The 144,179-nt window shown below is 34.2% G+C and overlaps 3 protein-coding genes across 9 annotated transcripts; 1 reads left to right on the top strand and 2 right to left on the bottom strand.

Moving 5' to 3' along the window:
- Positions 1-50,674: 50,674 nt before the first annotated feature.
- LOC128989658 (mitochondrial intermediate peptidase-like) lies at positions 50,675-67,064 on the bottom strand. Its single transcript, XM_054411623.1, has 12 exons — positions 66,707-67,064; positions 66,141-66,250; positions 60,249-60,401; positions 59,215-59,481; positions 58,649-58,837; positions 58,154-58,295; positions 57,140-57,350; positions 54,812-54,939; positions 53,602-53,823; positions 52,014-52,121; positions 51,602-51,727; positions 50,675-50,999 (listed from the first exon to the last, which is right to left on the bottom strand). Exons 1-12 carry the CDS (start codon positions 66,857-66,859, stop codon positions 50,721-50,723), a joined length of 2,088 nt encoding a protein of 695 aa, XP_054267598.1. The 5' UTR covers positions 66,860-67,064; the 3' UTR covers positions 50,675-50,720.
- A 3,224-nt stretch (positions 67,065-70,288) lies between these two features.
- LOC128988912 (serine/threonine-protein kinase 3-like) lies at positions 70,289-114,675 on the top strand. 7 transcript variants are annotated; one of them, XM_054410689.1, is made up of 13 exons: positions 91,815-91,967; positions 99,278-99,577; positions 101,507-101,587; positions 102,702-102,882; positions 104,139-104,366; positions 105,109-105,214; positions 106,023-106,235; positions 106,847-106,971; positions 107,395-107,551; positions 108,285-108,373; positions 108,916-109,014; positions 109,455-109,595; positions 110,219-114,675. In XM_054410689.1, exons 2-13 carry the CDS (start codon positions 99,441-99,443, stop codon positions 110,375-110,377), a joined length of 1,716 nt encoding a protein of 571 aa, XP_054266664.1. In that variant the 5' UTR covers positions 91,815-91,967; positions 99,278-99,440; the 3' UTR covers positions 110,378-114,675. The 7 variants fall into 7 exon arrangements, with proteins under 7 accessions (XP_054266665.1, XP_054266664.1, XP_054266659.1 ...); XM_054410684.1 differs by having other exon boundaries at positions 109,452-109,595; XM_054410685.1 differs by having other exon boundaries at positions 99,234-99,577; positions 109,452-109,595.
- A 4,266-nt stretch (positions 114,676-118,941) lies between these two features.
- LOC128990831 (syndecan-like) lies at positions 118,942-136,480 on the bottom strand. The gene is made up of 5 exons (XM_054413441.1): positions 136,257-136,480; positions 130,865-131,054; positions 129,722-129,810; positions 122,758-122,929; positions 118,942-120,797 (listed from the first exon to the last, which is right to left on the bottom strand). Exons 1-5 carry the CDS (start codon positions 136,329-136,331, stop codon positions 120,628-120,630), a joined length of 696 nt encoding a protein of 231 aa, XP_054269416.1. The 5' UTR covers positions 136,332-136,480; the 3' UTR covers positions 118,942-120,627.
- Positions 136,481-144,179: the final 7,699 nt, after the last annotated feature.

The following is a 144,179-nucleotide window of genomic DNA, read 5'->3' as shown; positions in this document are numbered from 1 at the left end:
ATTTTTATGAAAATCGTTCAGGCCATTTTTATAAAATCCGATTTGTCCGTTATTTTATGAGGAAATCAACGGAAAAAATCAAAATTTCAAGAAAATAAAAAAATGCTTGGAGATATCATGGATATCTCCTACGTACCAAATTTCTTCAAAATCGGACCACAGGTGTAGACTGCAGCTCTGTACACATCTACACATACAGTCACACACACAGACAGACATCACTTCGAAAACCACTTTTTTGGATCCAGGGGGACCCAAAACTGATATATCCACTCAAAATTCAAACTCGAAAATTTTGACGAAAACAATACTTTCTCTATACTATGGTACAGGGGTAGAAAGTAAAACAGTTCCTTAAATTGACACCCAAGGCCGTCTTTCTAATTAAGGTATTAAGTGGCATTTAGACAACCTGTCTTACCTACAGTACATTTTGGATTACTATTTGTATTTTGGATATACAGTACAAATTAAAATTGATCTTCTTAATGACCCCTTTATGACATTAATGACCCTTAATGACATTTTTGCTTTATCTAATGATGATGTAAGTGTTATGAACTTTATTATTCACGCTGAAACTGCTTTCTTCTTCTTATAGCACACAAACATGTTTGTACATACTACGCTATTAATTAATGCGAGACATAATAGAACATTTTTACTGATACATCCATCGATGATAAATTCCCAGTGATTATGGTTTTAAAGTCATGATTTTCACATATACTGTAGCTAATAGCTAGTAGATTACAGTAATATATCACGTTTGATCTTGATCCTTAAACGATTTAAATAATTGGAAAAAAATACAAAACTGATTAGTTCTACAGTTGAATGGTATCTCAAATGTTTATTTGTAAAAGGAGTTAAGGCTATTTTAAATTGAAAGTTTCCAAACATGTTTTACCCCAATGAACACCGCACGGCTGCGTCCGATTTGCATTTTAATCCAATTACGGAAGCCGTGACAGTGGCTAAAGACTCGAGTTTTAATCTGTTATGGCTGTAAAGGCAGTATATTTCACTAGTCTATGTACCAATTTCCAAGTCCTTAAATTTTATTAGAATTTGTTTGAAACATAATATATCATTTTAATAACTTTCAATTCAACCAATTATAAAATCATATTTATGTAAATTTTACCCAACTATACATAAACCTAATATTGTTACGAATACTTTTGCTAGATTTTTTAAACGTAAACGACAGAATGATTGGGGCTGTTAGTCTATGTACAAACCGACAAACTGTAGAAAAATAAATACTCCAATGCATGGATTAAAATATCTTTAATATATATTTTATTAAACGAAGATAAATTGTAAGCTGGATATTTACTGGTGATTTTTACTTTAATCATCCTACTAATATTATAAATGGGAAAAGTTTGGATGTATGGATGTATGTTTGGATGTTTGTGACAAGTAAACACGAAAAATACTGGTCGGATTGGGCTTAAATTTGGCATGATGATAGCTCACATTCCCGATTAACATATAGGCATATTCTTATCTCAAAAATCCTTTTGGGCTCCACCCCAGTGGCTCTGCAGTTACCCATGTTAACCTTATGAGTATTCATATTTAAAGGGAATAGAAAATTTAGCCTTCTGTTTCAACTAAAAGAGTTGGTTCTATGATATGCAAAAGCATTAAAATATTATTAAGATTTACCAACAGGGTGCAGCACTATTACTTTTTCATTATTTATGAAAACAGCTAATTTGAACTAAGTTAAGCAGCAACAGAAAACTACGATACACAATAAGAACTGTCAAAGTAGGATTGTTTACAGTTATGTTTATGTTTTTAATTTCATGAATAATTTATATTATTTTGCGAATTTTTAATAATCTATCTTTCTCTATTGTGTAGGTGAAGTAGTAGAACAATATGGCTATGGTAGATGTGTAATACTATCGCATACCGTAAATTTGAGGAAGCAAATTTTCTCAAACCGTGTTTTCTCACATCGCAAACGCAAAGATCGGGTATAACTGCAATAAGCATTTTATACTTATTTTTCAACCACGTACGAAGGACGGGTACTCTGCTAGTACTAATATTATAAATGTGAAAGTTTGTGTGTTTGAAGTTCAATCACGCATAAACCACTGGACGGATTGGGCTGAAATTTGGTATGATGACAGCTCACATTCCCGATTAACATATAGACATATTCTTACCTCAAAAATCCTTTCGGGCTCCGCCCCAGCGGGTCTACAGTTGCCCATGTTAACCTTATGAGTATTCATATTTAAAAGGAATTAAATAATTTTGCCAGCTGTTTCAACTACACAATTTGTTTCTATGATATTCAATAGCATTAAAAGGTTATACGGTTTACCAACAGGGTGCAGCACCATTAGTTCTTTATACATTTATGAGAACAGCTAATTTGAACCAAGCAGGAACAAAAACCTGAGTGTGAGAACTTTACTTCTTTCTATTGTTTAGGTGAAGTGATAGAACATTATGGCTATGGTAGAATTTCTATATACTATGGTATACTGTAGATTATAGTAAACCAAATTTCTCAAAACGTGTCCTCTCTCATTGCAAATGCAAAGCACGAGATTTTAACTACAATAAGCATTGTATACCAACCCCGTACGAAGGACGGGTACTCTGCTAGTATATATCCTATAAGAGAAATGCATAATAAATCAAACTAAAATATTTATATTGTTATGATGATTTAAATTAAACGTCATAACAACATAAAATATCAGAGAGGGGTAAAGCACCGTCGACAGTTAAAATAGCATATGAAAACGCATCTAAATTCAAATATGTAAACCTCTTGTCCCTCACTAAAATCTTCAATCAAAAAACAAATACAAATTATGTATCACGAAAACTCCCCAACCTCTCAAAACGATCTCTGTAAAATGAAAAATTATTGTGTTTTAAATATAATTTTACGAGAAATAAGATGAAATTATTGAGTTAAAGGCGTATGTCTGATAAATGATGTCTTCAAAATGAATTCTTTACCAGTAATCTTACTCTAGATTGAATTTTGTCGTTATTATATCTAAAATGTTGCTGAAGTTTGCAGTAATATTTTTTTGTAATACTTGGTATATTTTTTCATATAAAGAATTGCCTCTAAAATTGCACAAATATCAGCAACTACCTAAAAGTGATTCAATAACTAATTTAGACATATTTAAAAATAGTATTTTACACGTTCTTTGAAATAAAAGTTAGTTGTTACCTACTAGTAGATCGAAACATGTGATGCCCCTTTGGTGAAACTAGAGCATGAGAGACCACCCTCTGGCCCTTTATAATGACGTCACAGCATCAAAGGGTAGTTTGCATAGCCACTGGCAACGTTATATAGCTTTGCGTCGTTTAAATATATCTAAATAATGTATACAGGGTGTCCATAAAAACTTTCCAGGACTTTGGGATGTGAATCCTCATGCTAAAAGGAAGAAACAAGTGTATGTGAAGGTGTGTCCGAAAATGCATATTCAACCAGACATCCGCCATTTTGTTTTTATACGAAAATATTTTTTTCTGTGAAGTGTTTCAACTGAAGATGATTATGAAACTTGGTAAGCATGTTAACATACACAGCACCTATTATAGAAAACATAATAAAGTCGGTCCGGTTACAAATTTCAAACTGGCGACCGTTCAAATATTTATAGCTTAAAAAAACTCAAAAAATTAATAATTTAACAAAACAATTGTCAGATACACTTTTTAGCATTTTAAATACCCTATCAAACAATACCAAGATCAAAAAGATCGGACGGGAAATAACTTAAATATTACGTTTTTGGTGTAAAATAAAGCAAAGTTAGTCAGGGTGCACTTCAGTGTGCCTGATCATACATCCAAAAAATTTTCTATTTCAGTTATTTGTCTTCCGATCTTTTTGGTCTTGATATCCTTTAATAGGAAATTAAAAATGCTAAAGAAAGTAATCATGAAGTTTTTTTGAAATTTATGATTGGACCAACTTTATTATTTTTCCTATAATAGGTCTTGTATACGTTAACATGCTTACAAAGTTTCATATTCATCGGATGAAATCTTCAAAGATAAAAATACTTTTGTAAATATGCATTTTCGGACAAAGACTACATTCACATAAACTTTTTTCGGCCTTTTAGCATGAGGATACATACCCCTAAGTCCTGAAACGTGTTTTATGGACACCCTGTATATAATCAGTGATAGTTTGTATCATCTAGCTTAAAATTCTCTATGGATATTTTCAACTAATATAATACTTAAATTTAGATATTCAACATATCCCAATTATTGTTTACGCCAAAAAGAATTGCAAACGATGCACTCCCCTTTGATTGACGATGGAGTCACCGATGAGCAATTACGACCATTGTTGTGGGCGTATTTCTGCATGAAGTTAATTGACGTGTAATGGGCGTACAGCAAACAATGTTTGACAACGAACAAATCATGTTCAACGCCTTTTAAAAGGATAAAAAAAAATTGAAATCAAAAACTACTCTTTTCTTCCAACTATCAGAGATATTCTGTTACAATGACAAAATAAAAATGTTGCTTCCTCCTAATTGACCAAACATTCTGGAGTTCATTAAAATGATATTTCATAATGTGTTTTTTATATCAAGAATGGCTCGTTCCTGAAAAAAAAAAACATTATTGTTACATCAGATTTAGTTTTTCACATTTATTTGATTTGCAGCTTTGGTTATTTGGAGTTATTGTACTAACATACAGCTATCGTGTCCCTAAACCTACACCTGCTGTTCTGTAATCTTCAGTATCTTTATAATTTGGTTATAGTTTTTTCTTTTTTATCTACACAGAAATACAGATGGCATTGATTTTTTACTTGTTCCAATGTTTAAAACACCATGTGTTTCCCCGAACCTCAATAAACGCAATAAATATTCCTCGTTTGTGTTAAAATATTTCACGTTAACACAATGAACTAGTTTGTTAGTTGAAAATGAGAAACAACAAGAATCAAGATCCCTGTCCCTTTTTTACAACGCAAATGTAAAGTTCTGTGAAATTACTCAAAGTTTAATTAATTGTTATAATAAGACTATTTGTCAATTGTAGGTATCTTCCAGTGTTCGAAATTTGTGTCCTAAAGTATCATACCCCGCTTGTGTTATCGTCCACCAACACAACACTCAACTCTTATTGAGGGTGAGACGACCGCAACAAATACAGTCCACTCCATCCACTTGGACTTGACGCACGCTACCGAAAATCTACACCTACAGTTTCAGTTAAAACTGTCATCCCTTTTACTCAGTATGTTTCTGGAACAATAAAAATGTACAATTCTGAGCAATAAATCTACGTCTACAGTCTAACACAATGAATGTAACTATTATGTGTGTTATTGTAATTTCAACTAAATAATAATTGTTCTTAAGTAATATTTATAGTCCATCGACATGGATTTTTCCATGTGATATCCATCGTAAGTAGGTACCCTAGTCTCATAAATCTCATGAAATTTTGTATTTTCGAATGTTAAAACCGCAAAACTTTATTTAAAAGTCCCTCTATTTAAATTCAACAGAGAATCCACTTACACTAGAGTGAGTTACCCTGATGAGCACATCATACAAATACTTGAAGAGGACAAAGAGAATCAAGGCTAAACCAATACACTGAGAATGTGAAGTGGCTAAGTGAGATAATGTTATCAAACGTTTATAATATTAGAATGTTTAGTTAAAATCAACATTTAATAAAAATTGTCCCACTGATTTAGTTAGTAACTAGTCCGATGCTACTAACCGTTATTACGTCATTGTGTAAATATTAACTGAGGTACTATCTTAAAATTATAATAATTTGGAAATATGGAAAAATTTAAATACTCTAAGCCTGATTTGTATCCGTAAACAATAATCATATATACTTATGCTTATTATACGATGTAACAATAAGGTATTTTTATAAAATGTGATTAAAATTTATTCGACGATAACAATGAAATATGACGTTTACGTTAAGTAGCAGTTTTGTTTGCAATTTATAATGTTAATCCGTTTTCAATCTAAGGCCTGTCTGTAGAGAAAGGGTGTCTTTTAACATGTTTTGTATTGAAAATAGTGAGTAATAGTAAGTGAACGTCAAAGTAAGTTTAAGCAGGTTATGTTTTGATCCGACTATTAAAAAACCAGATTGAAAAACTGTTACAAGTAAAGCCAAACAAATAAATCTGAACCCAGCAAAATTTAAATATCTTTTCATAACAGAAATATTGAATTAGTTAAGCCCATAGTATAGGTAATACTAAACATTTACAGATTATAAAACTCCATTAGCTGCATCTCTGAATTAAAACCGTATAGACATTTTGTCGTCATGCTGCAGCGAAAACGGGCGTTAAAATGCATTCGTTGAGGGTCTAAAGTAGCATTTTTACTCTCTAGGGATTCAAAATAATTTTTAGTCCCTAGAGAGTAAAAAATCTGCTGTTGTAAACAAACAAAAATTATATTGTTTACAAAATCAGCTGTTGTAAACAGTTGAAAATTTCAATTGTGGCAATCGTATTGATCGAAATTATTTATCGATTGATTTATTAGGTAAGGTGTTAGCCTATTGTTGTCAATCGCTCGACATCGGGTATAATGTACTGTAACGCAATCGTAATAGACGAAATGATTGAATCCCTTACTAAACAGCTGCTTATTTGCATTAGTATAGGCCTACTATAATTTGACAAAACTACTTAAAAAAAAACATTTTCAAAACATTCTAAACTATATCAAAAATATGTTTGGAATATTACATTGAAAAAATAAAACTGATAAAATTATGTCAAAACTTTGGACAAATAACAGTGAGATGTGTCAAGTAAAGTGTAAACTTTTATAAACCGATTGATAAAAGGTTTTTCCAAGTTACAACACCTTTCATCCATACAAACTAAGCAACCATTTAGTTGTTTGTCAACGGAGACAGTTCGGAAACAGCAAGTTACCCAAAGAGAAAGTCACAACGATGAATAACCGTGTTCTTTAACGTGAGTTCTCGCGTTTAATCATCTTTTACTTTCTTCTCGTCTTGTAGCTACTGCATTAACATGTTTTATAAAGAAATTACCAGGTTTCGTAATCAACTTCATTAATTTACTTAATGCAAAATATCATTATTGAATATGTTTTTCAAAGTAATGCACGAAGGATTCAATGATTACCAAATATTATTAATTTACTTGTGTAGTTTGTTATACAAACCCCGTACGATTGGGAAATATACATTCCAATTTACTAATATGTTTGTATTTATTTTTAAAAGAGTTCTCAGTGTACAGAATGGTATTTTTAAGATGCAGATTAAAAATTATTTTATTAATTCAAATTAAGAATGCAATTCGACGGGAGTGTACTAAAGTGTGTTGTGGAAGTGTTATCACTTTAACAGGAAGGTATATTTAAATATACAGGCCTACACATCGAAAATTATTTTATTAATTAATTCAAATCTAGAGTTTAATTCTATGGGATTGTAATCAATATGGGAGTATGCAAAAAATGTATGGTCACCATTTCAGAAAATATATTAAAGTATATTCTTAAATTAATCCAATTAACTTGAAATTTATTTTAATTTTTTTACTTTCTTAAATGATGCATTGTTTTATTTATTTATTTGTAATTTGTTCGTGCCGTTTCGTACTGTGTTTTTCTCCTGACGGTGTTAACTACTGGTCAACTCTACATATTATGTAGCCTACTTGAAACTGTGGATAGTGTCAATTCAGCACACCGAAACATGTGCTGAATTGACATATTTTATTGAGCTGTGACGGGATTACGTTTGTAATTTAGTCATACATTACTAAAGTAATGCATATATCAACAACTTAATGTGAATTATATTATATTACCCATTAACAACTAACATCTCAGCCTCTCACCCAACGCAGTTCAGGTAGAGAGAAAAACTTAAGTTGTTATTTGTGTTCAACACGTGATGTCGTCTTAGTGTTTCTTGGTTACTTCCAGTTGCCACATTCCTCTTTATCATTTCACGAAAAAACAATACGTGCCTACTGTTCTAAGCACCGTTATGTTTCAAAAATAGTATTGTACACGAATCTATACATCTTGTAAAACCAGTTCGCATAAAAAAATTGTGTATACCTGCATTATACGCCTATCAGCTATCCTGGAGACCTAATTTTTAAAGACGGATTGTTTTAGACAGTGTTTAGTTGAATAAAACAGCTAATTTAGAATAAATATAATTTTGTGCTTTTAGATCTACAATATGAACAAATGCAATACAATATGAGATTTATCTACCTCTATCAGGTAATAGTTATAAAAAGTAGTTATAAACGCAGCTTAGGTTAAATCTATTTTCATAACTCATTGTTTACGATCAACTGTGGTTAAACATACAAAAGAAAGTTTAGTGCCTCACAATTACATTCACATATATAACGGTTTAACGTTATATTTGTCAGCATCACTGAATCTTAGAAACCCCTAAAAAATAAATCACACTCTAGGGGGTTGAAGCCAGAATTGAAATTAAATTTTCGTCATACTACAGCAAAAACAGCCGTTTTTAATATCAATATCAATTATTTAAGATGGGGTCGCCACTATGTGCGTATTTTAACCCAAATATGAGTGTAGAATGAGTGGCACGATCTTGTAGTCTTGTTAGTGACTAAGGCCGACATGTTCCTTAGACACAGCTGTTAATAAATGCATGCGTTGCGGGTCTAAAGTAGCACTTTTACTCTCTAGAGAGTAAAAATCATTTATAGTCTCTAGGGAGTAAAGATCAGCTGTTGTAATCAGTTGTAAATTTCGATTGTGGCAGTCGTATTGATTGAAATTATTTATCGGATGATTTATTTGGTAAGGTCAACATTGTTGTCGATTGCTCGACCTATCGATGGTATAAAGTACTGTATGTAACACAATCGTAATAGACTAAAAATGATTGAATCACTTACTAAACAGCTGCCTATTTGCATTGGCAGTATTGAAAACAATCTGGAAGTCGTTTTGAGAGGTTATCTTTACATAAAAATTATATCGTATCCTAGCTTTGTTAATTAATGATGCAATATGACGACAAATATAGTGCACCATACGGGCAAAAACTGGCTTTTCAACCCTCGCGAATTTCCCAACCTCGCCTTCGCAAGATTTCGCTTTTTGACCTCGGGTCAAAAAGTCACTTCAGGCCCTAGTGATGAAATTTACTATTTCATCACTCTGTAACAAGAGCTACTATTTTCTACAACATCTTACAAAATTATAGTGTTTTTCAAGCTCTAATTTAGGGCGAGGGAAAATCGATTAGCTGATTTCCCTCGCTCTCGATTAGTTCTCCATTTACACTACGCGCGATATATCAGCTGTATGTATTGTGAAAAGTTGTTATATTCTTTTATTTTGATGTTAAAAATTTAATCGAAAATATACGTAGCTTTCCTTTTAGAAGATTCTATTTTATTTTGATGTTCAAACAAATTAAATGAGAAATTAAACAGTTGTAATATTACTGAGGTCTGTTATTCTGTGTTTGTGTATTTTTGCGTCGCGATTAAAAGTATCGTTCATAACTCGTTCCGAAAATTATTTTCCGGCACTTGCTCCATTATTCCCGTCCTCAGCTTCGCCTCGCACGTAAATTGGGGTTCCCTGTAAAGCGCATGCCTGAAAATGCCACATACGGTCCTACTAATGAAATATATTACGTTAATATTCATCCCTGCGCTTTACAATGACACCTTGATGGTAAAAACGACTGAGTAGGAAGGTTGGAAAGGGATGTTACAGAGAACCCCATACCATATTAAGTATATAGATGGAAGCCCGAGCAATACATTAGCATATAGTTCGATATATTAAGTTAGCTGAATCGGTTTTGCATTAATTATTAAGCTATCAGTAAAGAAATCAAATAAACCCGCAAAAACATTTGCTACATACATACATCACCGATGGAATATAATTATTCATATAAACTCGAAACAGATCGTGCTGAAAACCAATATTTGAACTTATTGTCAACATTCGCGGGTTGATGCATCGCATAGCTGACATTTTAAAATAGCTTTATGTGGTAGTGGAAAATCAACAAAATATGTCAAATATTCCAATTTCCTAATCTTTGTGCGGAATTTTTATGCATTTGAATGCATTGATTTATATCGAGATGATGTATTAATTAAACATATCTTCACTATAGATAAGAATTTACTTACTTTAGCCTGAAGGTGTCAAATATATTTTAAGCTGTACTTGATTCGAACTACTTACAGCTCATCTTCAGCAGCATTTTTGTGCTTAAATATCACATCAAAAGATGTTTTATCAAATTATCAAATAAAACAAAACATTTATGTAAGTCAATGTCACTTATCCATCCATTAAAAGTAATGTTTTATTATATCAACAATTTACTTATTTAAAGTTAACATAGTAAAAAAACAGCAAGTAAGCCAGTAGATCGAATCTAACAGTAAGCCTGTTCTGTTTTGAATTTGAACCAAAGAAAACAAGAGAACTTTTATATAACTATATTTAAAACAACGGCTCTTTTTCTTACGGAACGAGACAGTTCTAAGCTGGTTATTAGTGAGGTAGGCGGAATTTAATCTATTTATCTTTAACCACTAATGCATAAACTCCTTAAAGCTCCTTAGCATTCTAAAACGTCATATTAAAATTAAATGTATGGTATAACCTAACCATTACTGTAAACCATTTAGTTTAGTTGGAAATCTATGTAAATAATACCTAACATGGTGTTTTCACAAGCTCAAAAAGAGTATGTATTGTAGATCTACGAAAAATCGCATATTCCACTGCTCAGATTACTAAGTTTCATACGTGTAAACAATGCTCAACGGTATTCATAGGAATGTCAATATCCATGCTGACGATATACTGTAGATGGTTTGTTAAAACCATACGGTATGTTATCAGTTTTATGTTTATACAGGGTGTCCTGGAACTCTCTACCAATATTTGAGGACTTTGTTCCTAGTTAAAAACATAACTAAATATCATATTAAAACTTTCCGGAAGTCCTTAGTTAATCACACAGCCTCCATTTTTTCACTTATTATTTTTTTTTACATTTGTTAAAAGTACGAAATTGAAACATTGCAGAAACATTCATGACAACAACTAGACAAAGCTACAAAATATTATGACAATTTTCAAAATTCATGAAACAAAATGGTGGCCATAGAATAAAAATGTTGGAAAATCTATGGTTTTTAAGTTATTTAAGAAACAAAATAGTAAATGGTTGCCATTTTGTTTTATGAATTTGTAAAACTGTCATATTTTTTGGTAGTTTTTCATGAATGTTTCTGCAAAGTTTCAATTTCGTACGTTATGTGATTTAAAAAAATGGTGGCTGTGTGAGTAAGTAAGGACTTCCGGACAATTTAAATATGATATATGTTTTTTACAAAGAAACAATGCCCTAAAATATTGGTAGAGAGTTCCGGGAAACTCTGTATTTTCCTTGTTTATTCATAAAACCGCAATGGCTACTTGGCAACGTATAAGGCCAATGATAAAAATATTAAAACCTTAATTTAAGTGTTTAACAAATTTTCTCAGAACAGAGTGAAGCATGGATATTATTTTTAGCCTAAAACTAAGATACCTCTAGTAATTTATAGGAAATCACTGGAGCCTTTTACGAATCATTGTGTTCAAAAAGGGCTACTCGTATAGTGCAGAACATGCCTTTACATACAAGATTTCAAAGACGATCGCATCTATACAGAATGTACCGAAAAAATACCTAAACAAGTGAAATTCACTAATGAAGCCACATAAAAACGTGCCTGTTCGCTTCACTTCAAAGCGTCGCTTTTCCCACTTTCCGATTCCATTAATTTCCGTCCCACACACTAACAGGACAATGAGTTCGAAGACAATGCGGTCTACACAAAATACCTTTTATTGGTCTATTGTTTATTCAACTTAATGAAGTTATACTCTTACATTTAAGTAAAATAACTATAACTATAATATATACTACGGATTCTTTTATCCACAGACTTTTAATAGCTGTTGTGCTGTTGATGAAAATATTGTTGTTTTTACAATAATTGTATGTTAATACGGAGTATTTTTGTTTGTTTCTATACCAAACTATCTATGATTCATTCATTCCACATATATACGTGTAGGCCTATTTTCCTTAAAATGTTTTCCGTTGTATTTACACTTATTGATTTTAGAACTTTGTTATTCCTGTACCATTCAAAAAATAACTGTTCCAATACTTAATTACTTATTGTTGCAGCCATGCCCTACATGATTTCAATTTCAACGCAAATTTGTATTCATTTACATGACAAAATAGATACATTTTCTCTGTATGTGTATCTATAAATATATATTAGTATGAGAGTTGAAATTCGGTATAAAAATACCATAAAGCCACAGTAAAGATTTACAAATACCATCGATTAAATCTATTGCAAAAGTTTCACAATTTCCACAGGGACAGTCAGCAATCAGCTGATTGGTTATTCACGCGTAAAATATTAAACTTTAAACAACGATGACGGTTGAGATGAACACAACAATACATCAGCTGATCTATATTATGCCATGTTTATACTGTTAAACTTCTAACAAAACCATACAACAATATAAACCCTACATGAATAATATTATTATCTAAAAGATCATTAGCTAATACATTCTTTTATGTTATTCTTTTATTTAGATCTAATTTAAATTGATAAACTTAAATCAACTTTCAATTGAAAAGTAAAACGCAACCTATTCTATAGCACATTGATAAAAATGCATTGAAATTCAAAGCTGTGAATTCCGTTGAAAGGTTTCAATTGTCAAGTTCAAAGGATTAAACACAAAAGAATACTCACAGGTTCATCCGATCTATTTCGTGATCGCTATTGCTACTCGTCCACCGTACGGACACATTTCTGCAACAAGAAAATTTGTTTTCTTTTTTACAAGTTCAACAAAAATATATTAAACATTATGGAAATAAAGGTTGGAATTATTTAAATTTACGTTCAAAATACACATTCGTAGCATCTGTGATCAAAATAACCCTGTGAACCTAAATACAACATTTTGTTAACTGACACATAAAACATATACTTATAACACATTTTATAGGTTTTATGGAGTAAAAATTGGCTTTTCCATTTATGACTCTAAAAACATAACATTTCACAATTTCTTTCCAAAACATTTTGTAGGCCTAGAGCTTAAAAAATAAATAATTGTGCATGTTGACGGTATAGACAACTGTATTGTATGCTTACGGTTACAGTGATAATTCAAGTAACTGTAAATATTTAAAACTCCCGTATTATATTATGGAGACTAAATTAACTGGTCTAGTTTGCTTGTTTATGAATGTATTTTAATAAAATTTGGCAATTATATTTTATTTCATACCCACTAAACTTTCGACATTTCAATAAAAAAAACAAACCGCAATACCTTACCTGATCGAATGAGCAAACCTATTACTCATTAAAATTATTTAAATATAAAATAAGGTAGACAATTTTAAGGAAATATTTTAGTAGAAATTCGCCTAGTCTGCAGGTTTGTTGCGGCGGGGGTATTTACAATTCATACAGCTTTAAAATACCTAAATTTTAAACCTTGCATACAATTTTTGCAATGCAAACGCTATTACAAGTTGCCATGACAACTGAAGATGTCCAATAAATAACTAACGTTTTTGTAACGTTGGTTTGAAGCTCAACGATTGTCTAACTCTGATAACGATGGGTTATTCTGTTAAAATTTAAAACGTTGAACGTATTCAGTTGTTAACCACATCCGCCGCTACCTCCGTTGTTGATTTTTCTCGTAGCTTCATCCTGTTAAAAGTTTCGTGCATGAGACCGTGATATGATGCCTGCAAAATCATACTGTTTGCTTGATGGGTTGCATTTGTTTAAAATAGATGTTTATCTACATTTTATTTACTAAACTTAGGGTAACCAATTAGATAAGTGTCTCAAAATATTGAAGTCATTTTGTTTGAGCTAACGTACAACCAGTTTGATGCTTAGTTTTAGTACCTGCAAAGCAAAACCCGGCGATGCCCGGATTAAAGTAAAGTTCACAATACAATTTGGAAGCAACAGTTTTAGTATTGACGTGTAGGCCTACTGTATTTTGTTTTAAAATGTTTTCAGTCTGGTATCACCCCGTTTATATTAGCCATGGGTGGTGGTACTTGTAATGGTAATTTAACATTACCTATCAAACAGTACATACTTTGGCTGCAATTTAGTACTGTATCTGTTTTACACTCATTCGAATGAATATACCAATCGATATATCGATTATTTCATTCATTTCATTTCATTTCATATAACTTTATTCATTAAAGTACAATACATAGATACAGGAATGGCGTCAAGAGTAATTTAATAAAACTAACTAACTAAAATACTAATCATTATCATGCATGGCATAATAACATACCATCAATATTAATAGCTTTTCAGATCAAATAAATTGAAACAAGCAGTGCAATATGAAAGTTTATAGGCCTACATGAAAATATCAAAATTAAAAATATAGATACAATTATTTTAAAACCAAAAGTTTCAATTGATATGAAACAGAGCAATTAATAACTTAAAGAACTAAAACTCTTCAAAGGAGTACATAGCCTTGTTGATAAGAAACTTTTTCAATTTTGATTTAAATTTATTTTTGGAAGTTTCTAATTTGATTTCTTTAGGAAGTTTATTATAAAATTTGGAACCGGCATATTTAGGTGTCTTCGTAAAAAGTTGCAGAGTATGTGAGCTTGTGGCCAGGTTTTCTCGATTTCTAGTGAAGTAATTGTGATAGTCTCCAATAAGTTGTAATTCATTAAATCTGTCCTTTACTGATAATACTGTTTCATAGACATACATTCCATAAACAGTCATAATATTCTCAGTTTTAAAATATTCTTTGACTGAAGTTCTGCGTTTTAAATTGCACAAAATTCTAATAGCTTTCTTTTGCTTTTTTAGAATTGATTTTAATTTTTTCTTTTTTGCTGCACCATAAAGTGAAACTCCAAATGATATGATTGAATGTATGTACGAAAAATATATAATTTTTAAAGTTTCCTTTTCACATAGGGGTTTTAATCTTGTTAGCGCATAAAGGCCAGATGAAATTTTAGAAAGTAACTGATCAATATGATGATTCCACTTCAAATTTTCATCAATTTCTAATCCCAAGAATTTAATGTGGTCTTTATTTTGAATTATGTTGTTATTAACTACAATTTTTGGCAGATTTTGCGGTTTAGTTTTTCCTGCTTGGAAACACATAAAATTAGTTTTATCTGTGTTCAAACGCAAATTATTCGAATTAAAAAAACTGTTAAGTAATAATATATCAGAATTGGCCTTGGCTTCAAGTTCAGCATAGGTTCCTGCGGCTATTTTTAAATTTGCATCATCAGCATATAGGCAAAGCTTGCTAAAATCACTGAGTTGAGGGAAATTTCTCAAATAAAAGATGAATAAAAGAGGGCCTAGGATCGATCCTTGGGGCACCCCATATTTTACTTCCCGAGTACGCGAATTGTAAGAAATTTTATAATTTTTGTTATTACAGTGACTCAGTTCTACGTATTGTTTCCTATCAAAAAGATATGACTTGAACCAGTTCAAAGCAGTACTATTTAGTCCACTACTACTGAGCTTTGAAAGCAACAACTCATGAGAAATTGAATCAAAAGCTTTACTGAGGTCCATGAACAACCCTACCACTTTAGATTTACTCTCTAAGCTATCAACGATGGATTCAATGAAAGCTGTGGCAGCTGTTATGACAGATCTGCCACTTCGGAATCCATGTTGGCAGTCATCAAATGTACCATTATTTTCAAAGAAGCATACCAGTTGGTTATAAACAACCTTTTCATAGATTTTTGAAATTGAAGGCAGCAAAGCAATCGGTCTATAGTTTGATACTGTTTGTCTGTTTCCTTTTTTGAATAGCGTTTTAATTTTGTTATTTTGAGTTTGTTAGGGAAAATTCCTGATATCAAAGATGAGTTAATGAGATGAGTTATTGGTTTAAGTAGGACTGATTTCGCTTTTTTAAAAAGAACCACAGGAATACCATCGTAGCCAGCACTATAGGAATTTTTTAGACTTTTAATAATTTTATCAATGTCGCTCTCATCAACAAAGCTAAATTTAAAGCTCCTTTTATCTAAAGGAAGTACAGGATGCAGTGTGTCATCAACATTTTTTTGGAATGTATTTATATTATTGAAAGTTTCAGTTTCTTTTACAATATCTGCAAAATAATTTATGAATTGGCCACAGACCAGGGAAGGGTCAGAACATACATCATTATTTACTACTAGGTTTATATTATGATTATTAATAGTTTTGGCTCCTACTTCAGAGTTCACAATCTTCCAAGTTGCCTTATTAACATTGTCAGAACTACCAATTTTTCTTTTATAATACTGTTATTTTGAAGAAAACAATTTCTTTCTAAACTGCTTATTTGTTTCTCTAGCCTCATGTAACAACTTTTTGCAATTTAACTCTCTAGCCGCTTTGTTAAGATTAATAATATTTTGTCTTTCCAACTTCAGTTCATTAGGAATCCACTTACAGTTAGTATGTTGTCTTGAGAGAGTTGATGGAAAGAATGTATTAAAATAATGCATAAATATTTCATAAAAAACATCATACTTGCATTCCACAGGACATAAATAAAGATTAAGCCATGACTCATGTTGTAAAGCAGATATAAATTGTTCAACGTTTTTATCATTAAAATTTCTTTTATGTTCAAAATAAACAGAAGAATTATTCAGGCTATTTTTCGTATTAGTAAAAACTTCAATTATTTGGCCATCATGGTCCGAAAGTTGTGTATTAATACCCGTAATTTTATAACAGCTGCTATCTAAATTTGTAAAAACATTATCTATTGCAGTTTTAGTTGTATCGGTGATTCTTGTAGGAAAATCAACCAATGACTGGAAGCCATTAGCTGTTACAACATGCAGTAAGTTTTTCCTGCTGGTGTCATTTAAGTTCAGCATATCAATATTAATATCTCCCATAAAAATAACATATTTATATTTAACACTGATTATTTCAAGCATTGTATCGAGTCGTTTGATAAACTCAGATTCATTTTGCTTAATTGGATTCCTGTAGAAACCAATTATAATAAGTTTTTTCCTGGGGATAATTTTATCTACCTCTACTAAACAACACTCAAAAATTTGTTCAGTGACAAGATTTTGGATTTCAGGTATTATAATTTCTTTAAAAGTAAAAAATGGTTTTGCTAAAATAATTACGCCACCACCTCTAGATTTTTTCCGCCCAAAACTGGCAGCGACATTGTAACCATTAATATTTAGTCTTTCCAGAGTAGAACTCATCATTTTATGTTCTGTCAAGACAACAATACTAGGTGTTAGTTCAGTTAGAGTTACTTCTAAAGGTTCAATTGATGATTGCAACCCTCTAATGTTTTGATGAAAAATACATAAATTGCTTATTCTAACGTTACTTTTACAATGGGGGCTGCTTGATCTACTAAAAAATTAATGGTATCGTTTTGGATTGCAGAATCTACCTCTAAATTTAACAATTGTGGTACATAACTAGCTTTATTCACTTCCACACTTGGCCTATCACTTTTGCTCTGCTTTAGCAACTCACAGAAGGTGAAGTTGCCGGGCACTACTTTGATCACATTCTCATTCACAGCTGCCACTGAAGGTCGTGATGGTGGGGTAGGTGTCAGCGTCGAAGGTGTTGGTAGGGCTGCTGAAGGTGTTATTGAGGCAGGCGGTGCTGGACAGGTCGATGACGGGTCTGGGCTCCTACAATCTATTGTTGTATATGGTGTTGGCTGGACAGGTGATCTTATGCAGGCTGCTATCCTATCCTCTAATGATTCAGCACTGACATTCACTTCTTCCTTTTTATTAAAGTTGTTATCAATAAAAGACTGGATTCTGTTGTTAAATTCACTATGTGTTAAGCCATTTCTTAGTTGTCTAAGGGACTCTTGGTAGTATGAAACAATAGTTACTCTCGCTCCTGTAGATTCTTGAAAACTTCTGAGGTTACTGAAGAAATGGGGTAGCGCTACTTTATCTCTTACGCATCCGATGGGAGAGCATGTAAGATGTTTTAGCCCTTTGGTTTTGAAATCTGTAGTCAAATCTTTAAAAGCTGTTGTGTAGTCAGATATGTCCGGTTTAACAAAAAAATTGGCTTTTGTAACCAAACTGTAAACCGTAGCACAATGCAAAGTGGATTGCACTGCTAGATGTGATGAAATGCAGTGGTGCGATTCTGGTCTGCCAAAGTGTCGCCTAAAGACAACTGCCACTCCTGCTGTCATGTGACGTGGATGGTTAAAATCAGCTGAAATACTGTGTGCGAACCCTACTGATTGGTCATGCTGGTAATTTTTAATAACATCAAACATAGGTTTTTCAGTTAGATGGATTTTAAATTGGTTTGAAGCTTTAGTGTCAGTAAAATCTGCAGGGATAGTGTTTGCAAATGCAACCTTATGATTGTTTTTCAGATCATCAATCACCTCCTTTAAGTTGTCTTCAGTCTCAATCTGTTTTGGGATTGAGGAGCTGGCTGGAGAAACCATTGGTGTACTGCGGGAAATACTCCGAGGCTTTTTAGCATACCAAAGAGAAACAGCATCTATTATTGTATGGGCTAATTTATTCTTACCCCTACCATTGAGATGGAGGCCATGATTAGTGAAGTCCGGTCTCTGAAATCGGTTAAGATCAATTAAAGTTACATTGGTTAGCCTTTTGGTTAATTCTTCTATGTAGTTGTTTACCTTCCTGATTTCAACATTCTGGTAACTGTGTGCTGGTATTGTGCAGATGAAAACTTGTCTGTTGTTGCTTAAAGAAGAAAGTTTTTTTTCCAAATTTCCATAAATATCTGTGAAATTATTCTTCAAACTGTCATTGCTTCCTCCGAGTAATACCACTGTATTTTCTTTTTCAATTTGTGCCGAATCCACTACTTGTGTTAATGTTGTGTTAGCTCTAATGTACCCGAAAGTATTTATTTTACCATTACTTAACTCAGAGATCTTAAAAGGTACAGAACTGCCTTGACTGTCTGAACAAAAGGTAATGTTGATTATAGGGACTCTATATTTCTTCTTTTGGTTTTTCCTTTGCTGCGATCCGGACATACCAAATTTTCTTCCTTGTTTATTAGAAACTGGTTTTCTGTATATAGGACCACAAGAAACATCTTTCTTTTCTGAGTCATTGAGGCTCCCCAAGATTTCAAATTTGTTACTAACTGGAATCCCAGCATTAGAGTAGTAGCAAGCTCGTTTCTCCTTTGCCAAGTTTGATGCAACTGTTGTCCAAGTGTTTTCAGTTTGGACACCCTGATTGACACGGTTTAGAGGTGTGTTAGTTGAAGGTGCTAGCGAATGCTGATGAGATGGCTGCATCTCCTTTTGTACCTGTTTTTTATGTGATGTTTCATTTTCCAGTATACTTTGTATGGTTTTACTGTTCAAAGATGCTCTATTATGTATCATGTAAGCCATGCAACCTCTCTTGCGAATCAGCTCAGCTTCATCAAATTGCATGCTCAGTAAATTAGTTGGTATTCCTTGTCCTTTTTCAATGTGTTGTATTGCTTGTTCTATTGCCATTATTGAATAGATTCCACAGTCGTAACTGTTAATCTGCTTCTGACAGTCTATAGCTAGAAGTTCAGGTGTCGGCTTTATAACTTCGAGATAAGCTGTTATTTTCTATAAAACAGCTTTTGCATGGTCAACATTATGGTTAATTAAAGAGTCATAGTGAAAGAATTTATTGGCCTCCTTGTCAAAAAATAAAACACTCCAGTGAGATCCTTCAAAATCATTCAGATGGTTTGCATCGTTTATTGGCATTATAAAAAAGTTGTTATGCATAAAATCAGCATGATTCAGCAAATGGTTGTAGTCCTTGAGCAACTTAATGCCATACACAACAGCAGGATTTAGTAACAGAGTTTTATAACTGGGCTGGAGAATATTAGTACTTAACATTTCCAAATAAACATGCATTGTTTGGTCAGTCAGCCACTGCTTGCTGAGAAGTTCCGCACAGGTTGTTATTAGTGGAGAACAATTTTCAGTTTGGATTCAGTCTGAATGAAGTATTGTTGTGTTGGTATTTGTGACTATAATACATTTTTCTTTTGCAATACATTTTGTTTCATTTTCAGTTAGCTGTAGATCAGATATTGTGTTTTCTAAGCTACCATAACACTCAGAGCTCTGAGTTGAGTTTTCAAAGCTCTCTGAACATTCAGAACTTTGAGTTGAATTAAGAGAATTAAGAGAACTACTAGATGTACTTGGTGGATTTGTGTTTACTTTATGTTTGGTTGTAAAATTGAAACAATTTATGTCATGGGGTAACTTTTTATCCTTAATGTACATTTCAAGGGATGTTTTTGATCTAAATGTTTTCCCACCTGGAGATGTGATATAAATATCTACCTTTCCAGCATTTAAACCTTTCTTTCTCGCCACCTCCTGTCGCTTCCACCCACTTGGGATATTCATAATTTTATTTATTTATTTATATTTCATATGGAGCAAGGGGACTGTTTACAGGCTTATCACTGTGCCAATAGATAACAAGGAAAACACCAATGTTGTTGTTTATGAACACTCGGTGCCTACCTCCAGTTCAGTTATCATCTAATCAGGGTCAAACTCCAGTTACAGGACACCCAGTTCAAATATGAGTGACGTCACTTCCAGCTGGTTAAGTTGCAGGATTATCCTTGTCACTCTGGTGCATGAATTTTCAGGGAAAACTGAAGTGATCCAATAAAATAGTGCTGTGTTTGTTTGTTAAATAGAGTAATATATACTTTAATAATACAAAATTTATATTATGCTTTTATGTTTTAAAAATCCCATATTTTGTTTGAGTATTACAACTAGATTTCTGTGTTTATAAATAGACTAACCAAAAATCAAGCACTTTTGAGGACTCTCCTGTAAGTAAAATTTAGAATTATAATTTAAATATTATCTTGTCACCGTGAATGAAAATTAATGTCTCATTTTCTTAAAAATATTTTAGTTCATTATTATAACTCACAACTTTGATTGTAGCTTATGTATTTCCTCAAAAACTCACTTTTAAATGTGGAGCAATATACACATAGACTTGCACTTTTTACCAACAGCAGACGAAAAAAAGGCAATTGTAAAAAGGCTCTTGATTCGATATATCAAGTTTGTTTTAACCTTACCTAACTAACCAAATGATATATTGAATAATGATATTTTCATTCGGCTATTTGTGCCAACAGATACGGAAGTCTACCCCAGATTCTAAAGTGCAGTGAGTAGCCTACTTACTTTACGTTTTATCTTCAACATTTATTTGATTTGCAACATTTACATACCTACACTATTTATTTTTCCTTTAACAACACTTGGATGTTATTCGAACTTTCCTTGGAGCCATAACGAAACGCTTGAAGTTGTATACGCCCGTTTGAAGGGCGATGTTGGAGTATTATGGTCTAAATAGAACATTCTGGTATATGTTTCTAGAACATTCTAGACGAAAGTCTATCGCACACTTCCGCAGTTTATTTTCAAAGTTATAATTCGCCCTAGAGCGTTCCCGATCATTGTGCAAAACTCTGACATATTGAAGAAAGATTTTGAACATTTTCACACACGCGCACATTACACATTTAGCACAATCACGAACAAACACGAAATTCTATTAAAATATCACTATTGTTTATTTATTGAGACACATTGAATTGATGTAAATAAAACATCAATAAACAATATGATAATAGAGACAGCTGGTTCATACTGATACGGTCTATCTAATAAGTGTCTCATAATTTTTTCCAAAGTTCGTGGTATTTACATTTACACACTTACCGTCGATTATAGAAACTAAGAAAGATAATAATTACACAAATACTATTGATTACGACCGAATGATTCGTGGGCATAGTCGGACAAAGATAAGAATGGTCCTTTCGCAGACCATTTTTCGAATGTTTTTCGTCCCCATGAAGAGTGGAACCAGTTATTCACTGCTGAAATTCAAAACGCTGCTGGAACTCCGCTGCATATGTCTTAAACATATTCTTGCGTCACTCTGAATGAAGTAAAACGAGTGATTCGGAAGTTTTCAAAAAAGAAGTCACCCGGATACGACCTGATCACAACTGAATATACAAAAGAAGTGATTTCGCATGCAGCAACTAGCCAAAACTTCAGCTGAGTCAACCATGCTTTTGACGTAAAGTTTTTCTACTCTCAGTTATGTTTTCGGTAGTACGTGGACAAAATGAAATGTAGACTTTGCAAAATATTTGTATTCTCAATTGTAATATGATACCTTAAAGTATAGCTAGTTTGATGATCGAAATCTAAATATTAACTAAATGCCAATTATTACGCATGTTAAATTTATGAGCTGCTACTGTTTGTAGGACATAAGTTGTGTAAACAATCTTTGTTACTTTTAAATAAGGTGTCATAACTGTAAAAAGGTTCATCTACCTGGTAATGCCATATGATTCCTTGGCTACTATACTGGACTACGCATGTCGATGTAGTGAAAAAATCAGGTCACACAACTTAACGATTTCCATTGTAGGTCACATCAAAGTTTAACAAAACAAACATAACATTAAAAAATTGTGTCATAACCCAGCATTTTTAAAGCCTACGAACGAGGAGTGGGGCATTATAACATGGTTTAAAAGCTACCCAAGGATTTTTTAAAAGCAATTCAATGTATTTTACTACATTTTGTGTCAACAGATTTCTTCAGCCACTGTCAGCGGTAAAGCTCCACTGTGCATTATGAGCCTTTGACACGACATTACTTTGAGTTGAGCTGCAACAGTCAAGAGCTTCTGAGAACTACTTCGTTGAACAACTCTTGCGATCGCTTTATGCTTTTAAGTTTAATAATTGAAACTTTATTTGATGAAAATAAAAATAAATAAAGATTACTAAAACTAAAAAGGATAAATGGGGCATTTGAATCTTCATGGACGTCTTGATACAGTTAGATTTTGTATTATGTGTTAACAATTTCACAATCAATAAAAATATTTTTCTTTGGATCTTTTATATCGAAAAGCAGCCTTTAATTTCTAAATTTGATAATTGTAGTAGTAGATTTGTCACCTAGTGACGTATGTATAGCTTTGTTGGTATAGTTACAAAATTATTGTCATAGGGACACTGGTTTCTACAGTAATACCATTGACCCCCATCTATGATCAGCTGTCGCCAATTTTTTACTAAAAAATAACGTAGTTGTGTGAGCCAATCACAGATTGCGCTAGTGTCTACAACTATATTTTGTACTTTATTTTTGGCTACTGACATAGTTGCTGGGTCACAACAGTTGCTATAGCTCACAATAAGTCATTCCATCGGTTTGACTTGGTAAAAACCATCGTGTAATCGGCAGAAATCAGTAATTTAGATCAGCGCAATCTGTAGGTGGCTCACATCAACTAAGACAAATTTGATTAAAAACCTGGCTACAACTTTAACATGGGGATGGAATGTCTAGTAATACCTGTTTTGATTCGCTCTGAGTTTTGAACGCGTCTTACAAACGTACCCAAACCATGTAAAGAACCTTTACCTACGACCGATTTTGAAGTAGCCGTTTTAGTTCAGTTGTTAGAATTGAAAAGATTCACTTAACAGCAGTGTTGTTTTATTAAACAACACGGGTACCGGGCCAATGAGGTTCAAGGATTGAGAGAGCAAAAGTAAAATTGTAATGCTTGTTGAGTGGTGCAATTATTAGTTTTTTGTACAATGTTTCGTTGCATCCTACACAAGTGACAATGACAGGTTATAAACGAAAACATTACCTCTCTTAGAAATAGTAGTGATTGTCGTAGGTAAAGTAGTGTACGCAACTCGCGTAAATAGTGTTAACGATACTCGTAGAAGTTTTAATACACTCGCCAGAGCTCGTACCTTGAATGTATACTTGTGTCGTTAACACTATCTTTACGCGATCGTTGCGTAAACTACTATAACCACTGTTAAATCGTTGACCATAAAAAATGAAAAGTACTAAAATGTTCCATGTGAATATGCTACTTCTGTTCATACTTTTTGATTTATCAATCAGCAACTAACAATCAAATTATCAAACTAAAAAAGGCGTAACATTATGTTTAGATGTGTGGTACGTAAAAGTTAACTTGCGATTTCAAGCACGTGCTCAGTTTATGGCTTCTAAACTTGGTAATCGCAAACTCTAACTCGTGGTGTTGTTAGACGAGTTATCACACACACACTAGGTAATCAAAAAATTTAATCGTATAAGTATGACTGATAAAGTGAGTTGAGCTTGATCTGTAAAATAAAGGAAGTTAAGATAGTGTTTTGTTAAATGTGTTAGGAAATTTGCTTAGTTAACTTTTAACTTATCGATATTGATAGGGATGAGTGTTTATTGTCATCAATGTTTCCTCAACGATCAAATTTCATCTACGATTCATGTATGTAAAAATCTGTAAAAAGAAGTGTTTTAAAGTACATTTCTACACGGGTGGGTCTTAAGACTGTAAGGTACTGGTGCGGGTGAACTTTGTAAAAAGGAAGGAACTGTGGGGGAAAAGTGGACTTCTGAAAATTCAATCTGAAAAGTGTAGCCAACCATGTTTAAGTAAATAGATCCTTTATTAAATTAAAAGAGTTTACGAATATTTTGGTGTAATACAAGTTATAATTTACACAAAAACAAATTAGTAATGTTTATTTTATAAACATTCGGTTATTTTTTATCACCACAATTAACTATTTTCAATATTTATTCACATAAATTCACGTTTACTTAAACGTATTCAATAATTCGCCATAAATGTGGAAGTTTTAATCGTAGTTCAACTGATATGTTGCAAGTCAAAAAGTCTTGGATGTTTTCTACCTTGCATACATTACTGCAAGTTACTACTCTACTCAACGAGTGTCTGGAACTATTAAACTGTAATAACGGAGTTTAAACTCCACTTTACCATATATTATATGAACACTAACCATATATCTGCCTTAGTTACTGATTTAAATGTATTCATTAAAACCTCCAGTTACATCCACAGATAAACACCGCTTCACTTCATCCAGCCTGATGATTGATCGATATTTACATAACGTTACAATAACATTTTGCAAATTCAAACGGCATGTTTGGTTTCAGAATTTATATTGAAAATTATTTTTATAGCTGTTTTGTATCTTTTCGAGGTCTACTACAGTTTTAGAATCACAGGCTTTTGTTGAAATGCTTTGATCGAGTACTCTAGTTTGACACCGATGGTTAATTAAGTGTTGAAATGAGGTTATGAGGCAATTCTTAGTTGAATTTGAAGGGAATTTTTGTATATCAAGTATATGAGTGTAGTAAAGCATTCTATGTTTATGCTTGGTAGAAAAAATATTGTCTTACGAATCATAAATTTTAGATTGTAACATTGACAATTGGCAATCATGGATGCTGGAGCAGCCATGCAATACTTAAGGCCCCCTTGATCTAGCTTTATACTAAAAAAACACATTTTTGAAGTACTTTTAAGGTTCTATTATGTATTTTAGATGTGTATAAAAATCTATAACATAGCTGATGGGTCAATAAAAGATGCTGAAGATTGCAGTAAATCATTTAGCACGGTTAAAAAATAAAATGACGCAGCAGCAGACCCTATCGGTAGTTGAATTGATTGTTTTACTAAACTGGCTAAACCTTTAGCTTGGTAGTCTAATGTAATCCAAGAAATAACTTCAGTCAAAGATTTTACTTAAACAGAATATTATAGATTGTAGATTATAGATTATAGATTGTGTTCCCCTTCGTCTCCATTGTGAAGCACGGATGTATCAGCTAGTAATGCAGCTTATATATCTCAAACTAACCCTCACGATACTGTATAATTTACGTGAACTATGGCTTGGTCACTCAATCAGTCACTCAATTGATATTAACATTCGACAATTAATTGTGTGCAATTATGCTGTCTTCCTTTGGTTTAGTTCTGAATGTCACCAAGCAGCAATTACAACCATTGTTGTGGTTGTATTGCTGTGTGTAGTTAATTGATGCTTAATAGGCAACCAACAAAGCAAACAATAGCAGTTAACAAACAATATGAATGCTTTTTAGCGGGACAAGTTGAGTTGAACTCACGAACGTGTCTCCGCTGCAATTTCGTTTGGTTGTGTAATCCTATGTATTAATAGGCAAGCATGTTTCTTGAAAGCCTTTTTTCTCGTGTGCATCGCAAGTAAAACCTAGGCACACTTTTAAAAAGATATTTTCCTGTAGATGTGCAGGATCCCTTTATTAATTAAAATAGGCTCAAAAATAAGCACAAAAATTAATTTAAGATTTAAAATAAATGGCCATATTGGTTGCCATATAAACAGAAAATCAAAACAAATAGATTAAAATCCAATCACATGTTTTATTTACAGCTTGGGGTAAAATAGAGAAGACTGTACAATATACATTTTTGGTCAAGCTTTTGACCACCGGACGACCTCTAGTTATACTTGGCTAAGAACAATAATCAATTTTATTTTAATTCAATAGATCAATTTTTGTGCTTATTAATGATGATCTTTAATATTTTAAAGAAGCTAATAATCTGCTTTAATCGGCTTCCGTATCACTAAATCTTCAGAAGTGTAGGCCCTAATGAAGTTCTGTTAAAAAGAAGACTATTATTACAAAAGATTTTGTCTTCCGGGAACTCTTTTGCTGAGATAATTTGCACTTGCTTCCTTAATTAATGAGATTTGGTCTATGAATAGAAATTCTCCATCTTAAGAAACCTTGATACCCAATATTTTTTTTCTTTAGTGTTTTATTTCTTTAGTATGAGGTTTATACGTCATAATGTAAGCAAATTAAGCAGTGCAAATCCTTTGTACTTGTAGCAGTTTCCTATGTGTATTAAATCTGCTAACTGATGTTACGGTACGTTTTTTCGGTAATTACTGACTAATAAAATATCAACTTACTCTGCACTAATCGGCAGTACCCTTAGAGCCCTTTTCATATGTATAACCATATGTATATATATGTATAACCAAACTCAAAAGGATAAGTTTTTTTTTTATAAATATAGTGTTTTATGAAAAATACATCTCTTCTCTAACTACTATCATGTTATATAATTGACCTATCTAAATCATGATTACATTTAAGAGAAGACCAGAGAAAATGTTTTTCGTCCAGTCAAATGTAAAAGGAAACTTAAACACAGAGGTCAATCCAGAGTTAACTTACGGGGGTTTTACAGTGGGTTGCCTTAAAACACGCAACTTATTACGCCTCAAAATTTGCAAAATTACAAAGGTTTCATTTTTCAAAAGTTTATAGAAAATTGAAGAAGACAAATTTGACCTTATAACTCAAGTATTGGAAATCTATATTTATAAAAGAGGAAGTTTGTATATACAGGGTGGAACGAAGTTAGTGTTAAAAATGTTATCTGTTAAACTACTAAGTATTGGTGACAAAATGGCACCAATTTAAGTTTCCATACCCTCACAGGTAGGGAATAACGGACAATTTAAGATTTTTTCAAAATATTTGTATTCGCTTACATAAAATGGCCATAAGTGCACTAAACATTGTTTTTATTCCAAATTCATTGTCATTTTTAGAATCCTCGTTAAATTTCCAATATTAATAATACAAATTCATTGGGATGAAACTTCTGTATAAGCCCTTATTTGGCAATGGAAGTTTGAATTTGTGATTTTTTAGAGAAAAATAATAACCTTTTCCAAAGTTTTTCTATACTACACTGGACTCTAATTATTACTAAAAACTTCGGCAGTTAATAACCTTTAAAATGATGTATAAACATCTACTGTTCGTTTGATTTGTCGTTCTCAAATTTAATAGTTTTTCTTTAAAAACACGGAATGGCTAATGTTTAATTTCCTGCAAAAAAAGTTTTGGATTCAATGATATGGCAGCAGCTGCTTTAAAAATCATGTTTAAATGGGTAATATTGCAATTTTCAGAATCCTTGTGAAATTCCTAATATATTGAGGAATTGTTCGGATTAAAACCTCATGAACCTAGGTTGTGTGATGTATCTTCATTTAGGGTTTTTTTCTTTTTTACTGGCATAACTTAAATATCGTTTACGGTGTTAGTTCTATGGTACACTCAGTCGATGTGCGAGATTGAATTAATGCAAAATACACAACTTGAACAATTATAACAATGATAAAGATGGGTCATATGGTGTGATTTCTAGTCCACTGGACTTGTTTTGTGTGGCTATGTGGAGTACTTGGACTCCTTATCTTTAGCGGAGATAATAAGGAAATTTAAAACTGGATAATGAATGCAGATGTTCTAGTCAGAGGAACGTTGTATTTTAATGTTACTGTTGGTGCCACTTGCAAAAAAACTTGGCTGTATATCAGGGAAAATAAAGGAGATTTTGAAAAAAAAAATAAAACTCAAGTAGTAGGCATCAAATAGAAGGCAACTATTAAAAGGAAGTAAGGAACAGTTATTTAAGTTTCGAATATTGTGTGTTTTAGAATTAACTTTTATTTTTTGTGTAAATAAGTTAAACTACGTATTTCTGAGGTTTTAACAATTATTTTAGTAAAGAAATATATCACTTGGCTGATTTTCATTAGCATGTGTCTAAGCACTACAATCTAATTGCTATAATTTACTTAGGTTAATTTTGGGTTTTCGGTAAACAAATTGACAACATTGTAAAGTGTAGTATCTACATAATTTTAGAGGTTACTTCATTGGAAGTATTTGCTTATCTTTAGAAAATAATCTTAAGTTAAATGTACCATGTGTGACTTTAAACAATATTCATTGTATTCAAAAAATTAGAATAAATAAAAGTTTAACATGTTTTCACAGAACATACGTTTATATGGATGTCAATCCTAATAGATCTTTAATATTCTTATAATAAATCTCACAAGGATTCTAAAAATTACAATAAACCCTATTCAAATATAATTGTTACTAGCTGAACCCGGCAGACGTTGTCTTGCCTTTCACTAGGCCTATTTATAATTTAAGTACCGTTACGTTTAATTTTCAAGATGATCTCGTTCGCATGGCTCAATCACGTCCTGGTTGAAGTTCGTTCGCAACGCTCACTCACCTTTAGGTTGGAGCTCGTTCGCTACGCTCACTCACCTTTACGTTGGAGCTCGTTCGCTGCGCTCACTTGCCTTCAGGTTAGCTCGTTCGCTACGCTCACTTGCCTTCAGGTTAGCTCGTTCGCTACGCTAACTCGCCTCCAGGTTGAAGTTCGTTCGCTACGCTCACTCACCTTTTGGTTGCAAATTAGCTGTTGTCATAAATGTAAAAGAAATAATAGTGCTGCACCCTGTTGGTAATCCTTGTAACTTTAATGCTATTGAACATCATAGAACAGAACCAACTTGTTTAATTGAAACAGCTGTTAAGATTCATTAATTCCATTTCTCATAAGGTTAACATGGGAAACTCCAGAGCCACTGGGGCAGAGCCCTTTTGACGGATCAGCACCAAACTTCACACAAACCTTCCTTGAATAATGCTTAATAATGCCTGAAAGTTTCATTACAATCTGTCGAGCGGTGTCCGAGTTTATCCCTGCCAAACAAACAAACAAACAAACAAACAAATATATATACAAACATCCTCTTTTATACTTATAGATTGCAGCTATTGCCATATTATTTAAGCAAATACATGTTATTTTAAAGGGAGGCGATTTCGGCCATTCCGTGTTTTTCAAAAGAAACTCTTAAATTTGAGAACGACAAATCAAACGAACAGTAGATGTTTATACGTCATTTTAAAGGTTATTAACTGCCGAAGTTTTTAGTAATATTTGACACTCTCTAGAGTCCAGTGTAGTATAGAAAAACTTTGGAAAAGGTTATAACTTTTTTCTAAAAAATCACAAATTTAAACTTCCATTGCCAAATAAGGGCTTATGCAGATGTTTCATCTCAACGAATTTGTACTATTAATATTGGAAATTTAACAAGGATTCTAAAAATGACAATGAATTTGGAATAAAAACAATATTTAGTGCACTTATGGCCATTTTATGTAAGCAAATACAAATATTTTGAAAAAATCTTAAATTGTCCGTTATTCCCTACCTGTGAGGGTATAGAATCTTAAATTGGTGCCATTTTGTCACCAATACTTAGTTGTTTAACAGATAACATTTTTTAACACTAACTTCGTTCCACTCTGTATATTTGAACGTTATGGACTCCGAAACCGCTCTACAGATTATAATGAAACTTTCAGGCATTTTTCAGCATTATTCAAGATGGTTTGTGTGAAGATTGGTGCAGATCCGTCAAAAGGGCTCTACCCCAGTAGCTCTGGAGTTTCCCATGTTAACCTTATGAGTACTCATATTTAAATGGAATCAAAGAATCTTAACAGCTGTTTCAACTAAACAATTTGATTCTGTGATGATCAATAGCATTAAAAAGGTTACAAAATGTACCAACTAATTAATTGCAGCACTATTAATTGTCTAAATTTATGACAACAGTTGCTAATTTCAACTGAACAGCTGTGATACAAAATTAGAACTGTCAAAGTAGGATTGTTTACAGTCATGTTTATGTTTTTAATTTAATAAATAATTTTTGATAGTGTGTAAATAAGGAGTTTTATTTTTTAAGTGAGTAATTCATTAAATTGACTTTCTTTTTCTCCAAAATGATTATAAAACTCTATTGAATTTGTATGGTTTATTTCCCAAAAAATAATGTCTGGGAAACGAAAGTAGCCAGGTAATATTTTAAGTTAATACTTTTAGTAAATTACTAAAAGCAGATTTATGGAATAATACGTAATTATTCTCTGAAGCGTTCTCTTCCCGTTGCGACGCACGGGTATGGTGGCTAGTATTAATATAAATTGTAAAGTTATATAAAATATCGTAAAAAATTGTATTTTCTTCTTTCATTAAAATATTCAGCCTAAAGAGCCAGCAGGATTCGTTCAAATTGGGCCATGAACTTTATAGCTGTATGTTTTAGTAATTAATTAATAATTCAGCTTTTATACCCACCTAAATTTTATAAAATACCTTTTAAAACAAAATAGTGCCAATTACATTACTATAGCATTAACCTGTTTTGAGATATAAAGCTTTTTCGCAAACTACTGTAATGGCCTAAATAACTGATTAACACTGGAAACAAGACAGCACGTGGCAGAACAGCCTATAACAAAGCTATAACCTAGTTTGGTAACAATTCTGGCTTGAAATAAGTACTCTGATTGGTATACTTGCTTTGTATTTTAAATTTATCACCAGACATGGACAGGTTTTTTTGGGGGGGGCTTAAAACGTGTTCAAAGAAATCTGCAATATAGACTAAAAGGCAAATGGGGTGAATTTCAAGCCAAAATGTGAATCCAGAGGGATCAGTTCCCGCAAAGACTCCATTGTTCACATAATTACGTCATCATAACAACCTGAGGCCAATAAAAGCCAGCTCAGCTGACTCGGTTTAATTACCTGTAATTTATTTCATCCCTCGCTTAGTACAATGAACCCGTTCTCATTCAACATTCAAATATTGTAACATGATAATAGTCTTTAAAAAAAACTCGTAGACGTTAAGTTTGAAAATATTAATAAGAAATATGTTGCTAATGATTCTTTTATACAAAGAATTGAATCTTGTGAATCACAAAACGTTGGTTACCTTTAAAATGCAACACTTATAGTTTGATTAACTACGATTTTGACACGCCAAAGTCAAATACCAATGAATAGTTTTAATGATAAGTGAACAATAAATAAGTTGATAGAGTTGTTAATGACCACTGTAAGACCATCTGAGGTTGTAATATGAATAATGATTTAAACCTTTTCAAACCCCAATGCTATCCTTAAAGGTAGACTACAATTTTGAACCATCAAAAATGTTATTAACCAAAAATTATTATTATAAAAAAAATGTAAGTCAAAACTATCGAGTTTTGGTGAAAACATTGGTTAGAACAAATCGCATAGTATCAAGTAATGCAACATACAAATCCAATTAAACTACCCGCCCGCATATGTATAACATTTCGGGTTCATACACCATCAAAACAACCCAGTGAAATATCGACTATTTAGTACAAGTAACTTGCGTCACTTCGTGACTTCAAAATCCGGGATACCTATATTTTTTATACAGGGTGTTCATTTGAAAACTTTCCATATCTGTTGTGTGCAAAGGTAAGGCTTTTAACACTGGTTTGTTCTCATTTCCCCCTAATTTGGACATGCCAAATCCAATAAAGTTATTTTCAATTTTGAAAAATGCCCCAAAAGGGCCCAATTTGGGGGGTAGGGGTGCTTTTTGAGAAATTTTCAAATGTAAACATGGGTTGTGTGATACATCAATTTAAAGGTCTATTCACCCCGATCATTTTGGTGCAAAAAAAATTAACTATCTCTAACTGTATTTACAGGGTGTGTCAAAACGTTTTAAAAAAGGACTTTGAAGTTAACTACCGTATTACCCTAACTACTGAACGGTACAGCCCCAAATTTTTTTCCAAGCTTATTCTTGAGCTACTGTTTAAGATTAACTTGTAGTAAGCGCATTTTTCATGATATTTTCTAATTCAAAAAAATCTCAAATTTGAAGAATAAAAGAAAGCTGAGAACTCAAAATTCATAAATAACAAGGTATAACAAATTTCATATCATGTGAAAGGTCCTTTCTAAACAAACATTTTACGTATTTAAGTTTTCTTTCTATCTCTTACCGTTTAAAAAGCTTGGAAAAAAATTTGGGGCTGTACCGTTCAGTAGTTAGGGTAATACGGTAGTTAACTTCAAAGTCCTTTTTTAAAACGTTTTGACACACCCTGTAAATACAGTTAGAGATAGTTAATTTTTTTGCACCAAAATGATCGGGGTGAATAGACCTTTAAATTGATGTATCACACAACCCATGTTTACATTTGAAAATTTCTCAAAAAGCACCCCTACCCCCCAAATGGGGCCCTTTTGGGGCATTTTTCAAAATTGAAAATAACTTTATTGGATTTGGCATGTCCAAATTAGGGGGAAATGAGAACAAACCAGTGTTAAAAGCCTTACCTTTGCACACAACAGATATGGAAAGTTTTCAAATGAACACCCTGTATAAAAAATATAGGTATCCCGGGATATCATTCAAACCCGCAAATGGCACATTTATAGGATAAGCGCTTTAAATTGATACCCAATATTCCAATAAAAATTAATGTTTAGCTGCACACACAAATCCAACAAATTCTTTTAATAATATAGATAACGTGATTTTGATAAATCAATAATGTTATATTGTCTTATTGGTGTTTTCATCAAAGTTTTTCGTTTACGGTGTTCCACAAATCATATTAACAGTCGTGATTTCGTAGATTTGTAATATTCTTCACTTACGAATGTATTCTCTTTGGCCATATGATATCACATGCAGCAGAATTGTAAGTTTTATAAAGAGCTATTTTGAAATGTTTCCAATTTTAGCGAATTTCCCTATAGGGAAGTAGCTATTACCGTAGGTTTCATGGTAAGACCTAGACCCGGGACCGATTTACTTTTTCGTTTTGAGGTCCCCAGAGGCCAAAAACACCATCCGTTCAAATTCATATATATATATATATATATATATATATATATGTGTGTGTGTGTGTGTGTGTGTGTGTGTGACCGTTAGCGCGATAACTCGAGCAAAATTGATCCGATTTTGATGAAATTTGGTACAAACGTGTAAACCTACATTTATTCGAACGAGTTCGCGAACCAGCATAATCGGACCATGGGATCAGGGGTTATGGGGGGTTTTATGGGGTAAAAATGGGTTTTTCTCATTTTTGACCCTAAAAACTTTAAATTTCTAAATTTCTCTCTAGACCATTTTGAAGAGCTTAAAAAACAAATAATTTAGTATATTGAAGTGTTTTTGAATGTTCATTGACTACGGAGAAAATTTAAAAAATTGTAAATTTAAAATTCCCATGTTATTCTTATGGAGAATAAATAAACTGTTCTAGTTTGCTTGTTTATGGATATATTTTAATCAAATTTGGCCATTTGGTTTATTTCATACTAAGCTATCAATATTTCAATTGAAAAAACACACCTCAACATCTTCCCCGTAGCAGCAAACCTAACTACTCACTAAAATTAATGTTATTTAAATAGGAAATAAATCTGAAAATGTATAGGGAATATTTTAGTAGAAATCAAGCCGGGTAAATGGAAATTCGCTTAGTATGCAGGTTTGCTGCGACGGGGGTATTTCTCTTCTTTGATGATTGAATAGGCATTTCAGCTATCACAGATACATCATTCTACTGACACATTTCCAACTGTACCCAATTGGCAATTACCCATCTTATCCAATCTACAACAATTAGTAAAATGTATGTCATTTTTTAATCGTACAGTAAGGTAAATCGTCGATTTTCCACTTAAACTAGTAAGCGGATTTTCAAAATCTTCCAAACCTTTAAAAGTTCCCGAATTTAAGCAATTTTTTCAAATAAAATTCCTAAACAAAATCTTTAATGACAGTGAGCATTAAATAACAATGTGGGAAGAGTACTGACAGGTGGATTAGTTAATCCCTGAAGAAAAACTGCTGCAATTACTCTAGAGGTGTTTCTGTGGTTATTGAAACCATTTTATCTTATTCACTTTTGAGCTCGTCCCCTCTAAGCTACAGCTTGTATTATTTAATTGTTTTTTATGTTTTTTAACTAAACATAAAAATTGTTTTTGATTTTGTGAACGAAATGCCAATCTGCTAATTTAAAACAACTGTTTTAGGTTTAAAAATCACCATTAAATTACTCGTCCAGTGATGTCTATGAAAACTTTTGGAGGGATTTATTTTTCCTAAACCCTTTTAAGATGAGGTTTGTTTTTCAATGTTTCGCTAGAGAACCCCACAAATAAACTAAATTAATCTTTAAAATATCAATAAGGATAATTCGTAGAACACGAGAATGTTGTCTTTTTGATTTTTCTCTTAAAACTTAAGTTGAGTCCACGTCGCATCTTGATAAAGTTCACTGATTACGCAAGGATTATCAAAACTAATAACTGAGAAATAGCCCTATAAAAGGGATTATGTTGCAATCGTGTATTGCTAGTGAACATAAAAGTAAAATATCTTAACCCCCTCACATAATTTGCACTTTCATAGACACAACCGCAGGAAATGTGCAAGTCCCCTACTTGTGTTTTCGAAAACTTGAACTATTTGGTGCAACCTTTTTATTTACTTTGAAAGCTATTATGTTACAACAACTAATCGACGCCAAGAACGACGTTTAATCTAGTAATTACTTTTCTCCAGCTATTCTCCAATAACAGACGTTACAGTCTGTTGTTAAGCCCTTCATAATCCAGCTCATCTTTCATTTAATAGACTGTATTTTCTACTTCTTCGTTTGTTTATCGTCTTAAAAAGATTATTATGGACATTTTCGTTATTTGTTTGTTATTTTTGAGTAAATCAAGCATCATTCAAGAGGTAATATTACTAATATTGATGGTTTCAATTTATCAATCAAAAATTGGTACCCTGGCACTAGCTTAGAAGGGCTTAAAACTATTGGGTTTTCTCTGTCATGGCCCAATAACGCGCTTGTATAAATGTAAAACTTAATACTGTGTACCAATTCTTCAGAAAAATATTTTTTGCTACATTGCTGTACCAACAAACACACAGTAATTTAAACGTATTGGTTTTGTGTTTGACACTCATAAGCAATTTTCTGTAGTAGTTTTTCCACTATGGGGAAAACAGCTGTAATAGGATATATTAACGTTCATGTATTTTTTAACTAGCTGTAACCCGCGGGCTTTGCCCCGTTTAACTTCTTAATTTTCAAGATTATCTCGTTCGCATGGCTCAATCACGTCCTGGTTGAAGTTTGTTCGCTACGCTCACTCACCTTTAGGTTGGAGCTCGTTCGCTGCGCTCACTCACCTTTAGGTTGGAGCTCGTTCGCTGCGCTCACTTGCCTTCAGGTTAGCTCGTTCGCTACGCTAACTCGCCTCCAGGTTGAAGTTCGTTCGCTACGCTCACTCACCTTTTGGTTGCAAATTAGCTGTTGTCATAAAAAAATGTAAAAGAAATAATAATGCTGCACCCTGTTGGTAATTTTTGTAACTTTAATGCTATTGAACATCACAGAACAGAACCAACTTGTTTAATTGAAACAGCTGTTAAGATTCAATTATTTCATTTCTCATAAGGTTAACATGGGAAACTCCAGAGCCACTGGGGCGGAGCCCGAAAGGATTTTTGAAATAAGAATATGCCTATATGTTAATCGGGGATGTGAGCTATCATCATGCCAAATTTCAGCCCAATCCGACCAGTATTTTTCGCGTTCACTTGTCACAAACATACATCCATACATCCATACATCCAAACTTTCTCATTTATAATATTAGTAGGATTTGCTCGTCATTGATTTTCTACTAACCATCCAAACGACTTACTCGAATGCAGCAAATGTTAATCATAGTTTGATTTTTGTAATCTAATGTGGGACGTGGTCCGAACTGCCTCCCACACATGCAAATCAATTAATTAAATATCGAATTACAAACACATCGGGGCTTTGCTCTGCTTCAAACTGTTATATGATTTGTGTTAATGATTTATGCATCCACTAATATATTGAAACATGGACACCCAGTGTAAAACATACTAGTTTATCATGGTCGTTGTAGTATTTACTAATTTAATACACTTTTATCCCCCAACATGAATAGAGTCGCTGGGAAGAATAAGGTAGGCCTAATACCTTTGCATTGTGTTCTTATCTCGGAGCTAAACACAGGTCCATTATCTGCTAATATAACCTAGTACTGTCGCATCGAAGGATATTGTAATAGGTTAACGTATTAATTAAGTTAATTGAAACTTGTATAACCCCTCCCTTTTCAACTCCAATACCTACATATTTGGTAGGCCTTCATATATTCCTAGTTATTGCTATGGGCACATCATTAGCTGATGGTTTAAGCAAAATTTCCTATATGTATTTAAATTATTATTTTGACACAGGTAAAATATTTTAAAGTGTGATATATGATTTTACATTATGATTTATTGATTTAATGTATGGTTTTCAGTTGTGATTTTGACTACAAACCTACTTATACACAAATAAACACAAGCATCGATAAAAAAGGCAAATGTAGTTGATTTTATTGACAAAACAGCTCGATACATCCTTTTTTTATAAATTGCAAAGGTTTGTTGTGAAAAATGAAGAACAACTTTAATATAAAGGGCAATGTTACTCTTACGCAAACCAGGCAATGACTTAATTGAATTTGAAGTATACCACAGTGAAGAAGGGTGGCCAGGGGCCCAACCAGTACCTTTTCAAAAGCTATCAAGTAACTTAATAAAATGTTGTGCGTTAAGGGTATGGAATCCGAATTCCAAATAGAACTCAAATGAAATTGTACAGTCACAGAAAACGTAGTGCATTTAACTAATGCATTGTACTGTTAGAGATTCAAATTTAATTCATCTCCATCTATATAAAGGAGATTATTTGTGTAACTAACAATAATGAATACTATTAAGTAAACATAAAAAACCAAATAGTAAGTTCCCCCATTCGTGTGTGTTTATGTGTTTTAGTCTATGTTTTGTGTTCCCATTTATCCACATGACACGTATCACTAAACATTTCAAAATGTACAAATATGACCTATTCAGTTAAAGGTAGTGCAGTATTGCGAAAATTAAATTGTATCCTTTTTTTATTGAGACATACATTACAGAAGCTGTTTCATCCGTAGTAGTAAATGCTTTAATTGTTGCAACAGCTTGCAATCAGCTGATCTTATATTTCATCTCAAAGAAGGCTCGTTGAGAATCTCGATTAAGTTTCCTCGCAGAGATAATATAAAGGCAAACTAATTATCCTCTCTCCCTCCTAGAATCCTTATTAACCAGGACGAGACCTCTCATTTACGTAATGACACTAATTTCCATCGTCTCCCTAATCTTTCTGTTTTCAAACTAAAATCCAACCTTTCCGTGCGTTAACCTTTCTTTTTACTGCCTGAAAGTTTTATTCAAGGTGGTTTTATCTCAATCCGGAAAAGGTATCAAATTCTTCACGGCTACTTTGAACACGACTTTTTCCACTACAGATTTGACGACGTGTATGTAAATACTTACAGCTGACTAGAAGCCAATAAGAACACTTATCCACAGGACACTAACACAAAAGATCACCCACGACGCACGCACGCACCGCGCCAGTCATCACGACCTACTGAACACCACCCTAGCAACCAAGCACCTCGAGAACAAACTGTCGTAACTGGCAGAAAATTATGGCACTTTAAACATGTTCGGTTGATATTTTTTTCTCTCACCAAACAAGAGGAAGAACTGGGATTGAAATGTGCATATAAGTATTTACTGATTGTTGTGACTATTTATGAAGTTACTGGCCTTAGATTAGAAATTAACGATTTTTTCTGTTTAGTGTGAAAATCAGTTAAGTATGAAAATAAGTGATCACCATTGTGTTTTCAATTACATTCAAAAATTTAAAACTTATATTTCTATATAAAAGGATTTTTTTTCGTGACGTAAACAATAAATGCATTTATGGGGTAGAGAAATCTATTTTTAAATGTATTTGAAGTTATAACTTTTCGTTTAACTCAGGAACTTGAAACTTGAATCTCCGTCGTAAAACCATACTAAGTAGAACAGCCACACAAAAATTTGAATTATATCGAAGAGATGGAATTATCGATCGGTAAATTAATGTTTGCCTTCCAGGTTCCAGGAGTATGAAAAAACCCTAAAACTCGCACGGAAACATTTACGTTAAATAAGTGATAAAAGTTTATATTACATTAATACACTAAATTACCCAACATCATACACCCATCAAACTGTATCTATGTTACAAAAAGGATAGGTCTACCATCAATATAGGTACCTTGACATCAGCAGTACGTACCATTGTCTATCTACCGTTAACATATGTTACCATACCGTCTACGTCGTACACGGAACCAAATTATCGTACCTTGCTGAAACTATGGTACAGTTGGTACAACTGGGGAGGCTGCCGCCCCGCGCAACTCGCCGCCCACTACACCCCCGCCCAACCCACCCCTACTGACACTTGATTACCGCCAAACATCCAAGCCCTTTGGTCCGCCACATCACTACTAAGGGAGACTTAATCAACCTTTGGGCACTTCTGCGTCTTAGACATTATTCCTTTATCTACCCTTATAAATTGTTGAACTTCTGCAATGTTAGAAAAAAAATACTTTTAAACTTTTGAAAACTTACTAAAATAAAACAAGTTTTATAATAAAACCAATCAAAACGAGCTGTCAATTTTTTTTAATACTTATAATTTGTGATTAAACTCTTTGTTTATAATACCTTTGTTCATCGGAAGAAAATTTGTTATTAGTTAACACAGTAATGTTTAATAACCTTTAAGCGAATTTCCCATATAGGGAATAAGCTATTACCGTAGTACTCATGGTAAGACCTGGACGGGGGACCGATTTTTTTTTTCGTTTCGAGGTCCCTAGAGACTAAAAACACCATCCGTTCAAATTCATATATATATATATTTATATATTTATCTTTTATCTATATATATAAAAGGCAAAGCCCTCACTGACTGACTCACTCACTCACTCACTCATCACTAATTCTCCCACTTCCCATTTACCTAGGAGGCTGAAATTTGGTACACTGATTCTTTAGGCTTTAAATAGGAAAACTAAGTTGTTTTTATTCTGCTCGGACTCTCGGGCTCCGCCCCAGTGGCTCTGGGGGTTCCCATGTTAACCTTATGAGAAATGGAATTAATGAATCTTAACAGCTGTTTCAATTAAACAAGTTGGTCCTGTTCTATGATGTGCAATAGCATTAAAGTTACAAGGATTACCAACAGGATGCAGCACTATTATTATTTTTTTTATTTATGACAACAGCTAATTTGCAACCAAAAGGTGAGTGAGCGTAGCGAACGAACTTCAACCTTGAGGCGAGTTAGCGTAGTGAACGAGCTCCAACCCAAAAGTGAGTGAGCGTAGCGAACGAACTTCAAACAGGACGTGATTGAGCCATGCGAACGAGCTCATCTTGAAAATTAAGAAGTTAAACGGGGCAAAGCCCGCGGGTACAGCTAGTATATTTATATATTTATATTTATATATTTATATATTTATATATTTATACATTTATATATATATATATATATATATATATGTGTCCGTTAGCACTATAACTCGAGCAAAAATGATCCGATTTTGATAAAATTCGGTACAAACGTGTAAACCTACGTTTATTCGAACGAGTTCGCGATCCAGCATGATCGGACCATGGGAACAGGGGTTTACGGGGGGTTTTATGGGGTAAAAATAGGTTTTTCGCATTTTTGACCCAAAAAACATAAAATTTAGCAATTTCTTTCCAAACCATTTTGTACAGCTTAAAAAAACAAATAATTTAGTATATTGAAGCGTTATTATGCGCCTAATGGTTACGGAGAAAATTCCAAAAAATTGTAAATTTAAAATTCCCATGTTATTCTTATGGAGAATAAGTAAACTGTTGTAGTTTGCTTGTTTATGAACATATTTTGATCAAATTTGAAAAATGTTTTTATTTCTTACTAACTATTAACATAAAAAAAACAGTTTTACCTCCCTGATGCAGCAAACCTAAGTACTTGTTAAACTAATTCTATTTAAATCGGGAATAAATGTTATATTTTTAAGTAGACATTTCAGTGTAAATCAAATGGAAATTCGCTTAGTCTGCAGGTTTGCTGTGGCGGGGGTATTTTGATAACATATGGTTCCTTAAAACCGGATTTAAAAAGAACAAGGAATATTTTATAACTAGTATACCCGTTGCTCGAAATCGAGCAATTGTCAAGTATCGCTATTATACAGGAGTTATTTTAAAACTAATAGTCATTATTACCTTTTGGTTTAAAATACTAAACGAGTAGCTTATTTCGCTAATGGAAATACTCCCGCTCTGTTAATAACTGTTTGATTTATAATAGGCTAACACTTCTTGTAAATATTTTATCACTAGCTGTGTGCCCGTTCTACGCACGGGGATCTTATTGTAGTCAGTTATTGAAACCTTTTTATTAAGAACAGAATTTGGTTTGCATATTTTCAGATATGCTGGCAAAACTATTATATAAATAACTTCTTGATCAGCATTGTACGTGTTATTATTACTTTCCGTAACTATTATATATAAACCTTCTCAAATACAGTATCTGACAGTTTCAAGCCAAAACAAATGTTTCGAAATTAAATGTAACCTGGGTCGTGTTGGTCCATATGTTAAATCCAATGATTAAACTAAAAAATGCTTTATAGATCTATGAGGCATAGCCCTAATGTAGGCCTATAATTGAAAGTTACCTTCCACAATGGTTAAAAGTATTTAAGGTACTACCTCAACCTCCCAATTTAACACTTTATTCGTGTTGACATTTTCATTATAAAGGTACTTTTGTCCTTTCCGTGAAACACTGAGAAATAAGGACATCAATGCTTTACTAACAGACATACACACAAAAATACAGAACTTAATTAGGGGATTTGCTACGCTTCAAGCATAACAAAGTACTTGTAAAATTAGTATCTGAAATATTTTGTTAATGTCATCAAATTTCATCATAACAATGTATATTTGCTTGGACCGATGATGACCCGAAATGACGGCTTACTGTATGAAATGAAGTACTATAGACGATTGGTAATTTATAGTAAATATTACCAAAATAGGCCACGAACTATTGATACATAAACAACGTAAAGCATTTAAACAATTCATTATGGTTTGCTGAATAAATGTTTTACTAAAATGCGTTATCGTTTTCTTAGCATAAACTAACATTTTGGAATCAAGAAAGAAAAAGCCAAAATTGTACAGTTAAGACATCAATCAAATTGAATACGCCTGTAATAATAAATAAGGTGCAACACCAACGATAACTAATTTGTAAAGTACAGTGATGTGTTGGTACTTAAAAATGATTCTTGCTACTACCAACAGTACCAACGGTTCTAAGGAATAGAACCGGTACCAAAAACCAACGTTCACAGTTGAGAACTATAGTACAGCCGACCAATTATATGAGAAGTCCCGAGGTTATTGATCTCTTGGTTTTGGATTTTCTCGTAAAACGTTTTAAAACGGCAATCAAAGATATTTCCCATCAACTGCTTTATTTATAAACAACTTTTAATGTAAACTTATCGGTGTCAGTTTGAAAAAAAAACAACCTCATACAAACAACTTGTTGTTATTTAATAGATTACGTACCTATTCTCTAAACAATGATTGGTAAAGGCTATCTAATAACATTAGAAGGAAATGTGACAAAAATCACACAACGTTGGGTTTTTGGACGTTTGTAATTTTATTTCTTAAGTAGGTAGGCCGTGTATTCTAGGGAAAAGTACCGGTATCAAGGATCGTCGTCGAACAGTTTGTTATGAATAATTGGGTAGGCGTACGTACCCAAGAGATGGGCTATGGGCCTATTGGCTGTATAGTCCAGCGATTGCATCACACGGTGAGTAGGTACTATTGACTATATATATATAGTCAATGGTAGGAACAGAAAATAACACATTAGAAAAGCGAGTTTAGCATCATCCGTAAACCTCTGTTACAAACACCCACTGCAGTTGTGATTTTTTACTTTAGACTTTACACAACCGCCATTGAAGCGCCGTGTCAATGAGTGGAAACCATATTTCTAAGCCATTTGGCGACGATCAATGTTAAATTTAAAGTTTCCCAGCCGTATACAACACTGATTCAAGGTCTTCTTTCTGGTTATCAAAACTCAAGAACAATTTATACACAAAGAATCTCTGGTTCCTGAACTGGATGATGCCTAGTTATTTAATTTCATTTACACGGTTACACTATTACACTATATTATTGCACTTTCGATTAATTAAATCCGTTATGTAAGAAAAACGTTTTTAATCACTTGGGATTTACATTCAAAATGTGATTGAAAAAGGTTGCGGTATTTGTAAACAACATTTGTAAACATATCAGTGACAGCTAGGAAAAATAATCTTGATCCGAACAGCTGTTCGTTATTTCATAGATGATTATGCAATAAAAATTGGACGAAAACTTGACATAAATCGCACAAAACTACATTTTTGAACGTTCGTAATATTATTTACAAAGTAGTGAGGCCATATTTTAATGGCTAAAGACAATCTCGCCAATCCAGTGAATACATTAAAATGACTTGGATCTTGATAGGTACTCTCGTTTTCCAGGAGAAGATAGCGTAAAATGCCAATTTGAGTGTTACAGACAAAGGGAAAGACAGACAGACAGACAGACAGACAGACAGACAGAAATTGAGATAAGACTCGTTTCTGCTTATTTAATGTATAAGACGTAAAAATAACCTAAACATATATAATTCTGAGCAATGTACAGACAAAACTATAATTTTATTTATATAGATATTTGTTTACTATCATCATCAACATCAAACTGTTTTGAACAAATCACAGAATTACGATGATTAAAAGATTTACTCACTCGTTTGCAGCAGTGGACCCATTGTTTGCATAGTTCTTCGTCCTTTAGGGAATCTAATATGAAAAGGAGCCTGTCACCATGAGTAATTCGTGAGTTTTTGTCTGGCTATTGATACAGACTGTGTTAGAGCCAGGTTAGAACATCAACCATGAGGCATTTTAATTACTTTATTTCACTAAAAGTATAAAACTAAACGAGAAAAGAATACTTCATAACGAGGAACTTAAATAATAACAATCGACAATAAGAACGAATTTGACAGGTATCAGCTGTTTGAATTAAAAGCAGCACCGAAAGGGTCAGCGGGTGACGTCATACGTGCAGCTGAGCATGAGACCACACTACCACCTTGGCAGTAAAAAAATCGCTCATCAAGTGGTCATGGTGCTGTGTGACCTGTTCTATTTGTTAACACGGAGAGCGATTTTTCAAATTTCGTGTCCGCGGGGGCGAGCTCATCGTGGCATGGAGTTACTGAATAGTAAAAACATTAGGTAATAATAAATAATAGATTTGTTAACTAAGATAGTTCTAATTTACTTTAAATACGTAGATTTCTTGAACTGCTACAAAACGTGATGCAATAGGTTATAGAGTTATGGAATATATGCCCTGAACAATAACAGCTATAAAATAATCAGCCTCCTTGAATATCTCTAGCACAACTTTACTTCAAAGTTACCTTTTATGAAACGAAATCTATTAACTTAATTCAATTGAGCTTCTACTATCCTTGAATTTCTACTGCACTTAAATTATAAACATTCCTTTCAGTTTATTTATAGATTTTCCTGTATATGGTATTATACGGATGAATTTACCTAATTTAAGTTGCAATATGATTGTTTATTTAAATAAGGCATAAACTATACCATGTCAGATTTGGAGATAGGAACTTAAACGACGTATTGCATTTTTTATTGTATTACAACATGGTAAGACTTCTGATTAAGCTGATTAAGTCATGAAGACTAAGTCATGAATTGCAAGCCAGCTTACAAACTGCACGACAATCCTGTTTCATTAGTAAATCTCAAGGTAATTATTCTCTCTGAGGCTGTCTGTAATACACGTAGCTGCTCCTTTGCAAGTCTCTAGACAAGTTAAATATTGCATCAAAGGCGAGTTCTATTGTTTATACATTTCTAGTTCCACCTCACACAAAGTACTAATACAGCACCCTACCTGTTGCAGTATTCATCAGGCTATATACATATGTTTCAATCAAATTAATCATTACTTTTCATTACTTCCTAATGTATATTATATGTATAGTGTTAAATATTTTTTAAGTACTTACATAACAGATTCGCAAACGTTAATAATGATTGTTTACGATATATAGTGATATAATCTTACTTTTCTGGTAACCAATTGAGATTTTTCAATATTTTTAAAATTTATTATTATTTTTTTAGCCTTCTCACTTTTCAGCTCGCCCACATATAATTTTTTCTAACATGACAAAAGAAACACACAAACAGAAAAATTGAAGTACATAATTTAACTGGGATATTAGGCTAAGTTAGTATACATGGCATGTATGTGTTAAAATATTATGTACACATAAACGTTTAAATTTTCTTTATATGTGAGAGTTAGTTAACTATAAATAGGCCTACACTATAAAATCAAGCAAAATTAGCTTGCTTTATTAGAATTCCATATCATAAACATCCAGCTTAAAATATCAAATTAAGTTATTTGCAAATCGTAAACCGTCATTTGGATTTATCAATATATCATAAACATTATAGTTCAACTTACACCTACACTTTTGTTCCTAATTTTCAACAAGTAGAAAGGCGTTTGTATAATTCTTCAGTTTAATTAAGGCTAATCAAAGGAACGGCTGGACGATCTTAGTTATCGTATTACTTATTAGTTATTAGCGATAAATTTTATACATGAAGCTAGTAGTATTGTGAAATAGTTGTTATTGGCTTTTAAAACAGATCTACAGTAAGTAAAACAAATCTATAATAAATTAAACATAACAAACATTACCTTAACTGCAAAAGTCTTGGGAGTTTGTTTACCAGCACAACAGATTGACCAAACCGACATGTCTCGACGCGCACACAAAACAAACTGACTGATATTTGTTTTTGTCAAAATGTGAATCGGTTAACTAGTCAGCCGTTAGATGCAGTCAGCTGATCGCATTGTTGTCTGACTGTCGCAATATTACTGTAGTAACTAAATACAGCGATTAAAACAATTTAGGAAAGGTTGATGGTTTATTATTGCAGGAAAACACTGTAAAAACAATGCATATTAGAGTGGATTATTGGCGAAATTTAAAAAAATCATACAATAAAGTATGATGAATAGGTATAGTGTACAGGTTAGGTTAGATGAATAATTATATAATAAAAAACGTAAATATATTTCTATGAATAATTCAGCTTAATCCTTACGAAAACAATGCAAAGAAATAAATCATTGATTGCATTTTTAATTAAACTCCTTTAAAAAAAAACAATGCCAGAAAATTCAGCTGATTGCGAAAGAAAAACTTTATAAAATAAACAGGATAGAAGAATATGTTTGGAATACATTTGATATTCTTGTGCATCGTACATGAAGTTTACAAAAACTAGATGTGTAATTTGTTTGGAAAATATTTATTTTGGGATAACTCTTATACTGTTTTAGAGCTCGCCTTCAAATTTTAAGATTGCTGGTTCGATTCCAAACAAAACCAATAACTGGTCCTAGATGATATGTGTTCTTTGGTTACTGATTAATAATGCTAATGTCTAGTTAAAGGTCAAATTTAGATATTAGCAAGACCAGGGTTCGGATCGCTGTCTTAAAAATAGCAATGGCGTGGAAAAAACATAAAAAATAACTTCTTTACTGATAGGTATTACATATTCTATGATTGATTAAACTTGTAAACATGATATTTGTGACCTAGTGAGACAACTTGTCCTAAGTAGGTTGAAGTCGTTACCGAAGGTTAGAAATGTTCTGCAGACAACATGGTAAACAAAGTCATTCGTCTAGTGACCCCATCAGACGTACTGTCACGGACGTATCGAATATCTTACAAACTATATACAATCTAAAGCCATTGAATGTCCATTCTTAGTTATTTGTAAGTGGTAGTACTTAGTGGTTATTTAAAAACACTCTAACTGTTCTACATACAATTTGTTGATATTGAGTTCATAACAACACATCTCGGTTCCAGCTTAAAATAACCACGCTTATTTCTAAAATAAACTTATCCTAAATAGGATTTGTAGGTACTTACCGTATAGCATTTCAAACTGAAAGAAACATAGTGGTAGTTGATTAACGGAATAGAACCATAACTTTTATTATTTTTTTATTTGTAAGCTCAACGTTCTTACAGGTGAGACAAACTTAGAATGTGATAAACACAAACTCTCTTCCTGTCAAGCCAGAGAAAAGTCCAAACTCTCAAGGATAAAATATATATTTAGAAAAAAAGTTACTAACTTGTTCTTAATTTTTTTCATAATTAACTTGGATTCAAATTAACATTGAACATCCATTTAGCAATTCAAACCTAGTCAAAGCTACTATGTAATAAGTAATAACGAACCTTGGTTTTGGTCTGTTGCAGTTTATCTTGTAGTGATCGTTTGCTATCATGGAAAACGCCTGCATTTGTCTGATGCAATGTGGATACAGCATATACATTGCGTCTACATCGGTCAGGCGTCTCCTGTTGTGATCAATTTATCATTCATCTACACTACATACATCTCATACACTGTTCATGGGGGGGGAGTAGATGTATACATTTTTTCTCACAGTTCATTTTCGTTATAAATTATCGTAGCAGAGTACTTTTTAACACACATTGTTTATATTTTAGTTTATGCAAGTGAAATACCATTCTTATCTTGACTTAGTTGACCACATTTTAGGATCATAGGAGTGTTAAATGTATTTTTGTGTTTATTAATAGAATATATATCAAAACTTTGAAAGTCGTGAAGTTACAGTACCTGTTCAAATCTAATTCGGTCATAAGCAGTGTTACGATGCACTTATATCACTCTAGAAGCAAATTTGTAGGTTGTATTTTAAGTATAAACTGATGTTTTATGCTTTTTCAGACAGCAAAATCTTTCACCTCAAACCTCTGTTTACTGTGTGTTTATGATCGGTTTATGTAAAGGGTACACATTAGAAAGTCAGTCTTTATATAGATTGAAATGATCATTAGGCATAAAAAAATGGTCCTGACCAAAACAACAGCTGGTGTTAGTCTTAACAAAAAATATTTTAATTGGAAGTATAGTATGGGAGTAACAGTGTGTTCATGGGTTTTTAAATCTTGTATATTGAAATTTTTTCCAAAACTTATGACAGCTAGCCTGACCATACTGGACCGAATTACACGCGGGTTGTACCAAAAGAAAGGTTATCGGTCCTATGTGCAGGTTTTATTTGCATTTTGAAAATATTCTCATGTTAATAAGGTCAAAAATGGAAATTATACTTTTCTTATAGAGATTGAACATGGGGACAAATTTTTTAGCTTACGACAGTCACCCAGACCATACTGATTTACACGCGGTTTGTACCAAAAGAAAGGTTATCGGTCCTAAAGTGCAGGTTTTATTTGTATTTTGTTAATATTTATGTTAAGTGGGTAAAAATGGAAGCTAAACTTTTCTTTTTGAGCTTTAACAAGGGGGTAATACTATACATTAATAAATAACTTCTTGATCAGCATTGTACGTGTTATTAAATTTACAGATGGTAAATAAAAGATATGTCTTATAACACTTAAAACATATATTTACGCTTACCACCTACCATCTTTTTTGTATATTTACCGTCTTGTGAGTAACAGTATAAGCGAAAATATATGTTTTAAGTGTTATAAGACGTATCTTTTATTTACCTCCCGTATATATTAATAGACAACCATGTTTCTTGAAAACCTTTTTTCTTAACTCCTATGCATCACAGAGAAAATCTACACACACTGTTAGAAAGATATTTGCCTATAGATGTGCAGAATCTCTTTATAAGTTAAAATAGGCTCAAAAATATGTACAAAAATGAATTTTAAATAATTAAGATGACCCTTATGGGTTGCCATGTTAGAAACAAAATAACAACAAAATAAACAATCAAAACAAATGGAAGAAATTCCAATCACATGTTTTATTTATAGCGTGGGGTGAAAATAGAGAAGTTCCACATAGAGAGTAATAGAGAAGTAATACATACTTTTGGTCGAGTTTTCGACCACTGGGAGATTTCTAGTTGACCCTGGACTAATTTTTGAGTATCAAAAAAGAGTTTTGAGATTTAATTTCTAAAGTGGTACATTTTACTTTGCCGATTAAACATATTGAAACTTGTGGAAGTGGATCTTTCCTTTTCACATCTTACAGAATCACCAAATGTTGATGGGATTATACATTTAACTACATAATAATCATTGAGAAAATAATTATAAGATTGACCGACCGTATACTCAGTGAAAACACTTGGTGCATATATAATTCTTGGTTTATGATTGAGTACAGCTTACACTTTAATTAAAGAATGTCTAGAAGCACGACTTGAGATATTTAGGTTTTTCCCTCATGATGAGCTACAAGTGGCCATAAAAGCTTGATCGATAATGACAGCAGCAGTTTCGACATATTTTTTACAAAGTTAATAAAAATTTTGCCAAAAGCAGAAATGTGATTTTTGCAGTTTTTGACATTTTGTTATAAACTAGCATGGCCGAAGTTTAAATGTTAAAATGATGAAAACATACAAATTCTGTCTCTGATCTGAGTCTGTCTATAAGAGACTCAATGATATTAAAAAATATTGAAATCTTTAAATAAAAAATAATTGACTGACAGAATTAAGAAAAAATTAATCAGTAAAATAGAAGTTTAATTTGACATTTCAAAAAGGATTTCAACTGAATCAATTCATTTCATACTTGGAAGGTTTCTCTATTTACGTCAGTCAATGTTTTACCTTTAGAGACAACTAATAAATGATTCAAAAGCAGAACATTTATCTGGAGTCTGTTGCTATGACGACCAGCAATGCTTAACTGGCGACGTAGTCTTCTCATGGTAACTGTGCTGACAAAAACAATTTTACTTTTATTTTTAAAAATGTTATCCAAAATTGAATGTTTATTAGAATTTCTAAATTATATACAACTACTAGTCAGAAAAATTGGAGGCTAGCTAAATATTGGATAAAACCTTTACTTAGAAAATGACTTATGGTGAGTTAATGCAACTGTTATGATTCATCAATCTGGTCAGCACCAAAAAATAAGGTGTTAAATATAATAACACTAGTGCATTCTGTGACTAGCTCACACAACTACGTTCTTTTTTTAATAAAAAATTGGCGACAGCTGGTCTATATATATGGGATATCTACGTCAGTATCCATTAAGATTGAACAACATTAAGTCATTTCGGTGGTACTATAATGCCACTTAAATTAGGTACTTTAATTTGTACGTATAAGGCCTAATTATTTGGATTATTATAATTTAAGTAATGGTCAAGAAACTAACAAAACTTGTTATGTTAAATAAACATTTTTAATTATTTTTATGTACAAAATGCATAAAAGTGCCAGCAGTCTATGGGTAGAAACCGGCTGTCCCATTTGTGCATCACTGGTCCATATGAATGAAAAATATAGTACTATTGTGGTGTGTTAAGTGAAATGGCTTGGTTTAAATTGTAAATTGAAGAATATTATCAGTTTGGGGCGTATAAGAGAAAACGCCCTAATTTGTTTGGTTAACAAAACAATTTTTTAAATGACAGGTTTATGATAAAATGTTTGTTTGAGTCATTTAACAACTGTTTGGTTAATAAACTTCAAAATCCTTCAACCAGTTTCATACTTTGCGTTCATGCTCCAAATGCCAGAAAGACAAAAATTGTTTATTGTTTGATTGTTTTACATAAATTTAAAGCATAAAGGCCAAAGGGCAATAACAACAAATCTAGTAAATAACAATTTACAGTTTATATACAATAACAAAATCAACTAAATTCACAATGAAAGTTTCTGTGAGTCGAGGTCTTGTATGAGCGCATTTGCCAGGTTGGAGGGAGTGACTTCACGTTGTAAGAAGTCTGCTACCAAGGAGTGTGCAGGTTTGCCGCCTCCGTGCGCAAGGCAGAGGTGACGATAGCGCTCACCTTGCGCTCTGCTCAAAGGGTCTTCTTTGAAACTAGACTGCCAGATCCAGGAGGCCACAGCGCGACTGAGCAGATAAGCGTAATACTTGGCTCCGTAGCCAACTAGGTGGGAGAACCTTAACTGCCATGCCTGGAATAAAGGAATCTGTTCTGTAAATATGATCAGAGGGTAAACACATGTTTGCACAAGTATTAGGTATGTCCATGGAATTGATTCCAAGTAGTACAACACGCAGATTACCACCCAACATAAATTTATCATTTTATTGTAATGGATTTCTTGCAGTAACCTGTTTTGCTGCTAACATTAACCAGATTGAAAGCACAAGTAATTGTTTGACTGATCTCAAACATCACACAGTTAAGGAAGGAAACATTCATCCAGTTAGTATATGATTCCAGTGCCACAGAAAATCATAATATTTGAATACTCAATATGGTAAAATACTCACGTAAGTAATAAATTTATATGTAAAAATCAGTCTGTTATATAAGAGTAATTATTTATTAAGCAAACCCCATTTAAAATGTCAGTTTTCTGGATAACTCACCAACCTCTGGGTCCAAAAATTTTCTAGAGAGGTTTTACTGTAAATTTCAAGTTTGTTATTTTGGGGAAACAAAAGTACGGTTTGAACAAGTCTTAAGCACAAAATGTTGTCTTTTCATGTTTTCTGTGTCCACAATCCGCTATTAATTTGCTAGCATCAGTAATGCAGCTTGACGACTTACAGTGGTAGGAACGTAAGGAATGCCAAAGTACTGTGCCTGTACTTCAGCAAGTATCTCTGTAGTATTGCCCTTCAGAGGGTGTGGTCCATGGTACCTCTGGTCCAGTGCTGAGTAGAACACCTGTACCTGTAAAATAGTGATAACAAATATATCATTAATATATTACATAGTTGTCAGAATTCTATAATTCATTTGAGAATCAAAGAAAGCAAAACTGGGATGGATTAAATTTTAGTTGTGATATTTTGGCTGCTCAGTGCACTATGTATTTCTACTACTTTCTGTTGCTCTCATGTGAGCCGACTAAAATCTTAAGCAAAAACTATAAACTTTCTTTGACTGTCGTAGACAAAAAAATATATCGAATGAAATTTGAAAAAGTTCACTCAAAGAAGTATAATTTGATTTCTACCTGCATTTCCGAAGCAGCGAACAATCGCTTCGACGCACAAAGTCTCTGAAGCATTTCATCTGGCATTGGTTCTTTGGTCATGTAGTGACGAGCAAAACTCTTCAGCACCTAAAACAGAAAATCTGGTGGTTGTACTGTAATTACAGTTGAATAGGCCTTTAAAAAAAACCCATATGGGTGTAAAGTGTTTAGTTTGAGCCGTAATGAAGTGGTACAACTTCCTCCATATTCTGTCTTTACATACATTTTTTGTATGTATAATTTCCATTTCAAGTTGCTATCCTGGTTGGAATGGGTGGACGATGAAGAGTAGGTCAATATATTGCACTTTCCAGTAGGGCTTTAGCATGGACAAAAGAATTAAATATAGACTGATAAAGGAAGGTTCCGAAATGTGCCCCTAGGGTGTGCTCAATGTTTGTCAATTCGCTGCCGTCGTCTACTCACCGTCTGCTACAAGCACTACCACCTTTGCAAACAAAATGCTACTAACGTATAACACCCACTATTCAATATGGGTAAAGTAAAAAGTAAACAATTCTGAAATCCCAATTTTAATAAAAAATCCCACACGGAAAAATAAAGGAACAAACTTCTACTCCCCAGATTCCAGGGAATTCTCTAGAAGTTGGCAACCCTGGCTCCAACTACCAACTTGTCATCGCAACGCTTGCTAGCGCTTGATGCTGCAGCGGTGTGCGCCGAAACTAATCGGCACTCCTAGCGGTGGACGCCAGATTATATGCTAACCGCAGCACTGTTGTCATTCATATTTGATTCTATTGTCTATGGTTTTAGTTTCAGAACCTAAATTACTAGAAATCAAAGACTATGTGTAGACAACTGTGTGATTTTATTTATACTTTGGTTCAATTCCTTATATTGCTGGTTTAAATAGTGTTTAAAATGTATATCACGGTTTTTCAAATCAAACATCATAAGATTTGTTAAATTTTTCTCTGTGTGTTGTAATCAACTCTTGCTGAGAGAAATTTTGAAAACATAAAAATGTTTGTCAGAATAGTATGAACGCCTAAAGTTAGCAAGTGAAGTACCATCATTGTTCACATTCAGTTTACCTCCTGGAGATACAAATTTAACAATTAAATGAGTTTTCAATATAAAACAGAAAAACACACATAAATTCTATATCATATTTGTTTTTAGCTTGACTCTTAGCTTTCTAAGGATGATACAGTAGCCTGATAAACAAACCCTTTGCTCAAACTAAACTTAACTAAAAAATATTTGGATTTATTAATACACATTGATAAGATCATTTGAATACCTACTGGAACCTCAAAAGATAAGAAAAAGGAATAAGAATTAAGAATAAAGATTTTTCAATCTTTGGAGACCTAACTTATTCAATAACAGATAGTTGAGGCCCTACTATAGTTGATTTGTAATGCTTTTTATGTTGATCTAAATTCAAATTGTTTATGTTAGCTTAACATAGCCTACTTGCTACAAGCTCTAAAATGACCTGAGATACTCTGGAGTAAGTCATCTGGTAGGGTATCTGTTAATAAAGTATTATTTGTTTAATACTTTAAAGTATTGACTGACAAAAATCAATAACACCTACACGAGGATCAGAGGCGAAGTACTCCATGAGGATGGACGGAACCTCCGCAAAGTCTGTGGAGCACCTGGTGCCAGTAACGTGTTGGTACTCAGTGCGCGCCAGCATGGAGTGCATGGCGTGGCCCATCTCATGGAATAGATTGTCCACCATAGCAGGCGTCAACAGGCTGGGTCCGGACCAACGGGGCGTCGGCAGGTTCAACATTAGGACTACGATGGGGTGCTGCGACAGACAATACTTCATCACTTACACTCGTCACTAGTGGCTTAGTGCAATTAGTTTGGGTATTCAAAATACAAATTAAAAAGTCAATAAATGTAAAACCTTCTTGTGATCACAGAGAAGTAAGATCCAGAGGAAACATTTAATGGTACACTTGAGTGGTGTCTAGTACTAGCCGATGGTGTCTAGGGCGCTTCGTACTGCTCCCCTCGCCATCATGTACTGCAACGCTCACAGTGGAGGATGACCCTGAGTCCTGTGTGATAGGAATTTCCCCACAGTGTTGGCTGTTCAGTCTCTTCCTACCTCATTACAAGTACATTTCTGCCCCGACATACCAGTGCACGGTTGACCCATAAGCTTGTATCCTCTATATCTTACTTCTCTGTGTTGTGAACAAGAATAACAGAAATATTAAGTGTTTACAATTCCTTGGCAGTTAGCACATTACTTTTATCGGTTTAACCAACCTAAACTGAGATTGTATTATTTTGACAAGCAGTTTTTTTTAGAGATAAGTGAAGTTTGAGCTGAGGCATAATGTAGTGGAACAGCATTCCTAGATCTCAAGCCTAAGGATTTTTATATCCAAGACCAACACTAGTAAATTGGGCTATTTTTTAACGGTTTTGTTTGTTTTCTTTTTTACAGAAAAAAATATTTACCTATGTTTAATTTTCAAATTTTTGTCAACACTTCCAATACAAAATAGTACACAAACCTCAATTTATACAAATGGAGCACTCTAAATAGGCAATTTACGAGGTATGGATGGAAGTAAATTATACAGCATGAAGATGAATGCATCATAGTCAAATCATATGTTATACCCCGCCCATTTCAGTCAGTGTTACTATTGTAGTCTGTTTAGTGTTTAGTCAGGCTACGTTTGTTTCAGTAGACTTTGTTTGGATACCATTCAGAAAACAGTATGTATCACTGAATATAGTACACATAGACAAACATTTTATTCTTTCAAGTTAGGTACCTGATATGATCCGTCACTCAGTTTCTTTCCTCCCTGGATGGTGAAGTGACAGTCCTGATTGGGCTTGTTAGCTCTCTCGTAGAAATCACAGTATATGTAGCCCAATAGCCCCTCACTTTCATGTGACACTACAACAAACACAGAGAAAAATAAGCACTTAGGCTACCAACTTTTAACCATGTCATACTAAACACTCTTTTTATACCTCTATATTTCTACCTAGACTATAAAAGGTACATTTTGTCCAACCACTTAACGGTGAAGGAATCCAGAATGGATTATTCTTTAGCTATCATTAGACTGTTAATATACTTTTAATCAAAGGTTGTACACCATTACTGACTAGAAGATCTTGTCTTGCATTGTTTTTGAATTAAACATCATTCAAAATGTTACTCAAGAGAGTCACATGAAAGTCTTGATTGAGCCGAGTTCAAGCCTCTAACCTTTTTTCAAGGCAAGCTTTTTATGCAATGTATCTGTTGTCGTTGTCATTATGATAAATTGATACATAGCCTTCTCTAGCACACAAGGCCGTGTCGAGCGAAAACTGGCAACGTTGCATCGAGTCTTGGCGCGCGATCCTTACCATTACAATGAACGTAGGAGTTGCGTACCGACTTACTTATTTGCGCTTCTACTACCTTAAATAATTAGTAATGACATTGAAATTGTTACTACAACATGCCAGATAGATGTGTTGTGCCTGAGTGCAAGAGTAATTACGAAAGCTCAATTTAAAAAAACTGAAGAATACATACAGTGCTTTAAGATTCCGTATGATCCACCGCGTAAGCAACAATGGCTTCATGTTATTCTTCGGTCAGATAGGACACTTCAAACAATTCTCGTGTTTGCGTGAAACATTTTCAAGAAGATGACCTAATTTTTGTATAAAAATAAAAGAATAAGACAATGATTGGTATAAATATTTACGAGAGAAGCGAGTTTAAGGTAAGAATACCATACCTAGACTATTTATATATGTAGACTCTATCACACCCAGGTCATTGTGAGTATTGTGACCCATGTGATATTTTTCTTTTTTTTGTATTTATTGCTGCAAAACTATTTGTAATAAACAAAGAATTTTTCTCTCTCTCTCTCTCTAGACTATTTCCTAATTTACCTTCGTACCTTAATGATAAACGCTGCTTAACAAAATAACTGCAATAATTAGTATTTCGATGAAATAAACCGGTGTTTGTTTTTGTTTTAAGTACTAGTCAAAAATATGTACTACACCATTTAAAAATGATAGCATCAGAGTCCGACTCGTCTGAATGTCGATTTGGTTAAAAAATTTAATGAATATTGTGGAAAGCCATAAGGCCTAGCTTCGGAAATCGTTTACAAAATGGTAAACGTCTTATTTATTTTTATTTTATATTCCAACGGAAAGCTTTATTTTGATATTGGTAAACATATGAACAAGACTTGCTTACGAATAGTAAAATACAATGTTTATAGTAAATTTATTGTTTTGCTTAAAGAATATTCAAATAAAATAAATTATTCGGTCAGTATGCCTTCAAAAAAGAAAATAAAACTTCAAATTTTGTTGTAGCTAGCTAGATTTATGGTTCCACAGTCCTCAGGCAGGCTAAAACTTCATATTCCTACCGTATTTCAAATTGAAAATCATCATATTTGATCAAGTTGTTAGATGTTAATCTCTAAAAATCTATTTGCAATGGGAGTTTTATTTAAAATTATCAAATTGACAAAGAAAATATGCAAAGTCCAGACATTTCCACATTCATCGTACTTACTATACGATAAATACAACCAAATAAAAACATTATATTTGTATTTTTAGTTTTAGACATATTGTGCTGTTGTATTTTTTGACTAAATAAATATCCTTAACTACCTTGATTCTAATTGTCATACCCTAAAATCCACTTATATATGTCATTCACATATTTTCATTAATTGATACAGAGCAGCGAAAACAATTATACTCCCATAGCCTAGCGTGTGTGCTGGACCCAGGCGGCGGGTGGTTGCGATGTTGCCAGTTCGAACATCCTTACTCATATACACCTTGTGTATTAGAGATGGCTATGGTTGATATGTCATAAGTTAATATTGGTTAAGAAACAAACATTATAAAAGTTATTTTATTTAGGCAACATTGATGCTTGATCGCATAAAGTTTTACGATTAAGTGAACTGACACAGACATTCATTTAGGGTTTTAGGCTACCCTTGGCAATAACATCAAGCCACTCTCAGACTTATAATCTACTCTAGACCCATTAATAATGTGATGTGTACGTTGAATACACTTTATGCCATCCAAACCTAAATAGTTTGTCACCTCACCTGCCACTTTGTAGACATCAGAGGCCCAAAGTTCTCCAGGTTGTGTCTCCTCTGTCTGCAGACTGATGCCGTACAGCTGTTGGAACAGAGAGTTAAGACCTTCCATGCAACCTCCCAGGGAGAAATACGGAGAGAACTCGCTGCTGTTGGCTTTCAGCCATTTCCGCTTGGCCTGGTTGGTTAGGTAAGGAATGTCCCAGGCCGCAAGTGGCTACAATGATGAGTTAGTTTAGTTTTACAACTTACACTCATCAAGACAACTTACACATTAGGATGAACTAAGTCTATGTTATGAGAAAATATTGTAAATTGTAAGGAAAGTAATAAGCCTTAGTAAGCAGTGATTAAAGTTATAATAGTCTTTGACTTGTGAACTGCAAAGGTTTCATTGAACTAGGAACACAGTCAAAATTCTATCTTAGACTAACCAACACAAGGAAACTTTTCATCCAATTGTAAATTTTGAAGCTCATTTTTCGTGTCTAGCTCTAGTCCGGTGACACTTTTCATTAGTGTCGATGAAATTTTGTTTCTATTATTTTAGGGTTACCGGTAATTTCATGATGTGTGCTTTACTGTTTGGTTATATAACTAGGGGACGAGTTATTGTTTATTATAAGATCGTTTTATTTGGCTAAACTACAGATCTGTGCGTGGAATGTATCCAGCAAAGCAAGGGGTGAGCCGGTACACCCCAAGGTGAACTGTACTGATAAATTTTAGTGGCAGTGACAAGGATCCGAACCCACGACATCGCTGCCTTGGGCCCAAAGTCCGTGACGCTACCAACTGAGCCACCGACTCACCACTGTATATGATACAGCATTGTATTTAAAAATTGTGGTACAGAAAAAATATACAGTAAGAATAGCCAAATCGTTTTGCAAGAGACAACTAATAGAGACTTCCACTGTATTGAAAAATCTTGTTTTTTAGTTAGGGCAGTGTTTGTGTTGGACAGTGTAAGTTGGCCTATTTCTTTTCCAAGCAAGCATTTGAACAAAATGATCATACCCTCGACTGAGCGTAGTTCTCTAGCTTCATCTTGGTCATGTTGTCAAAGTCTTCTTGAGCTCTTGGCCGCAACTGTTCTGTCAATGTGTCTAGGAACTCGGATACCACCTCCGGCTCTTCCACAATACTGGACTTGAGGGCTCTGCAAGTAATAATACACTTAGTTTATTCTAACAATAAATTTACAACTTCTACAAATTTTATTTTGCTCTAGAAGAGTCAAAATAAATCAGTATATTTTTTCCTTAAACAACGATTTATGATTTACAGTAAGTCGTTGGAGGCCAGTAAAGGCAAAAGCAAGGGATCTGCAAGCCAGACTTTTTACTACAGGCCGAGTTTAAAATGTTCACTTTTAGGTTGTAGGCCAAAATTGGATTGCTTTGGAAAGTATTACTTTTTTTTAATATTAATTGTCTACAGCATTGTACACGGTTTATCATTCATTTTTTGGAGAAATAGTAAGACAATTTATGAGTTTTGTTTATTACCCACCTGTGAGCAAAGGTAGGAAAGCCACACACAGAGGCCAAGTTGTAGCGAGATTGCAGCATCTCGGAGAGTCGATAGTCCTGCTGAGCGTCAGGGTACAAGTAGATCTTGTAAGCTGCCTCTCTCGCTCTCTCATCGGGTGAGTCTGCATACAAACCGTTCACTATCACCTTGTCCCCCTCCATCATGAATCTGTAAACACAATAAAACCAAGTGTGTCGAGTAACTATCAATAACGCTCTAATCCTTGTAATCAATTGGATTGGCCAGAACATGGAAACCTAGTTATCCAAATACCTCCATCACTGCAAACCCTCAGACTACGCGAATTTCCATTGGCCTGAATGGATTCTCACTCACAAAACCTAACCAATATTCGCATCATTACAAACACAATATCAAAATACAAAAATCTGCTTATTTCCAGAACTTTGTCTCCCTCCATCAAGAATCTAAATAGGCCTACATAAAATAAAACCTTGGATCATTTAAATAGCTCTCTAGGCTAATAACATAGTTTTTCAATGATAACATAATTTCTTAACAAATCAAACACTTTGAAAACTTACAAGTTACGGATGTCTTTGGGCACGACCTCGGCAGGCACAGCGCGAGGTGTTACAGCACCGGCCATGAACCTCTGCCCCAGCTGTAGAATGTAATCATTGAGTTGCACAACCTCCCTGCGTTGATCTTCAGGCAAGTGGATCCCACACAACTCAAAATCAAACATGAACAGCCGGGCGACATGCTCGTCTATGGCTGTGGTGGGGATCTTATCACCTCCTTCCACAACCGCCCGCAGTGCTTGGTACAGTGGTTTGTTGGTGTTCAACCTGATAAATAGAATTATAAGAAAAATTTTAGTAAAACCCCAGGACAAAACTTTAACAAATTTAGACTTTTTTATATTTATATAAATTGTATCTGGCTGTAAACTGAGTGCTGCCACTTTTAATAGTGTAACATACTAAATTGGAGTAATGAGGCCTCTAGTTTAAATTACTCTTGATTGGCTGGTAGACCTACTATAAAATCTATAAGACATTTTCTGGAAGAATAGGGGATCAGTCTAATGGCAATTACTAAAAATATTTTAACTTTTAATATAGGAACCTTAAAATGTCGACAATCAAAGCAACATACTAAGAACATAAGAATTTTTAAACCATTTAATGACAAGAAATTATTCAGACTTAGGCTAAACTTCTCTGTAGTAATTTTAGTCATTTAAGCACGGAGCAAATTTTTTTTGGGGGGGGGGATATAGAATCTGTTTCATCCTGGTTGCTGACATGAGATAACTTTTTGGCTATTATATACGATCAATAGTGACAAGAAGTTTAAAGTAGGCTAGTAATGGCATTGACTATTGTCAAAGGTATAAGTGAAAAGAATCATTTACTCGGTTCAAAATCTAATAAACCAGGCTAATAAACGGACTGGATGATTTTCTCTGTCTCACAACACCAGCTACTGTGTATCTATAGCTCCAGATTTATTTACTTTGGTATTGAACTATGACGAACAACATTATTCTCGGTAATTACAGTATCATACATTTGTGTACTGTTGTCATATTGTGTAGCCTAGGCCTACTCACTTCTCGACAACTCCACTGATGGTGATGCAAGCGTCTTCTGCTGCTTGTGCGAAGGTTCCGCGAGGGTGAGCAATGCGAATGAACTCAGCCAAGTCTGCCACCCGACACAAAGAGTCTGACAGCTCGTCAAAGATGCTAACCATCTTACGGGTTCTAATCCAACAAAGTAGGTCTTAGTTTTAAGTGTCCTGGACTATGGTGTTTAGTAGCACATTTGTTAATCACAAAGCAAACCATGATATCAATGTAAAATGTGCAAATAGCAACAAACATGTTTGGCTGAGCCCTAACAAGGTATATAGACCCAACAAAATATACAGGGTACGGTGACTGAAAATAAAGCAGGTTTTTAATTTTTAATGCTTCAATACTTTTGTAAAGGCCTTCTGCCGCTACCAACAATCATCAACTACTTTATAAATGATTTTATAGCTAGAAGAGAAACTCAAACATTTCTTTGTATGTAACATTAAATACTAACCCCTTCCACGATTATATCGCCGCTACCGCGACATTCACGTCTAACCGTTCCACTCTTATGTCGCAGCCGCCACGACATTTTCAGCATCGCCTTTTTATTAATAAATCCCTTTTATACAAATAGCGTTTGCATGTTTTGAACTTGTGTTGAATACATACTCAATGTTTCCTCATTCATTTTACATGTCTTTGGTAGCACAAAAAATATTTAAAAATGTTTTAGTCAGCTGTGGAGTAAAGAATAATGAAATGACAATAGTAACAATGACGACGAAAATCTCCATAAAAATCTAAGTTTGAAAATGCATTTTTTCAGTAAAAATATACCTATCAATCCCTTCTTGTAATGTCTGATTTGAATTGGCAACTAGATAATTAATGTTGATAAAGTGTTTTACAAATCCTAAAAATGTGTTAGAGCCCACCGGTAACGTTTTTTACAAAACCCCCCAAAAAAATATTTTGTATAGCCTACCACAGTTAATTTTTTTTATTATGACAATACAAAAAATATTTTATGGCTATATGTTTTTGATTTTGTGTTTTACTTGTGCCTACGATTTTAAGCTGAACAAGAATCAAGCCCTCAAGTACAACAAATAAATTATTTTAGTTAGTATGTAGTACACACAAAACCCCAAAACATGTTCTTTTGCATGACGATAAATGCAAGCGCATGGGACAAAAAGGGGTCAACTAATCCGAGTGGAAAGGGTTAAAGACTTAAAGCATCAAAGACATCAAAGTATTATGTAATTGGTTGTAGCCTACTTGAGAGACAAATGTGAGATTGTTTTGTATGGCCTACTTGTTCGATAAAAACTGTTCAAAATGTGGTTTCTATTTTTACAGGCTTATCAAAGATCTTTGGTAGGTTAAGTACCACTTCTTGCTTGCTAACCTTCACCTGATTAAGGCTCAAAATAGATACAGATGTAACAGTGATTAATTAGGGGACATAATTCTATCACGGTATAACTGCAGATTTGATCAAATAACTAATAGCATAAGTTTTTTTTTCTTCTTCTTTTTGCTATGACGCTAGGCACGAGCCCGGGATTGTTTTAGTGAATTTCCCATATAGGGAATAAGCTATTAGGTACCGTAGTACTCATGGTAAGACCTGGACCCAGGACCGATTTACTTTTTTGTTTTATTTATTTATTTATTTACAGACGGAAAACTCCATTTTCATAACATACAATCATGGCAAGACATTTCATTCAGACTTACATAGAACAATTCATACATAACATCAAGATGACCTGACTAAAGAACCCTAATAAATAAGAATGTATCAAAATATATCAATATATATAACAATAAATAACAAAAAATAACAATGAATAACAATGAATAACAATAAATAGCAATAAAAAACAATAAATAACAATAAATACAATAAATAACAACAATAATTAACAATCAACATGGGGAACAACAAATTTGGTAATTAGCTAACAAAGATAAAAAATCAAAAAACAAGTAACAGTAAAACAACAACTACAATGATAAAGAAACAAAAAAGAAGGTAACAGTAATGATCTCAACAGCAGCTAAGCATAGAAACTCTTCAGCCCATTTCTAAAGACTTCATCGGACATGGAGAAGAAGTCCAGGTGTTCTGGAAGACAGTTTCCAAGGCGATGGAGACGTGGCATAGTGCTGTGGTACGCATATTGTGTAGAGCAATATCTCCTCTCAAACAGTTGTTTTGATCTTGTCGATTTCAACGCTCGAAGGTCGATTCTTCCCAACAATTCAGGTGAGTCCACTGAAGCTGAGATTATCTTCTTCAGAAACATTAAATCGGAGACTCTACGCCTGACTGACAAGGGTTGAAGACGAAGGAGGTGGCTTAGCTCGTCCAAGGGTACATCTTCATAACGAAAGCCCAGCTGCAGTCCAACAATTCGAATGAATCGTCTTTGTATTCCCTCAAGAAGTACTATGTGGCCCAGCTGATACGGTGACCACACTGGAGAACAGTACTCAAGGATAGGGCGGATAAGTTGAACGTAAAGAGTCCTTAGTGCTTCTGGCGAAAAACCGTCCTTAGACACTCTAATAATAAAACCAAGAACAGAGTTTGCTCTTCTACTAATGGCATCAAGGTGAGCATCGGGACTTAGTGACGATGTTAAAGTCACACCAAGGTCTTTAACAACAGATGATCTGGAAAGTGATTTTCCTCCAAGAGTATAACCATACATCATGGTATTTGCCCGTCGTGAGAAGGAGAGCACTGTGCATTTGGAGATGTTAAGCTCCATTTCATTCTTGAGGCACCACAGTAATACTTGGTCAAGGTCGGCTTGAAGCATATCACAATCATACTCCGACGAAATTTCATTGTATATTTTAGCATCATCTGCAAAGAGTAATATTTTACAATTTGTGACTACTGAGACCAGGTCATTCACAAATATGGAAAACAGCACAGGACCCAATAACGAGCCCTGGGGGACTCCAGAGAGAACAGGAAACGCTGTGGATGTACATCCATTGTATCTGACAACCTGGTGACGATTACTGACATAGCTTCTGAACCAACTAAGCATGGCACCAGTAACACCCAAATTGCTGAGCTTAGCCAGTAGATGTTCATGACTCAATCTGTCAAAAGCCTTCGACATGTCCAGGTAAATGCTGTCTACCTGATGACTTCTGTTGAAGGCTGATATTATATCATCTTGATAGATAACCAGGTTGGATGCAGCTGATCTACCGCTATAGAAGCCATGCTGGGCTGTTGATAAGTGGTTCTTAATAAAAAAATTTAATCTAGTGAGAACCGGGGATTCAAAAACTTTGGCGAGCGATGATTGTATGGAGATTGGTCTGTAGTTTTTTATGTCTGAAGAATTACCATTCTTGAAGATAGGTGTAACAAAACTTGTCTTTAGGCAGTGGGGAAAGATACCCAAGTGCAAAAACCAGTTGATGTATACTGTCAAGTGAGGGGCAAGAATCCAGCTACAGTACTTTAATATTAATGGTGGAATATCGTCAGGACCAGCTCCCTTATTACCATCTAAGGTGGAGAGAACCTTTTCGACTTCATTGCAAGAAACAGAAAACTCAGTTAAGGAACCAGAAGAACACTGATCTTCGAAGAAAGGATCTCTTTCAGATGGTTTGAAAACTGAAGAAAAGTGTTTAGCAAAGAGCTCACAGATGTCTTGTGGGATAGTTGCAGTTGTTTCACCAAGGCTCATCGTATTATTGGTTTTCGCAGAGTTCTTCGTGTTATTGATGTGAGCCCAGAAAGCTTTAACATTGTACTGCATGGAGTCTTCAACCTTGCTAATGTACTGTTGGTAACAACGTGAGGTGAGTTCCTTGCACTGTGCCCTCACAAGACAAAAATCATGGTAATAACGTAGGTTTGAAGTAGCCTTATACTGACGATGGAGCTTCTTCTTCAATATAACCAGCTTCTTTAGATCATGAGTAAACCAACATGGGAAGGAAGATCTTCTAATGCATTTAATTGGTGTATGAGACTTGATTAGGGTACTAAAATTGGTACAAATACACCAATAGGGAGGGATACATACTGCCAGGACTGTAAGTCATCAAAAATTCCTTCCTTATTACTATTGATGAAGTCGTACTTGTAAACTTCACTATTTGCTTTGCAAAGACCAGAACATGTTACTTCGATGTCCAATGCAGGGTGATGAGATTCAGATGGTACCAGTGGATCCAGGGCCAAATCGACAGACACCTCGTTGAGAGAGGAAAACACCAGGTCAAGCAAAACACCTCGCTCGTTCAAAATCGTATTACACTGTTGCAACTGGAAGAGATTAATTAGATTCAAAACAGAACGAGAAGATGAATCGTGTGACGTTTCGGTGGAGCATGACCAATCTCTATTTGGCAGATTAAAATCCCCAACTATAAAAACTGGTCCAGGTGAGTTGAGGGAAAATATAATTTCTTCACAAAGAGAGCTAAATTCAATATACTGGTCTTGAGGCTTATTGGGTGGAAGATAGACAGCACAGAGGATCAATGTACAATTTCTTAACTTGATCCGCGTGAAGACACATTCAACTGAGCTAACTGGCTGCACAACCTCCAGAGAAACCAATCTCTTACTGACAGCCACAATAACACCTCCCCCACTTTTCTTACTTGAAGACTCCACAGAACGATCACATCGATATATCTGGTATATTGATAGGCCAAGTTCAGCATCATCTATATCAGGAATCAAGTTTGTCTCTACAAGAACGATTACATCAAAATTACTGGCGGCAACAGAGAGCTTAAATACATTCAGTTTACTTCTAAGCCCATTGACATTCTGATAATAACAATGTAATTTAGGAGTCTGGTCTACATAAGGTCACATGGACACAGGGACGTCACTGCTTTTAGCTGGAACGCTGATAATAGTAGGGATCCCATAGACGTATTTGATCGTCAAGGACTCTTCACCTCCCTTCTTTCTAGCATCTAGCTCATTTCTGATTTTTTGTAGATACTGACGTTCTTTAGTAGTACGATCTCTGCTTACTGAAAGATCGGAATAGTCGTTGCTTACTGCAGAGACCAAATCCAGAGAAAATTTGCTAGTGAACATTCTGGCATCAGTTGGTGACTGGAATATAATCTTCAATGTCCCTAGTCCCATTTTTGACTCTAAAAACTTAAAATTTAGCATTTTATTTCCATACCATTTTGTAGAGCTTAAAAGAACAAATAATTTAATATATTGAAGCGTTATTATGCACCTAATGGTTACGAATAAAATTCCAAAAAACTGTAAATTAAAAATTCTCATGTTATTTTTATGGAGAATAAGTAAACTGTTTTAGTTTGCTTGTTTGTGAACATATTTTGATGAATTTTGGAAAATACATTTATTTCTTACTGACTATTAACATTTTCATTTTACAAAAAAAATAAAATGTTTACCCTCCCTGTTGCAGCAAACCTAAGTAGGCCTACTCGTTATATTTAATTAGGCTATTTAAATAAGGAATGAATGTGATATTTTTAAAGTTGCATTTTAGTGTAAATCCAATCAGGCAAAGGGAAATTGGCTAAGCCTGCAGGTTTGCTGCGGCGGGGGTATTTCACATTACTTAAGGCTAGACCCAGGGGTTGTGGCAATATCACTTCTAGATAAAATCAATCGGTGATTTGGCGGAATTTGAACCCGGGACCTCAGACCCGCCATAAATTTTATTGGGGGAATCTAGGTCCCACGCTCTAACCACTTGACCAACTCGCTCCCCCAGTAATGTAGTATAAATAGAATAATAATAACTTAAAAGTAGGAAAGTCTTTCAACAGTCAAATTCATTTGATTTTTTTTATTTGATTCTTCTTTTACCCTCTACCTAAACAAGCAAATTACAATTAATTTGTCTGAGAAAATTTATGAGGAAAATTTACCTATTAGGGTTGCAAGTTTCCTCAACAAGTTCATCGGCCTTTGCAATTGCTCTTTCCTTGAGCAAGTAAAATCCTTCATGACTGTGAAGCTCTGGTATGCCAAAAAGTCCCTGTAAAAGATTAGCCTATTAACGGATAACTTATATTAACTTATAAGCGATATACGGTAAGTTACCCCCTTTCATTTACAACTTAAAACACCTTCTATTATTTCTTACTCTGCTCATTGTGATAGGGAAGTTGGTGTAGTTTTCACCAACCCAATGATCAAGAATAGGCCTAGTTAAACATTTTGGCCAGCCTACGTTAAGTTTGGGCTGCATTTTAGTATCTGTCCTACACTCATTCGAATGAATATATTGATTGATATATGCCTATCGATTATTTCATTCGATATTATCAAGTTTGATTAGATAGACACCTAACCTAACTAACCAAATTAAATTATCGATCGAATAACCTATAGCCTATATCGATATTTTTCATTTGAATGAGTGTAGGATAGATACTAAAGCGCAGCCTAAGTTAGGCCTATTACAAATTTTAAAATACAAATGACAACTTACAGTTCCTTCCTTGGTTAGATTTAGGTTTAATATTCTGCCAGGCCTTGAATTGAAGGCTGTAGCCAAAGGAGTCCACGTACTAACAGAACACCTAGCTAGTAAACTGTTTTGTTTACTTAGACTTGACAAAACACCTAAAAACGGTTGTTTCATTTTATTGCGAGATAAAATCTGAGGACAAAGATAACAAAGGGAATTACATCAATAGAACTTCAATAGCCTAGGACTAACACGCGTTATCTAATACTAAATTTGTCCTTAAATGACTGTCCTTGATGATAATGAAAAACTTATATCGCTTAATTTTATTATTCTCATATTTCAATGAGGTTATGTTATGATAATAATCCGAGCAGTAATGCATAATGCAATGTATATGTAACACAAACAATGATGCAAAAATACTGCAGTGGTGCATGTGCAGTGAAATAATCTTCATGAAGATTACGAGAAATTTAGTTTGAAAATTGTAATTGCTAACAAGGGATAAGCATTGGTTATGTTATCATAGAAATATGAAGATCGGACCCACTTTATTTTGCTTTATAATCTAACGTGGAGTCATTATTATCATTGAGTATAACACCATAATAGTCGATGTTATTATTAAATAAATTATCTATTTAGTATTTATAGAAGTACTTAAGAGATCATATCACTTAATTATTAACAATTATTCTTTTAGAGGGCAGTTATACGTCATAATGACAAATAGATTATTCTATACGAGGTCAATAAAAAGTCAAACCCCTCCCCCTCCCCATCTAATATTTATCTATGTAAATATATAGATAGATATCATTTTGGTGGCAGTATGCTGTAAGTTTTACAGTTACAATTTCCATCTACCCACCACCAGACACGGCCACCTCACCTTTGACTTGAGGCCGCAGCCTTAGAAGTGGCAACGGGTCGCCGGAATGTTATCCCCCTGGAATTTTACCCCCTGAGCAAAGCTGACGTCACAATGACGTAGTAACCTGAGTGGCCAAAAGTTTGTTCGCGGCCCGAATTTTACCCCCGCGGATTTGGAAGTCTAATGAAAATAGTCAGAGCGTGATTAATTAGATTAGCCATAAAAACCGGAATTTTACCCCCTGTCCATATAACTAGCGTTTAGACAACTTTACTGAAGATGTAATGGCCGGATTTTTACCCCCGGATTTTTACCCCCTGGAATTTTACCCCCGGAATTTTACCCCCCGGAATTTTACCCCCTGGCCGATTAAAAAAATTGAATGATTGATTTTCTTATTTCTGTTTAAAATAATTGTAAACATTTCATTATTTAGTAGCCTATCTTTTTTTATTTATTTCTTAACCTACACTAAGTAAACAGAATTCGCTGTTTTATTTTGATGATATTAACCAACAGTTGGCTACAAAGAACGAATCCTGAAACTCGAATCTCAAAATTAAAATTAAAACCCTGTTCAATTAGTTAATGTTGCAAATAAATTACTTAATAATAAAATGTCAACTATTAATTTAAAACTGAATGAAGATGATTAATCATGCTCACTAATTTATATATCTGGCCAGGGGGTAAAATTCCAGGGGTAAAAATCCGGGGGTAAAATTCCGGGGGTAAAAATCCGGGGGGTAAAATTCCGGGGGTAAAAATCCGGGCCGTACATTCTAGGTTTTTATAATTTGATGTGTTCTGATTAAATTCACAACCGTGAAAATATACCTATGTTAATTCTGCGTTTAATCCATCGAGCTGATGTCGCAAAACTCAAGAATTCGCGGCCGGAATTTTACCCCCTGGTTTGTGACGTCACGTTTGCCCAGGGGGTAAAGTTCCAGGGGGATAAAAATCTGCTACCCCGTGGCAACATCTCAAGTAGTGTTTTGACAGCTGTTTTGTTTGGATGCTACGAAAGCTTGGTTAGGTACTGGGCTATGAAAATATTTACTCCACTTTAAATGTACATAAATAGATTTTCAATTTACATAATGTTTAGGTTTTCCATCCTATAAGTGTTGTTTTCAATCTTTTAATAAATTTATGTTCATATATTCAAGTTCAAAATGATATCTCAAATCTGATAAATTCCCTTAGGGATATGCTTATGGCACACACGTATGGCACTCTTGCAACGTGTCCAATTCTTCGTGGCCGTGCCCACAGATCATCACTCTTTTTGAAGAAACCATAGATAAACCATAGAGATTTCTTATCCTTATGGAACATGACTTAGGCTTACCTCCGTCAGTAGTCCGAATTGGGTATAACTTCAAATAATAAAGTTGTTCAAAGCTGAAGATGACATGTTTCGATGCAATGCAACATCGTCGGAGCTTTACGTCAAAAACATCAAAATAATTTACACATACACGCAACGGGACACAGGACATTTAGACATGAAATAAGTCTACCTACAACCACTGCTGTGCCGTGTCATGATAGCACTACCGTGCTATTTCGTGTCTAAATGTCCTGTGTCCCGTGTCGTAGGTATGTGGTACTGTATGTGTAAATTATTTTGATTTTATTTTACGTAAAGCTCCGACGCTGTTGCATTGCAACGAAATATGTCAGCTTTGAGCAACTTTATTATTTGAAGTTAGGCACAATATGGACTACTGATGGAGGTAAGCCTATAAATGAGTCATTTATAAGTAGTCCATGGGCTATCAGAATGGATACTACTTATGGAACAGCTGAAGCCAATTTTATTGTTAGTTCTGTCCGGTGCACTGCAGAGAGGTCGTGTTTTATTTACATTTTGTTTCGTGTGTTTTCAGTAATTTAAAACATCGTTTAACCTAATAAAACACAATATAATCATGAACAATAACTTGTCCCCTGGTTACATAACCAAGCAGCAAAAGCAAAGCACAAATCATAAAATTAACCCGAAAATGATAGAAACAAAATTTTGGTGATACTAGCAATCAGTGTCACCGGACATGTACTAGACACGAAAAATGAGCTTCAAAATTTACAATGGAATGAGAAGTTTACTTTTGTTGGTTAGTCTATAGTAAGACAAACTTGTGCTTGCTATGAAGAAACTACCGTATGCTGGAGCGAGTCACGGGTCTCTTCAACCTGATTCCCCAGAATAGAATGTCAAAGAGGGTTCACACCCACAACATGGAGGATTGGAGGGAGTGAATGTGGAATCAGCTTGCTGACTCTCCAATTTACACTGCTACAGGCAAAGCTCTCTCAAAGTACTTTAACGCTTTTTACCATGCGGTTGGCATTCTAGGTTATAGTAGTATGTTTTCTGTGAATTTACACAACATTCAGAACTTAACGGCCCATACAAGACCCTATCTACGATTGGACACTATGATAATTAATTGTCTCATGTATAATTTAAAACAATGTATTGACACCTTTTTGTGCTTAATTTTTCATGAATATAGTATTATGTAACACTCCATTGTGCTATATCTACATTTAAACACTTTCAGTCATTAAACTCCATGTAAACGTTTTTCTATAGTATCGCACATAAAATAAAATCATCGCTAAGTGATAGATCCACTGCTTGATTGCTGTGAATGACAAAAAACATATGTACAATCGCCAATCGGTAAATGTTATGTATATATTTATCAAGATAACCGTGAATTGATTTTACAGGATTCCAAGCGTTTAACTCAAAAATGTAAATATTAATTTATAATTCGAGTGTTGTTTTCGAATAATTTGTTTTGAGTGCTTTTTGTGAGCCACTGTTATCGACTATGTCTTCCAAAAGGTAAGATACTTCTTTTGTTAAATGTATAGGAATAACCTTATCTCTCTAAAAGCAGAACATGTAGGCCTAGGCTGTAGCATACGTCGCTTTCAGGTGTTTTAGTTTTAAATATTAAAATAATTTATAATTACGCGTCTTTTATTCAATAGTAGGCCTAGGCCTTCCTTACAACTTTTACAAAATCTTTATATTGCCAAGGCCTACCTTGCCCTTTTACTAGCCTAAGTCCTGCTGTCCTTTGTGTTTAGCCCCTTCTTTTTGAGAAACCAATGTTTGAACTTAATTGGAGTTGCTGTTCTTATGAACACAACACAGATCAGTTGGCTACAAATTCCAACAATTTGGTGGGCTCTGCTAGGGATGAGCAGCGATTGAAAAACATCGATGTTAAAATCAAACCATAACATCGATGTGTGAAAAACATCGACCTCTAAACATCGAAGAACATCGGACACAACATCGATGTTTGGCAAATATTTAGGCTATCTACAATGCGATATCGTGTAAGTTGTTTTTAGATGTCTACTTAGCATACAGTATTTTTCACATTGAATCTAATAATGCAATAAGTTTTTGTCAGAGAGATTCACAAGGGGCCATAAAACGAAGGTTAAAATTACGAATCTAAGGTTCATTGAGCTATAAACTTACTGATGGAAATATGGTGTGGTCTGGAGGGGTCCGTATGTGGACTGTGGACTGAGTAAGGAGAGCAAACAGCTGTTAATACTCGACTTATTGCAGAATGAAATCAATTCATTTTGAAACCAAATAATCAGTTCTTATTTAGGCATGTGAGGAGGGTGGAGGTCGGGTTTTATGCGGATCGTGACTGTATTAAGTGTTTTGAAGTGAGGTTAGATTAGGAAGGTAAAGGTTAGGTTACAATGAACTGACTCATTAATTTATGCTACTTCCAGACTGTTTTTACACAATTAAATACCTAGTGGGTGAAACACAATGAAATACTGATATCAAAAATGCAGCAACTAACACTGAAAGGGGAGGAAGGTTTATGGAGTGGAAACAGCTGTTTACCATTCGATAGTAAGTTAAATAAACGAAACCACACACGACGACGTGAAAGCAAAATCTAAATTACAATATACAACAATATATGGACTTAGAAAGAAAATACAGTAGGCCTAACTCAACTACGATACATAAACAATTAACCCTCCGAGCGTCCATCGTTGAAAAATCGACGCGCTACACACTTTGTGTAGTGTCACGCGTCGATTTTTCGACGCACAAACATCGTTTACGGCGAAGGCTCTATGACTGACTGAATCGGATTGAACTGGATCGAGTTAGGTATCGTTCTTTCTGTTATATTCTAAGCTTTCTCCAGAGGTCTGTCTCAGCGCTGTATGTTCTCCGAGCCGATCGTAATTGTAGGAGACAGCTGACGTTCGTATTTGTAAGCAGCTTGGTTATCCTCGGACCGATGACTGATGTGTTTTATTACGTTTATCATTGTTTTAGTGTTAAAAATCAAAAGTAGTGATATACATGGTGCATTATAAGAAGATTTAAGTGATTTTGAAGGGCTGGTTGATGATCCTGAAGAAGTAGGTAGTGATATTGATGTAAATTATCAGCCAGATTCCTAGCTATGGTTAGGCTATGCATTCTTAGCTAAACGCAATGTACTGAAATCTGTTTTTCACTCATAACTTATTTATTTGATAACTTACCTCACTATATGATTATATATTTGTAATCCTCATAAAATTTAGAACAAAGTGGCTATTTTCAAATATTTATAGGCCTATAATTTATACAATTTCATTGAGCGCGAACTTATTTTTTTTTTCAATTTTTCCAAAATAATTTTTATTTTACCTAAATCATTTTTTTGAAACAAATATTCCTTATGTTTTATGTATGATATTGAAGCCCATGATTTTCCAAACAAAATGGTACCGTTAGAACAATAGAATTAACATTGTTTTAAGCTTCTCAGATCCGTTTTAATAAAACCTTGCAAATGCGCCAAAAATAGGTGGACATTAAGGCCTAAACTATGGACACTTGGAGGGTTAATCCCATTAACATTAATTATTTAAAAAGTTGAATTTATTTAACGTAAAATACAAGTTAATAGATGCTTTGCCACTGCCACTTCAATAAATACATGATCGTCCTAATTTAAACCCTTAAAAAAACTGTTACCTAACTAAAAAAAAGTCTGTTAACTAACGTGCTATAGTGCATTTTTTAATCCCATAGTGCAATACCACAGTGCATCATTTCATTTATCAGCAACTAATTAATAAAACTATATTACATTACATGCTACATGCAATTAATAAGGAACCCCCAAAAATAAGAGATTCCATGGTTGGTACAACAATCGAAACGTTTCAAAAGGTTCAAACAATCAAAATGTTTAGGCCGGCTGCACAATGGTCAGACAAAACGGTTTTTCAAAATAAGTTTTGCCGGAAAACAAAAATGTCACATCCGCGTGTAGTAGTCTCAGATAAAAGACTAAAACCTGGATGGAAAACATATTCATAACGCCTGTTTATTTTTGGAAAAGTGTAGTGAAAACGCACTAACATGTGTTTTAACAATGGATGAGGAAGTGGAGTAAGTAGGCGTTGGAATTATGATGTGGAACTTTAAATACAACTTGCCAAACGAAACAAAGGAAGTGAGCATTGGGTTCATCCCTTCTAATCAAAAACGGAACATTGGGGAATTTATTGCGGAGTACGAGATGATGCTGTCAGATTTTATAATTACTAACCCAATCAATTTTTACACCAATAACCCTCGCACCCAATTCAGAAATGTTTTCAGACCAAATGAACCACATGTGTGATAGTTTTAACGCTCATATCGGCTAGAAAACATCACAGAGCATAGAATAAATATAGATGCGGCACTTGCCGTCTGGAGTGAAACAGGCTTCTCGTACCAAGATGGCGGCCGGACCAGTCTGCATTTACATTTAAACCATTATATTGTTACCATGGATGGAAACCAACAATCAATATTTACTTTTAAAACTCTCACCTCAGAACTTTGAAAGCCAAGTCCTTGGTCAATATCGAAGGGGGGATGGTTCTATATGTATCCACGGAGCGGTAGCTTCATCTAATTCATAAAGTAGCATAGAACAACACAGTGGTAATGACGCCATGTTTTCAAAGTTCCGAGCCCGACTCTCTTACCAAAATGGCGGAAATCGGCTTTACTATTGGTAGGCCTATAGCTGTAGGTATAGGAGTGGCGACTCTATATTTATTCTATGCTCTGTGGAAAACACCTACTGTTGTTACATTGAATCGCTTTGGCAATTCGGTTATTCTATGCATTCTTCCTCGCCATCGATGCACCAAATACTGATGCCGCAGCTTTAGTTTAAATTTAATGCATGACGTTTTGTAGCATTACTGTATGCAGAACGGAGAATTTTCCTACAAAAAATAAAGTTGTTGACTTTCCACAGAAATATTTTCTGCGAAAAAACTATTTTATTTATTTACTTGTTATGTAGCGTTTTCTGCAGAAAAAATATTTTAAATAAAAGGTAACTTTCCTGTTAAAGGGAACATTCATTATTATCGATGATTTTTTTCTCGATATAACGATATTAACAAATTGAAACATATCAGCTGACAACAGTTGTTTATCGTAGTTACTACGATAAATAAATATTGTTCAGAATCGACAAACAACAATAAAAAATAAAAAAATTGAAATAAAACTGTTCTAAACTAACCTAACAATACCCCCGCCGCAGCAAACCTACAGACTAAGCGAATTTCCATTTGCCTGAATGGATTTACACTAAAATGTCTACTTAAAAATTTAACATTTATTTCCTAATAAAATAAAATAAGTTTAACAGGTACTTAGGTCTGCTGCATCAGGGAGGGTAAAACTGTTTTTTTTGTAAAATGTTAGTAGTTAGTAAGTAAGAAATAAAAACATTTTCCAAATTTGATCAAAATATGTTCATAAACAAGCAAACTACAACAGTTTACTTGTTCTCCATAAGAATAACATGGGAATTTAAAATTTACATTTTTTTTTTTAATTTTCTCCGTAACCATTAGGCGCATAGTAACACTTCAATATACTAAATTATTTGTTTTTTTAAGCTCTACAAAATGGTTTGGAAAGAAATTGCTAAATTTTATGTTTATTGGGTCAAAAATGGGAAAAACCTATTTTTACCCCATAAAACCCTCCGTAAACCCCCGTTCCCATGGTCCGATCATGCTGGTTCGCGAACTCGTTCAAGTTTATCCCGCCTTACACCTTCAAATCAAATTTGATCAAAATCGGACAAAAATTACTCAAGTTATCGTGCGGATGGACACACACATATATATATACAGGGTGTTTTTTTTTAAAAACTTGCATCTTTATTTATGTAAAAACCGCAATAGACAGAAATATGCGGTTTGCGGGAATCATCTATTGACGTAGGGGGCCCAATTCTTTTGAATTCAACGTTACATTCACATTCCCCCCTTTCCGCCCCTGCCCCCAACTTATTTTTTTTAAATAGCAAGGTACCCCTTGTGACATATCAAATGAAAGAGCATGAAAAAAGAAAATGTTTGATGAAAAAAAATTAAAAATCGGTTCATAAATTTGCGAGATATTTCCCCCCCCCCTTCCCCGGAACTTGATTTTTTTTTAATAGCAAAGTACCCCTTGTGACATATCAAATGAAAGAGCATGAAAAAAGAAAATTTTTGGTGAAATTTATTTTTCATTTGATATGTCACAAGGGCGGGTACCTTGCTATTAAAAAACAAGTTATGGGTAGGGGAAAAAGGGGGGATTATCTCACAAATTCATTAGCCGATTTTAAATTTTTTTTCACCAAAAATTCTCTTTTTTCATGCTCTTTCATTTGATACGTCACAAGGGGTACCTTGCTTAAAAAAAAAAAATTAAGTTCCGTGGGGGGAGGGGGGGAATATCTCACAACTTTATGAACCGATTTTCAATTTTTTTTCATCAAACGTTTTCTTTTTTCATGCTCTTTTATTTAATATGTCACAAGGGGTACCTTGCTATTTAAAAAAATTAATTTGGGGCAGGGGGGGAATGTAAATGTAACGTTGAATAAAAAAAAATTGTGCCCCCTACGTCAATAGATGATTCCCGCCAACTGCATATTTCTATCTATTGCGGTTTTTACATAAATAAAGATGCAAGTTTTAAAAAAAACACCCTGTGTATATATATATAGATATATAAAAATTTTAACGAATGGTGTTTTTGGCCTCTGGGGACATCAAAATGAAAAAGTAAATCGGTCCCAGGCTTAGGTCTTACCATGAGACCTACGGTAATAGCTACTTCCCTATAGGGAAATTCGCTAAAACTAACCAAACTTGCTGTAACATTTAAAAACTGCATTTAATATTCTCCACTCGCCTTTTCTGTTATTAAACTGAATTTTTAAATGGTACAGCAAGTTTGGTTGGTTATGTTAGGTAAGCTTAAAACAGATTCATTTCTTTCCATATAATCATAGACAAAAAGAAATATACTATATTTTAGCCTAAATATCAGCTGTCAATTTGTAATATATCGTAAAGGGGAAAAAATCGATATATCGAAAAAAATCATCGATAATAATGAATGTTCCCTTTAACAGGAAAGTATCAAATAAAATTGTAAAAATGTAAAAACAAAACAGTTCAACGGCAGACTGGGCTTTCTGCAGCCCTCCCCGTTAAGTTAAGTTAAGTTAGATTCTAAAAATTAAACTTCCTATTAAAAGCTTCTTACTGAGTTGAAGGATTATAAAGGGTGCTGACATTGAAATGTAAATACTGTAAATATGAAATCTTATGTAGCCTTGATGCCAGATATTTTTACTTAAATATGTAGGCTATGTTTTTACAAAATACCCCCCCCCCCCGCAGCAAACCTGCCGACTAAGCAAATTTCCATTTGTCTGAATTGATTTTCAGTTAAATATATTTTAATAACATTAGGTTTAACGAGTAGCTAGGTTTGCTGCTACAAGGAAACTAATAAAGTCTGTTTTTGAGTAAAATATTGATAGCTTAGTACAAAATAAATAAATTTGCCAAGTTTGATCAAAATATATCCATAAACAAGCAAACTACAACATTTGACAATATTCTCCATAAGAATAACATGGGAATTTTAAATTTATAATTTTTTAAATTTTCTCCGTTACTAATAATCGAACAAAAATACTTTTATATACTAAATTATTTGTTTTTTTAATCTCTTTAAAAAGGTCTAAAGAGAAATTGGGAAATTTTGTGTTTTGAGGGTCAAAAGTGAGAAAAACCAATTTTTATCCCATAAAACCCCCCGTAAAGCCCCGTTCCCATGGTCCGATCGTGCTGGTTCGCGAACTCATTCAAGTTCATCCCGCTTTACACCTTTAAACCAAGTTTCATCAAAATCGGACAAAAATTACTCAAGTTATGGCGTTCACGGACGTATATATATATATATATATATATATATGTCTCTATATATATATATATATACATATATAAAAATTTGAACGAATGGTGTTTTTGGACTCTGGGGACATCAAAATGAAAAAGTAAATCGGTCCCGGGTCTAGGTCTTACCGTGCCACCTACGGTAATAGCTACTTCCCTATAGGGAAATTCGCTAAAATATTGATTATTTATCAATATTTTCAATTCGATAGTTTCAACCAATATTAGCATAAATTCAAATTCAAATTCAAATTGTTTATTTGGCCATTAAACATACATACCGGTAAAACAAAAAATGCTCTTAAAAAAATAAAATTATAAAATGCGTAAAACTTGTGTAGGCCTTGTTAATTGGAGTGTTTAAATAAAATTACTAAATACCCAAATGTAACGGGGTTTAAGAATAAGCTATAATTTTCTACGTTCCTTCAAAATTATAATATGGTTACTTAATAATCCCATAAGGCCATATCATGGACCTAAATTATTGTATAGTTTTACACATTATATACCATCATATTTTAGTAAAATAATAGTTGATTTGTAGTAGGATATTCATTTTTATATTGGATCAAAAAATAACAGACACACCCATTATAAATGCTATTAGTGAAGCTGGAGGCTAGCAAGATGAACTTCTCTGTTTGTACAGCTCTCAGCACTTGTGAATTGAACTCTCTCAACATTGAAATAATTCAGCATTAAAACCTGCTAAAAATATTGTGTCTTGCTTCAGATTAATTTGTGATTTTAATTTACAAACACAGGGAAATCTGTTGATTCGTAATTTTAGTTGTAGGCTAATTTATATATTACCATTAGCCTAACTATTACTGGTACTGATGTTAACAGATTCAATTTGTATCCGTATCTTACCTTCTATAGTTTAGAAATATTGGTCTGGTATTATTAATCGGTATCCTTGGTGTAGACATTTTAATGTGTTTAGCACTATCTTTAAAAACTGCGTTGTTGGTAAGGAGTTTACTGTTCGACAGTTTTGTTACAAATCTCCTGCAATTGGTTTTACTGTAAATTGGATGTAGTTTTTTAAAATTGTGCGATAAAAAATCTTAAATAATACCCTTTGAAATGCATGCCATTTGTATAATTTAATTTAAGATCCAGGAAAATTTTTTATGGTTACATTCAAGAAAGGTTTTAAGTACAATTTTTGTTTGTTTTAGCGTGGTATATTAATAGTCAAAGGTTTCGTCCTACAAGATTTATTTCATTAATATTGATTTTTTATTATTTAATTTTGAAAACTTAGTTTATTATAATAAACTTTGCCAATTAGACACAGTAAACAATAAACTTAAATTTATTATATAGGCTCAATAATAAGTAACTTAAAGATCAATTATGTTGTCCATATAAATGATTTTGAATGATTTCACATGATCATTTTAAAACTTTTATGTCTATTTCATTTTTCAATTTGGATGGAAGATTTTTTTTTATTCGTCAAAAAACACAAAGACTTAGTAGGCTATTTAGGTATTAGGTAAAAATTAGTCTTTTGAGATTTTTTTGTGACATTTTTACATTTTGTGCAATGGAAATACCTAAATCTATAGGTACCTACCTAATGAATAGAACCGGTCTTAATGTTTTTAGATCATTATTTAAGTATCGTAATTTAAGAATAGAATGTAGTAAGTTTTGCTTTCTCAAATATAAAAATTACGCCTCAAGATGAAAGAGATGGTTCTGAGATGTGTTTTGATGAGCCGTGAATGTTCGACTAATTAGCAAAGCCTCTCAGTCTGTGTAAACCGAACTCAACACAAGGCCTAGGCTTCATTAAATGCCACTTGAACATTTCCAAGTTTCAGTTATAGATTCACTTTTTCTCTGCCAGGGTTTTTACTATTTTCTCACACATATGCACGAAACACTCAAGGATTCCTAAAAATAGTAGCGTACTAATAAGATAATTACCGTACAAAAACGTTCTCTTTAAAAAATTAAGTTAATCAGCATTCAAATAAGGGACGCCTATTTTTTGAAATTAGGTAGGTAGTAAAAATTTTGTTGCAAAGCACATTTATTTGTTTCATGTTTTATTGGAAGGTAAAAATATTGCATTATTTATTATGTACTGGAAGGAAATGTTGAAACCCATTATAAATCAGTAAAACTTTCAAAAACGCCCATTTTATTAGCCTAACTTGTATTCACTCTTTTTAACTATTATACATCACTGGTTGTATAGGTAGGTACCGGTATTGTACATTTATGTGCACATTTTGTAATTTTTTGTTTCTTGCTTTATGTATTAATATTGTATTATTATTATGGCTGTTTTGGGTTATATACCTGTAGCTATTGTTAATCTTAATATATAAAAGAAAGTTGTGTTTAGTTACAGCGTTTATAACTAGAAAACTACTGAACCAATTGGCATGAAAATTTACAGGGATATTCCTTAGGTACTAGAATAACATAATAGCCTGTTTCCGTTTCAAAAACCCTTAAGGGAAGCGTCCTATGGCCCTTTGCAGTTTACATGTTAATCTTATGGAAGAATGTGTTATTTTGTTTACCATGCCATGTTTGTCATTTCTTGATTAAATTAAATTAAGGAAACAGCTGTTGTAATGAAAACCTAATTTTTAAAAACAAATCTATGCATAACAAATGAGAGCTATCAAATAGGTTTCTATTCCATTTGTTTTTTACGAATATTTGTTGTCAAATGTAACTGAAGGCAAGTGAAAGCAGCGAACGAGCTCCAACCTAAAGGTGAGTGAGTGTAGTGAACAAACTTCAACCTGGAGGCGAGTTAGCGTAGCGAACGAGCTAACCTGAAGGCAAGTGAGCGCAGCGAACGAGCTCCAACCTAAAGGTGAGTGAGCGTAGTGAACGAACTTCAACCAGGACGTGATTGAGCCATGCGAACGAGCTCATCTTGAAAATGAACGAGCATTTGACATAAAACCACATTAGGACAGGACGACGTCTGTCGGGCCAGCTAGTTGTTTATAAATAAATAATGGGCAATTTTGCGCACAGGCCCCTTTGTTGTTATTTTAGATAATTTAAATCACTTACCAAATAGTGACACACTTTGTGATGTCTTTTAATACTACTGTACCGAAACAGAGTATTGAAACCATATTAGTTGGATTACTTATTCTAAAATACAGCTTAATCATGGCCTGTCAACAACAAATCTTTATTTGCCATTTGTTTGATTTCAATATTATACTTTATACTTTTAATACTTTACTTTGAAATGGCGACCATTCGAATGTAGGTATTTTAAGCCAAGTATGAATGGAGATTATTATATAGGGTACCTACTGAACAATTTTATTACATGAAGAATCTCTGAAAGTTTGTCCTCAAAGGTTTGTACTGCGTCATTCATGAATGGGTTGTGGCTATGAGTTTATAAATCATGCAACTGCCTTCAAGGTGAAGGACTTGCCTTTGTGTTTCAAAAGTGGTTTTGCAAACATTGTTGCTTGACAATTGTTTTAAAAACTAAGAGAAGTATTATATTTCGCCTACCACTATTTTTTTTTTTTTTTTTGTATTTTCAGCATTGAAGTATCGGTATCTTTATTTTGTATATGTTTGCTTAATCTTGTTGTGTTTACTCAATTTACAATAATTTTTATTTTTATGTGGATTATAAAGTTCAGCCTACCATTGTTGGGAACTATTTATGGAATTTGAAGGGAATTATACAGTACCAAGTTAATTTCTTTTTAGTCACCTCAAAGGTGAAGAATTTTGCCAAATGTAATAAAACTGATTTTGAACACATACTTGCTTAAAGATTGTTGGTTTTAGCAAATTTCCTATAGGAAATTAATATTTAAAAAATTGTAAAAAGGGGAAAATTAATTTTCCCTATTTGGAAGTACCGGTAGCTATTACCGTAGGTAAGACCTGAACACGGAGCCGATATACATTTTCATTTTTATGTTCCTAGAAGACAAACACACCATTCATTCAAATTTGTATATATAGATTTATATATAGGTACGTCCGTTGAGACGCGATAACCTGAGTAATTTTTGTCCGATTTTGATTAAATTTGGCTTGAAGATGTAAGGCGGAGTAAACTTAAAGGAGTTCGCAAACCAGCATGATCGGACCATAGGGACGGGGCTTTATGGGGTAAAAATTTGTTACGAGCTAGGTATTGTTAATTTAGCACCAAGACAATATTAGGCCTATCTTGTGCATTATTTGAGTGGTCTTGTTTATATGTTTGGTCGCAGGTAGTCATAGCCTAGGGTAGATATTTTGAGCCCCACAATTAGTGAGTCCCACCCCCTCGTCAATCACTCTACTGGATACTTACTGCTTGTTCCTTATTCCCATCTGTCGAAAAGTGAGAAGTTCTGTCTACCAGGAACAGTTTATCAACTGATAAACGTGTTTTATTTATGTTTCTTATCATGGTAGTGGGAAGGTTTCTGGTTTTAAATCTTTGGTGTTTTCAAGTTTTTGTCATATTTTATATTTTTAATTGTTTTTGAAAGCGAAGTTCGTTTTGATTACAAAACCTTATTAAGAAAGATTTGTTACCAAAATATTTATTTTTTATTTTCCATCGGAATAAATGTAGGCCTACCTGCAATATGTATGTGTTTGTTACAAATAAACTTATGTAACTTTACCAAAAACAATATCCCACACACAACACTTGTCTGTTTGTTCAACATTAAAAGTGATTCCTCAAACTTAAGTTTCAGTAAAATTGTTTTGTAAAGGTTAATGTTTGTATGGCTCAGGCAATACTAATCAGATAGCTGTTCAACAACAACAAGACCTGTTGAAAAAAATCAGGTACCTAATAACTAATGTTAGTAATTTTTATAAGAAGTAAATTTGAAATTTGTTTCCAAAATGCCAGAACTCATTTCTATAAGTTTTAGAACTCTACCATTTCCGCTTAATATTTTGAAAACCTACTTAAAAAATTGTGTAAAGTTTCAAAACTATCGCTGCTTATGGGCAAGTAATATAAAATCAAATGGTTAAACCTCTTCGTGGGACACCGTGTGCTCCCACTATCTCCGCGTTCCGCTATCTCCGAACCCAAATCTGTCCCACCATCTCCGAATTCTTGAGTGACCCTTATAATCACTGCCTGCAGTCACTGCCTGCGTTGTTAGCTGTCATTGCACACGGCTGCGAAGCCCCGTGGATGGAAGATTTGATGAAAATTTAACCCGTGGGTTAGGTTAGGTTAGGTTTGGACGGAAAGTCTTAACGCAGGAAGTAACCGAGGATTATAGGGGTGACTCTGAAATTCGGAGATAGCGGTACACGGAGATGGCGGGACGCGGAGATAGCGGGAGGTAACCGTGGGACACATTGTACATAAAATATACATTGCATTATTCTCTATTCACACTGTTGATTCAAAATATTAGTTGTACGTAGGCTTAAGTTAAAATAATTCGCATTCAATTACTGTACAAACAAAAGTTACTCGTGTTGATCTTGCATTTAGAGTTGGCAAAATGGAATAGGGCCTAGTTCCTTCCTAGTACAGTACAGGGGTTGTTGGTGTGAATGGATTCAGTATGACGATATATTCAACATGTCTAATTTCTAATACATTTCAATCCAAACATAAATTTCTCGTCAGTATCTGAAATTGTTACTATTGAAGAATCTCTCTCTCTATGTGAGCATAGCAGTAGCAGTAGCTGTGGACTATGTGGACCAGTCACTGAGGAGAGTGCAGCGTGGACCGCAGAGTTGTTTATAGTTTGCTGTTTGTGCCAAGTCCACGCATTCTCACAAACGCAAACTCATCCAATGCAACTCCTTTTATTACAAACTCTTTTTCATTTTCCTCCAACAAGGACTGCTTTGAAATATAGATTTTTTTCATTTGGCTACTTTTTTGTAATAAAATGGTGTAAACATGGCACAATAATACAGTAATTAAAATTGGTATGGAGAACAAATGAAAGACTTGGAATGTAGATGTATTAGTATTAATCATACTTTTTTATCTAATGTATTTAAAATTGAAAACAGAACATAACAAAATCTCCATAACTACAAAGTCTAATGAAGCTTGGATGAATGTGGCCTTGGGTAAGAAACAGTTTTTTTACTCAAAACTTTAAATTTGTATACATTAAAACACATTCCAAAACCTGTTTAAAATTAATGAAGTGCAACTAAGCCTTTCCAGAACAATCAATTTTGTTTATATATTGGTGACCGAAAAGTGCTTCCCATCGGCTTCAAACAATAATCACATTCGGTTTAATCATTTGCAACAATCTATCAAGCAACTCGGAATAAATAAATCAACATCTACTCGTAATAAAAACTTGGTTAAATGTTTTCGTCGATTAGTGATGAATTTTAAAACACAATTTCTTTTTTTTTGTACTTTGTCTAGAGCAAACAATTATAAAGAGGTATGGTTGGGTAGTTTTTACATGTTGGGTAGGGCATTGCTGCTAGATCAACAAGGCCTCTTGTCTTCGGCAATTCGCGACATGACAAGCTGTGTACATGTTTAACTATTGGTGCATGCCTTGATTCAGTCCCCTCGTCGGGTCGTTATTCATCATATGTTTGTTGGCATTGTTGTCTCGACAGTCTTTGTTTTATGGTCTGGCGTGGTCCCGTGTATTTACACCGCATTCATTGAGCAACAGCTGCGCAAACCATGCGTTGCAGTCCGCCAGGTGTTAATAGCTTTCGGACTTTTTGACTTTCTGTAAAATAAGTGAGATGGATAATGATTAAAATCTGCTGTTTTCATTGTTGCACAAAAATGTATGCAGAATCAGGCATTAGTCGGGTTTGTCCTACACTCATCTCCATTCATACTTGGCTTAAAATACCTACTATGTATGGTCGCCATTTCATTGAACAGTATTAACAGTATTTGATCTGTTTTTAGTATGTGTTTGAAATTGCTCAAAATACGTCTAACATTCCTAATGATTTGATGAAAAAAGCTTCAGAGATAAATAAATCACCTTCCACCGTAAGAGTGAAGTGTCACAATTTATTGATCTTTGTCACAAATGTGACGAATTTTATTCTAGTGTTAGTTTAATAGTTCGGATTATAGAGACCATTTATTGACATCAGTACGTAAAAAACGCAGGGTATTTTAAGGGTGGATGGCTCACCGTGTTATTACTACTACACGTAGCAGGTTGTCGTGGTCGCACCCCTAGTGTAGGCGCCCGCCGCACATAAACATGATTGATACCACAACAACAACGTGCCCCTCCAGTCCTGTAGGGGTAGTGAGGGGAGTTGAAGGGGTTGTGGAATATGTGCCAGCGTGAACCTTCGCGTTTATATTTTTTAGAGGTTAGATATATTTTCAATCGGCCTTTTCCTTTTCATACTGTATTTTTTATCGTCGGGATATATTATTACGACTATGTAATATTGTGAAGATTAAAAACCAAGTCCTTGATCATTGGGTTTTCATAAATAGTATTAGCTTACAAGAGTAATCTATCTTCTTAATACAAATCCTGGCCCTGGTGCTGTCGCGGTGTCGTATAAACGTAATAATTTATTGTCAAATGCTACAAATCCACAATCGTGTTGTTTTATATAGTTGTAAAATATTATCGTTGATGAAATTGTAGCTAGTGTCGTAAAATGTGTTTATTACTACGGTATTTTTAGATAGTGCTTGCCCGCGAAAAAATTCATCAAAGTACATATTGTTTGTTTTTCTTGTCCAACGAGTCAGATCAAAAATAAAACACACGGTTAGTCTATGGTCAGATTAAATTGGGAGTGAGCTGGTTTAGTGGTAGAACGCGGGGCTGTGGTGCCCGAGGTCATGGGTTCAAATACCGCCAATCACCAATGGATCTTATCTATGTGATAATGCCGCAACCCACTAGGACTAGCTTGAAGTAATGTGTAAAATAGTTCCGGGCTAGAAATAGCGTCATATGTGAGGTGGGGCACACAAATGGTCGGATTAAATACGTCTAAAACAGTTTTTACACCCATCAACCATTTTTGAGGTTAAAATATGCCCGCTTATAGGTTGTTATCTTAATCGGTAATAAAATAAGTACATTGCGTTGGTTTTGTGATTATAATTTGCTGGACATGGTTATCGCTTTGCACAGTCGGCAAGGCTTCAATTCCGTGATAAGCAAAACAGCGGCGAGCGACGACGAAGACGGACGACCTTGGAAGTGTGAATCATGCCTCTGGGCCGAGCAATACCCCGCACACCACACGGCACACAGGTCACGCACCTGTCCAGTGTCAAGCGCATAGTTCACAACATCACAACCACGATGTGGTCAGCAAATTAACCCAAGCAATATAAAAATCCTCAGAGTAGTAGGGTCAAGCAGCATTGGTACGACGTTCATGAAGATACGTATTTACTCTCCTTCGGGTTGCTTTTCTGCGATAAAAAATGTATAGTCATATTACAGCACCAATTAAATTGGGGGCGCTACTCGAACCTTAAATCATGTTTTGAATTTTACGCTATGGATACAAAATGAGTGTAGAATAGAGTGAGAGCCTTGTGTAGCTTTGTTCCTGACAGATTATATGGTTCTTAGACAGGTTGGATTGGTTCTTCAGCCAGGATATATGAAAATTATCAAGGACAGCTGGGTCCCATTTAGGTCTGTAAAGAAGCTACTGACTAATCGGGATCGAATCGGTGACCTCACTGTGAACACTATACTCCTTTACTTTTATCTATGCTATAACCACTCAGCTGACATCATTGGATACCAATTCCCAATAGTGCTTTCTATAAGTTTAACATCCCAGATGCAAATCTGGTATCACTATTTTGTAACAGATGTCTATACTACTACATAGCTTACCGATCTCTATGTGACGTAACATACAAACCAGTTTTACAAACCACAATCACCTCATTTCTGAAAGTACTAAGTGCGATATGTGCTTACAGGTATGACGTTTCTAATTTGTTCAACGCTATACATGTGTTTGTAAGTTTTAGGAATAAAACTATTCTATGCTATAAATAAATATCTTGATCATGAACCGGCAGCTGCAACGTGTATATAAAGTCTATGTGAAGAAACAAGAGCATAAACACATTAACTGTAGAAAAACCGTGTAAATAATAATAACTAATTCACACATTTTTACTTCATATCGCATTGCAAGACGACCTCTCTCATTATCGGGTAAGCTACCAAGGACGGCGCGTGCGCGTGTTTGACGGAGCGTGAGGCGATTTCCCGGATTTAACTGATTAATCGTCGGAAATCGTCCGCCAATCCGATGTCTTCCTTGCTAAAGATGATTTAACTATTGACGTTTGTCGCAATGTAATTCGCTGATTTTGTGAATGTACTTTGCTGATAGAGGTATAAATTAGGCATGGTGTCTTCCTTTTTCTGTGTTTTGCGGGTTCTCCATTTATTTTGTGTTACAAATTAAAATCTAAATACATATACTGTATGTATGTCGTAATAATGAGCAAACACTCTGGACTGAAAAAATTATCTAAAAAACTTCCAACTCTTAGTACAATATTGAATGCGACCCGCAAGAAAAACTGATAATTCGAGTACGGAATACTTGAGGTTGAAATAAACTGAACGTGGCAATCTAATGTGACGCAGGAAACGTCTCGTCGGGGTTCTCTTCCCCTTTTGAACTGAAGACAACATTTATGTAGATTTGTTGTTGATACTGTAGAATACACGTTGTTGTGTATTATGTTGGAATAGTTATGGGATGATTATAGCATTTTATGTAGATTTGTTGATACTGTAGAATACAGTTTGTTGTGTAGGCTATTATTTTGGAATAGTCATGTAATGATTATAGCTATGCATTATCTCTCTTATTTTTTCTTCATTCATAGAGTTTTCTATTTGTGTCAGATATTACTTTTTCATGCATATATTTATGTTCTGTTTGTTCCAGAAAAATATGTACCGATAACAAGTTTCTTATGCAATGATATCACTTATTTACCATGCTTAGTTTGGATACTGACCGAAGACTTGAACTATTTTCATGATTTTATAACAAAATCCCGTTTTCATATTTGTACCTTATCCAGTTCAATGTGTAGTGAGCTGACTTCGATCAAATGTTACTTATTTACTCCAGGTTAAACTTTACATTGCGGGTCCCTATGCTCAAAATACCAAAGGACAAGCAGTTTAACTAACCTTTATATTTGGTCTTAAAAATTTAAAGTTTGTCAAATAAATAGACTACGTTAACGCTCTCAAGTTTTACATTAAATTAATCTACTTTACAATTTTCTTTGGTTTGATCCATAAAGATGATAACCCATATTATGTTTAATCGATGATTAAAATACTCGAGAACTTAAAAAAGAACAGGAGATTTGAAGCAAAATCCTATTGTTTCTAGTGGGTAACTAGTTTCAGGGTTTCAACCCTATTTTCAAGTCATTTTTCTTCTCGTCAAACATATATTACTCAGCACTTGCCGTTGTAAAAATTTAAATTAATAATACACACAACCAAGAAACGCACACGAAGAAAAATTAACTTTACAATATTTGCAACACGCCAAGGACAAAACCAGACTAGACAATTTGAGAATGTGGTTGAAACCCCGAAACTAGTTATCCACTAAAATTAAGTTAATATTTCAAGATTATTTCACATAATACCTTGTGATACACACTTTAATACCTTTTCCCTTACGAGCACTGTGTTTATACACTCATTATGTACATTTGACCATCTATTCAAGGACGTTAGCACAGAAAACGTAAGAATACCAACCGCATGGTAAAAAGCATGGTACCAGCTATTGCATGGCAACGCTGGTGGCGCTGCCTACGGATTGACAGGCAAAGCTCTCTCAAATCGCTTAATGCTTTTTACCATGCGGTTGGCATTCTGGGTATAGTAGTACGTTTTCAGTGACGTTAGGCTCTATCCAGGACTGTACTTCAGGCTGGTCGTATGTGCATACATGTGTATTTGTCTCAAATCACCGTCATACGGTGCGAAGGGGGATATGGTATGCAGGGACGCCGATCATCACGTAATTGTATTATAGTTTCCTTTGGTAAAAAAACCTGCCTACCCCATGCCGCAGTGGACATGTCTGTGTGAATGTATAATAGCATTGACTATATATACCTTAGTCACCTGTGCAGTGTGGCAATTGTCAGACACTACACCTGTGGCCTCCATAGTGTTAGTATAGAGACGTCCATATATGGCTATACCTCACACATCTCACTTTACTTGGAGTTGACATTTACACTCTGAGCGATGTGGCAAAGAAATGTGGTCGAGTGCAGGAGATAACGTTAAAATCTAGCTAAACTAAGATATAAAACATGAACTTTTATTTAGGTTTTCGCGGTCCATGTCGGACATGTTTTTCCTTTTTCGTTGTCAAGTGGGTTTCCAGATCATATTCTCTGCTGATGTTTTGCCCTTATTTTGAAGTTACATTAGTAGTTGAACATAGACTACGCATGGGATTTAGTATGGTGACGTGGTTGACGCCGAAGTCTTGTTGAGAAAACAGATATGTTCACTACATGCCCCTACAAATCCGGAGCATACAATACTGTTGAGATTTTAATAAATGAACAGATTCTATTTATTTTAATGAACTCATTTTATTGAAAATGTAAACACAAAACAAAACTGTACAATCAAAACATAAACAATCATGACACAATAATGATCAGCTGGTATATCAATACAATTATCAGCTGGTATAACAATATAATTATCAGCTGGTATAACAATATAATGATCAGCTGATCACCTGGTATAGCAAATACTCTTAACTACAGAATGTAGCGAGGACGAAGATAAGGCTGTTACGACAATAAGCCGATACAGTACTGTACGTCCTCTCTGATATGAGCTGGGACATTGCATTTGACGTTACAAATGACGCCATTGATGACGCCATTTATGATACATTAATGACACAATGACGTTGAACAGTTGCTTGCAAAACAATCGCTAACTATATTTTATTTTAAATGTCTGCTGTTGACCATTACGATAATGGCAATCCCAAGAGATTTAATTACTCAGATTCGCATTCCGAAATTTAACTTTTTGTCAAACTTAATCAGAACGAGTATTATCAGGCCCGACAGGTTAACCCCGGAATAATATAATGTCAAATCAAATATAATTTGATTCCATTTTCATTACAATAATTTTGCCTCATTATTTTTTTTTCTAAAATAGATCAATCGTAATCGTACGAATTGTTGTGAACTTCAAGTGGAGAAGAATTTGGCAAAGCAGAACTCACATCATACACTTGAGTTGAAGTCAAAGTTGGGGGGAAACAAACTGATGGACTAAAACTGCTCGTTATGTTGACAGTTTGCGGTGAACATTTATAAACGTACGATTCAAATAGATGTATTTGGAGACAGTGCTTTTAATTGGTATTCAAACAATTATTTTACCGATGTTATGTTAGGGAGAGTTTTTCGTTTGAAGATGAGTTAATTGGTAGTATACAAACAAGTCAGAAAAGTTGACTGAGTTAAATATAGCGCTACAATAACCATCGATGTATCTATCTATCTATCTAAATGCATTATTAATGCATTAACGCACCGAAATGCATTAACAGTGACGCCTATCCGTTTGACCTCCTAAAAGATATCTATTTACTGTATAAACAAGTAGGTTTTACTCGTACGATACGAACTGGAACATAAAAGGGGTATATGGTGTAGGCTTTATAATCTTAGTGTTTCTTGGTATTTTGTTATGTAGGCCTGTTCTTTTCTTTTTTTATTCCATCAGTACAATGTTTAAATTACCTAAATAGTTCATCGACTGGCCTATTTTGTCCGTAATGCATTGTAATGTCTTTTCTATATACCTGAAACCCTATATTTTGACCAATAGATGTTATATTTTGCATTTTTATCACGCAATGAATCTACAATATTTGCGAAATTTTGCATGGTTGCCATTTTAATGAAAAGTATTAACATTATTTAAGAAACAAGTAAATATATTGACTGATGACACGGGATACATAGCCTATATTAATCATCCAGAAGTGGGAACCCAAAACTACAAATTGTATGACATGTTTTTCACTCTATTGTTCATAATTATTGCTGAGATATACTAATAAATTATAGTTTAGTTTCGTTCTAGCCTACGTCCGTATGTTGGCTGTCAATCTAAAATAGTTAACACAGTCGTAAAACGAGCTCCTGTGATCTCGCAGCTTCCGTTAGTGTTAGAAGGTACGCGCGCACTGCGCCGTCACGGCCGTCACCGCCGTCACCGCCTTTTTCAGGGGGGGTGCGCGCACTGCGACGGCACGGCCGGCCGTCACGGCCGTCACAGCATTTTGGACTGATGTATTTTGCAATTGAGTTGTTTTGCTGTGAGCAGTGAGAGTGTGGGAGCTATGGATATCGACGTAGACGTGGTGGTAGTTGGATTAATTTTAGGAGAAGAGGAAGAGGAGAGGAAGAGGAAGAGGAAAGCGAGATTTTGTATACATAATATAAATAGAAAACGACTAGGTTTTGATGAATTTCACACATTATTCCCCGATCTTGTAGAGGACGATTACAAATTTGTCTAGTACTTTAGGATGACCCATGAAAAGTTCGAATGTCTACTTCGAAACCTAGAGGAGAGTCTTTCTAGACATGATACAAATTTCCGTGCCGTGGGGTGCGCGCACTGGGACAGCACGGACGTCACGGACGCCGCGGAATTGTCCTGAGATTCGCTCCTCCGAACTTTCTGACAGACGTCGGTGGCGGCGGTGGCGTCGGTGACGGCCGTGCCGTCCTAGTGCGCGCACCTCCATTACATTACATGGGAACGACTTTTGGAAAAGGCCGGCCGTGACGTCCGTGACGGCCGTGACGGCGCAGTGCGTAGAGACTCGGTATTTCGTTCAACCAGGGAATGATTTTCCATCCTGTAAACAATGATTCTTGTTGATATTATTAATACGATTTTTTTATTTGTAGTATCAGTTATGTTGAAATTGTTGCATAACCATACAACTTATATTTTCATGCATACATGATACTGTAGTAGGGCCTACTAGTTTTGCCAGTTTATAACTTGTTTCGTAAGGGTCTAAATTTTGTCTACCCATCTATGGTGATAATTCAGCAACTCTTTAAGATCCATTTGGGCTTATTGCAGCTTACTTTTTTCGTTGTACAATTAATAGGCCTATACACTTCGTTTAACCTGTTGATAAACCGCACTAATACGGTCTTGTATTCAGATTTTTTTCACACACTGTACAACTGTACTACCTCTATTACTACCTGGTGTGGATCAACGTCCGCACTAGTGAGTACTACGATTATTCGTAGTACTTTCCTGATAATTAGCCCAATTCGTTAATACCAATGCAAAAATGTGGTTCGGATTCCACTGTACTGTAGGTCCCTAAGTTGCCATTGGCTGTATAGGTTATTAATTAACAGCTGTGTCTCAGGAATATGTCGGCCTTAGTCACTAACAAGACTACAAGATCGCTTCACTCATCCTCCACTCATCTTCATTCATTGGCTTAAAATACCGTACTCATTTCAATGTTGAGTTTTAATCCTCTTGGGAGTAGCCCTCAATTAAGAGTCTGACGAAAAAACTTCTTGATCATCACTCACGCCCTACTACCGTGGTTGGCAGTCGACTATTTTTCTCTTTTTCTTGACAAATATTTATTGAACATACCGGTACATCGAATGCAATTTCTACCGTCCAATTTCGTGCGGTCTATTTCTCCTGCTTCAGTATACACCCAACTAATTGTTTAATATCTGCGATCAGCTGATTAGTGTCGTCTGTGCGGGTGTTCTGGTCACAGGAAAGCTTACATCACCGAGCGGTTATTTCCGTACATCGGCTATCGGGCATCACACGGCTCACACCACACAGTCATAGTCACAGTAGCCAGTCTCAGTCAGTGTATGCTGTGGTCTGTGGTGTACTGTGTTCTGTGAGGTGTGTGGTGTTTTGTGGTGCGTTCAGTGATAGTGGAAATTCGGTGTCGGGGATTTGAGCGTTTCTGTGGTTATCGTGTTGTGTGTTTCTTACTTGGTTAATCCGACGATAGCATTGTTTTTGACCAGTAAATATTACTAGAGATTTTTTCAGTCACTTAAAAACAATAACCCTACAATCATAAGTCTGAGGGGAAATTGTGGGTTTTAGTAGCTGTGCAAAAGGCAGCAATATGGTCCGCATGGCATACTTGCGTTGTAGACATATATAGTTTCTAAATATATGATTTTTTCATCCCTGTTCAAATGTGTTATTGCAATGTATCCGCTCAAATGCACCAGATCTATTGGTGTGCGACTTTTCTTTTGGTGGTTGTTTATTAAAATTCCAGAGCTTACGTTTGCAAAAACAATTTCTCAACAAACTTAATGTTGTAAAATCGCTGGTGTTCCTGATACAGTACAACGTTTGACAAAACACATGCAGATTCATTTTTTATTTAATTATTTAATGCATTCTTAATTAATAGTGTCCTTTAAAAGTAAAATTCAGAAATTAAGTAGGTAATTTTATAAAAATCATTACTGTGAACTAATTAGTTTTATGAATGAAATAACTCGATTTAATAACAATCTAAAATAATTTGTTCTTTACACTAGTCTTTAGGCCTACAATTTTAAAATGTAAGCAAATCAAAAACTTCTTTCATTAAATCAATTTAAACTTACATCCTATCAGCCACAGTACAAATCTTTACAGTTGTTTTTTATTGCAAAGAATTTCTGTATAAAATCTAAGTGATTATCCATGTAGTGGCGAGTGGCGGCATGGTGACGGTGACATTCAATGTTAAAAGTTACTGAGAGACAGTTCTTGATAGGCTGTCGCTCTTGTTGTCATGGCAACCAAACTGTCCATTGAAATTGAGATGTTCTTAGATTATCTGGCTGATATCACTGCCACTGACTAGAGCCACGTAAATTGTGCTCCCGATTAAAATAACTGTAAAATAATTCAGTTACGTAAATTAATTAAAAATAAACTTTAAAAGACATATTCAAGAATTACATTTTTAAACAAATTTGATATTATGTGTAGATCTACTCACTTGTTTTAGTTTGACACTAATCATTTAAAAATTTGAAACATTAACACAACTGTTGCATGAATTTTGCCATCTTATAATATTGTATCCATTTTTGTAAACTGGTGCAAACCGTTGGGAAATAAATAAATAAACAAGGTATGATAGCCCCCAGATTACCAATAAATTTTGAAAAACGTGTAAATCCCTTTCATAGTAGTTTATGGATCACACTTATCAACTAATTTCACTTTAAGCAAACTAATTACTGAACAATTACCTTTAGCCTTTGTTCTTGCAGTTGTGTTAGATTCCCACTATTTCTGCAAGAACAAAGGCGAAAGGTAACAATAGTTCTTCAATAATTAGATTTTTAAGTTCTTGCCACTGGTAAAATACGTAAAATCATCTAAACAATCTAGTTGGCAAGTAGGCCTACAGGATCCTTGTACTACCGTTGGCTGGCTGTTAGTAATGGTATGAGTTTGAAGCCTGTTTGCTTCTCTAAGAGGTACCATGGGATATTTAGCAAATTTAAAGTTAGGTACAAACATCTAGGCACATAGTAAGTTTACGTCAAAAAATAATACGTATTCTCCCAAGCATGTAAAAGTATTTTTTCCTAAAACTATTAATAGGCTTTCAAAGTTTTCAATTTAAAATAAGGTTTAATTTACAATAATGTGTTTCAATTATATTCCTTCACAAAATAGTTGGTGTTTTCACTGTGGGCTTACACACTAAATCTGTTGACAATGTTGAAACTCCAGCCAAACAGAATGTTGATAAGGATGGTTGACCTGACTGATAGTGGCTAGCTAATGTTGAACAGACAGATAAAAATGTCTATATGGATATTGTAGCTTGTGTTTAGTCATTGTCTTCAAAGTTTGGCTATATTTGACTACGTTAGACCAAGGTATAACATTACTGATATAAATAAATATGTAACATTTTTAATCGCGTGCTGACATAACGTAATTGTGGATATTCATAGGGATGCACTGTGGATGCGATGCTCCCTGGTGTAGATTGTCGGCACTAGTAGCACTAGTACTACGACTTTCAGCAGTACTATCCTGATAATTAAACTAATTCGTTAATTACAAGGCAAAAATGTGATTTGGATTCCACTATAAACTGTAGGTCCCTTAGTTGCCATTGGCTGTATAGGCTATTAACAGCTGTGTCTAAGGAATATGTCGGCCTTAAGTCACTAACAAGACTACAAGATCGCGTCACTCATCCTTCATTCATATTTGGGTTAAAATACGCACATAGTTGTGTCCTGTCTTAAATAATTGATTGATTTAATAGCTAATTGTTGAGTTAAATTATTTTTTGGAGTAGTTTCTGTTGTCTTTGGCCAACTTAAAAATTCTTACTTTGATGCACCACTATTTGGGTCAGTCATATCCTTGCGACATTTTAAGACCATTAATGAATATCTCTTTTTTAAACACTATTGCAAATTTTAATTTTAGTTTTACTTTATACTTTAGAGATTCATCTTACTTTTTGGGTAGGTTTCCAAAGACTTTTTAAGCAAAATGTGTGTGAATGTGAATGCAAGCTGGTTACATATAGGGTCAGTTGTCAGCAACTCAACTGGAAATGAGGAATAACAACCCACTATCAATTGTTATCAATAATGTGATAGCCATGTCCGGGAAGGGAAACCAACCAACCAATACATCAACTGGCCTGGCAGAACGTTATTGTATACAAATGATTACAATTGTTGACTTACTTTGAAACTTACTTAATGAGATGTAGGTATAGAGGCCTTATCGAAATCAAAGCATTTGTGTAATTTGTATCTCTTATGTGACATTAATATTACAATACTATTTCTGTCAATTACAGTACCCTGAGCTGTAAGATCCTTACCTATTAACTTAAAATATTAATAATAATTTTTTTAAAGTATAAACACTTATAAGTAAACGTAGCGTATCTTTTATATCGTAGGAGTTAGCTAAATACGTTTTCACCACCTCAATTAACAAAAACATACTTTTCCCAAAATAAGCGGTACAATTGAAACTTGTTAATTAAACGGTGGGTGTGAAACAATTTCATACAGAATTTTCAATGGACCAAAAACGCTAAACCAATCTTGGCGCTTTTAGATCTGTTTATTTTTAAGATAAAACTCAACACTGTCAGTCTACTGTCTTTTAAAAATTATCTATTATATGATTTTCTAGGGGTGATTGACGATAATGAGCATTTTATTCATTCCCAAAAAATAAAATAAACCTGTCCAATTGTACAAAATTGTCAGATATTAGGCACCAGTGACCTGGTTTAGCAAGGGGGAGGCAGTCGCTGTATCAGCATTACAGTGAAAGTGTAACCCTTTGCCAATCCACCCCCTTCCCCTTCTCCTTCAGTCATTATTCACCCCCCTTCAGTCACTGACTTGCCCTACAGTGTCCTTGTTAATGTTTTAAACTCCCTGCCCCCCCCCCTCAACCTGCCTCCAGTTTCACTTTCATTCATGGTGGTGTTTTTAGCTTCCTTAACTTTGAATATGCAATGCAATCATATTGTCTTGCTTGGTAAACGCTGCCGATTAAATTTTGAAATTATGAGGAAAGTTTATGGGAAATCAATTTTTGTTTGATTAGGTACTACATTAAAGATTTACTATTTTGCTATATTTTTTTACATTACCTCGTTTACACCTTATTTTTAGAAGGTGTCAGTTTTATTTTGGAAAGTAAACAAAAGGGTATATTTAATGAGATTAACTTTAAGGGTTTCAGGAGATTTTACTTGAATTTTACATACTATTATTTGTAGTCAATAAAAATGGATGAGTTGTTTTTCCTAATTTGACCTCCAATTTCAATATGTAACTGAATTCAAAAATTGAAACAACAAATTTATTTAATATTTTTCTTGTTCCAATTTGATAAAATAACTATTTCCCAGTCAAACAGTTCCGTCAGTTTTTTTCTTTATAAAATATAGTTTAAAATGGTTTGTAGCTATATTTGGAAAATAGTTGGTATTTTGTTGAATGACATATTTTTAAGAGCAGAGAATATTTTAATACTTCATTTCATGAAATTATTTATTTTGGTACACTCTAGGATACGGTATCTCAACATTAAATATTCATGCAGATTGACAGTTAAATTAAGAATTGTTACATTGCAAGCTATCATCAAAGTAAATTCAGTAGGCCTAAACCTCACAAGACTGTTCGTTCAATTTAATCATGTTTTGCTATAGGTATTCACTTTTCAATACCACACAACTAAATAAAAATTGGAAAAATCTTCCTTTATAAAAGTGTTTTCTTTCAAATTGAGATAGCAGCCTTTTGAAGACTGAAAGATTGTGCAAGATGGAATTTTCAATACTTTTGGGATTTAGGCTTACAACCCCAAATCTAAGACAGGTGTCAGAAATGCCCTTCGAGCCTCAATGTTAGCAGCAGTGTAACTCATTCCATTGGAATTCTTGTTTTTCTTCTTCAAAATACTACCCAAAGCTTTGCCTTATTTTTACAAAACTGATAGTATAATCTTATGATAAATCGTTCAACAAATTTCATGATTTTTGGTTGTTAGTCTCAGATAATGACTGTACAGAACTTAAGGGGGTCCTAATTGAATTATCCATCTATTGGGTATTTTGTAAAGAGTTAACAAAAACAACATTAATTACTGAGTCTGATAATTTTCAGAACCTGCTGGTTTGCTTAATGAATGTTCCAATGTAAAAAATATGGCATCTAAGTGTAATCTGTTTTTTGTGAGTGTTAATTTATACAATAATGAGAAAAAATATAAAGGATCTTTCACAAAGCAAAAAAATCAGTGTTTAAATGTATATAAACCAAACAAGTCAATATTTTATCAGCTATTATTTTACCACTCACCAAATTTAGCATAACTTTGAATATTTTTGCTCGTACTATATTCCCATTTATCATTTTGGTTTGCTTCCATTGTGTTATGAATTCCATCCAAAGTTCTTATTTTGGATTTTTCCCAGATTTGTCTACATACCCTTGAAACGTGTATTTGATAATACCGTAACTTTAAACCCCCAAACTACCTTTGAATTGCGATCTAATTCATACAGGGACTTTATTTGGAACATGTTGCTTTTTAGTGGAAGTTTTTTATGCTAAGTTTAAATCAGTTGATGAGATCTGGTGTGGTGGATGTTGTCGGCAGTCAGATGATGGCTGTCTTTGTCCAGTGTTTTGAGAGTCAATGTTAGCTCAAGCGGAGGCCAGTCGGTGTCTCTGACGCAGAGTCTTGGCAGAATGTCACACTATTTTTGTCACTCGCATCTGCATCAAGTTCATACTAACTGTGTGTCCCTTTATTTGCAAACATTTAATTTGTCCAAGGATAAGATTCAATCAATTGGCGCTGAGTATTTAGTACTATGGTTTTTGAGTTTGTAATGCAGTTACAATTAAGTTGTATTTAAATATCTAAACCCTTAAGTCCTAACCAGTTTCATTGGTTTGATTGTGTCCAATTTTATCATTATTTCCCGCTTTTTATGAAGAAATAAATTCTTTTTGAACAATTTTTTTAAATTTCAGACATTGTAAGAAAAAGTAAGAATTAGCCTAGCTAAATGCTTGATTTGACGTTGACTCTAGTCTATGGAATACCCAGCCTGTCAACTTCCGAACACTATCCACATTTATATAGGTTGTTTAATTTGTTTTAAAAATACATTTCGCCTAAGGATCATTAGGCCTAATACAAGTTGTATCATTGTACACGTTTTATTAAATTGACAATAACAATCACAGCAATTAATTATCCTAATGTCATTTTGTAGTTTACAGAAAATATAATTGTATAATTATTGTTTTGATTTAACAGCTTCATCAGATTGTTTTATGAGTTAAAAGTGACTTTTTGCATTGTCATGAAGCAACACAACAAAACAATGGGCTGTAGGCCCCTTGTCTCACAATGATGAGACCCCCTTCCCTCTACATGGCTATTTGCATTTTTAAATCCCTCACATTCAGTTTCCTGTTAGAGAATAGTAAATGTGAAGAGTGTTTTTCGCAAAGAGAATTCATTTTTTAAAGAATTATCATACATTTTTAAATTAATTTAGTATATACAATTTTGTTGTGGCAGCCTTTATTGTTGCATATTTCAGAGAAAATTTTCTAGTTAATTGATCAATATCCCTTTGACAGTTACAAAAAAAGGCCTCATTTCCATTTTCCAGTCATAGAGCTTTTGCCTACTCCACAATAAGCATAGCAATCAAGCAAATTTTGTGTGATTGCTATTCAGTGTTTTTATTTTTATCCTTTGAGTCCCTAAAGAATACCATTAATAAACGATGGCCTGTGAAAAATATTATTAACATATTAGCTACCAACTATACTCATCCCTCAGTTACAAAGGATTGTCAGTCGGTAGGGAACGTGTTAATAGACATTTCACTTTCAGTACTTAACTTCAGTTACATTTATAACAAACTATCTATGTAAGCATAATTCAACAAAACTGTTGACACACATACCTGAAATGTATTTCAACATAAAAATCAACCAGATCATACTTGTACTGCGGGTACACCAGTTTTATTGTTGTGGGCCAATAGGCTTGAGAGGTTGGCAACCCTGTTAGACACACTTAGGGTAGATCAAGGGTTTAAACTCTGTCTAGGCAAGTCAGTGTGTAACCTATGAGTTCACCAGTCTAGCTGGCAGAGCTTGTTGGGAAAGGCCCACCTAAAATAAACTGTGGAAGGCTCAAGTAGAATTTGGCAGGAGGGGTGAATTCTTTGAGTTGCACCGCAAATCTACCATTTTGCTACCTTAACCATAGTGATTCTTACTAGTACTTTCTTACTTACTTACTGCTGTGGCCACTAGTACCCTAAATGACACTTGGCCTCCCGAACACACTGTCTCCATACATCTCTTCATCTTACCCTTCTTCCCAGTTTTCTTATGTCCTTTTCTACTTGGTCCCAACATCTCAGTTTCGGTCTACCAAGGCGTCTTATTCCTTCTGGGTTGTTCACCAGTACTTTCTTTGGTAAAGAGTTGTTCTTTGCCCATCTCATACTTCTACCCCATACCTCAGTGACAATGTCCTGATCTTTAAATCATTCTCTCAATTCACAAATTATGCTTTCATCAGGTTAATGTAGGCATAATTAAATCAATAAAAGCCAGGAGCTCAAAGGGTTAATGGGATGTGTTGGTTTCAATTATGTGAAATATTAATCTATAATATTTTTTATCTGAATAAAAATTGCCAAAAGGCTAGTGTAAATTCACACTCACAGTTTATTAAGGTTGTTCCACGTTATATAAACGTCATCATTAATATAATTTATAGATGTCATGATAATGCAATTGCTTTGATGAAAATTTGATTATAAATACAAGAAACTATAAAATACTGAACTTGTAAATAAACTTAACGTCAAAGTAAACTATCGGAGGAGCACAGTGATGGATTGGAGGTAGTTAACAGTGTAGTGTCGTGTGAAGTGTGCGCGATGGAGAATACTTTAGTGTTCAAGAACGGTGGAGTGTTTGGGCCGTCAATGCCCACCATCAACTGCCAAACTTGCCGGGCTCGACGGCTGAAAAGACTGATGACGGCGTCGTTCCCGCAACATCATTCTGACACCTGGTTCGTACTGAGACTATGTCTTAAAGTTAAATAACTCATTAATCATCATGCTTTTTGGTTAAAGTATTATTTACATTTGTTTTCTGCAAATTAAGTCTCCAGTCTAAGGATCATAACATCAAAAATGGATAAACGTTTGAAAATTTAGAGGTTTTGCTTACCATGTGTAGCTAAGATAGGTGGTAAATGGTAGAAGATTTAAGTTCAATTTTTGTGTAGCTTAATTTACTTTTTATTGTAGAGCTAATCAATGTTGATAGTACAGCGAGAATTAAATATTTTTCTTCTAATTTGCAAAAAGAAAATACAGTAGAACCTCGATAGTTCGATACTAGTGGACTTAAGGGATGTTGAACTATCGAAATGTCGAACTATAGGGAGTAAATGTAGTTTAATATACAGGAAGAAAGAACAATATAGAAATCACCCAAATTTATTAAATACTTAAAAGCTTAACAATTTCCCTGTTCATTAGTTAAGTCTCAAGTCAACAATAAATTACAAATTAATGTTCAAGTCAGCGTACACCACAGTAGTAACCATTAAATATCACTTGACAAAATAGCTCAGCCCGTGTCGAACAACAGGAAGTGTCGAACTATTGAGAGTCGAACTATCGAAGGTTTACTGTATTATATTTTTCTTTAAATGAATATGAACCGCCATTTATAAAACCAACACATAAAATCCAAGACCCCCAATAGTCTAACCTAACACACTTTGTGTAAAATAAAAATTGGTAATTTGAAAGTTATACTAACAAATATCTTATTAATCTTGTCTATAAAATCAAATTTTGTTGTAAAATTTTTACAGAATTAACAATACAGTGTTGAAAACCAACCTAGACTGAGAGATTCATTAATAACATAAAGTATACATACAGAACAAGTAAATAATTAAGATGTGTACTTTGTATAAAGAAGAGACAAGAAGTTTACATAAAAAATCATTAGTACATTAAATCACACTTTAGCTTTTGTATTTAATCACCAATCAAATAAAGACATTTATACAATTACATTGATTATTCCCCTCATATAAGCAGAAAGTTGCTTTTGTTCCTTTGTTTCAATTTTTATAATTATAATTGTTGGGCAAAATCTGTATTTATCCCACATTTTTATTAGTAACAAACAACAAATAAGAACATGTAAACATATAAGATTGAATGATGTATGTGTGGAAAATGTGAACCAGAGAGAAACAGTCGTGAATAGGGAATCACCAATACGTCATTAAGCTGTGTAGTTGACAGGGAAGTCATCTAGTCATCAACCAAGTTGTTTTGAAAACTCTGATTCTCTCTTGATTTCAATACACCAACTGTACCTAATCTTCCATTAAATGTATTTTATCCCTGTATTACAATGTATCATGTATTGTATTATTGTCATCTACAGTGATGAAAGTGTTGGATCTTAATCAAAAATATGCTTGATTAACCATGGATGCACAATGTTGAACAAATGATCACTGAGCAAGTTTAGCCATTTACAAACAATTTATTACCAGATTTGTTATCCCCCTTGTGCATTAACATAGCATAACCATCCGGAAGATTTTAATTTGATTTAGATAAACTAAGGCCCCTTCAAGTACCCGTAATGTGTAGCTTCGGTATCGGTACATAAGATATTTAACAAGGTATGATTGACATTTGCACTGACAAAACAGGTTAAGGCATGTGTCCCAAGAGTTGAATGTAAACTCATATTCAACTAAGAGAGAAGAATCAATCACCACTAGCAGGAACTTTTGCAACAAGCTGTGCTAGACTTGTGTTAAATGTCATAATCACTTTATCACATAATCACTTTATCATAACCTCTTTGGTTTAAAACACTTGTTAGCAAATTTAGGTAGGTATTCATTCAAGCAACCATTCCCTCTGATAATTGTTGTTATATAGTTTCCATTTTGTTTCAGTGAGCTCAAAAAATTATCGGAAGAGAGTCTCACAAGACAACCGGAAGAAGTGTTTGATATTATCTGTAAATTAGGAGAAGGGTAAGTGAAATTATTTTCTGTATCTTAAATCATATTTAATTTAAAATGTGTATCTAACTGTATCAATGAAAAAATCAAATATTTTTTATTTTGAACCATAAAACAACAAATCAAAATATGTAAAAGAGAAAAACAATTTGAGTTCAAAAATTTTTAAATTTAAGTTTCATGTTATAGTTGTGGCTATTGATACTCTACTGTTAACTAAATGTTCTATTCTTATATGAAAGCTATGACTGTTTTAGATTTTTAAAAGAAAAATATTCACTACGCCAATGACACAGTGTGCTGCTTTCAAATACCATAATATTTCTTTTAAACACTCTTAGTTTAACAATGCTATATCATAGTAAAATGGTAGGCCTAACTCTTAACTATCATACTAACATGAAAAAATAAGTAGAATTTAAATCTAACAAACTTCCGAAAATTATTCAACACTTTGCTTTTTGAGGTAAAGAAAACAAAACTGGCTTAAGCTTATTTTTACAAAATATGGGATGTCTATCTTAGTGTCCAGAGTCAATAAATTGTAACAGAGGTTCACCCTAAGAGTATTATTTTGATTCTATGTCAAACTGTGAGAAGTAAAATAACTTTTGGGACAAGTTCAGAATGACACTTTTGAATTTTGATCACTATGTAATAATGCCTCTTTCTGTTTGCAGTTAGATTGTTCAACAATGAAAACAGCTGATTTAAATTATAAACATTAAATTGTAAGGAAGCACTATTGTGTGTAGTAGGGGGACTGATTTAAAGCAAGGGAAAATCAGCTGATAGTTTTTCTCTTGCTCTAAATTTCAGCTTGATAAACCAATTATTTTCTTTGTTATCAGCTGTCATTGAAAATAGCTAATATCTGTCCGGGTTATGAAAATACCTTATTTATCTGCACTTTCAAATTGTTAACTTGGTGTAAACAATTATTACTTTGTACTTAGATGTATGAAAAAGTAAACCTTGAAACACACCAATACAATACATTAAAAATACACCAAGTCAACAGTTCAAACACATAAGACTGTGACACTTACATTATTGACATTGAGCATCAAAATGCAACTTTGGGTCTAAAATTAATCCATACAGTTTATTGAACTGTTGTGTGCAGATCATATGGCAGTGTGTACAAAGCCCTGCACAAGGAGTCGGGCCAGGTGTTGGCCATCAAACAGGTGCCTGTGGACACTGACCTGCAGGAGATTATAAAGGAGATCTCCATCATGCAGCAGTGTGACAGTCCATATGTTGTCAAGTACTATGGCTCCTACTTCAAAAACACTGATCTCTGGGTGAGTTAGTGAAATTGTTGTATGTAAAAGATATAAGGAACATGTCGGCCTTAGTCAGTAACAATTCTACAAGATCTTGCACTCATCTCATACTTGGCACACCTACCTTTGTATGGTCGCCATTCCAGTTAAAAGTATTCAAGTATGCTTTTGTCCATGTATGGATATTGTTGTTTGTGAGGAGTTATCCAATTCAAGGAAGGTTCCCTCTTTAGTACAGAATATACAAATACATATACTTTTTGTTTTTCTTTCTGAACAGATGGACACAGATTAGATGGGCTCTGAATTTCCAGGTCTTGTCATTATCACGTAACTAAATTCCAATGGTGATTTACAGGATTTGAACTTAGGACAGATGAACTCTTACCTTAGTAGTGTGGTGATAAGTTTTAGAGGCATGAATGATTTTATTAGGGTCTAAGGTTAAAATTGTGTACCGGTACTGTAGTTAGTGGATTTTTTAAATGTATTTGTTATGATGTCTGATAAACACTTTAATGGTAGCCATATTACTCAATTGAGACGGGGAGAAACTTGCCGTACTTATGAGTGAAGGACAAGAGTAGAATCGAGTTAAATGCCTTGAGTAGCTTTGTTCATGGCTAATATCACATGTTTTCTAAGCCTAGACGATCATCTAATACTTGAATACTTTAAATTGAAATGTCGACCATAAGGTATTTTAAGCCAAGTATGAATGGAGATGAGTGTAGATCTTGCAAACTTGTTACTGACTAAGGCCGACATGTTCCTTAGACAGGACTGTTAATAATTAGCCCATACAACCAATGGCAGCTAAGGAACCTACAGTTTATAGTGGAATCCGAACCACATTTTTGCCTTGTAATTTACGATTTGGTCTAATAATCAGGATAGTACTGCGGATATTACTCACCAGTACCTTAATCCACACCAGGGAATATGGCATTCACAGTGCATGCCTTATATATCCACAATACTTGACTTCCAAGTAGCTCCATCCATTTATTAAAGCCCAATGGTATTAAGAGTCATTGGATCCAGTTTAAAGCCATCAAACACTTTGTGGTTCTTCTCAAGGTTTTTAACCTTCAACCTTTTGATCGTTAAGTTAAGACAATTCCTGTAACCACCCAGCTACCCAGGTACATTGGTAATTTTCAATGAAATAAACCGATTTAAGGCGCCATATTAAATTGAGCGTCTTCAGATCTAAATATTTTACTCAATGACTCTAGGTCATATCTACTCTATGTTAACTTATGACATTCCAGATCGTGATGGAGTACTGTGGTGCGGGCTCAGTGTCAGACATCATGAGACTTCGGAAGAAGACACTGTCAGAGGAGGAGATTGCAACGATACTCTGCGACACGCTCAAGGGTTTGGAGTATCTACACCTGAGGAGAAAGATACATCGCGACATCAAGGCGGGCAACATTCTGCTCAACACGGAGGGCCACGCTAAACTGGCTGACTTTGGTGTGGCAGGACAATTAACGGTAAATCACCCGACTGTAATGTTGTATTGTAATGTTTAGTGTAGTCTCGTGCTAAAGTTTTGTGTGACCATCAACAGTTCTCATGCGGCAATAGTTATAATGTTTCCCTATTACAGTTCTTCCAGATTTTTAATGTAGCAAAAAAAAAAATAGTGTTTTTTCTAGTAATTTATATATTATCATGTTTACTTACTCCCCTATACATAGAATATGGATAAACTATTGTTTATATTTTTTTTTAAATTTTTGATTTTTTCATTAAAACTCCAAAAACTGTAACGCCCTAAACAATAGTTATTGAAATTTAGCATGTTACATTCCTCTTAACTCTAAACGAAATGTTGTAACCCTAAATGCTGTAAAAATTACGGTTCAAAAGTTATAACTTCTTTTGCAATTTTTCCAATAAAAAAAATATTTGCTCCCACACATGATAAGAGTTGTTGACAAGCTAATAAGAGAGTGTCAGATTTATTAAAATGTTTAAATGTGCACAAAATAGTTCAAGTAGCTTTTAGTTATTCAGAAAAACAGTAAAAACACCAAACTATAAATAAATAAGAATAAATTTTACGTTGTTAATTTTGTATAATCAAAGCTGAAAACAGTTTTTAGCATAACCAATCATGTATCCTGGTTGTTCAGTTATCCCATTGATATATTATTTTTGAAAAAAACACAAGCCAAATGTAGCACTGTGTCACAATTATTTGCTTCGTTTATTAAATATGATTGTTTGCAGGACACGATGGCCAAACGTAACACTGTGATAGGAACTCCGTTCTGGATGGCGCCAGAAGTTATCCAGGAGATCGGCTACGATTGTGTGGCAGATATGTGGAGCTTAGGTTTGTAGTTCTGTTTTGTAGCCACAAAGATATTATACAATTAGTCAACAAAAGTTGTTAGAAACAATACTATTATAAGTTGGCTACTGTAATGACATTGATTGTAATTTTTTTAGTTTTGGTTCAGCAAAAAAACTGTCTGTTCATTGCTGGCTTTACCAGGTATAAAATCAAAAGGATTATGGCCTGGTAAACTGGTTGAATTAACCGTACAGCTAGAAGTCTTTAAGTTAACATTTTAAGTCCCTTTTTTTAAGAGGGCCAGGCTTACAAGTGACCATGGGATTGCAACGCAGCTGGAACAGCTTATTGTGCACCCTTATTCACAGGTCCTCATTCTCCGTCAAATCCCAGGTCCTTGGTGAACCATGAGGTAACCTGTTCTTCCCTTTGATCTCCAGTCGATAGGCCAAGGGATCTCATACGTAGACCTTGTAGGGCTGGGCACATAAATATCACGTGGAAGGCTGTCTCCTCCTCCTCTCCACGTTTCCTTCAATGTTTATCAATTGTTTCATTATAGTTTTTTTGTAGGAAATAAAGTTAATTTCTTTGTCTATTATTCTGTTCAAATGGTAAAACTTAACATAAAAAATCTATTAATCTAATTAAGGCCATTTGAACACCTGTACCATATCAAGGATTTACTAAGAGACACCTTCGTTATGTGTTTCTACTGTGGCTTGGAAATAATTTATCTCACTCTCGTTTACAATAATTTTGTATTCTGTGTCTAGCTTCACTAGTTTTATTTCATGGTTGTTTTCTGTGTACAACCCGTTTGTAACCTTCTACATTCTACTTATAGGGATCACAGCGCTAGAAATGGCGGAAGGCAAACCACCCTACGGAGACATTCACCCTATGAGAGCCATCTTCATGATCCCCACCAAACCACCTCCATCGTTCCGAGAGCCCGATCAGTGGTCGCCAGAGTTTATAGACTTTGTCAGCCGATGTCTTGTCAAAAATCCCGAGGAAAGAGCGACTGCCAGTGAAATGCTGCATCACGAGTTTATAGGTTGGTTTGCAACTGTTGATTATAACTAGGTTGTAAGTCATAGAACAATGAGGGAGCAAGCTGGTCTAGTGGTTGGAGCGCAGGACTCCGGTTCCTGGGGTCCCGGGTTCAAACCCCGCCAAATCACCAATGGATTTTATCTAAGTGATATTGCCGTAACCCCTACTGAAGTAATGTGAAAAACAATTCCAGGCTCGTGCCTAGCGGCCTAGGACAAAAAAAAAGACAGAACAATACTGTTTGTCAATTTGCAAGCTATTGTATTACTGACTGTGCTGGTTGAAAGTTTGGATAGCTCTAACAGAACTGTTTACAATTATCGAGTCAGTAGACAAGTCAATAATTAATAAATGGAAATGCCTTTAATGCTCTGAAAGAAAGTAATGAATTACCGAATTTCTGTAATGACTGTAACCACCAGATGTTGAAGTTTTGCGGAAGTATACTTAATGCATGCTCTTCTGAAACTGTCAATGCTGTAACTCTTTTACCAAACAGTGCAATTATCAAGTACTGATACAATAAGTTTACTCAACTGCATCGCCTCGATGGTTCAGTTTAACCAATGCCAAAACAGCCATACTCTTCTTACTCTATGTTCCTTGTTGCAGGAGCTGCCAAACAACCAACGATACTGAGCCAGATGATAGCCGAGGCTCGGGAGATCAGAGAGAACCAGAGCTGTCGGAACAACTCTACAAACGCGGCTGTGTCCAAACAGAACCACATGGAGTCGGTATGTTACTGTTCAACAACATTGTTAGCATTTGCCTGCTTAAAGCATCTAGAGAAAACTTTATATGGCCAAGAGAAGTTTGGGTGTACCAAATCCTAAGTAAGAAGATAATTGTTTGTTAGGCTAGGTTTAACCATTGACTTGAGATACTTAAGTAAATGTCTAGTCATTTAGATCATCTCTTCCAATAATTTTTACATTGTCAATTGCGGTATTTTTTTAATGTATCTGAAATCGCCATTCCTAATGAGGGTTTATTGTATTTTAAATATAAATCTTGATTACGTTTTTAAAACCTGTCATAGTTATATACAACTATTATTTTATGGTATTTTACAGGTTTATTTAACTAATATGTTTTATAAAAATATGTTATACTATCTGCATAGTAAATAGTAACAAATTTGTGTTTGTGGTGGCTAGGATGAGGACGAGGTGCACAACAAGACAATGGTAAACTACAGTGAAGTGGACAGTGGCACGTTGGTACCTGACAGAACACTGGTCAGCTCTCAGCTGGCCGAGGAGTTGGGCACTATGGTGATCAACAGCGACCCTGAGGACGAGTCTACCATGAAAAGTAAGCAAACATGTTAGATAAGTGAAACTCAGGGGTCCAACAGTGATTGATTTGTTTGTCACACTGAAGGAAAGCTGTTCAAAATATTCACCAGAGGCTTTTTTATATCCTTCCTTCACATGGATGCTAGGCTCCAGCCAAAAACCACTTAACACATTACTCCTGGCTACTAGAGGGCCATGGCATTATTATACAACAAAAGACATTGGTGGAGGATTTAAACCTATGGCCTCAGAGACCGAAGCCTTACGTTCTACCACTAAACCAGCTTGTTTCCAGATGCTTTTGGGGCAAAAGTAGTACTTTTCATCCCTAAGGCAAAAATGAATCAGCTGTACACTGTAAAATTTTTTTACCTTAAAATTTTGCTTGATTAATAAACAATGAACAGTAGTATATTACGTTACTAGCCCAGAAAATATGTGATTAACAGACGAGTGTGGTTCCCGCGAGAGACGAAGTTGAGTGCGGAATTATCAAAGGAGTCCAGTAAATACGTTTTGGACGAGTTAAGTACGATATGTTTCACCATTTCTACCATAACAATAGAAAACTGTCGAAATCTGTAATAAGTTCCTACCAATTTAATGACTTGAGAATTTAAATTAGAGTTTAATGACCCTAAAGTTCCCCTATGTTATTTGTCTACTTCCCAGACCTATTGTAGTTTTTCTTCCTGTTTCCTCTCTATTTACGAGTAATTACGAAATTATAAAATTTTTATCTCTTTCAGGGCATGACACGGGACCAGGGGAATCTGGGAAAAAATACAGACCACTCTTTCTAGATCATTTTGACAAGAAGGAAGCTGAGAGTATAAAAGTGAGTGATTTGCTATTCTTTTTTTACATTTTTTTCTATAACTGTAAATGTGCACGTGTTTTTATAGAAAGCTTGCAAGATTAAGAGTTTTTCACTAATGGCATTATTTGTAGAAGAGGGCAATTAAATACATAAATTTAACTTCTGTTCCGGTTATTCCCTGGTCTGGGCGTCGACTAGGCCTATTTATCTAAGACTTCACAATTCCTCTTTGTCCATTATTTGTTATTTTCTTACTCTTTTCTCATTGTCCCACAGTCAACCTCTCTTTATCATATCTCATCCATCTCTGTCCAATCCCTTTTCTTAGAAATTCCCTTGCACTCAAGCTATTCTCAATCATTAGCTAATTCCATCCCACATTGTTATACTCAGAAGAATAGATTAAAATATCTTTCCTTCTGCTTGTATTCCGCTCTATTCCCTTTGAGAAATCACCAAACTTTTGCCCCACGAGTAAATTTAATTATAACACTAAATATAGTTCACACAAATAATTGTATTTTTTTTATTATTATTTTAGAATTTGTTTCCTTTTGCAGGGCAATGGACAGGCTCCTGTAACCAATATGGCCAACCACCACACCACGATTACTCCGGACCTCAACTCCAATGTACAGAACACCCAGCAGAACAACCAGGTTTGTTTTGAAATCTGCATTGGTAATTTTAACAGTTTTAGGTTGTAATTTAGTGGTGTTCCATAGTAGTTAGGGTTGGTAATCTGTGTCTTGGTCTGTGTCTGTGTGTTGGATTTAGTTAGGTTACTAAAATATTTAGAGCCTATTTATATTTAGAATAGATACATAATGGTGGTAACAAAAAATAACACTGATATCTCAGATCGTTTGTACTAATATAATATTTTTTAGACGTTAGATTAATAAAGAATTGATTTTTCTTCAACCTACTTCATAAAAGTCTTGTTTATGACTAAATTTCAGTAGTGTTTTGTGACCTTATATTGTGTATTTTCTTAGTGATGTAGCTGAATGCTATCCCTTAAAAGATGTGTTTTTACATTTTTTAGATTGTTTTATGGTGTCAGTTATACTAATGTAGTTTGATTCTGATTCAGCAGAACCACGAGGGTGTGGGGGTTGGTGTTGAAGAGAGACAGAGAGTGTTGGTAGCCATCGGAGGCGGCAACAGCATCATGGTTCCAACACAAGAGAACCAACCTAAGTTCCATTCAGCGTTTGTAGACGGAGATTTTGAATTTGTAAGTGTAAAGGAGTTGATTCAGTACTCTCCCGATTATACAAGCCCTCAGGTTATCCAAAGTTGTTTTTGGCCTAAATATATTTTGTTTTCAGTAGGAAAACAATAACTACTTTACTATAGAATGTTTTCTATTTAAAGAAATTCAAAGATATCAATTAATTTGCGATTTATCGAGACAAATACAGTACTTGGAATAACCATTACGTTTTATTTTAACATTATAATGAACCGCAATAACCATAAAAATTAAAATCTCACGGAACTAGATTGGCCGGCTACGGATGGCAAACTGGACTGGGCGAGCCGTCTCCAGATCATAAGCAATAGCATGTCGGTCTTTTTCATTACGATTTTTTGATGTAGACATGATTGTGTCAAGTTATAGATCAGGTCAAACTTAAACAAAATATAGGCTAATTTTATGCTTTTAAAACTAGGAAGATCCACCTTAGTTTTAAATTATTAATTTTTTTTACTTTAAAAACTGCTGAGTTATCTGACTGTAATTCTTTTAAATCTTAATTTAACGATGAATTAGTTTCTGTCATAACGAGTTAAATCAGCTCTATTGTTATTTTCAATGAATCACATATGTTGATTCTATGTATAACCTGTTCACAGTTAAAGTTCCTGAGCTATGACGAACTGCAGCAAAGAATGACAAGTTTAGACTCAGAGATGGAGAGAGAAATCGATGAGTTGCGAAGACGTTACCAGACCAAACGGCAACCTATCCTGGATGCTATGGACCAAAAACGAAAACGGCAACAGAACTTCTGAATATTAGAATATAGAGAAACTTGCTCTGATTTTCATAAAAATAGGATAAAGGAATCTTTGGGTCGTAAGTTTGAGAATAACATTTGTGGCGATTCCACTGTTTTCTCAAGGTTTTGCTTTGCAGACGTGTCGTTAAAAACCATTTGCCATTCAGTATGGTTAGTCTTGGAAGGCAATCATTTCCACGGCTTGTTAAGTCCAGCATAAGTTAAAATAAAATAGAACTAAAGTTAACACAGAGAAATGAGTGGTTCGAAAGATTAGACATGTATGTAATTTACTAAGATTTTGGTTTAGACTGGCTTTCTTAAAAGTTAAATTATTTAGGTTACCTAATTCAGGACCATATATTTATTCCTCATTTAAATTAGGCATGTTTTATTTTATTTTTTGATTAAAATTAGTTGTAATAACCTCAGAACTGCAACATCGACTAATATGAGTTTTAAAGAACCTGTTAGCTGGTATTGGTGTTGGAACTACTGACGGATATTAGTCCCCATACAGTATTAGTCAAATGATTATTTAAAGTTTTTTTTTTTAAAGAGCACTTGGCTTAGGAATAATGTGTTAAGAACCAATGGATACTCAGCTAACTTGCATAACTTAGCAAACAATGTGTTCCAGGCCACAGAAAGCACACAAAAGTTTACAATGCAAGTTAGTTGTGGATCGATACTGCACTCAAAACATAATACTGAAAATACAATTTCAATCCACAACTTTGAAATTTATAAGTTTTGTGTACTGCTTAGTATTATTGCTTCCTTACTTTAAACGTATGGAATGATAATGAGTGTGTGCCAGTCTTCCCGTTTTAAATTTTACCTCTGTAACTTGTCTTAAAGTTACCAAGTTTACCATAGTGTTCACTGAACACTTGACTGTTCATGTTGCCATCAGTTTTTCAGTTGAATTCATTCTATCTGCCTACATTACCTATAACAAGTTTTTACAGACTGCAAATCAAAGTATCAACACATTTTCCAGAATTATTTGTTTATTTTGTTTACTGTTACTCAACTTAAATCTACCATCAACATGAATAAGCATTTTTTAAGTAGGGTAAAAGTATGGTAATTATCATAAACAAGTGTTCAACTTGTACTGTGTTGGAAAGACCCGTTGATTTGTTTCTCCCTAGGGAGTAAAAATTTGCTGTTTTAACTCTGATTCCAAGCAATGGCATGTGTTGATTGTTTTAATCGGTTGTAGCTTAAAGTTGCATTCTTGTCAACAGTTCGACAAATTGATAGTATAAGGTATACTAACACAATCGTAATTGACAAAAATGATTGAAACACTTTCTAAACAGCTGATTATTTGCGTTAGCAAAATTGAAAAGAAATTAATAGTTGTTTTGAGACGTTATCTTTACATAAAACATATTTAATTTTGTGAATTAGTTTGCTTAAATAATGGTGTAATATTACAAAAAAATATAGTTCATCACACAGGCATAAAGTGTCTTCTCAGCCCTCGCTCATTTTCCAACCTACGCCGTAAAACTTGAGCTCGGGTCAAAAAGAGTCACTTTACACTCTATTGATGAAATATACAATTAAGTAGTCTCTACAACTGTTATTAACCCTCCCAGTGTTACTTGACGAAAATTCGACAAGCAGCACACATTGTGTAGTGTTACTTGTCGATTTTTCGACACGCAGACATCGTTTACGGCGAAGGCTCTATGACTGACTGAATCGGATTGAACTGGATCGAGTTAGGTATCGTTCTTTCCGTAATATTCTAAGCTTTCTCCAGAGGTCTGTCTCAGCGCTGTACGTTCTCTGAGCCGATCGTAATTGTAGCAGACAGCTGACGTGCGTGTATTTGTAAACAGCTAGGTTACTCGGACCGATGACTGATGTGTTTTATTACGTTTATCATTGTTTTAGTGTTAAAAATCAAAAGTAGTGATATACGTGTTGCATTATAAGAAGATTTAAGTGGTTTTGAAGTGCTGGTTGATGATCCTGAAGAAGTAGGTAGTGATATTGATGTAAATCAGCCAGATTCCTAGCTATGGTTAGGCTATGCATTCTTAGCTAAACGCTATGTACTGAAATCTGTTTTTTGCCCGTAACTTATTTATTTGCAAATCTACTTCCTTATATTATTATATATTTGTAATCCTCATAAAATTTAGAACAAAGTGGCTATTTTCAAATATTTATAGGCCTATAATTTATACAATTTCATTGAGCGCGAACTTATTTTTTTTTGAAAATTTTCGAAATTATATTTTTTTTTACCTAAACATTTTTTTTTTTTAATGTTCCTTATGTTTTATATATAATATTGAAGCCCATGATTTTCCAAACAAAATGGTATATAGAACATTAGAATTAACATTGTTTTAAGCTTCTCAGATCCGTTTTAATAAAACCTTGCAAATGCGCCAAAAATAGGTGGACATTAAGGCCTAAACTATGGACACTTGGAGGGTTAAGAATGATTAGAAATAGTACTCATACAGTTAGTAAGTATAACATGAACGTATACATTTAGTAAATTTACAATCTTTCCCCATTGCTAAAACTGAATACAATTTGACAAATGACAATATATTGTTTGTAATTTTTAACTTGCATGATTAAATGTGCTGCATGGGTAGATTTTTCACCAAAGGCTAAAAATAAATTTTATACAACATATTAGTGCACAGAATAAATACATAACAGGTTGCATCTTTAGAGGCATTATAACAATATAAGGAATGGAGTAATGTAGTAAATTCTCCAGTATCATTAATAATCCATGGATTTGTCGTACAATTTTTGTGAGACGGACATTTGATTATAATCAAAACCTTTAAATAAGAGTATTTCCTTACATATTTCACTTCTGAGAAAACGTAATAGTGTATTGTTAGTTCTACATAATGCATAATCTTACTTCCAGACAATACTTTTTACAAATTAGAGTAAAGCATTCAGTATGTTGTTTTGTCAAAATGTGTGTGTATTAGAACTAGTTACTGCCTACAAGAATGTATTACCTCGATGAATTTACCATGATAGTTAGGTGTGATTTTAGATAGAGAGAGCTATGACACGTTGTAAGCTTAGCAGAATTTCCACCGTAACTCTTTGCCTTTGTGAGAGAAAGAATATTTTTTAATCAGCAGATAAATTTTATAGCACAGTTCAAAATCCCTATTTTTTTAGATCAATGTTGGTAAAATTAAAATTGATGTTAACATTTATGGCTTGTATGGACTTTTAGGATAGCATAAATAAAACTGTTAGAGTGCTAGATAAGCAATCAATAGTTACAACATTGTTTAGGATATCTTCTTAAATGGTGGGAGTTGGTGGTTTTCTATGATTTTATTTCCTTGCCAACTCAATTTGTTTGCCATTAATCCACACTAAAAATAAAATCTCGATATTTTTGTTCTCTCTAGATGTTACACTTGATCGAATAGACCGATATGATTTCAGTATAATATACAGGTTAAGATAACTTTACCTGTGACAATCAAGAATTTTTAATTTAAATTTATAGTCAGGGAAATTGTGTTGTTACCATGTTATTCCCACCATTAACAAGCTCTTGTTTATTCTTTGCTGTAATTATCATGTAATTCTTGAGCTAATAAGTAGTTTATCATTGAGATAAGTATATGTTTTATAACAGTATGCTATGTGAAATTAAGAATATTTCCACATTTTTTTTTAAATTGAGTCTGATACTTGGATATTATGATTTGTGGTTCTAATCGCCATTATTTATGTATTGTTTCTCGCTTCTCTTTGGCCCCTTACACCTGAGACCCAAAGCAGCAACTTTTCTACGTAGCTCAGGTATTTTGCTCTGGTGCCCTTCGGAACATGGTTGCATCTTGTGTACATAGTTCCACATGTACAGTGTACATATATATTTAGTATAATCATAATATGATAAGACTGGGTAACTGATGCTAGGTTTATTTTTTACTACCACGAGACAGTGTAATTGTTGTTGGTCGAGTTACAAGTGAGAACTGTTTGTAAACTTAGTAGAATATCGCCCGATGTTGTTGCCATATTTTGCACCGAGAATCAAATTTTGATTGATGTAAAATTTATTTGATTTGTGATATAATATTTTGTATCTAATTAGCTATAAATTTTGTATTATATAGTTTTTATTTAACAATTTTGTAGAATCTGAATGTTTTGCATTTTCTGTTATTTATTTTAACTAGATGGATTAGACGTCTTAATTTGTTGGATTTTAATCGTCTTATTACTGTTTAAAGTAAAATTTCCTTTTTATTGTTGCTGTTTATTAATTTTGTAATAATAAATTGATCACCACGAGAAATTGATTTTATTACCTTACCTTTGATGATTTAAGTTGTTAAGTTAAGCTAACAGTTATTTAAGTTTCCACCGTGTGACACAAATACTCCCCCCACAGCAAACCTGCAGACTAAGCAGATTTCCATTGTCTTAATTTGTAATTAAATCCATTTAAATAAAACATTAGGTTTCACGAGTACCTAGGTTTGCTGCTACAAGGAAACTAATAAAGTGTGTTTTTTAATAAAATAGGTAGTAATAGCTTAGTATTAAATAAATCAATTTGCCAAGTTTGATCAAAATATATCCATAAACAAATGAACTACAACATTTTACAATATTCTCCATAAGGATAACATGGGAATTTTAAAATAAACATTTTTTTGAATTTTCTCCGTTACCAATAACCGTACAAAAACACTTTGATAGACTAAATTATTTGTTTAAGCTCTTAAAAAGGTTTAGAGAGAAATTGGAAAATTTTATGTTTAGAGGGTCAAAAATGAGAAAACCAATTTTTACCCTAAAACCCCGTTTCCCATGGTCCGATCATGCTGGTTTGCAAACTCATTAAAGTTTATCCCGCCTTACACCTTTAAACCAAATTTCGTCAAAATCGGACAAAAATTACCCAAGTTATTGCGTTCACGGACACATAATATATACAGAGTGTCCCGGAACTCTCTACCAAAATTTTAGAGCATTATTCCTGAGTAAAAACATAAATACCATATTTAAACTGTCCGGAAATCCTTCTTTACTCACAGAGCCGCCATTTTGTTTTTTCCACTTGTTAATTTTTTTCTAAAACATACAAAATGGAAACTTTGCACAAACATCAATGACAACTAGAGTAGACAAAGCTACCAAAAAATTATGAAGATTTTTCAAATTCATAAAAAAAATGGCGGCCATCTAAAATTTTGTTTCTTAAATAACTCAAAAACCGTTGATTTTAAGGCAATTTTTTACAAATCGATTGAAACCTTATCCTTAAGTTTCCATATCTCAGTTAATACTCGCCCAATCTTACAAAATAACGTGCCAATCGATTTGGAATTATATTGCCTTAAAAAAGTTATTTTAGAAAATTTTTTGTAAAATCAACGATTTTTGAGTTATTTAAGAAACAAAATTTTAAAAAACCGCACTTTTGTTTTATGAATTTGAAAAATCTTGATAATGTTTTGGTAGCTTTGTCTAGTTGTCATAAATGTTTGTTCAAAGTTTCCATTTTGTATGTTTATCCATTCTTTAGAAAGAAAGCATATTATTAATTAAGTGCAGTACCCTGAAATATTTTTTATTTTAAAATAAAATTTAATAAAATCATTTCAGGGTACTGAGTTAGCATGCTTTCTTTGATATTTATAATAGTAACCCTTTATTCAAACAGTCGCTTGTATATCTAATATATAAAATTCTCGTGTCACAGTGTTTGTCTGCAAACTCCTCCAGGACGACTTCACCGATCGTTATGAAATTTGGTGTGTAAATTCTGTAGGTATGCGAATCGGACGTAAACTATTTCCCGTTTCGAAATTCTTAAAAGAGCTTCGCCCCAGTGGCTCTGGAGTTTCCCATGTTAACCTTATGAGAAATGGAATTAATGAATCTTAACAGCTGTTTCAATTAAACAAGTTGGTTCTGTTCTATGATGTTCAATAGCATTAAAGTTACAAGGATTACCAACAGGGTGCAGCACTATTATTTCTTTTACATTTATGACAACAGCTAATTTGCAACCAAAAGGTGAGTGAGCGTAGCGAACGAACTTCAACCTGGAGGCGAGTGAGCGTAGCGAACGAGCTAACCTGAAGGCAAGTGAGCGCAGCGAACGAGCTCCAACCTAAAGGTGAGTGAGCGTAGCGAACGAGCTCCAACCCAAAGGTGAGTGAGCGTAGCGAACGAACTTCAACCAGGACGTGATTGAGCGATGCGAACGAGATCATCTTGAAAATTAAACGTAACGGTACTTTCTTTCCATCGGTCTGTCTTAGGGGAAACCTATAACTTAGGCGATACGAAGTTCGCCGGGTCAGCTAGTATCTATATATAAATATATATCTAAATTTGAACAAATGGTGTTTTTAGCCTCTGGGGACATCAAAATGAAAAGGAAATCGGTCCCGGGCCTAGGTCTTACCGTGCCCCCTACGGTAAAAGCTACTTCCTTATAGGGAAATTCACTAAAAGCTTAACACCAACACATCTAGAACCATAGCTATATTTTCCATGGGTTAAATATCCTTCCTAATGGCTTCCTCTTGACTATAATCATAGACAAAAAGAATTAAATATAGACTGTCAGCCGTGCTGCGGTTACCATAGGTTCCGGCGCACACCGCTGTAGTTTACGTAGCGTGTACGCCGTAACTACATGGCGCTACAAGTGGTGTGCGCCAGAAGCTATGGTAACCGCAGCACAGCTGACGGTCTATATTTAATTCTTTTTGTCTATGCTATAATAGTCCAAGATGTACCAGTATTTTTGTTTGGTGTGATGATTGTCCAGAAACGCAAAGTGTGATTGAGTTGAGTATCAGCCATACGTTTTTTTTGTTGCTTACTATCGGGGAACCATTTTAAAATGTAAAGAACAAACCACTGTTAACTTTCACGTCAAAAATCAACGTTTAATACTGTTCTCAACTTTTAGCCATACAAATGACTTCTTACAGGTCGTCCGTATTAGTTGGGCAAGTCTTTTGAACAGCAGCTTGGATTAATTTCATATAGGTTGTACCTGCTGCCGGGAAGCACAGCAGCACTGTCTGAACAGCATTCAGTTTTATTATAAATAGTTATTTGTGTAACTAGTGGGCGAAGTGGCACTTCGTTGCACTCGAGAAAAATGTTTACGCGCGAGTCATAGGCAAGTGTGGAAAGTTTCTCGAGTGCAGCAAAGGCAGTTTACACTCGTCTTATACATTATATTTTTCCTACAGTTACTATAAATCATATAAATAATTAGTCTTTCAAACACTGCACGACATGTTTTTATGTTAGGTTGAATACAAACATTGAACAAATGAGGGAACGCTGCAACAGCTGATCGTAGTCGAGATATCTTTAAGTGTTGCCAACTTATTTTCAAGTGTACATGGATTAAGTGCATAATAAAAGCACACTATTTTGTGTTGTTTGGTTGGAATACTGGTGTGCGCCAAAGTAAGGCTTTCTGTACTATAATCTGTGCAAGGAAGCCGGCTTTGTCAGGGTGACTGTAGGAAATAGTTATTTGTGTAACTAGTGGTGAAAGTGGCACTTTGCTGCACACGAGAGCAATGTTTACGCACGAGCCTGCGGCTCGTGCGGAATGATCTCGAGTGCAGCAAAGGCCTTTTTCACTCGTGTTACACATTATATTTTTCCTACAGTCACTATAAAGCATATAAATGATTAGTCTTTCAAACACTATACAACACGTTTTTAGGTTCAGCTGGCAACACAAATGGTGCCCTAGAGAAAGTAGTACCCGCGGTCCGTATCACTCCGCTATTTTTCCTCGGCAAGAAATGTGCTCCGCGTTTTGAGAATATAGTTCCGTATGTTTTTGTAATTTGAAGTGGTTTCCGCACCAAAAAAAAAACTTCTTTTAAGGTATTTTCTTGTTTATTAATATCGTAGGAATGTTTTAAAAACGTTTAAAAGAAAAGTTCAGAAATACCGAAACTATAAACATGAAATGACAGGTTAAATCGTAGTTATAATAGTCAATCAGCTGCTTATAGTATTATTATCTTTAAGTGTTGCCAACCGATTTCCAAGCGTACACGGATTACGTACATAATAGAACCAAGCTGTTTTGTGTCGTTTCGTTGGAATCCTGATGTGCGGCAAAGTATAAACCGTACGGCAAAGTATAAATATGCAGCAATTAGCAGCTTTCTGTACTATAAACAGTACAAGGAAGCCAACTTTGTCGGGTGACTGTAGGAAAATGTAATTTTTATGACTGCTAGTGCCAATTGGGGTAGTGACTAAGGCCGACATTTTCTTTAGACACAGCTGTTCATTAATAGCTACTTTTCACCAGCCTAGTATTACAGTGTTTTAGTTTCACTAACAAGACTACAAGATCGTGCCACTCATATCCATTCATACTTGGCTTAAAATACCTACTTTGTATGGTCGCCATTTCAGTGAAAAGGTATTAAAGTAGTTGGATGGCTGTCAGGCTGAAAGGTTTTTAAAATTGTTAATATATCAAGGATGATTTCCCTCAGTATATGCTAGTATCACACAACTGTGGGCAAAATAATAACACAAACATAAAAAGAGTTATTTAATCATTGGTGACAAAACTAATACATAATAGTACATCAATGTTATACATTGTTAATTACAAATAGAGATGATTGAAATGAAGGTGGGGGCCTAACTTGTGCTGGTCATGGTCCTAGCCATTCTTTAACAGTCTGCCTAAATACCAAGTTTAAGACATAAATGAGTATTAAGCTTAAAACAATAATTAAACACTTAAAACACCAACATACATTAAATTAAATTTGAGAACATATTAACAAACATTTTGAATACAAGTACAAAACAATTATTACTTTCTTATTGCATGCTCGTAGTCGATTCTACGACTTCACCCGATGCTGATTCTATAAAAGCCTTGTTGTTGTCGGTAAACAAATAACAATAACCTCAATCATCTCTAATTTAAAAAAAATATTGTGGCATAGCCATAGTAAATGCATCTAACTTAAATTAACGTATTGTCAAAAATAACAGTTTTATAAATATTCCTATCAAGTAGTGATTAGTTTTTGTTCTAAGATAAAATCTGAGTAGGTACAACACATAGCTAGCGGCCTTTTAGCTGCCGTCCACAAGGCTCACGTAAATGCAGAACTTCAAAAGGAATGTTAATAAATGCTAAAGTTATAGGGTTTTAAAATCGATAAATACCTGCTTTGCCTAATTTATCTAATATAAATAGAGTTAAAAATACTACAACTAAATAATTCTTACATACAACTTTCATCCACTTAGTTCATCTAGTGAATGTGTGGTACGGCACAAGTGACAATGTAACAATAAATAAACAAACAAAACAGTGGAAGCTGCTGGAGCTGCTTGGTCATGATGGAGAGTGAGTGGACAGAGTCTTGCCTCAGTTTTAAGAGGTTTGACTGAATCGAAAAGGTGTTTTTATTCATTATAAAACTAATGTGACAAAATTCTGATTTGTTTTCACTCCGACAAATTTTTCTTCGGTGTCCGAAAGTCAGATCTGAACTTCCCACAGTCTCGGAAGGGTGTATGAAGTTGTGTATCTAATATAATCGTAGCTATGCTATATTAATATGAGTAAATATATATTGAGTAAATACGATTATATACATTTAATGGACTGTTGCCTACTGTCCAGTAAGTGTAGGCGAGTATGTACAGAGACAGAAGTAGCCTACAGGAAGAATCGTAACACGACACAAATATGTACAAGTCAATGCGATGGGCCGCTCTGTTTGTGCTATCGTCCGAGTCCGAGTGGTTTGTTACAAAAATACTCTTACAACGTTTTGAATACTGAGAAATAAATAAATTTTGTAAAAATTTCACAATCACAATAAATTCCAGAAAACTCTGAGTGAAATATAATCACAATTTTATTACACAATTTTTACTGGTAAATACAATCCATTACACATTAAAAGTGACGATATTCTTATGTCACAAACGTCAAACGAGGACTTAACAAAAAAGTAGTCGGTATTTACATGCCACGACGAATAAGGTTAAGATAAACAAATGGGGAAAATATGTTAGAGAGCGCACCTACACAAGCTGTCTGGACGATGTGCGTTACTATACAGGTTAGTAGTCAACAGTTACGCGACTGGACGCGTAGCTGCGGACACAACGTAATAAATATAAAATCATGCACATTAGTTACCATGTAGTATCTCATCGCTGAGCCTGAATATAAATAAAATTATATGGCGAAATTCAGGCATAAAACTCCCTGTTGGAATTCTTTGTGTACGAGTTAGCGGTGGGTGATCTCTTAGGCTCTTCTAGAGCGTACGAGCCCTCGTCTTTCTTGCGCATCCTGTAGACGATGAACATGACAACAAGGATGGCACACAGAAGTCCAACGACCGCACCTCCGATTACAGCTGCAACACAAAACAATCTTGTCATGTCCCAAAGTGACATTTTTGGTAAATGTAAAAGTGTAACTATTCCTAAAAAAGAGAATCTTTAAAAAAATAAAAATATCCCTGATTTTTAGAGTTGTAGTGAGATTAAAGATGGGGTTACTCATTGTAGTTCGATTTAGGATTGTTTTGTTGTCGTGTGCTCTGTTTCATAGGTAGGCGCATCATGCAATGTAAATATTGTTTAACTTGTTATTAGTTTGTAAGAAAAATTTTACTATCTATGTGCTCAATGTACTCATTGACATAGCCAGAGGCATTTGTGTAAATCTGGTGAGATAAGTTACGAATTGGATCACTGTATTGTGCCGTGCCCCAAAAGTGAAATCAGCACTAAGACTTAGACTTATCTTTATATATGCTTTAGCTTTAACTCGAAGAAGCTAACACCTGTCACCTTCTGTAACCACAGTTGTAATGCTAGGAAATGTCCATTAACTCAAGGTAAAACCTACTTCTACTGTTTATATTTTTAAACTACTCTGGGAACATATATTATTTTATTTCCCATTAAAAACCAACTTAATTGAATTTTTTTCACTACATATTAATTCATAACAAACGACTACGTAAGATAAGTATTGAGGTTATGAATTTGAACCTACCAGACATAGTCGTAGAGACACATAAATTGGAACTTAAATATAACAACTACAAGCTAACTGCACAACTGCTGGTGAGTCACTGTTTATCTTTGGTGACAATCAAGAGGATAACATTATCTGTCAACTCAAAACTGTCATTTGCATATCTAGTATTTATCTAGTCTTTACTGTGGAAGTTAATAGTGTGTAAATTTTTACTTTTTTAATTAGCATTGTAAATTTGTTTATTAATTAGGCCTACTACGGTATGATTTATGAATGTTGTCTGAAAACCCATAACCAAGTTGTTAAAAATTTTAGAAGATTCTTTACATATCTCATAAATACGCTTGTATCACTTTTCTTTTCAGGTTATAAAGAAATTTTGTGCAGATAAAAAAATTGGTTTACACCCTAGATTAAATTATTGGGATGTCGTACTGTTAAAAAATGGTGCTGCCTTTAAAAAATTCAAAAAATTCAATTTGCAACATATTTTTATTAAATTTTTGTAAATTTGAAAACTACTGATGCTAGCACATATTTTTGTTAGCACACATACCTTTTGCAAGCAACAAAATATTTCTCCTGATAATTTATTCCACAAACTGTACTAGTCCTTGAAATTACATTGAAACAAGTATCATTTCAGGATAGAAAGCAAACAACAGCATACATAAAATAACAGTAACTTTTTAATATTTTTTATCAGTTTGGGGAGGGGGGGGGAAGGTTAGTTGACATTTAATCTTTGCAATGCTCTAAAATAGTTTATAAATATGAAATAGGACCCATTGAAAAGGTAACAATGAATTGGTGTAACACTGTTAGGAAATAGACGACCTTGACCTAGTGGCTGATCACTGATAATAGAGACTCCATGGTCGGATTAATTCTGCCGTCACATTCATCAATATTTACTATTTTGCCTACTTACAATGTTAACCTATTCAAAACATACCACACGAGTTACGTTCAACTAGTTGATTCCAATAATGCCAACTTAAGTTCACATTTCACTGAACCATACTGATAAGTGGGGCTTTCAACTGCACAATATAGCATTTCTCCTTTTACCAAAGGTCAATTTGTAACTGACTGTTTGAGGTAAAACAGACACCAATTGTTATAGCTTCTTTAACACCTGTTGAAATATTCGTAACAAGGATTAATTGATTGAATATTGTATTAACTTGCATTTTCAATCCTATTAAGAAATACTAAATATGATAGGTAATAGGAAATGAAATAAGATTGAGAACGTCAGTAAATGCAATATTCAACACCTGGATATAGATTATTTACAAGGTAACTTAACATAATCCATTGTTTACCTGCAAGAATACCAGGCTGTGCAAAGAATGAAGTTGCTCTTTCTTCATGCTTGGCGTTCATGATATAAACATCATTACCAGCAGCATTGTTGTCGTCATTATTGTCGTTATCAGCATTATTATTGTGGTAGGGACTGCCGATTTCATTTTCATTTATCGAATGGAGATTAGTCTGAAAGAAACAAAATTACTTTTTTAAAGAGCAAACACCAACAAAATTTAATTTTAGCTTAATTTAGCTTTTACTGTAAATCCTGTTATATCTAAATTGAGCTATATTAGCTCAATGACATTTTTTGGTGGGTAGGGTACTTCTGTTACAAAAGGCCTGTACAAAATGTAAAGAAAATTTTTGCATGTGGGCTCATTTTACTTACATATGCCAGCATCCTCTACTCCCTAAAATACAATGGAATATCCACAGGGTGGAAAAAAGTCATAGGACGGTTAAATATTTAATAAGTGATAATGATAAAGATATAGTTTCAAAACGTAGTACACAGTTAAAGCTATATATTAAATACGCTAGGCATATTTTTGTCATAATTGTTTTGGAGTGGTGTTGCTACCGATCACCATGTTCAAGGTGTCGTTAGAAAGGTCTTAGCCATCAAACAAAAAAACTTTGGAATTCCATCAGGGCTCTGCCTCAGTGGCCTTCAAAGTTCCCATGTTATTCTTAGGGAGAAAATGTTTGTTTATATTTAAACAGATGAATACTTTCAAATTGACAGATGGTTATACTAACATTTTGCACAAAATCAAAACATAACCAAAAAAACGTTCGACATAATGGAGACTATAAGACGTTGACCAGGACGGCCAATAGGAGGAGGCCGACGAACTTTAACTGGTAGACGCGAACGAAATACAAATAATACTATTGTCGTTGACAGCCAAATACAGCAAGCACCCTTCCGTGCTGGGTTTAAATGTGCTCTCCAACAGTCGCCAGAGGATTTCACATTCAATTTAGGACTGTTGGATAATCGCTGTATAAGCTGTTGATTTTGGAAGACAAGGAGGAGGGTAGGACTAATTTGAAAACAGAAGAGAGGAGATATTAGATGAGTGGCAAATGCATTGGGAGCAGAGTGTTCTATGTTAACGTTTTAAAGGTAAACGTTTGTATTTATACCTAACATCAGAAAGAGACTGGAACAAGATTAGAAGATGGGCCATTATGAAACGCAGTTTGTCACAGGACATTGAAAATTTTAAGGCGATTTTGTGAAGATTTCACCAGGTGGAAGAGGAAGTATGTAGATGAGGAGAAATAAAAACCACGAGTCACGTATTTATAAATTGCTCACTTCAGGAGACAAATAGGTGAGAACATGAATATGTCTTGGATAAGATAGGCCTAGAGATGAGAAAATAAAATTTGATGAGTGACAAGGAAGCAATTGAGACGTTTAGAAAAGTAGCTAGGGAAATAGGAAAAGACAAAGGATACATACAGGCATTACAATTTAAAAAAGAAACAAACAAAAACTAAAAAAGAAAAGGTATGAAAACTTGCCCATGAAGGGGAGAGGATAGGTTAGAGCGAATCTCAATGATCCCTATCGCTCAGGGCGGTATGGGGAAGGGAGTCGTGCTGGCTTTTGGACACACAATGTGTCTGGACACCCAATGCAGCTATGAGTAACACTATTTACAATAAATGTTGATTATATCGATCTATTATGTACATCTTTAGTATTTCCATAATCTTTTAGTCGAATATTTTAAAGTCATCAGAAATTATGACTGTTATTCGTTTTAAAATAACGCCTGTAATACTTAGCAATTGCTCGAATTCGAGCAACAGGTACCGTACACTAGTCTTTTTTAAATTAATCAGTGATGTGCAACCTCCTCAGGGGGACAGCCCCCTAGGCAAGGGCGGCTCCAGAGCTTAAAATGATAAAATAAATCTAAAAATTATAATAATCTAGCGCACCAGCAATTATTTCTAGAGTCCATTTTCAAAGGTCCAGTTATGCTGACCAGCTTTCTTTATAATGGTTTAAATATTGATTAATTGTAATTTAACAGCTGTTTCAAGAGTTGGATGTTTGTTTGTTTGACTACATTCAGCTTGTAAACAAGAGACTAAAAAGTTTTTGAAAATGTATTTTAAATACGCTACTTATTTAACAACTGTGACCTGATTGAAGTGGGTAGATCACTCTTTATAGTGTACTAGCTGAACCCGGCAGACGTTGTCTTGCCTTTGACTGTTTATAATCCCGCGGGCTTTGCCCCGTTTAACTTCTCAATTTTCAAGATGATCTCGTTCGCATGGCTCAATCACGTCCTGGTTGAAGTTCGTTCGCTACGCTCACTCACCTTTAGGTTGGAGCTCGTTCGCTGCGCTCACTTGCCTTCAGGTTAGCTCGTTCGCTACGCTAACTCGCCTCCAGGTTGAAGTTCGTTCGCTACGCTCACTCACCTTTTGGTTGCAAATTAGCTGTTGTCATAAATTTAAAAGAAATAATAGTGCTGCACCCTGTTGGTAATCCTTGTAACTTTAATGCTATTGAACATCATAGAACAGAACCAACTTGTTTAATTGAAACAGCTGTTAAGATTCATTAATTCCATTTCTCATAAGGTTAACATGGGAAACTCCAGAGCCACTGGGGCGGAGCCGATTGGATGGATCACGAAATTGATGGTGTATAAACCTATTCCATGACATTCTACACGTATGTACCAAGTTTCGTGGCAATCGGTTCAGCGGTGTCTGAGTTTATCACTGCCAAACAAACAAACATACAAACATCCTCTTTTATACTTATAGATATCTAAAATCAAAAAATGTACTGTCAACCAGTCATTCACCTAATAACTTCTCCAAACAAAAATGATTTTAAAAAGGTAAAAAGGTCATTGCACTGGATTAATTTCGACTCGGAAACAAGTTATGGACAAATGCACAATTTGCGTAAAAACACTAAAAACATAATGGAGCAGGTCTGTGTCAATATTTATTAATTTTGTATGTGCATAGTCCGTAAATTTCCAATGAGTAGTACTACTAATCATTTGATAGCCAAGAGAACAATTGTCACAAAACACTGGATTTGAGATAAAAATACAATCAAGAAGCATGAGTAATTGATAACACCGACTCATAGCAAACAATAAACACTGAAACACTGTACCAATCTGGCCACACGTTACACTATCAAATTTGCATGTTACGAATACTAGGAAAAAATTAACTTTGTACTTTATATTTTATTTTGAATTCTTCTGATAAAATATACATCCTCAATGGACTTAGGAAACCATAAGATTTAATGAAGAATTTGTATTAGCTACCTGATACTTGAAACCCCCTATTTAATTCAATCTCGATAACCTTAGTTGAGTTCTGTAAATTTCTTGTACCGGTATGGTATCTAAAGATGAAGCCCAGTATTTTTTATCAACTCAGAGTTAAAATCATGAACAAAAACCTTGGTTAAATCTAAATTCATCAAATGACTGGATTTCAAGTACAGTAATTGTTTTTAGCATATTTTAAAAATCTAACAGAATCAAAAAAGTAAAAAGAATTGGGTCTATGAGGGTAAATTAAAACAGTGGAAACATTTGGAAAAGTTGTATAAAGTTCCTTTTGGATTTTTTTAAAAATCTATGTTTGTTACTGGAGTTAAGTTTTAAAGCATTTATAGCTTAGTTTCTTAGGTGATGAACCAGTACCGCATCAAAAACTTACTCAGCTAAAAACCCCTCTCATTTAGTGTTTTAAATGCCATTGAGTTTACACTCGGGTAGGTGCCCATTTGATTATTCCCAAAATGTTCGCTTTCGACCCGGAACACATCACTACGATGTGTCAGTTTAATATGAGACAAATATCAGAGCTTATCAGTTTGATATTAGATCACCAATGTAAACATTACAAGCCGGGTTACCTTACACAACACAGGTTATTTCTGGCCTCTGATCCGGCAATGTACACATCAACTACCTTTCAACAAAGGTTATTTTTGCTCTCCAATGCAAGCAACAGGGTAATAGCACTTCTTTCCGGCCAGAGGCATATACAAAATAATTTTACTTAGTTTGCCATTTTTAGGCACAACAAACAAACAAATTATGCTTCCAACTAATTTTGGGCCAAAATAATTGTATTATTAGTATTTACTTGCAAATATATTATATTGAAGCCACATAAAATAGTATCAATAAATAGAGTGCCTAGTGCCTATAAAGAAAAGTAGAAAGTTATTTAGTTTCACATCGCCCTATAGATCAAATAAAACATACATCCAAAGATTATATTAATAGTATTGATACATATATTTAAATTTATAGAGGCTATTTACAGCTATTTTTTATGGCTATTTATAGCTGGTAAATGTATGTACAGGGTAGGAAAAAACTCCCGGAACGGTTAAATATTTCAAAACGTAATCAGAATAGAGCTACAAAACATGGTACAAAGTTACTGGACATTAAAATCATTTTAAGACATTATTCAATTATACGCTACGGTACCCCTTGAGGAGGACGCTCACTTGGAGTCTAGTCAGAAGAAAATTATAAATGTAAGCAGAGGTTGAAATTAAAGGCATGTACTCGTAGATTACAGTGCTGCAAATTTGAGCTCAAACGGACAACCGAGTCAAAAAGCAGTCGTTCAAAGATGTCTAGAATCTGAAATTTTGAATCATTGAATGGCTGCCATTTTTTACTCAATTGTTCTTTTGAGCTCAAATTTGTATTCTACTATTAAAGGACCTTTAATGATGTGCATATCAACCTATGCTTACATTTTATATTTTCTTCTGACTACTAGCCACCAACCCCTGAGGAGGTAGCGTATCACTGAATAATGTGTTAAAATTATTTAAATTCCCAGTGACAGTGTACCAAGCTTTAAAATTTTATCTAGCCTACATAATTTTATGGAAATATTTAATTATCCCAATCCGACTGTTTTATACAAAATATGCAGACGATCTGAGACGTGTAATGCCGATTAAGAAGTTATTTGTTTAGGTATATTTTATGAGAAAACATAAACAATCTGAGTAAAATAATGATCATTAAACATATACTCATCAGAATAACTTTTGGTTTTGATTGGTAAATTCGTTGTAAAATAAGGAGTTTACAGTAAAAAATGGCTGAATAGGATAGTAAATTGCCCATAACAAAATACAAAAACCTATGGAGATTAAAATATTTAGATAAAATCTTATATGGGAAGTCAATTTTTAATCCATGTGTAGATGAAGAGACATGAATCAAACTGATAGCAGTAAAATTGTCAATCTTGTGAGAAACATACTTTCCCACTTATCTGGAATTTCTTGGAGTGTTCGGACTCCTTATCTACATTGTATTTGCCTTATTTTAACTGTCAACTATAATTTTAGTTTATCTTATTTTAATCTGTATTTCCTGTTATTGAAAAGTACATTAAAATTCAATTATGAACAATTTTTATTAGTTTTCAAATGTAAGGTTTAGATTCAAAGGTTTGCAGAACACTCTCTTAACTGACCCTCAGGGGGGTCGTGCAGTTAAATAACCAATTAACTTAATTAAAATGGTCAACTATGTAACATTTTAAAAAACTGTGTACGTGCATATACAGTTTACTCTTGGTAATTCAAACATTCAATAGAACAAAATAAAAGCTCAGTCCCTAGATAATCTTTTGACATTTCAAAGTGTTACCAGAGTATGCATTTTGAAACGCTTGATATTTTAAAGTTCTAGCAGAGGGCAGGCCAATTTGGAATACAAAGTAATTTGACATTTAATTTGCAAAACCATATAATTTGAAGGGATGGAAGTGAATTTATAGATTTATTTGTATAATAACAGGAAATTGTATACATTGTTAGGCACAGTTTCTGGTTAGCAGTGTTTGCTCATTGGAAAAGCTGCTAAGTCTAGGCTTTTTACTGTATTAATATTAAGTTGGTTGCTGTATTTAATTAATTAAAGTTGCTAAGGGTAATACCATAGACTAACCAACACAAGTAGGCTTCTCATCCCATTGTAAATTTTGAAGCTTGTATTTTGTGTATCATTCCGATGACACTAATCGTTAGTATTGACAAAATTTAGTTTCTATTATTTGAGGGTTATTTCATAATTTGTACATTACTGTTTGGTTATATAGCTAGGGGACAAGTTATTGTTTACGATTAGATAGTTTTAAATGGTCAAACGGGGTTTTAAATGACAGAAATAACAAGAAACAAATTGTAAACAAAACACGACCTCTAACGTGCATCCGACAGAACTTACAATAAAATTGGCTTCAGCTGTTTCATACTCTAGGATGAGAAATCTACTAAGGGAGTATCTATATATATAAAAGGCAAAGCCCTCACTGACTCACTCACTCACTCACTCATCACTAATTCTCTTACTTCCCATTTACCTAGGAGGCTGAAATTTGGTACACTGATTCTTTAGGCATTAAATAGGAAAACTAAGCTGTTTTTGTTCTGATCGGACTCTCGGGCTCCGCCCCAGTGGCTCTGGAGTTTCCCATGTTAACCTTATGAGTACTCATATTCAAATGGAATTAATGAATCTTAACAGCTGTGTTTCAATTAAACAAGTTGGTTCTGTTCTAAGATGTTCAATAGCATCAAAGTTACAAGGATTACCAACAGGGTGCAGCACTATTATTTCTTTTACATTTATGACAAGAGCTAATTTGCAACCAAAAGGTGAGTGAGTGTAGCGAACGAACTTCAACCTGGAGGCGAGTTAGCGTAGCAAACGAGCTAACCTGAAGGCAAGTGAGCGCAGCGAACGAGCTCCAACCTAAAAGTGAGTGAGCGTAGCGAACGAACTTCAACCAGGACGTGATTGAGCCATGCGAACGAGCTCACTTATGAAGTTAAACGGGGCAAAGCCCGCGGGTACAGCTAGTGTTTTATATATGGTAATACTATATCTTCAACTACATTTGGTTTACTTAAAAAAGTCAACTCACGTTATCAGTCCTGGTGATGGGAGGTTCCTTGACAGGTGGAGGGTCAGGCTTGTCAACGACAATGGTTCGGCCACCAACCGTGTTGCTTCCTGTAAACACACAACTTGTCAATATACAAAATATTGACCGAAACAGTAAACTATTCAGTCTGTAAACATTAGTGTTCCTTAACGATAGCCTACACATAATTATTGGCTTACACAATAATAAAATGCTAAATATGAACAAGCATGTGTAAAAATGTTTTGGTCGACAGGATTCTTCATCTTGATATAAATATAAATTCAAAAAGACTCTCTCTTGGCATCTTTCCCTGAATTCAAATAGGCTAAAAAACTACCTACTGTTGGGCCCCCACTTCAACCAAAAAAGGTATGGTCAAATAAAATAAAAGGTGTATCAATGCTTAATTTATAAACTGCCTATAAAACTGCAAATGTACACATGATAAATTATACATCTTATTTTAAAGTTTTTTGTAGAAGAAATAATACCTAACTGACGATCAGCTTAAATAAGTGTACATTTGAGGCATGAAATTTCAGCAGATTTACGGTTAGTAAGTTTTATTTCTTCCATTAGGCTTGGCTACTATATAAGATATTCATTATAAAGCTTCCTTGCCAAAAAAGTTATCCGTTATGACTTTTTAAAAGCAGAACCTACTATTGTTTGGAGAAATCTCCCGAAAAGGTTATCATATCTCTCAGTAAACACTCATCTTTACCTTTAACTACCCTGGTGAGATGGCGATGTAGTGTCAACTAATGTTATTAAGAATAGAATGTACAACATATTATTTCTCTATGGTTTATTGTACATTGTTACTAACTGTAATTGATCTTTTAAAATAAATAATAGTTTTCAAAGGTAAAATTAGTTAGTGCAAGTATTTTATGCATGTCCAATTTCTTGTTTTTAATAAGAAACTGTATTGATTTTTTTGATATTTATGAAAATAGAGCATAGCAAATTGTTGGCAAATAAGGACACTTGTTACTCGTTGGGTTTGTAATTGGGAAAATTATTTAATTTTTTTTTCATGATTTGTATTTAATTTGATTGTTTTATAATCATTCTTGCTATTCACCACATATTCTACACCTTGAGTCCACAAAGTTTATCTCCAATTATTCAACGTACCTGAGCCAGGATCGCTGCCACCATCTCCGTCCTCGTCATCTGGACCGAAGCCTGATCCACTAGACTCCAGGTCATATTTGATCTCCCGATTACCGGAGCCCTCTAACGCCTCGTCATCAATATAGATGTCATCTTTCGACGACGACGTAGGCTGCCAAAGCTGCTGTTTTGGAGGCTGTGATAGTTTTTTCTGTAAAGTAAATTTTATATATAGGCCTACTACAATAAAAACTAGGGGACTATTATAAGCCAACCATATTAGGGTAGTAATGCAACATGATTGTATAAAACAATGTAATAGAAGAAAACAATTACGTATTTTGAAAACAAGATATACATTTGGCATGCTCATTACACTTGCTACACCGTTGGGGAAAACAAAAGGGCAAAAGAGAATTTATAATTCATTTTGGAACAATTAACCATGTAATAAAAAAACAACAAATACCTAACTTAAACGTTTTTCAGATCAAAACATAGATCACAAAGGAAATATTAAATTTCACTACAGTATATTTACTTTTATTTAGTAGGCTAAGTTACAACGCTGTTATATATATATATATATATATATATATATAATTTTTTTTTAAGTAAGGTTTATCAAATTTGTATGTAGGCTAAAAGAATGGACAGATTTATAAACTATTTAATCAATTTAACTAAGGACATAGTGAATGTGTGTTTCACAGAATAATAAATAGTCAATTAGTATGAGGAAATTCATCATTATATAAGAAGTCATTAAGGATTAATGACACCTTTGACCGTATCCTTTAGATAAACTAAGATTATTTGTCCATGTTTGTAAATTAAATACCCTAAGATAATGTACCAATTTCTAGTGTCTATTTAATGATAATCAACGACAAATTATCAGCAAAAAACAAACAAAAAGTACAGTTAGCAGATTTTATGCAAAAGAAACAAGAAAACATAACCATGATAAAACAGCCAAATCAGTAGGCTGTATTGTCATAATTCTTTTTTACTCTTATACCGGTACTATTGTTACAATATTTATTTCTTATTTAAACTTAGTACCAAGCATTAAAAATTAATACAACAACTTTTTTTTATCCAATCCATATTTCCCTTACATTTACACTTTTTACACAGCTTAGTCTGCACAAGTTCTGCCCATGTAGACTTTTTCTTTCATTTTTGAACTGATGGTATTTTTCTTTTATTCTTTTTTTATCATATTCGCTTTTATTTATTAGTTATAACTTCTAGGCTGAGAAGTATGCATGAGCTAAGTTTATTTCTTGTTAAAGAAATTAAGAAAAAAATGTCATGATATGCCTATGTATTTGGTACAGGCTAGGCTATATTATTTATGGGAAATAAATATGTACATTTCATTTCATTAAAAAATACGGTTTGCGAGATACTAAGTAGACCTAAGGTAATGTATGCTAAGTAGGCCTATCTAAGTATGAGTAATGCTTGAAAATAAATAAGCCTATTAAAGTGATTTTAATAAGTATAAAATTAAGCATATATAGGCCCTACATTTTTTTCTCACACAGCGCACTAATATTTGCAATATAAAAATGGTTTTTATGTTACCTTTTTGCGTCAAACGATCCGTGTGTAGTTAGTGCAACTACAGATGTTTCATGCCACTAGGGCTTATCTTCAGGTTGTCGGTAGAACGTTAAATAAAAAAGCATTCATTCATAGATGAACTTGTCGAGATAAATATGTCTATATACACGAAATACACAAAAAACATTTAAATGACACGAATTTACAAACTTGGCCAATGTATTCAGCAGAATTTAGTAGGTAGCCTAATTTAGATCAGCGCAATCTGTAGTAGGCTCACATCAACTACAACAATCATGATAAAAAAGCTGGCAACAAATTTAACATGGGTATGGAATGTCTAGTTGTATTGATAGTCAAAGGTTCTACCGACAACCTGAGGATGTGCCCTAGTGGCATGAAACAGCTGTAGTTGCACTAACTACACACGGATCGTTTGACGCAAAAAGGTAACATAAACCATTTTTATATTGCAATTTACGATCCAGAGGCTTACCCACTATGTAATATTTGCACACACTGACTAAGATCAAAATAGACTAATTAAGTTACAAAAAAAAGAAGCAATCTCAAAAAACACCACTAAACCGTTAATTAAGTTAGTTAACGACTTCATGGGTTTAGGGGGGGGGGGGGACTTTCTGCACTGAAATACGACTGGCCCGTCTTCCTTCCAATTTACAATGTGGCCCATAGGGTTGTACGTACAGTCCCCTGTTCTAAGGCCTAAGTCAACTTACTGTTTTGAGGAACACTTTAGACCAATATAAGTATTTAAGTACCGGTATAAGTTTTTAATATTTAGAGAATTATAAGTTACACATATTGTGTTAATATGCTTATGCAGTCAATCATTACTGAATGATATTTTAAGTGGTTGCCTAGGGGTTCCTTGAAATCTTGACATAGCCTGTATATTTTATATTGGCTGTTACTATGCACAAGCCAGTGCATGGAAAGTATCCAGCAAAGCAAGGGCCAGTAGGTAAAATTCAGTGGTGGGCACTATGACGCTCACAAGTAGGCCTATAGCGCAGGGAAGTTGTCGAAGCTTAAGACTTTAGGGCAAACGGAAAAGGTTTTATGACTGGGATGCTCTTGAAAAATTGAGGGTTTATAAGTTACAGGTTGGCTAAACATTTTCCTAATGAATGTTGTATGTATTCAAATTAACAAAATTCTAAGTTAAATGACACCTATATTTTAAGCATCGATAAAGCATAGATATATAAACAAAAACTGGTTTGGTATGTAGGTCTAATTATTGCGTAAGTAGCCTATAGCTACAATGGTTAAAAATGTACCTAGTTTAAAAACTTATGTCCACTTACAGTTTTTTCACGCTGAATCCGAAAATGCAATAAGTTTTTGTTAGAAAGGTTCCTAAGTTAAGTGACCGATAAGTACAATTAAATCTATATCTATAAAAGAGGAACTATGTATGTATGTATCTGTGTTTGTGTGTATATAGGCCTACGTTATGGACTCTGAAACCCCTCGACAGATTGTAATGAATTTTTCAGGCATTTCATTATTAAGCATCTTTCAAGGATGGTTCGAGTAAAGTTTGGTGCAGATCTGTCAAAAGGGCTCTACCCCAGAGGGTTTTAAGTGGGCCAATGTCAGACTTTTTGATCTAGACAATGTTTACAAATAAATATAATTTAAAAGCAGATGTTTACTTTCACCGACTGTTTTGTAGGTTTGAATAATCACAACATTCTGTATTAGCATTAGTCATGATTTGAAATAGTGTCACAGTATTTCTACAGAGTGCAGCACAGAAAACTATTTTACTTTTGAATAAGTCCAAATGTATTCAACCCTAATCGCAGCACACCTGTGCACTTAACAACGTTTAAATTCCCCAATGTTAAATATTAGAACATAAAAACCTTTATCAAAGTATTATAAAAAATAAAAGGGATGACAATCTTTCCACACAATATAAAAGGCAAAGCCCTCACTGACTTATTCACTCACTCATACTAATTCTCCCACTTTCCATTTAGCTAGGAGGCTGAAATTCGGTACACCGATTCTTTGGACATTAAATAGGAAAACTAATTAGTTTTTATTCTGATCGGGCTTACGGGCTCAGCCCCAGTGGCTCTGGAGTTTCCCATGTTAACCTCATGATTTTCCATATTTAAAAGGAATTAATGAATCTTAACAGCTGTATCAATTAAACAAGTTGGTTCTGTTCTATGATGGTTTCAAAAGCATTAAAGTTAAAAGGATTACCAACAGGGTGCATCGCTATTATTTTTTTTAATTTATGACAACAACTAATTTGCAACCAAAAGGTGAGTGAGCGTAGCGAACAAACATCAACCTGGAGGCGAGTTAGCATAGTGAACGAGCTAACCTAAAGGCAAGTGAGCGCAGCGAAAGAACTCCAACCTAAAGGTGAGTGAGCGTAGCGAACGAACTTCAACCAGGACGTGATTGAGCCACGCGAATACTTATTGAAGTTAAACGGAGCAAAGCCCCGCGGGTACAGCTAGTAACTAATAAAAAACTTTAATCATTTTTTAGTTTCATTCAGTAATTCATATGGTTGTAATTTGGACAACGTCCAAATTCTAGGGCAAATAACACTTGGAGGGGAGGAAGGTTTGTGGAGTGGAAACAGCTGTTAAGTCAGTGCATTATAACCTAAACTTTACTTTCCTAATCTAACCTAACTTTAACACACTTAATAAGGTACCTACAGTCACAGATCAGCATAAAACCCGACCTACCTTCTCCATATGTCTAGAGTAAGAGCTAACTTAATTAAGTTAAGTCTGCAAATGAATCCTTTAGAACAATTTGATTCCATGGCGCACGAAGTCGAGTATGAACATAGGCTATGTTAGCCTATGTCACAGTCCACATCCCGCCCCCGTCCAGACCAACATAAGCTATTACCATGCCTACCGCTCAATGAACCTTAGATTAGTAATTTTTAACTTAAGTTTTAACTTACAGCCACTTGATAGTCTTTCCGACAAAAACTGATTGCATTTCCGGATTCAGGGTGCAAAATCCGTAAGTAGACATATCAAAATTAGTTACCGTACATATTTAACCATTTTAACTTTGCTAGGCCTAGGACGGAATAAGTAATTGCAAGAGGTTTATGAAGTTACAATGCAATGCTTAAGTTAGCCTAGAACTTAAATCTTGCAACATTTATCATTTTTTAGGCACTAATTTAATCGATTTTGGTCAAAGATTAACTTATAAGTTAGGCTAGTCTAAGTAGGCCTATGGTAGGCTAGGCCTAAGCTTATATCTCTAGGCATAGGCTTAGGCTTCGTAAGATAGTTAAAGCAATAATTGATAATTTTATCTCATAACAATGTTTTGGACCACAGCATGTGTACATAAACTTAGGCCTAGGCCTACTAAGTTAGCCTCCTAGATAACTTAAAGGCTATCAAGTTAAAAGGTCATATTAACATTTTATTAGCCTATTTACATTAAGCCCCAGTATCACAGCTGAAGCCATAAACAAAGGCTTGACAAAGCTTAATATGTAGTGCAATGAATAGTAACACGCATTTAATAACAAGGTTACGAATTTATATTCAGACGGTGAAGTGCACCTAAACCAACAATCTCTGCAGTGCACCACAGCATAAAGAAACATCAATGGAAAGTCAATGTACTGTATTTATTATGCCCAAATACTTTTGACTCCTCTATCACTAAGGTCAGAACATTAGCTGTTGTTTGATTTAGCTTGGTTTTACTGAGCTCTTTTGATTCCTTAAAGGAAATAACCACCTTTATTATTACAGCAAAATACTGTTTGACATACAATACAAAAAAGGTTATGTAGAAAATTACTTACGTCTTCCGCTGTCGTATGTGCGATTCCAAGGAAAATTAAAATACAAAGTGATAAAAAGTTCAACCTTAAATACATTCCAAATTGAGTTTAGTACCGAAGTACTAAATAGCTACAAAAGATTAGATTAATTTAAAACACTTCAAAACTAAACATAAACCTAACACACCTCAAAACATTGATCAATGAAAATTCTTTAGAGATTTGGTCGTGAAGTGAAGGCTGGGTACTGGGCACTACTTTATGCAATTGTATTAATGCGCAGCCACAGCCTGGTTGTCGAGAATCGGTTAATATTTCATCCGCACCGTTCTGGATTACTATAAGCAGTTCTTAGTTATTCTGTACCGACATAAATATCATTTTTATTCTGATTGTCAACTTTACATTATGTTATAAAATATTAACCTTTACAAAAGTTGTTGTGTAAGTTGAAAACAAAAACCCTTGCCGACAGACCGCCACTTTCTTTTGTACCAAACATAAACAAGGTCTTACTACTTTTTAAAGTCACCCTCTCATTATTATTAGGGATACTCTTATGTAGTGCCTAATTTATGAAAGTATATGCATGCACTCTAGAACCACTACCAACTCCCCAGGGTTATTAACCCTTCAGCAATTCTTATATAAGAAGTTTACCTTGCATAACGTGATAAATTTATTAAGTAGGTCTATCTTATTAGTTTGTTTTCTACGACAATGACATTTTTTATGCTGAAAAAGGGAACGGTCCAACCCCTTAGCCTTGTTACTTACTGACGGCCTTTTTGTTTGACATCATCATTTAATTCATAGCACAATAATAACAAGTAGTGTTATAGCACAATAGTAACAAGTTTTACTTCAACTGCATACAAGTAAAAACAAAGATATAGTTATTCTCGGCGATTTTAACCTCAAGTTGCAGAATAAAGACGATACTCAGGTTAAGAACCTAATCAACATACTAGGATCTCACAACATAAATTTTATCGACACACCTCATACTAGAATTACAGCGACATCAAAAAACTCAATAGACGGATGCGCCTCAAATCTCAATACTTCCCAAATAAATGCAAAAACCAGCCAAAACAACCTTTCAGACCACGAATCTATTGTATGTAACATAAAAAACTTTAAAACTCTCTTAACAAAACCATTAAAAAAAATCATTAGGCCTATCTCACCTCAAAATTTAGAAGAAATAAAAAGGAGACTTAGTAAAGAAACCTGGAGAGAAGTGTATGAGAGTCAGTCTGTGGAACAAAAATACAATAATTTTATCAACATTATAAGAAGAGAGATGGATGAAATTATGCCAAGAACTCAAAAAATATTTAAGCCTAAAAATAAATCATACTTCTGGGACGAAAACCTACAAAAACTGAAAGCTGTCTTAACAACATCACAAAACAAATACAATACCACCGGACGAGAAGAAGACAAGCAGACCCTCACCATCCTAAAACGTACATACGACCTGGAAATCAAAAAGAAAAAATCACAACACACCCTAAACAAAATTTCTAACTCAACAAATCAAAGCAAGGAGATATGGACAACCATAAATAAGGAAAGAAAGCCTAAAGAGCACACACGTAAAAATCTAACCATCGAAATCGATAATCAGCTCATCGACAATCCCAAAATTATAAATAATGCCTTAAATTCATACTTTGTAGATCAAGGAACACCCGATGATAAAAACCCAAGCACCACTCCTACATCACTCCAACAAGAACCCAAAAGCTATACCCATAACCTAACAACTTTCAAACCGATAAACGAACAAGACCTGGCAAAAATCTTTAAAAAACTACCTCCGAAAAATTCTTCTGGATACGACGAAATACCAAATAAAATTATTAAATACTGTCAACAAGAGCTACTGTCACCCCTCGTCAACATCATAAATGCATCAATTCATCAAGCAATAGTACCGACAAAAATGAAAATAGCAACAGTATACCCAAAACATAAAAAAAATGAAACTACAAAAATATCAAATTACAGACCGATATCCATCCTTCCCACCCTATCAAAATACCTCGAAAAAGTAATCTACGAACAAATCATGGAACACCTAATTAATATTGATTTTCTTTCGCCTAATCAACACGGCTTCCGCAAAAATAAGTCCATAAATACAGCCATAAATCAACTCTGTGAAACCATCACCTCTTACTGGGAGAAAAAACAAAATGTATCTGGAATTTTTCTTGATATCCAAAAAGCTTTTGATAGCCTAAATCAAACCATCCTCATCAACAAGCTTAATGAAATGAATATAAAGGGGAATGCCCTAAATTGGGTAATAAGCTACTTTACAAACCGTTTCCAGCAGGTAGAAATAAACTACTACAACAATAACACAGAATTAAAAGCCAAATCAACACTACAACGTACAACTCGAGGTATTCCCCAAGGGTCGGTACTGGGACCTCTGTTCTTCATAATTTACATAAATAACCTACCAGACCTTCTACCAATGGACAAGACCAGCATTATCTTCGCCGACGACACAACCATCCTCTTTCCCACAAAAATTGGCCAGGAATCATCAGACATAAAAGAAACAATTGAGCAAGCAATAGAAATTTGTAAAACCCTGGACCTCAAAATTAATAAATCCAAAACTTTAAATGTTAACTACGCCACCACAAGTAAACAACCTGAACTATCAACCGAAGAAGCATTGATAACAACAGCAACTCATACAACTTTCCTGGGCATAACCATTGATCAACACCTGACCTGGAATAACCACCTGGAAAAACTTGGGAAAAAATTATCATCCTCACTTTTCGCCATACGAAGAATACGCTCTATAACTGATAAAAATACTTCAAAAATAGCCTACTACGCACTCTTCGAATCTCACTTACGCTTCGGAATAGTAGCCTGGGGGACAGCGGCGGATTGTTACATCTACATAATCCAAATTCTTCAAAAAATGGCATTAAGAATCATTGAGAACCTACAACCACAAGAGCATTGTAAACCATACTTCGTTAAAAACAAAATCCTTACCGTTCCAAACCTATACATCCTTGAAGTTGTAAACCTCCTAAAACTAAACCCCCCAAAGCTTAGGGAAAACTGCCACAAATATAGCTTGAGAAACACAAAAACAAACTTCAATATCCAACAACACAGATTGTCAAAAACCAGCAAAATACCTCAAATCATGGGGTCAAAAATCTTTAATGCTCTCCCAGAACATATAAAACAAATCAAATCTCCAAAACCTTTTTTTAAATCACTCAAAGAATATTTAGTCCAGAAACCATTCTACAAATTAGATGACTTCTTTGAAGAGCACACTGCTCACCACAAAGATAGGCTTTAAAATAAACCCACTTTACACCATACACACACACATTAACACTACAATAACACAACAAAAAAAGAAGATGACGATTCCCTAGTCTCTACGACTACGGAGAAGAGGACCAAGGTAAAAGGTAAAAGGTAAAAGTATGTAACTGAAAACGATCTCGTTTGGAATCGAACCAGCAACCTTCAGATTTGAAGGCGAAGGTTCTAATTGTAACCCAGCATACGCACAGGCAGCACTTGCCTATGCCTGCTGATTTTCTAATAATAAATCAATTAAAGTAATGCAGAAATTTTCGTTTTAAATTTTAATCTTAGTTTATATTTTATAATTGTTTATGTATTTTAAAGGTGTGTTTTTTGTTCATGCTGTATAGTATATGGAAAATAAACAAATTATTTCATTTCATTTAGGTTCTAAAAACGGGTACCAAACGTGTGAAGTATTTTGTATTGGTGTGGGTACTTAATTTAATTTGTTTGTCAAAATGGCCAGCAGTAGTAGTGAACACCTACCAAAAAAAATAATAGTTTGGGGGATTCATTTAAAAGTTGCCCTGTGGTCTGCTATAAACAATAACATGAGTTATATTTTTGCATCTTTAAATAAATAATTTATGGTACTGTATGGAAGCAATAATTTCCAAAACTAGAGCATTTGAAAATAGTACAGTAAGTATTGTACAATTAATTGCAGCATGTACATTGTACAGCTCCTCTACCTGGTTGATGAGACTTATTTTTTTCTTCTCCTCATTGTGATGATTGTTGGAGACTTCAACGTAGACTCCTTGGTAGAGTCAAGAGAGAGATCGGCGCTTAGTGAGATGTTGGCGTCATTCAACATCCACAGACTGTGTATTCCCGCAACTAGAATAACTAGCACATCAGCTACCTCAATTGATTATATTTGCTCTAGCCTTGATCCAGATTTAATAAGTGCGGAAGTGGTTCACGCACATCTGTCTGACCACTCTGGGCAACTTATTAATATACTTTTCCCCCTAGGGAAACATGCGGCAACCATCTGTACCAGGCGACATTACAATCAGAACAACATGCTGGACTTCAGAGAAAATTTGTCCATCCAAACTTGGGACGAAGTTTTGCAGGAAGAGTATGCACACGCATCCTACACCAAATTTATCGGTCTCTTGACTTCCATTCTCGACCTATCTTGTCCATACAAGACATCTAGAAGAAAGCCTTCTAAACCAAAAGCTGTCCTTTACGACAATGAAGTAAATGAATATAAAAGGGCCTTCACCGAAGCAAGGGAAAAGTTAATATTGACTGGTAGACTAGATGATAAAGTTGACTCCGCTCAGAAGAAAAAAATATACGACCTCAAGCTTAGGACCCTTAGAAGAAAAGAAAATGAAAAGCTCATCTCCAAATCGTCAAACAAAAATAAAGCTATTTGGTCAATAATCAAATCAGAAATAAATTCATCAAATAGATCCAAGGATACTTTATGGTCTCTGAAAAGAGCCAACGACACAGTCAACAGCATTTATATAATAGAATAGCAGAACTTTTCAACACACACTTTGCCACTATTGCTGATGAAACTCTGCGTAACAAAAATCTGACTAAAACATTAACAGCCAGCAATATTCCCATCGTCTTAAAAGAACCACTTCAGACATTTTCTCCAACAACCTTGGAAGAAATTAGCAAAATTATTGGATCAACTAAAGTGTCTTCTTCAGCAGGAGTGGATGACATCTCATCAAGAGTCATGGAATTCTGCGAGAAGGAACTTCTCACTCCCTTAGCTGCCCTGATTAACAAATCACTAGCTCAAGGTGTGTTTCCATCAAAGATGAAAATCTCTAAAGTCTACCCACTCTACAAAAAAGGAAATAAGGATAATATCAAGAACTATAGGCCGATTTCACTCGTCTCTACATTCTCTAAAGTCTTGGAGAGAGTTGTGTTGAATAGACTTCGGGATCATCTTCATCAAAATGACATCAAGCTCAGCGAGCAGCATGGATTCATCCCAGGTCGCTCAACAGTGACTGCTCTTGGGGAAATTATTGAGCACATTATTGACAACTTGGATGCTGGGAACACAATCATTAGCACCTACCTTGACCTAAGCAAAGCATTCGACTGCCTTGACCACAGATTGATACTGAGCAAAGCTGGAACTTCTCGGCATTGCAGGAACAGCAATCAACTGTTTTTCAAGCTACTTAAGCGGCTGAGCACAGATCGTGGAGTTGAGACAAACCATCGATGGAACAACAACAGCAGTTCAATCCAAAACGCTAAATTAAATAGAGGTGTTCCACAAGGCTCGGTCTTGGGACCGGTGCTTTCGCCTTGTTTATGGCTGATTTCCCAAGCCATGTTAATGCGTTCTGTAAAGCGGTAATGTTTGCTGACGACACCGTCCTGTTGACCTGCAAGAAAACAGCAGAAGAATTAGAAGTGGATAGTTTCATCGCCCTAAACCTGGCTCAGGACTACTGTGATAACAATGATTTGGTCTTCAACGAAGATGAAACTACTCAGCTCATCATAGGAAGACTACAAAACCAAGTCTCTGGCCCTCCTAACATCCAAACGTGCACTTTTACCAAGCATTTGGGAGTCGTTTTAGATCAAAAACTTACTTGGAATCAACACGTTGACGCACTCTGCCTGAAACTAAGCTCTGCAAAATTTGCCTTAAGGAGGGTTCGATCCGTCAGTACCTCCGAAACTATACGAACATGCTACCATGCTTTGTTTGAATCCCACCTCAGGTACGGGATCATCTTTTGGGGTGGATCATCACAAGAAAACCTGGAACGAGTTTTAGTGCCCCAGAAAGAAGCAATGCGAATAATGGTCGGTCTTCAACCAAGAGAAAGCTGTAGAGAAACCTTCCGTAGCTTACGCATACTCACCGCAGTCTCGATCTACATCTTGGAGGCAATTTCCTACACAATTAAGGTCTCTTCGTCGAAGCATGTTGCCTTCCACAGTTATGATACGAGGCACGAGGACTTCCATCTGCCCTCCCACAGAACATCACTCTTCTCGAAGAAACCTTCGTATGCTGGAGCGAGGTTCTTCAACCTTCTTCCCCAGATTGTCAAAGAGGGCTCACCTACAACGTTGAGAAGGCGAATTCGGAATTGGCTTGCTGACTACCCAATTTACAGCCTTGAGGAGTTTACGGCCCGTGCAAGACCCCATCTATGATTGGACTAAAAATCTTATCATGTAAATAAAATAAAGAAGAAAAAAAACAATTGTATTGACATCATTCTGTGCTTGATGCTCACGAATAAAGTACTCTGTATTCTGTATTCTGTCCTTCCTTCTGGAGTCACCAGAGCGGAAACAGCTTCCTACTGCTGCACCCTGGGCCCTGCCCCTGACAAGTCAGTTAGTCGAATACCTTACAAGCAATTGACGTTGCTCAATCTTTCGACTGAGGGTCAGGGTAGATGAGGGATAGTTGTTTGTAACACAGTCATAGTCTGTGGTTGTAATTGAGAACAATAGTATTTTATTATTTTTTTGCTCATGTTATTATGATTGATCTTTTGCCATATTTTTATACGTATTTGAGCTCTAAAATATGCTCAAGCTAATAGTATTTATGTTAGGTAATAAAATATAAAATATTTCAGAGGGGGGGATATATATATCCCACCCATACGGCCCTGGGACCGCCACTGAAATAATAGAATCAATATTTTTTTGCGTATTTATGGTCTTTTTGGAATTCAGATGCAATTTTAAGACTTAGTTACTCATCGCATTATTGATATAAAACCTAATTGTTTAGGAGCTTTATGATGCAAAATGTACCCCAGAAGTCATTTTTTCTTAGGCTGTCACTCATAAACGAGTAGCTTTATAGAAAAAACTAGTGGCCTGTAGGGACCATAGCCCCTAATTTAGACTACAATAAAAAAAAACCTATATAAAAAGACAAATATTCCAAATATGTTTTAAAAATTATCAATTTTATGTTACTTAAAATTAACAGTGTTTCTTGTTTTATATCTTGGGTTTCCTTCCGTTGGAGTCGTTTATTAGTTGCTTCTGATGTGTCAATGAAATACAATTGTAAAATAATGATTAATATAACGCAACATATTAACAAATGGAAACGTGCACACAGTTTTGCCTGAGCCCGCGGAGAACGACGAATCAGACCTGAAATCATACGGCCAAACATTGCACATATTTTCTAGTTTAAAATTGAAGATTTGTTTTGTAATTTTACGGATTCTGTTATAGTTTCCATTTTGAGAACCAAATGTAAAGGTTAAAATTATTATTAATTATTATGAAGGCAACTCCCCATTTCGCGGTAGTAAGTCAGAAATATATCTATGAATTTGTCCCTGAATTTTAAGACAGTAAGGCCCATTTCCCGGAATCTCTTTTTGTGTAGTGGAAAGCGACGCAAAAGCCATTGCACTGTTGAATTGCCTTATGTTTTTATGAAGTTCGAATCGTGTAAAAACAGTTCTTTTAGTTCGTCATTTACTTGTGGTTGTGGAATGTCCATTGTGGCAACATGCGTTTAAATGTCCATTTGCGGCCTCCTCTGCGAAGTGAAATGCGCCACAATGCATGCACGTGCTTTAAGAG

Source organism: Macrosteles quadrilineatus, unplaced genomic scaffold (genome assembly GCF_028750875.1).
Source record: "Macrosteles quadrilineatus isolate MER2022 unplaced genomic scaffold, UCM_ALF_1.0 Scaffold_3__2_contigs__length_128488019, whole genome shotgun sequence".
Classification (NCBI taxonomy): domain Eukaryota; kingdom Metazoa; phylum Arthropoda; class Insecta; order Hemiptera; family Cicadellidae; genus Macrosteles; species Macrosteles quadrilineatus.
The sequence above is the reverse complement of the archived record's forward strand: the minus strand, read 5'-3'. Positions and strand labels throughout refer to the sequence as shown.

What these genes read in the sequence shown, in the direction of transcription:
- LOC128989658 (XM_054411623.1), bottom strand. Translation starts at nt 66,859, where the DNA reads ATGAAACAACCGTTTTTAGGTGTTTTGTCAAGTCTAAGTAAACAAAAC. An exon ending in TTTCCTACCTTTGCTCACAG is followed by an intron (nt 58,296 to 58,648) that starts GTGGGTAATAAA and finishes TATTACTTGCAG; the next exon opens with AGCCCTCAAGTCCAGTATTG. An exon ending in TGAGTGACGGATCATATCAG is followed by an intron (nt 53,824 to 54,811) that starts GTACCTAACTTG and finishes TGTCTGTCGCAG; the next exon opens with CACCCCATCGTAGTCCTAAT.
- LOC128988912 (XM_054410684.1), top strand. Translation starts at nt 99,441, where the DNA reads ATGGAGAATACTTTAGTGTTCAAGAACGGTGGAGTGTTTGGGCCGTCA. An exon ending in ATCTGTAAATTAGGAGAAGG is followed by an intron (nt 101,588 to 102,701) that starts GTAAGTGAAATT and finishes TGTTGTGTGCAG; the next exon opens with ATCATATGGCAGTGTGTACA. An exon ending in GCTGCATCACGAGTTTATAG is followed by an intron (nt 106,236 to 106,846) that starts GTTGGTTTGCAA and finishes TCCTTGTTGCAG; the next exon opens with GAGCTGCCAAACAACCAACG.
- LOC128990831 (XM_054413441.1), bottom strand. Translation starts at nt 136,331, where the DNA reads ATGTATTTAAGGTTGAACTTTTTATCACTTTGTATTTTAATTTTCCTT. An exon ending in CACATACGACAGCGGAAGAC is followed by an intron (nt 131,055 to 136,256) that starts GTAAGTAATTTT and finishes TTTACTTTACAG; the next exon opens with AAAAAACTATCACAGCCTCC. An exon ending in TGGCAGCGATCCTGGCTCAG is followed by an intron (nt 129,811 to 130,864) that starts GTACGTTGAATA and finishes GTGTGTTTACAG; the next exon opens with GAAGCAACACGGTTGGTGGC.